Source organism: Spea bombifrons, chromosome 7 (genome assembly GCF_027358695.1).
Source record: "Spea bombifrons isolate aSpeBom1 chromosome 7, aSpeBom1.2.pri, whole genome shotgun sequence".
In the NCBI taxonomy this organism is placed as follows: domain Eukaryota; kingdom Metazoa; phylum Chordata; class Amphibia; order Anura; family Pelobatidae; genus Spea; species Spea bombifrons.
This window is the reverse complement of record NC_071093.1, coordinates 30,604,393-30,748,571: the sequence shown is the minus strand read 5'-3', so window position 1 is coordinate 30,748,571 and position 144,179 is coordinate 30,604,393. Positions and strand designations below refer to the sequence as shown.

Sequence of the window (144,179 nt, the reverse complement as noted above, 5' to 3'; positions counted from 1 at the left end):
ATAGCAGTTTTATTTAGGAATTAATCCAAGAGATGAATTGCAAAGCATGCATTCTTCACCATTTTAACTAATTAAGATTTGTATAGTTCATTAAAGGTGCATTTCAGCCACCATATGTACTTTAATGCATACAAAAGCCAGGTGTAACCTTTCAATTAACTTTCCTGTGCAGTAAAATCCCCTCTTGGTGGAGCACTAAACTGTCCTTTTAAACTGAGCTCAAGGTCAAAAACTTTGTTTTCTTGAATCCCTGTGAATAGTTGACTGTTAACATGAAAGATTTATAGCTAACTTAAAGAAATACTACTAGTATATTTAGAAGCAAGGTGTGATACAAGAAATGGTTAAATCATTTAATTTCTTTCCCATGATGAATAATTGCAGTATAAAAAAAATGTACCATTCTTAGCAAAACAAAGAGCTATTTTTTCTTTTCTTTTAAATATATATTTATTCAGAAACAGATATAAACAAATCAAAAGTTAAAAACAATTAAAATGGGAGTCACTTTTTGTGCTTGAATCCTTCAAGCGCTAAATACTATTGTTTTTTTAAGAGGGTAGAAAGGTGATCTATGCATCCCATGATACTTGCATAGGTTGGTACATTCATCTAGAATTCAATGTGCTCCTAAGTTGCTACCTATCTCCATGATCTCATAGATCAGGCTTCAAATAGCTTAGCTGTTAAAAGCCTTCCCAGTTATGAAAAAAATACATGAATTAATCCTGTGTTCATTTATTTCTTTTTGAAAGTACTTTCTGTACATTTCCATGTTTCCATGAGGGGCCATATTCATTACCTCTATGAGTTACTTCATAGTTGCAATCATATTTGTTACAGATAAATTATATTTTGTATTTAAAATGCTTCCTGTAACATGTCTTTTTCACTTCTCGACATCATTCATGCAATATTGATACAACTGTTTGTTCTTGTGGAAGAAAAGACCACTAAATATACTTATGTCACCAGCATGCAACTGTGATGTGGCATGAAAAGCTGAGGTCTTTCCTTAAGATTTCAAGAATGTCTTCTTTGTTATTTATGAGTAACATTTTGGAAATCTATATTAAAATAATAAATAAACATAATTGTGTTGTATGACATTAATTGTTTACTCTTCATACTGTTACCTAATGTTGGTGAGCAAATAATCTGTAATAATAAAAATAATAAAAAAAATAATAATACATCCGTACAGTTGTTTATTCCATTTAAAAAGAACATTTAGTATATTAACAAAAGACATACAACAAAACAGCTAATGAGATATAAGTTTGAAAAGTTAATGATTTTTCTACATCTAATTGTAAAATTATTCATTTGGACCTGAAATGTGTGGGTTTTTTTTTTTAATAAACTGAAGAAATAAATATTGGTGATTAGTATGCCCTTGAATCTCTATAATATTTTGATGTATGACATCTCATTCCTGAATTATCTTGTACATGAATAAATGTTCTGGTTTTCAGAAGATCTTAAATTACCATTTTGCAATTCTGCATTGTTGCCCATTGCACAGTTAATGGGATTTTTCAGTTGTCAAATGATAAGGAACAGTTTTAATCTATGGACAAAATAAATGTATCCAATGTGACAATTTTTTATTGCTGTGAATTTTTATCATTGTGAAAACTGAGGGTTTTTTTTTTTTACCCTAAAATAAATAATTAAAATGTATATATCTGTTATTATATGATTTATACATTTATATACTGTGTTGCATACCCTTATAAATTTCATACGTTCAGTCTGAAGTGTAGAAGAAACAGCTTCCTGTGTCAGAGTGTATACCTCTGATTCAACAGAAATGCTGTCTGTTTGGTGTGATGACTCTTCTGTGTGTTGAAATGAAGGTGAGTTAGTGAAAACAATATGCTCTGTGAGAGGGTCAGTGTTGGTAATATTTACCATGTTTAGGATAGTCTTAGTTGATTTACGTTTAATCATTTAAAACATCCCTAGAAAGAGGGTATAACGTCTGCTTAATATATGTTAGGGTGAACTGCCCTAAAAGACAAAACATGATGTTACGTGATGCATACCTCCCAACATTTAAAAATGTGAAAGAGGGACACTTTTTTTTTTTAAATCTCACGGAACTCATCAATACAAAAAACTGCACTTTAAAATGTCCCGCTTGCATCGCCACTTAAAACACGCTTCATTTTTGTCAGCACAGTCATGCATATCAAAAATAACCAACACATTGAATTGAATTCCCATAAAGCTCAGCCAGACATACTACTTCCATGATGCTGGCTGAGCATCATGGGAAGTGCAGCAACAGTAAAGCTGCAGATGCTAGCTGTGAACTAAAATCCCTATGACTCTCAGCCAGCCAGGTGTCCACCATAATGCTGGCTGAGCATCATTGGAAGAGTAGTTCACAGCAGCAGAGATGTTTTTAAATTAAAAAAGGCTAATGTTTGCCTCCCTCCCAGGACCCCTACACACTGCCTTTACACACACCTGCCCATAAACATACATATACACATACACTGCCTTTACACACACATATACACAAACACTGCATTTACACACATACACTGCCATTACACACACATATACACGGACACTGCCCTTATACACACACATATACTTGTACAATGCCCTTACACACACACGCATACATATACATGTACACTGCCCTTTGATTTTGGAATCAAAAATGCAAAAATGTTTAGATCAAAAATGCAAAAATGTTTAGATGAAAAAAGTTCCATGTTATTCAGTGGAACAAAACAGTTATGACATTATTCTTCACGATATTCTTGTAAGAAACTTTGATTTCTTTATTAAAAGCTGCGATTGAGAAATTTTTGTTTTCTGTTTTTATTTCCTTTTATTTGCCAACCTGCCCCCCCAATTATGCACATCTGGCTTGCCACTCTGCCCCCAGAAATGCCTTATCCCCTTCTATATGTCGCTCTGCCCCATGATAAGCTTTTTAACCCCCTATATGCCACTCTCCCTCCAGAAATGCCTTATAGCCCCTATATGCCACTCTGCCTCCAGAAATGCCTTATACCCTATATGCCAAAATCAGGACTGTCTCACCTAAATTGGGACAGTTGGGGGGCATGGTGATATGATATCCACCCAAATGTATAACATATACAGTATGTATGGGGCTCAATAATAGACACTGGTGTAACTTCTTTCTGTCTCCTTTTAGCGGTTCAAAATAGTTTAGGAAGGGCCCTTCCGACCTGGATCAGTGCGGTCCAGGTCGGAAGGTTTTGCAAGGGACAAAGAAGGTGTCAGGGCACGGGTAAGCAAGTCAGGTAGGAGCCCAGTTGCAGGGGATATCAGAGGCTCAGTTTGTACTCCACGATGCATCATTACCAGGAGGAAGGTACAGACAGGCAAAATGAAACACACAGCAGGCTGGATCTTAATAAGATCTGGTCTGTATTGAAGAACCCAGCAAGACAGACAAGTACAGGCTGTAGACATGGCTGGAAGCCCTCAGGCAGGGCACATGGCAGGGCACTCTCAGGCAGGACGGACGGAGTCAGGCAGAACCAGGAGGACAAAATCAATGCCAAATCAGAATCCAGGAGAAGAGTCAGAACAAGCCAGGTCAACACGGGCAGAGGAAGAGCCAAATCAGGAACCAAGGAATGAAGTCAGAAGCAAGCCAGGTCACAACGGGTTTATCCAAGTCAGAGCACTGCTAGCAGCGGAACAAAATGTATATATTTGTTATTATATGATGCATATATACATCATATAATAACAAAATAACCGGTTATGTGGCATTTTCTCTCTGATTATGTTTGGTAACATTTATGCAATGCCTGTCTCTTCTTATGTCTGTTATATTTAACTCTCTTTTTGTACTCCACTAACCCCTTTATTTCCTATATCTTCCCTCTTTGTGCCCCCTGTCAACTCTAACAGCATATTTTAACACTCCCTCCTAAAGCCTGCAACACATTCCCCCAATTCTGCCCTGACTCCTTGCCACTCTCCCTCTTGTCTCTGTGTTGTATTACTTTATGGAGAAAGTTGATTACCTGACTTAATTACATGTCAAGCCATTAGCCTGTAGAAGTCACCAACATAATTAACTTCCTAGTAACCCTTCACTCCCTGTCATGATCATTTGAGCTACTCCAAATCTTTCCAATCTCTGTGCTCCATACCCTCCCCATTACCACAGCCAAAAACCTATCAATCAGGGCCGGGCTGGGAAAAAAAGCCACCCTGGAAGTATTTGAACCCCAGGCCCATGTATTTTATCTTTTGGTTGAGCTCTTGTGCCCACACACCACAACGCTTATACGCTGTGTCCACTCCATTGTTCAGGCTTCTCCCTGTAGACCTAGAGGGCTTCTTGTTCCTTGTTCAGTAGTGATCTCAAAAGTGAAACTCAACACTGCTTGATGCTCTATGCGGAGTCAGGTCAGTGCCTAGATGGGGGTTTTCACAGATGACAGAAACTCTCCCTCTAAGATTGAGTCCTAGAGTACTCCAAGGCTGGCAGCACTTGGCTGCACCCACCCGGAACACCTCATTAAAACTGGAGAAGACATCAGTAGCCAGGGCAAACTCAGAAGCAGAACAGAAGTGAGGTACAAAGGGCATGAGCAACAACAAAGTTCAAAATTAAGCAGAGGATGGGACAGGCAGAGGTCGGACCAGGTCAAATACTAGCTGAGGTCAAAATCACAGAGCAACAAGCAACAAACAAGCTCAACGATTAGGAACTTTAGAGTCCAAATCAGAGGTTTAACTAATCAAATTTGGCACCAAACAAGTATCCAGGATATCATACAAAAACCCACCAACAAAACGGTATTGTCCTTAGAAAGTACCAAAAATATTAGTTACTTCCAGTGCCACTGTCTCAGCCGAGTAGCAGCCCTGCAGCGGACCTGACATTGGGAGGATGTGCGGTGTGGATAGCAGGTAAGAGTATAATACCACCCCATCTTCCAGGAGCATGTCACGCGCGACAAGAAGCCGGTTTATCCGGATGGGAACTGGGTGCGTGGACATATTTATGCAACACACAGGAACGTTCCATTGGTCCCTAACCTTCCCAGTTTACTAAATATTAAAGCCAGTACCTCACTTTATGAGAATCCAGGATACAATTGACATGAAATTCTTTGTAACCCTCTACTATAAGGGATGGGAGAAGAATATTAGATTAGAGACAACATGTTTTAATAAAGGCACATGAAAAGTATTAGAAATACTCATTGATTTGTCAGAACAAAGACGGATTAATTCAAAAAGGACACAATTTAGCACAGGGCTAATGCAATTTCGAATTCTTTGAAACCCGCACCATATCAGCAGGCCGAAATGGTGGCGTTGAGATCACCCATTCTTTTGCTGGATAGGAAAGTAGCACTAAGACTGCCAGAAAAAGTGGGCCAATGTTCCTGCAAGGAATTAACCTGACAATCCACAGAAGGACCAGCGGAGGAAGAAATCTTAACAAGTAACAGTTTAGGGTCATAACCTAAAAGATAATTCTGCTAAAGGAAATAAATGCACCCAAGGATCTTGCTTGGCATTGGGGTGAATAAACTGTTCAAGCATTTATGTTCAGTCTGCCCATTAGGCAAAGAACAAATGAGGATGAACACAAACTCTTCTAGAATTTAGAAATATGCTGCACCCCTCCGTCTGATATAATATGATTGTACATGAAGTCGTAAGCCACAAGTGCTATCATGGTTACTTTGATGTGCAAGCTCTTCCATTGTGATTAGTATGCATTTCCATGGATTCCAATGGGTTCCATGAACTCCCAACAGCAGTGAAGAACAAGTCACAAGCACTCAATTTATGTGCAGGTATGTTTTTTTAAGCTACATAATCTTGCAAAAATCCACCTGTTGGCCATCTTTTTCTTTGTAAATTTGTGGCTTACCTTGCAAGTTGGATTTTGTAAGGTCCTAATGTCAAGCCGTGCCAGTCAAGTCAACCCTTGGCTTGTTTGGTGGCTCAAAGTGAAAACAAAGAAGGAATGGTAGAACAATGGGTTTTCACAAGCATTCACAAAAATGACCTAGAAATGGAAAATTTTGAAGGGAAGCAGGGTAATATTCAGGAAGGGAAGCAGTAACGTTTAAGTTTCTTAATAAGTAAGCTTGCAGAAAAATATCCTTTAAATTGCATTCATTGAGTGCATTTTCTTGGTTCTATGGCAGCAACCTATCATTGTTTGGTTCTGTTTCACATGACATTGAAGTGTTACTGTGTAAAAAGCAATTGTGATTAAAAAACTATGGGAAGGGTTTGCATTAAGAGTTTTGGGATTGTTTGGCATTAAACAGTTACATTTTTAGTGAACATTCTCACAGGGATAAAGAAAACCCTAGAATGCTCAGAGATTTCAATCATGAATAATTAAAACAGTGATTTGTTATGAGAAAGAACAAGCATTAACAATTATTACCTTTGATAAGGAACACAATGTTCTCATTCAGTGTTACATTTTGTCGCATATTGTAACTAATAAATGCCAAAACACTTAATATAAACATAGTTTACACTATGCAAACAGCAAGGTCATTTTAGATTTTAAATTAAGCACAGAACGTTTCAAAACATTTTAAGCAACACACTTATGAAATCTGGCAATGATGAAATGCAAATAAATGGTAAAATGACACATTCAAAAAGGTTAAAAATATACAAACGAATTATGGTAAGTGTTTTCAAGAACCCATATTTGATCATCTATTACAACAAAAAAATAAAATTACTGATGTGAATGCTAATTTTCTCTATAATTTAGAACATTAGTAAAATTATATTAAGATACGTGTGCGCTAGACAACTATCTAGCATTTCAGTCTGGCAGTGAAATTACCTTGGTATTAAATTCTATATTTTTTACACTGAATAAGTACAAAAAGTCACAATTTACCTCTGTATCTAATATTTTAGATTACATTTTGTGATCGTGCTTACTTTCTATTGCCAACAAGCACCACGTTTGGTGATAGGACTGGCCAAGTAGGAATGCTGATAATATACAAACATTCTCAGTGTGGGCTTTTAAATTACTTATATTCACATATAGTGCAGCTTTTACCTTCCTAGTTTTTTTCCAGATTAAATATATATCTTTTTAGTTGCTGATGCATGTGATATACTTGAAGTTAGATTTAAATAATCATCTATAAATAAAAAAAATCTGTCTATGAATATGAATCATACACACGTGTACACTGTACTAGGATATCTTAAACATTGCTATTTCTATAACTTTTCTTTTATATGAATTGCCATGTTACAAAAGTGAAGAGTATAATCCAACCAAAATATATTATGTCATTAATCAGAATTAAGCAAATATATTCATTGTATATATTGTTAATACATAACCCTAAGCCATTTAGGCACAAATCAGCAACAATGTCCCAAAGATTTTTGGTCATAACCATGATGTGTGCAGTCAATGGCAAGTGCAAACCAAGAAAACGGTTACATTTCAAATATGGTGCCTCCAGCTGGAAATGGCCCATCTTCAACCCAAGAGTTAAATCATTTAGTTATAAATGGCACCAACAGGTTTTTATTTATAGTAATTGTTATTAAATATATTAGGCATGATGCATTTCCTTGAGAATATATGGGACTTGCTAAAGTAATAGCAATTGTACTTTGTCTAAGATGTCAAGATACCCAGACAGCAGAAGGAGCACACTTAGAGGGTTAATTTTTAAATTATTTGAGAATTTCTAATAATTTGCAAATTGATTTTCAGTTTAGCTAAGGTTTATAATGGAATCACTTTAAATACAGTTTGATTATTACACAGATTTATTGTCTTTTAAGGATTCCAAATATGTAAATTAGATTTTATGGAAAGCTCTCTAAATATTTATATGCATTTGTAATAAAACATCTGCATATTTGCATAGCTTCCTAGGGTCAATATTATCATTGAAAGCTATATTAATATATTGAACTCAACTAAAAGCCTTGTGGAGTAAAACATTATTTCCCTCAACAAATAGTTCCAAAGTTGTGCAAGTGTCTCCTGATACAAGGTTGTTTGTCTTTCTTTTCTCGTTTAGATTGTAATCAAAAATTGAATCCTATTGTTTTAATTGTTGCAGCACAATTAATTTGCCTTTTCATTAGAGCAAAACAACTTGGCTAATGATAAAGTAAAACCGTGTTAAGAAAATGTGTCATTTTATTCTAATGATGTGTATCTGGAAAAATGTGTTAATTTCTTGTTTTGCAGACTTAATGATTACACTCTATACTACATAATAAAGTGTTGAGGGATACTGCTGAAAGCATAAAGTTACATTTAAAAACAATTGTTCTAAAAATGAATAAGACCTGGAAACATCATCAGTCAAAATGTATCTTTCTGTAAACAAATAATATATATAAAATGTTCACTATCTGTTCAAACTGCCATAATTATTCAGATGACCTTTGTATCAATAATCACTTGTTCCATCAAGCAGATCTTTGAATCTATTCATTTAGACATTGGATGGTCAGTCAAAGTAAAGGTCACGTACATGGTAACACTTGCAAAATAACTCACATATTCAATAATATGCATGTTGCGTGCGAATGCCTGTGACTTTAAGGTTTGCAAGTTTTAGGGAAGGGTATACGAGTTGCATGACAACTGCTGTCCTTTTCTCAAACTTGGAAAATGTGGTAAAAACATCATCCATTGCAATAGCACAAAATAAAAAAAAAGAAAATGAAAAGAAGAAAAAGCAAAATCTCCTTCAAAACCACATCAATTCCTCTAACTGCACTTGCATAGTTAGGTATATGATTGAACAATTACACCATCCAGGTGCTAATGATCATCAATTGAATATGTAGGTGGAAACACATTCATCACCTGAAATAGTGGGACAGCCAAGCTCACTAACAAGGTGAGGTTGCTGAAGACAGTTTAATGTCATACACCATGGCAAAACTGAGCACAGGAACAAGACACAATTTAGTTAGCAATGTCTCACCCAGGCAAAAAGTTCAAGGCAGACAAGGCTTTCCAGATCTGTCCAAGCTCTTTTGAAGAGAAAGAAACAGGCAGTGGTTGGCAAAGGAAACAGCGCAACAGATAAGACACATCATGCTTCTCTTTTGCAATCTAAGATGTCAAGCAGTACTATCTGTGCAGCATTGTCAGAAAACAATGGGACCCCGATACACCCATCTACTGTGTGGTTAGAAATAGTCTTCATGGAAGCCTTGTGGCCAAGAAGCCATACCTAAGATCTCCCAGAGTAAGGAAGGTGAGAGAGGAGGTGCTGGGTAAGCTAATTTGGGAAGATTTATTTTAGAGAAAGCCACCTGCTCCACTGCTGTGTTCCATGGGGGTTGAGTATGTCACAGAGAAAACCTTCTTGTTTTGGACATTGGTGGTTGAGCATGAAAGCAACTGCAGGCCACTCAGAAGGGACCTGGCCAAATAACAGCTTTGTGGTCCCAATAACTTAGTACCACGGGCTAGTAGAAGTTCTTCAAGATAGGCTTTGAGATAGGCTTTGATCAGAGGCACTAGTCTGACCTTGGGGAGCTTGGGTGGACATGTGGGTAGTGCTGTATCTTACCAAAAAATCCTCACATGGAAAAAGTTAAAGTACTAGCATTTCAAATACACAAGGGGTGTGTAATTTTTAAAAAAAAGAATAGTTTGATGGGGGTAAATTGGAGTGGCTGGATGTAAAGATGCCCCAAATAGAGCATAGGCACAGACTGACCAAAATAAAAAAGAGCACTTCCTAAATGTGGCCTTTTAGCCCCCAAGCAACCAGACAAACCTATGCATGGGTAATATCACTGTATTTAAAAGCTGAACAGATATTTGGGTGTTGTTTGACAGTAACTTATACCAGGAGTGGTAAATTCATACCTGAAGTACAATGTGTGTGATAACAAAAACACAGTAAAATAGCACCACAAATTATGACAAAGAATGATGGTAAAATGAGTGCATGGAAAGGGTTAAAATACAGGCATTAAAGATGTCCCAATTAGGACATGGTGGCAGATGGACCAGATGTCAAAGTTCCAAGTTAAAAGATGTGCACTTCCCAAATGTAGTGTTTTACCTCCCAAACAACCCGACAAACTCATGCATGGGTGATATAACTGTACTTGGGAGATGTTGCTAAACACATATTGTCACATTTGACAGTGACTTATGTCAGGAACCGTAAATTCATACCTTAAGTACAAGTTGTGTGAAAAAAATACAAAAAAATTACTACCACAAACTTTGCCAAAGGCTGATGGTAAATCATCTCTATGGATAGATCATACCTCCGGCATTGTTCTCATAGGTAATTACTAGGAAAGTGTGTCTATATTCCACTTTTAGACATGTGTGGGGCAGAAGTCGCAGCTATAATAGGCCCACGAAATTGTGGAGCTCCAGGTACAGACCTCACCAATAACGCTTCCTCCTTCATGACCTGTGCATCACTCGTGTGAAGAGTTGGGAAATTACATTATATTCTGATGCTTAATGGCAGTCACATGGTATATAAAATTGGCCATGCTTTTTACATGCAATTTATGTTGGTGAAAAAAAGCACACTTAATTGGAAAGTGCAAGAATTTTGAACCTCTTTCTGTGAATGTCTGTGAATATCCTTTAAACAATTCATTTCCAAAATGTACATTTAAGGCCTTACATATTTATCACAATACAGCATTTTGTTACCAAGAAGTCAAGAATGCACAGTAGATCGATATTTTGTTTTTAAGAGGTTAAAAACAGTCATATCTGGTTTAACTTCCTGGATCTGTGGTTATTTATAAATATCACAATATACTTATATATAAGAAAATAAATATATATAATACTGATAACTACATTAGGGGACCTGGGAACAAACATGTTGTTCATCTTTAATGATAATGGTCAGCAGATTTCTCTTAATAATGATCACAGCTAGAACTTAAAAATATCCTTATTAAAAATGTATGGGTGTGTTCTGTTGAGGCAGCAATAACCAGGTCTTGTTGTTTCGGCCTTGAGGAAATAACTTGCTTCTCATCTTAATGTGAGCACTATAAACTGTGAACGTATATTAAGTATATAAAGTCAGTAAAGTTAACCATGTTATAATATCATTTGGTTTATACTTTGAATACTTACAATATAAAGAACAATTGTAAATTACACATATAAATCTCTGCAGAACAAAATAGCCACATAATGTGCCCTTTAAAGAGCAAGACCTGTTCTGTGTAGGTACAGTAGGTGCCAATAATACAAAAAAGTATTTTTGTGTGTGTTGTGGATAGTGCAGTGTTCATGTTATTATTGGGAGATTGTTAACCCTCCCAGTGCATATGAACTGCTGCTTGTTTATTTATACCTAGAAAACTGTTGGGTTTCATCCAGAATCTCCAGGAAGTGAGCTTCATCTCTTCATTTCCGGGCAGGGAGCAGCATTTATCTACCCAGGTAACAACCACTTCTGCCTACCGCTTGCCCACTTCCAAATCTAACTGGGGCTAACTTCAGTTGCTAGCCCTGCCTCGTTATCAACCACCCATCCCATCCGTTCTCTATAAGAAGATGGGGAGCTCTGAGTAGCTGACCTTGGGACATTCCTTGGCATGTCAATAACTCTACGTACCACTGGCTAGAGTATATTTCAATAACTTTTAAAACAAATCTGGCCAAGGGTGAGGTGGTGACTAGTAGTAAAATACATTGAACTGTGGCTATGAAAAATATAGTAAACTAGATGAGCTCATGCTGATTTCAAAATTTCAGGCATATGTCTAAGGTTGTTAATTTGACGTGTGGGTGAGACTAGTCTAAAATATTGATTTGATTTTTCCTCAGTAATGGCAACAGTGAGCTAAATATGAGACTCTCCCAATCATAGGACAGGTTATTGTGTGCTGAGTAAAGTGCAAAATCCTCTACCAGCAAAACATTAATATACACTTATACAGTGGTAATTCAGCCAATTCCTATATCTTTAGAAATCAATAATAGCAAATGCTTTTAGTAAAGAAAACAACTCTGAGATTTGGTATCCTGTAGCTTCAGAGACTATATTCATATTACAAAAATACATTGGTTGATTTCAATTATATATTTTTACAATTTAAGTTTTTATTTTTCTAACTCCTAAGTGAAAACTCTTCAGTGAAGGAGATGCAAGGAAAGACGTGTCATTTTTAATTGTATTGTAAGGGAAACACGTTGCTTGTGTGGTGTGCAGTCCAAAGTGTTGTTGGTAAAAAGGAAGGGATTTGAAAGTGGGCTTAATTAACCTTCTCTGTGAGTTTTTCTTGGCTTCTGAAGGCACTGCTACATTTATTCTGCGCAAAGCAGGCAAATCCTGAGCCCCAACAAATTCAAGTGGGAACTTAATTGAAGGCAAGAAGTTCTAGGGGTCAGAAAGCTAGGCAGTCTTGCATCTATTTTTGTTTGCCGTGCACAAGTCTACTGACTGTTTAGGTTGGCCAACAAGACAAAAGCGCTGACCTCTACTTGCGTTTCTTAGGGCAATAAGGGGAAAATACAACTAGCAAACCAGGGGGATTATTACCGTATTCGCTCGATTATAAGACAAGGTTTTTTTCAGAGCAAAGGTGGAGCTAGTAGAGGTCTGACTACAAGACTAAGATCCAGATCCCCACAGAGCTGCAGGGGACCTGGATCCTCCTCTCTGGCAGCCGGTGAACGACTGCGCGATGCACACAACCTCCGCTGCTACCCGACACATGAACCAGCATGAAGTGACCTTCCGGTGCTCAGTCTGCTAAGTCCCAGCGGAAGTCCGGGTAGCAGAGGAGGTTGTCTGCGCACATCGGTGCGGGGAACTCTGATCTTTGACAGCCAGGGAAGGTCTGCGCGATGCATGCAGGCAACCCCCGCTGCTAGCCACGCCTCGCGAATCGCGTAGACATCTACACACTGCCCCAGCTGCACAACGGGGACTCTGAAGTACCGGTAAGTGGGGCGGGGGGTTGAGACAGGAGGATCCAGGTCCCCTGCAGCTGCGGGGGATCTGGATCTTAGCCGTCTCATAGTCAGACTTTGAGGTTTGATTATAAGACGACCCTGATTATAAGACGAGGGGGATTTTTCAGAGCATTTGCTCTGAAAAAAACCTCGTCTTATAATCGAGCAAATACGGTACATCAGAGAGAATAATTCTGGATTTTCACATTAAAAACCCTGGCTCCACTGGGATTCAGTAAGGGATTTCATTATATTTATTTTTGTGAGAATATTTATGACCCATTTTCTACTTGATTCACTGGAGCTTAAACCTAAATATTTTCATACATTGTAACATAATATAACATTATATAATTTATTTCATATAATTCATATACATAATTAATATTATGGCATCTACCTTAGTTTTATTTTAATAATGTTATACCAGTTATGATCTCTTTACTGAGTGTTGTATGTATAATGTATTTCCCATTATAATTATAAAATATTAATTTGTTTTTACACAGAAATGATAATTTGACTTTCATTCTTGTGGTTAATTTCTTTTGCTTTTCTGTAACTAACTTTCATTTAAACATAAGGTCATCTTCTCCAAAGTAAAAACCTCAACAAAACTGTACGCCCAAATCAAACTATTAATAATAGACTTGTGCATTCGTATTCGGGCGAACATGAAAATGAACACGAAGAGTGCGTTTTCGTTGTTCGTCCTGAAGAAGCGAAGATATCGGCGGTAAAACGTACAAGAAGAAGAAGTCATCTTTGTCTACTAATCTCCCTGGTCCCTTCCCCATCTAGCCTACCTTATCTACGCAGCATCGCAGGGGTTGGCAGAAGCGGAAATCCGTAGGTTCGCCGTCGGGGGTTAAGGGGCAGTGCGAACGACTCTATTGGTCGCCTGCAGGGTCCTCCTCTGGCATAATTTGGTTGATAATAGGCTCACTCGCACGGCCTTTTTAACTCCTGACGGCGTACGAACAACCAATAAAGTCACTTGTACGGAGCTTTAACTGTTGGAGCAGGGAGACCAGTGGTCTCTGCTGGCCAAGTTGCGGCACCAGGATTCTAAAAGTCTGTATGAGCGACTCTATTGGTCGTCAGAAGGGGGCTCGTCTGCCATCAACCAATGAAGTACAGGTGTAGTCCGTACCGCGTTAACCCCGTATTAACCCATTCTACAAAAAATGGAAAAAACGAAGAAAAAAAACCGAACACGAAGAATGTACATGAATATTCGCCCGAACCGAACACAGGAACGGGCGAATATTCGCAGAATACGAAATGTTTCCCCCCACGAACATGAAGATGAACACGAAGAGTTGTCCAGCGCCTAAGTCTAATTAATAATGACTTCTTTGTTAAATATTTTAGCGTTTATTTTGAACACAATAATAATTTTTAAAACTGGTTTCCAAGAAATTCCATACCCAAAAGAATCAGGACATATTTAATTTCACAGAAATTCACATATTCACATATTTAAATTCATAGAGTTACCATATCAACCAGCTTCTAAATTAAATGTAATATGCGTTTTACAAAATATGGTAACTATATTATCAAAAGATGACTAAATAGAGTGATGGCTACAGGATAAAAGCTACTTGATTAAGTTAAAAGGACAGTGCCGTCATAATCAGTGTAATTATACTAATTCCTCTAAATGCAACAGCAAATTTGTTAACATTCAAATAGATATTATGGAATCTAAACGTAATATTTAAAATACCTTGTTATATTACAGCATTTGGCTTTTACTGATTTTACATACAGGCAATTTGTAGTTTCATTTTCTATATTGTAATAGTAGAGAGTATGTATGAGTAGTATGATTTTAGAAATGTAGAACTTTGCTCAATTAACTGGCATTTAAATTGTTATATTTTTGTACATTTGTGGGGGTGCATGCAGACAACCCCCGCTGCTAGCCACGCCTCCTTCCGACTGCAGCGGAAGTTGTCTACGCGAATCGCGTAGACATCTACACGCTGCCCCAGCTGCACAACGGGGACTCTGAAGTACCGGTAAGTGGGGCAGGGGGTTGAGACAGGAGGATCCAGATCCCCTGCAGCTGCGGGGGATCTGGATCTTAGTCGTCTCATAGTCAGACTTTGAGGTCTATATAAGACGACCCCGATTATAAGATTATAAGACGAGGGGGATTTTTCAGAGCATTTGCTCTGAAAAAAACCTCGTCTTATAATCGAGCAAATACGGTACTTCAGAGAGAATAATTCTGGATTTTCACATTAAAAACCCTGGCTCCACTGGGATTCAGTAAGGGATTTCATTATATTTATTTTTGTGAGAATATTTATGACCCATTTTCTACTTGATTCACTGGAGCTTAAACCTAAATATTTTCATACATTGTAACATAATATAACATTATATAATTTATTTCATATAATTCATATACATAATTAATATTATGGCATCTACCTTAGTTTTATTTTAATAATGTTATACCAGTTATGATCTCTTTACTGAGTGTTGTATGTATAATGTATTTCCCATTATAATTATAAAATATTAATTTGTTTTTACACAGAAATAATAATTTGACTTTCATTCTTGTGGTTAATTTCTTTTGCTTTTCTGTAACTAACTTTCCTTTAAACATAAGGTCATCTTCTCCAAAGTAAAAACCTCAACAAAACTGTACGCCCAAATCAAACTATTAATAATAGACTTGTGCATTCGTATTTGGGCGAACATGAAAATGAACACGAAGAGTGCATTTTTGTTGTTCGTCCTGAAGAAGCGACGATATCGGCGGTAAAACGTACAAGAAGAAGAAGAAGTCATCTTTGTCTACTAATCTCCTCGCCCGAACCAAACACAGGAACGGGTGAATATTCGCGGAATACTAAATGTTTCCCCCCACGAACATGAAGATGAACACGAAGAGTTGTCCAGCGCCTAAGTCTAATTAATAATGACTTCTTTGTTAAATATTTTAGCGTTTATTTTGAACACAATAATAATTTTTAAAACTGGTTTCCAAGAAATTCCATACCCAAAAGAATCAGGACATATTTAGTTTCACAGAAATTCCCATATTCACATATTTAAATTCATAGAGTTACCATATCAACCAGCTTCTAAATTAAATGTAATATGCATTTTACAAAATATGGTAACTATATTATCAAAAGATGACTAAATAGAGTGATGGCTACAGGATAAAAGCTACTTGATTAAGTTAAAAGGACAGTGCCGTCATAATCAGTGTAATTATACTAATTCCTCTAAATGCAACAGCAAATTTGTTAACATTCAAATAGATATTATGGAATCTAAACGTAATATTTAAAATACCTTGTTATATTACAGCATTTGGCTTTTACTGATTTTACATACAGGCAATTTGTAGTTTCATTTTCTATATTGTAATAGTAGAGAGTATGTATGAGTAGTATGATTTTAGAAATGTAGAACTTTGCTCAATTAACTGGCATTTAAATTGTTATATTTTTGTACATTTGTGGAATAGCTGCTAACAATTTTATGTACCAGCTGTCAGCTGTTTTGTAAGTATCACGTTTAATGGGATTTAGTACCCAAAAATTATAACGGAAGAATAAATACAAAAAAAAACAAAAAAAAAACAATAACTACATATAAAATAATTGCAGGTCCCCAAAATCAACTAATACTGTAAAAAATATCTGGACCTCCACTCTTAGCCCAAAGAATGCATTTATTAAATATATAGTGTTTTCAAGCATATATATTATTTATAACAATATAAGGTCATAAGCAAAGCGTTGGACATATAAAGGTAGTACCATGTAATTAAAATGTTCAAACATACAAAAGAACACAAACTGATAAGATTGTATAACTTTTACCCAAAATTCCGTAGGCAATACTCATTTGATGCCAATAGGAAATTGATAAATATAAAATGGTTTAAAAAAAATATATTTTAGTTTAGTAATAGTAATTAGTAATAGCAGTGGCGGAACTACCGGGGTCGCAGGGGTCGCGACTGCGACCGGGCCCTGGAGTTCTGCCAGTCAGGGGGGGCCCAAGCGGTTGCTGAAAAAGACCGCTCGGCAACTCTTGGGCCCCCCTGACTGACAGAAATCCAGGATGCCTCTGCTCGCCTCTGCTCCCCGCCGCTGCTGCGGTCGCCGCTGCTGCCGCCGACGCGCTGCCCAGAGTGCAGTGTTGGGAGCGTGAGGTGTTTGTCTCGGGTGCCGGCGATTCACGCTGAACGCCGGCATATGACGTCATATGCCGGCGCTCAGCAGTGAAGCGCCGGCACCTGAGATAAACGCCTCACGCTCCCAACACAGGAGTTGACGGTAAGTGACCTACAAAGGGGGGGTAGGGAGGGAGTGGGTAGATCGTGAGAAGGGGGTGGGTAGGGAGGCAGAGGGTAGATCGTGAGAAGGGGGGTAGGGAGGGAGAGGGTAGATCTTGAGAAGGGGGGTAGGGAGGGAGAGGGTAGATCGTGAGAAGAGGGGGGTAGGGAGGGAGAGGGTAGATCTTGAGAAGGGGGTAGGGAGGAAGAGGGTAGATCTTGAGAAGGGGGGTAGGGAGGGAGAGGGTAGATCTTGAGAAGGGGGGATAGGGAGGGAGAGGGTAGATCGTGAGAAAGGGGGTAGGGAGGGAGAGGGGAGATAGTGAGAAAGGGATAGATGGGTTGAGGGTTGGGGGGGCCCTTAACAGATTCTCGCACCGGGGCCCTGAGGTTTCTAGTTACGCCCCTGAGTAATAGTTTAGGGCTCTGCAGATAAATGCAAAATTAGATTGTTGTTATATGGAGTATGAATGGAATTCAAGAGAGATATCTGATCTCCCCAACTGGCCGTGGGATGACCAACAGTGTGATTGGACCCTAATGAAGCCACCGAGGGGCTGCACACCCCATATCTGCAGCCTTAGATTTTGCCACCAAATAACAATAAAACTTAAATGCATCTGTTATCATTTAGTACACTGCACTGTATTGTATACTGTATCCAGCTGTCAACCATTTAGTTATCCCACTTGGGTGAAGGATATGCCACTGCTTATAGGGGAAAACAGGCACCATTTACCCTAGGAGCAAGACTGAGATAATGCCCAGCCAAGCACCCCTCCCCTTTCTCTTTGTATCTCTTTTGTAGTGTATCTCTGTCCCCTCTCACACGTCCTTCATTTTTTTCTCTCTTATTGCTCTCTGATGAACATGATATATATCTTTGGAAATGTAAGAAAAACACACAACAAGAGGCTTATGGCAGTGGCAAAACAATCTTTGAAATAGAGTAGAGCTAAGGCCGGTTGTCTATACTGCCTGTTTAACTCTAATTGATATGTCAAACATTTCTGCTTCCCTTAAAATAGAGCCTTAGTAAACTTTTTTTATTTGTTTTGTTATATTTAAATTGCTGCAATTTAACATAGTCCCCATCTTCAGATTACTAAGTCATCACTGACTTATTTCATGTCTATTTTCTTAAATATTAAACACTTTTTAGCGGACGTATATTTTAAGAATATCTTATCTGGAGAATTGCTGGGGTTTAGAATATCTGCGTTGCTTAAACACAGATAATAAAAGCATTTTAAGGACTCAGTAGAGTGCAAATTATTTTAATAAATATTTAATTATGCAATTCAATTATTTATATCTAGCAAACCTGGTATGGGCTTATCTCAACAAAGCTTCTGCACTTAATCAATTAAAAAAGAAATACTGGTACCTTAGGGACAACAAATACATTTCCTCAGCAGGTGTTATTGCCAAGCATTATTACTAATGGTAAGCTGGTGTTATATTTCAAATAAAAGCTGATGCGTTACATTTTGTTTCAACTGCAACAACATCAGAATACAAAGGACATCTAACAATTCAAATTAGTAGGCAGCCAATCTATATATATATATTATCAGAGCCGGCCTTAGGTGTTCCGGCCCCCTGTGCGAACTACTCCTCTGGCGCCCCCCCTCACTACCCCCCCTCTGCCCCTTCAAACTACCCCCCCCTCTGCCCCTTCAAACTACCCCCCCCTCTGCCCCTTCAAACTACCCCCCGTCTGCCCCTTCAAACTACCCCCCTCTGCCCCTTCAAACTACCCCCCCTCTGCCCCTTCAAACTACCCCCCCCTCTGCCCCTTCAAACTACCCCCCCTCTGCCCCTTCAAACTACCCCCCCCCCTCTGCCCCTTCAAACTACCCCCCTCTGCCCCTTCAAACTACCCCCCCTCTGCCCCTTCAAACTACCCCCCCCCTCTGCCCCTTCAAACTACCCCCCCCTCTGCCCCTTCAAGCTACCCCCCCTCTGCCCCTTCAAACCGCACAGGGCGCCACACTCCAGGGGGCGCCGCCGCCGCCGGGTCCTCCGCCGCCGCCGCCACGGGGTCCTCCGCCGCCGCCACCGCCGCCGCGGGGTCCTCCTCCTCCGCCCCCTCTGCACCTAAATGAAAACGTTGTTTTTTTTGTTGTTGGTTTTTTTAACTTTATTTAACATCCTCCATGTTAAATAAAGTTAAAAAAACCAACAACAAAAAAAACAACGTTTTCATTGAGGTGCAGAGGGGGCGGCGGAGGAGGAGGAGGACCCCGCGGCGGCGGCAGCGGAGGAGGACCCCGTGGCGGCGGCAGCGGCGGCGCCCCCTGGAGTGTGGCGCCCTGTGCGGTCGCACAGGTCGCACACCCCAAAGGCCGGCCCTGTATATTATATTTTTATATATATATATATATATATATATATATATATATATATACAAATTGCAACACATATAAAACCCCTAAAATATTTCACAACCTAGTTATTTCCACATCGTAATTAAAGGTTTATTTGTATTAGCAGTAACGTCCCTTGTCCCCTAGCATACAGTGTATAATTTTTCATTCTATCTGGGGTAGCTGATACAGAATCTTAACTAAGAAGATCATCCAACATACAAATGTAACAAAATGACAAGCAAGGCCATTAAAAGCTACACTTGACGTATCAGTTAGGAATATGAGGTGAGATAATGAACAATTCCACTATGGATGCCTCAACATTAGCCTGGTTGACAAGTAAAAAGATACCCAATTTACAAGCCAGAAGCAAACATCTGATGTTGACTCTGCATCCATTAGCTCAGTACCGTCAAAGTAGATGCGTTCTGGCACATGAATTAGCTTTGGCAAAATTGCTTTATCTGACATAACTTTGCGGCAAGCTACAATTCTCAATTGTGGGTCGACCTAAGTTGTTTACTTAACATTGTTTTGTAAATTCTAATTTGTTAGGATACATCATGATACATATTGCAGAACAAAAGCAGTTTGATTTTTGTTGGTCGCACTTATTAATACTTGAATTAATACAAAATGTGTGTATTTATTAAAACATTACATTTTAAAGATTATGCATTTCAGCCAGTAATTCTAGAGCCAACTTGGAGACACATCGAAACATAAAATGTGTCGGCATAGAAGAACGATTTGGCCCATCTAGTCTGCTCATTTTCTAAATACTTCCCTAGCCTTATCTTGTATTAAGGATAGCCTTGTGAATATGAATGCTTAAACCCAGGGCCGGCACTTTAGAAGGGGCGGCACTTTGCTGCCCCAAGCGCTTTTTTTTTTGTTTTTTTTTTGAAGCGGAGGAGAGAGAGAGAGGGGCACCGAGTGGTTTTCGCTTACCCGCTCGGCGCCCCTCTCTCTCTCTCCTCTGCGGCGAGTCTCCCTGTTCGGTCCCGGTGCCGGCTTGTAATGCAGAGCGCCGGAAGTGACGTCTATTTCCGGCGCTCAGCATTACAAACCGGCACCGTGGCAGAGCAGGGAGATTATGGCGTCGGCGAAGTTTAAAATGCCGCCGCCACCCCCCCCGGCGTCGGCGGCGGGGGGGCGGCGTTTTAAACTTCGCCCCAGGCGGCGTTAAGTCTTCGGCCGGCCCTGCTTAAACCCCTTCACTGTATTAAACTATAACACTTCTGCTAGAAGACTAGTTCTTGTAGCCACTGTGATACGTGATCATTTTTGTTATGTGGCACCAGTAATATTCTTTATTGGTATGGATGTCATGTTTTTTCTATTGAGTTATATTTACAGGAAAGGAGGAAGATTTACCTTTTAAAAAGCTGTAAGAATTGCAAGGGCATTTGAGAGATTAATACAAGATTTGCAGATGCTGGAAGGGGCCACAGCAACAGATCAGTGCAACTGAAAATCAATCGAACATTTACAAAATTAAGAAAAGATAAGGCTGGAGAAAGAATAAATCAGACAGCAGAGCAAGAGACACAAAAACAACCTGTGGATATTGTGGAAAGACACGAAGCAGAGACATCTTATGTCCTGCAAGGGGCCAAAATTGCAATACAAGCAGAAAAAAAGACACTTTGCCAGAATGTGCCGTAGAGGATCATATACTATGAAGCCACAGCCACAACCAGTGCTATAGATGATATGGATAACAATTCAGATCATGACACATGTAGCTCCCAGATGCAAGGTATTTGCATCAGTACAGGGCATACTCTGTAGATAAGGTTGCGGTCAGTTTACAACTTGGAGCTTCGAAGGCCCCTGTCAAGTCCAAAAATTACAGTTCCATTGTGTGCCAGGTCACAAATATCGCAAGTTCCTCCATAATGAATTTCAATTTAAAACACAGGACCTACCAAAGCCAATGGTATATGGAGGAGAGGTCATGGAATTCCTCCATAATGAATTTCAATTTAAAACACAGGACCTGCAAAAGCCAATGGTATATGGAGGAGAGGTCCTGGATGTTATTGGGTACTGTCATACAAAATGTGCATATAAAGGATATTAAACTAACTTGCAGTTGGTTGTAATAAAAACACAGGCCCCTGTAGTACTTGGTATGAGGACAAGCCAAGGGATTTGACTTGTTAGGATTATAATGACTGTTAATGGAAGAGACAACATCCTCGATGATGTATTTAGAGGACTTGTATGTCTCCCAGGGTTATGCAAAATCTACATAAAGAAGGCACACAACCTGTTATACTTTTGCTAAGGAAATGACCCTTAAATCTTCAAAGCAGGGTAGAGCAAAAACTTTCAAGGATGGATGATGGGTCAGCTCTATGGTGGTGACAGAAAAGAAAAACACAAGAGCAATCAGAATATGCATTGACCCACATGATTTAAACAAGGTAATAATAAGTTGAAGCAATTGCGTTTGGATGAGGCTAGCAGTTGCCTCACAACCTTTAACTCCTCTGCTGGGCAAAAGTTAATTTTGGTGTAGCATCTGCTCAAGAAATATTCCAGAAAAAAAATCACTTGAGCTCGTTCTGGGTCTGCAAGGGGTGGAAATCATAATTGAAGACCTGTTGGTCTATAGAAAAGGCCGTGATGAACATGACATCAATCCAAATATGCTCCAATTGAAAAGGAGAAGCTAGCCATTGTAAATGGGTGTGGACAATTTCATCAAGTAGGGTGACCACATGCCCAGAATTGCCCAGTATAGTCCCGCAATGGGACTTTAAGTCTTGGGTCCCAGGCAGCCTCAATCTGGGGCAATACATTATCCACTTATATTCTACTCCTTTGCATTGAAAAGCTTTTTGTTTCCTTTTGTGGTATGTTTTGGATCATAATTTCTCCTGCTATATTTCTGTTGTTCAGCCCATGATTGAATGCTTTACGCAACCATTGGCAACTCTTTGGACCTTACATTGAGAGCTGACAGCTTCCAAATGCATGTTCCACATTTGGAACCAGCTCCAGACCTTTTTAATTGTTGATGGAAAATACCGGAATAGTGCACACCTGGCCATAAAAAAGCTTCTAAGTCAGTCGTCCAATTACTTTGGTCTCTTGAAAAGGAAGGAATTACATACAATTACTGTAATTCCAAAACCATCCTCCCAATTTGGATGTAATTTTAAATTAAAACTGAAATCGCATTTTGATTGCTTTATTTCAAATCTATTGAGATGGTTTACAGAGCCAAAATTATAAAAATAGTGCCACTATACAAATACTTATGGACCTGACTGTATTATATAGTAATGTAGCATTCACGTTAACTATTTTACATGCAAACATTAAATGCAAAATGCATATTTTACTGTGAGCATTAAAGTGATTAAGTGATATAGTTTAGCTTTGAAGAAAATGTGGTTTCATTACATTTTGTATAAATAAACTTCCATTATCTACAGAATTGGAGGCGGCCATTTTTGGCAGCTATGCATTCTAGCTGATTAGAGATCCTCCTTGTAACCAGCCCATTAGCACTACAGAGGTCTGTGTAACAATTTCCCCCATTCCACATATCTTTTAGAAGACTATTGCCAGACCATGACATCATGCCCCTATGCTCAAAACAGAGTATACATGGTGTAAGTCCATGCTAAATGTGGGCACTGCTGGTTGGCTAGGGATACGGATCAGGCCTAGGGCCACAATCCCCATAAATATACCACTGATTCAAAATTTGGATGACTTTTCCCTGTTCACACACAGGGAAAATAAGTCAAGAGTGATTGAGCTAGAACACATACACATTGAAACTATGCAGCTGTCTGGAAGAGTGCTATTGTCTAAAAACTTAAATTGTAAAATTAAAAAACAACACAATTTAAAAAAAAAATATATGTGATATTAGTGAGAACCAAAAGCAGGTCGGAGTTCCCCTTTAAAGTATTTTCAAACTAAACATAGATGTGATCTGTTCTTCTGACTTTAAAGTACAGAAATGTTATTTATAGTCACAGCATTTATATTCACTTAAACACTGCACATAATGTTTGAAATAAAAATAATTTTGTTATAGCACAGTTAATGAGAGGTTGACAATAACATAACATGTAATTTAATTATAGTTCATCAGGAGAACGAATTGGAAGCAATGATTTCTATGCCTCATTATGTATCAAAAGAATATGACATATATTGAAAGGTGTAAAAACGATTACAGAAGAACCTATGTGTTATATATGAGCACATTATTCATACAATGTAACTTTCATACTACACATAGGAGGAGAGAGTCTATGAAGTTTAAGAAGTCTTTAAAGCAATAATCTCTGCATTATTTTATTTTATTTTATTTTTTTTAAACAACACTTTTTTTGATCCTTTTACTGGTCCCCAGTGCCAGGATTTAACTTCATATTCCAACAGTTTTCTTAGAGGAAATATTAGAGATTGTTGCCAGAGAAGCATACTGCAGAAAAGTAAAGACTTTGTTGTAACATTTATTTGATGTGCGTATTTATATGTGGAGTATAAATCTATAAGATTTTTGCTTTGATCTGCTTCTACAGTAAGTGGTTGTTGCCACTCATCAGCATATGTCATTTCCAGCTCTGATGATGGGAGTTATTTTTCCTATCGCTCTTTAGTGCTCATGCAGCTGTTCTTTCTTATTGGTGTCCTTTCTCATATTTTTCCTTGCTTTAATTGTTTCTTGGCACACAACCGTAGTAATATGGACATAGTATTTGTATAGTGTTAATGTGCAGTCCTTGCTGGACCTAGATATGTATTTGCCATCCCCTATGGCAAGCCAGACTATGTATTCATATACAGCTGTTCTGTTCTTTTGAATGTGGCCATTGGCTGATGCCGGCATGGGGCTTCCCCAAGGCTTGATGCACAAACCAAAGCTAGGTAAATCAGTTTCATATATTTTTAAAGTAAATGTTTGGATACTTACATGGACGTCACAGTTGGGTACATTTGCATTGGACAGGCACATTGATAAAGAGACTTTACTCCAAAATATTTGTGCGTATAGTTAATTAAACTTGGTGACATTAGTGCAGAGTATATCGCAGAATTTATTGTTTTCTATTGTTTGTCATATCAAAAAAAGCCAATCAGACAATCAAGATAATTGTTATGTCTTTGCGTACAATAAGTTGATTGGAGCTAGAATGTATAATGTATTCAATTGAAGAATAGTGAATTCTATTTCAGTGGTTTAAGACTGAAAGATGTGTCAAAGAGTCCCCTCTGCATAAGTGGATCCTGTTTTGGATCTAGAGGACTAATGTATTGAAAGATGTCTTTTCAAATTTATGAATTTAGTATTGACTGCACAGTTATAGTATGAAGCAAATAACCATGGTGTTCAAGTTTACATAGAAAAATCAAACAGGGACATGCTAAACACCATGTGCATGTATGGTAATAAATAATATAGAAAGTCATTATAATTTTAAGGCAAGACAGGAGGCGAGTATTTTGCATATCTTCCTTTACTCCTCACAGTAGCAGCAAAGAAAGAGTTAACAAAACAAGTTGAAAACAACCAATAGCATAACAGCACCACTGAGGTATAAGAACCCCTTAACCATCCTCCTCTTCCTCTTTCTTTGCTGCTCACCGTAGCTGCAGGTCAGTCCTCTTCCATATTGTCCTTATTTAAGGAATTATTTGATTCATTCGATAAATAAATATATATATATATATTTGGATATTGTCTATTGCGCTGGTATTATTATTTCGTTTGGTCTATATCTCGTTTTAGTTTGTATGGTTTTTGCCTTTCATTTCCTCCGGTTTTAGGTTTTCCCTTTCCCCGGCCCTTTTGGTCCGTTTGGGGTTGTTTCCCCTTATTATTCTGTCCAGTGGGGCTCCCCGTCCCCTCCTTTTCTCCCTCTTTGCTTTGCCCGGTATCCTGTCCTTATCCCTCGTTCTTTACCTACCTTTTTTCCGGGAGTCCGCTCTCTCATGCGGCTTATCTCCCGGCATTTTCTCTCTCTGCCTGTCCCGCTTTGGCTGGGGCTCTCTCCTCCTGCCCGGCTCCTTCCTCGTTTTGTTCGACGGAGTTTCGGGTCCTTATTCCTCGCGGCGGCCCTTCGTTCTGCCTTTCGCGCGCTTTGCGGCGGCCATGTTTGGGTTCCTCTGACGCGGCTCTGCCGCGGCCATCTTGGGATTGGCGACCGGACCACGTGTCCTCTTCTACGTGCTTCGGTCACCATTTTACTGTGCTTTTTTTCCCACACATCATTCGTTTTTCTCTCCGTTTTACAGTGTGTTTTCTGGTGCTATCACACAGTGATTTTTTCAAACCTTCATCTATTTCAGTGTTTATTTTCAGGTGAGTTTGGTTATTTTCTTTCCTTTTAGGCTCGGTTCCCTTTAGTTTTATGCAGGCTAGTTCATTTTGGGCTACATCCAGGCAGGCTTAGCCCTGCATTACTATCACATTTATTTATTTATTTATTTGGGGGATTTATCGGCCATGTAATTTTCCCAGACTGGGTCCCTGTGGATATATTCAATTGGTTATAGTGTGCCTATTGCTACTGCCCATTTTCTTTACCCTCATTTTCTCTTTTTCTCTGCAGACACTATGTCTCAGGATAATATGCCCTCTCAAGATGCCTTTATGGCTTGGCTTGAATCCAAATTTTCTAATTCTGTGGAGTTACTCTTCTCCAAGATGTCAGCTAATATTCCCCAGGCTCAACCACCTGTACTCCCAGACCCAACTACAATTCCTTCGGGATCAGAGTCTGATAAATCTGAAGGGGAAGCCTCTGGCTCTAAGCGACCCTGGAAGGGCAGTAGCATCTCAGCTGGCAAAGGCAAAGCTCCCGCCAAACGCCCCAAAACCGCTGGCACACATATTGAAGACCCACTATCAATAGTGGATGAATGGCGGGCAGGTTCTTCTAATGAATCTGAGTTGTCAGCAAATCTGGTTTCGTCCAGAGATTTAGACTCCGGGTTCGTCCGTGAGTACCTGGTGGATGAGCCCCACCATGCCGATCCCCACCATGCCGATCCCCAACATTCACATACGGCCTCCACGTCTACTGACCTCCCAGTCATTGACCCTACTGGGTCTTCCCTGTTTGACCCCTCTTCTATGCGTCACCCTAGAGCCACTGAGTGGGCCCCTCCCGAGCATATAGCTCTATATCTACACAAGTGGCTGCGGAAATCTCTCCCTAAGGAAATCCGCAATAAACTTAGAGCCGAATGCCCACGTCCCAGCATTCCAGATAAGGTAGCCCTCACTCCTGAGTTCGACCCTAATGTGGTCGCTTTGCTCTCTATTAATAAAAAAGACCCCAGGAGAGGCTTAGAACAAGGCCTAAAATCGGCACAGGATAAACTCCTGGATTTGGTGGGGCCGATTACCCAAATATTATCCCTGGCGGACAGGGCTTATTTACAAAGCACTCCTCTGGATGCCAAAACTATTCGTGATTGGGCCCTTCGAGTAGTTTGCCTGCTAGGGAATGCCAATGTCTCCATAGCTACCGAACGCCGCAAAGCGGCTTTGCTGCGCATGGATCCCCGTTTAGCGGAGCTAGGCACCAAAGATTTGGGAGCTTCCGCCAATGGCCTGCTATTCGGAGACACGTTCGTTAAAGAACTCAATCGTCACGTCTCGCTGTTGACATCCTGGAATAAGGCCAAGTTATCTATGCGAAAAGTTTTTCAACCTAGCCCCCGTTTTTCCGGGAGGGCTGGACGTCCGCGGGGCCGGGCCGCCAGCCGATCTGCTTCCCAAGGCTCCAGGTCCTTCCCACAAGCGCCAGCCTCGTACAGACCACCCTTCTTCCAGAGACCCTTCATTCCACGGGGAGGTAGCAGAGGCAGAGGCTCACAAGGATTCCCCAGAGGTCGCTCCGGTTTCGGTAAGTTCCAACGTTTCTTGCCTTTCTTCCCCTCTTCGGGTTGGGGGTCGCATATCCCATTTTTTCCACAACTGGGAGTGGATTTCGTCAGACCCGTGGATCCTCCAAACGGTCCAGGGTTTCCGAATAGATTTTATCTCCCCTCCCTTTCAGGTATGCCGTCCTCGCCTCCCCGTCAGGTCTTCGACCGATCAGGCCCTTATAGAGACGGAACTCCGCGCCTTAAGAGACAAAGGGGCTATTCAACGGGCTTCCAGTCCCAGGGGGTTCCTCAGTTCCATTTTCCTGGTGCGCAAACGCACGGGAGATTTCCGCCCCGTGATCAACCTCCGGGCTCTCAACGCCTTCGTAGTCTATCGACACTTCAAAATGGAAGGCATTCATCTCCTTCGGGACCTGATGTCCGAGGGCGATTGGTTCACCAGGTTGGACCTCACCGACGCATACCTTTCCGTCCCAATCCACCCAGATCACAGACGTTATCTCCAATTCCGCTGGGGCAGCCAGGTGTGGCAGTTCAAGGCTCTTCCCTTCGGCCTCAGTTCGGCCCCCTGGTGCTTTACAAAGCTCCTGAAGCCGGTCATGGCTTTCTTCCGATCCAGAGGCATACGATGCATTGTTTACCTGGACGACATCCTTCTGTTTTCAGGCTGCAGGGAGACTCTGCTCACCCAGACGGATTTTGTGGTCCGTACTCTTCACGATCTCGGCTTCCTCGTGAATACTCTCAAGTCCGAACTCGTCCCGAGCCAACACATTCTCTTCCTGGGCTTCGAGATAGACTCTCAGTCGGCCATGCTTCGTCTTCCCAGAGCCAAGATTGTCTCCATTCGGAAGGAAATCAGAGCTCTTCTTCGCCAGGACTCTTGCTCCCTCCGTCTCCTGGCTCGGGTGGTAGGTCTCCTCTCGTCCTCTATACAGGCAATTTTTCCAGCTCCGCTCCACTATCGAGCGCTCCAACGCCTCAAGGCTCAACATTTACGGAAGACGCCTTCTTACGACCAAGTGGTCCGACTGACTCCAGAGGTTCGCCAGGAGCTCCTCTGGTGGCTCCGCCACATGCAGGCTTGGAACGGGAGAGCGATATTCGGTTCTCAGCCGGATTTCATCCTCGAATCCGACGCCAGCCTGCTAGGTTGGGGAGCGGCCTCCGACTCAGAGGCAACCGGAGGTCGCTGGTCTATGGAGGAACGCTCGCTCCACATCAATTGTCTGGAGCTAATTGCGGGCTCATTTGCCATCAGGAGTCTGGCCAAAGACCGTTCGGATTGCTGTCTCCTCCTGCGGATGGACAACTTTTCGGCGGTCCGTTATATCAACCGCCTGGGAGGCACTCGGTCGAAGCAACTCACAGAGGTTACGAAGGACATCTTCGACTTCTGCCTGGCTCGCAATATCACCCTGCGGGCGGAATACCTTCCGGGCGTCGAGAATCTACTAGCGGACTGGTTCTCCAGACATTGGCGAGACGCGAGCGACTGGAGACTTCACAACCTAGTTTTTCAGGATCTCCAACGTCGGAGGGGCCCTTTTCACCTGGACCTTTTCGCCTCCAGGACGAATCGCCAGACGGAGAATTTTTACAGCTGGCTTCCGGATCCGGAGGCTCTGGCGACGGACGCCTTCATGCAGACGTGGCCCACCTCCGGTGCGTACGCGTTTCCCCCTTTCGCCCTCATCTCCAGGGTCATTCACCACTTGCGTCGCGGCGGAGGCTCTTTGGTCCTGGTGACACCTCTCTGGCATGCGCAGCCATGGTTCCCTGCCCTGCTGCAGTTGTCTGTTCGGGACCCTCTCGCTCTTCCTTCCTTCCCGTCTCTTCTGGCGGGCCCGGAGGGCCAGATCCACCCTCTCATCCAGGACGGTCATCTGTCCCTGGTGGCGTGGTCGATTTCGGCAGACCCTTCTCAATCGTGGGCCTATCGGAGACAGCTCACTCCCTGCTGCGCGACTCTTGGGCTCCAGGTACCCGAAAGTCGTACCGGGCAGCTTGGCGAGCTTGGGCTGCTTGGTGTTTGGGACGGCAAGTGGATCCCCATTCGGCCCCTCTAGAGTTTGTTCTTAACTTTTTGGCGGAGTTGTTCTCCTTGGGTAAATCGTACCGAACGATTAACGTTTTTCGTTCTGCCATTTCCTGCAGTCATGTGGGGGTTTCAGGTGAGCCGGTTGGTAGGGCTCCCCTGGTCTGCCGCCTGCTTCGCGGTATTCGGTTATCCAGACCTCCGGCACCTCGCTATAGTTCCCTGTGGGACGTTGCTGGGGTGTTGGACTTCTTGCGGTCTTGGCCGGATAACGATTCCCTTTCTCTTCGCCAATTGTCGGCTAAACTGACGTTCCTTTTGTGTCTTCTCTCCTTTCGTAGGGTTTCGGATGTGCGAGCTCTCGATGCGCACGCCGTCTCCTTTTCCCCGGAGGGACTGGTGTTCCAGATCCACAGGAGGACTAAGACTCTTTCCTCGTCTATCTCCTATCCTTATTTCCTTGACGATCCTAAAATTTGTGTGGCCAGATGTGTTCGGTCGTATCTGTCCCGTTCTGCGCTGGTACGTCCAACTTCGGAGTCTCAGCTCCTCATCTCTTATGTTAAGCCGTTCAAGGCCGTGTCTTCACCTACTCTTGCTCGCTGGGTGCGCTGGCTTCTCTCTCTGGCGGGGGTTGATGCTAGCTTCGGAGCGCATTCAGTTCGGGGGGCGGCGGCGTCGTGCGCCTTGCGGTCTGGGGCTGCCTTAGCTGATATTCTCAAGGCGGCGGATTGGTCCCGAGCGTCCACTTTTCGGGAATTTTACTTTCGCCCGGTCTCCTCTGCGGCAGTGGCGTTAATTTCTGGCGTTAAAAATGCAAAATAGGAAGCCTCCTGTCTTGCCTTAAAATTGGAAATTATTCTAGCCTAGGTGCACGAATAATTATAATTTTAATAAAGACAGGAGGCGAGTATTTTCCCTCCCGGCCCATCCCGTGTTGGGTAAGTTTCATGGTTTTTATTGCTCATGTGTTTGTTGCTAATATGCTCCTTGTTCAGGATTTTGTTTTATGCAAGTCTGTATTTCTCTGGGGTTGTGTTTCACATGTCTGAGAGAATCTGGTCCTGTTATGGTTTCTCTTTTTGTTTCAGCGTGACGCCCTTTGGGCTGGTTCGTGACTTGGCTGTCCGTTTTTGAGCTCCGTTGGCTGAATTCGGTGTGGCTCTGCTGGTCCCTGGCGGATGTTGATCCTGGTTCCGGTTCCGTTTGCCATTTCTAGTTGGTTCTCCGCGGCTGATTTGAGGAAGGACGTTTTTCTTCAGTCCGGTTCACAGCGCCGAAAGAGGAAGAGGAGGATGGTTAAGGGGTTCTTATACCTCAGTGGTGCTGTTATGCTATTGGTTGTTTTCAACTTGTTTTGTTAACTCTTTCTTTGCTGCTACTGTGAGGAGTAAAGGAAGATATGCAAAATACTCGCCTCCTGTCTTTATTAAAATTATAATTATTCGTGCACCTAGGCTAGAATAATTTCCAATTCTCCCTTCATATTAAATAAAGGTTAAAGACAAGGAAATAATTGACCCACTTGAAAAAAAAAAACAGCTCAACAAAGTAGTCCTATTTTGTCATGAAGCATTTTACCTTCTAATAATGGTTATTTAGAAATGCCATAAACCATTCAGTTCCATTCTCAGTTTTTAAGTAGAAAGCGAAACAATTTAGAACTTTTAAATAATTTGTTCTATTGGTCGCAATTTATGTGACATTTCATAACGATTTGGTAAAAGTATATCCATTATATTTCTTATGTGTCAGAAGGGCAACACTTAATGTTTCCAAAGTACCCATAACACCCCTAAAAATCAGCTAAAGTAGGTTACCATTATAGGAAAGGCACAAAATAAAAGATGAAAAATAACTTTATGGGAAATCTTTGTTTGTGAAATTGCTTTTTGACTTGGATTACAGGGTTTAATTAAAAAAATAAAAAAAAACACACAACAGCTGTTGTGAAAATAAAAATATATGATGACCACCAAACATCTTTGAATGCATGAAAGTTTATTCTGGATACCTGCGGAAAGCAAACAGGCCTGACAATTTTAGAAAATCATACAATATACATACTACTTTTATTATAAAAGGTAACAACTTGAACCTACATAACATAAAATGCCTAACATGGGTGAGTTTAAACAACAGGTATACATCCTTTGTCATAAAGCTGACCCATCCCACTCTAATGTCCAATTCCTTAAAACTAGACTTGTGCATTCGAACATGGCGGACTCAAAACGTAGGCGAAGACGAAGATACACAACACGAAGAATCTTCGTGTTCGTCTTCATCTACTAATCCCCCTGGTCCCTTCCCCATTTAGCCTACATTATCTACGCAGCATGAGTTAAACTTGGAGCGGGGAGACAGGCCAAGTTTCCCGTTAGGAGTTAAAGGGGCGTGCAAGCGATTCTATTGGTCGCCTGCAGGGGCCTCCTCTGGCATCAACCAATATTGTAGAATTTCAGGTCGTTGGATGTGTCTTCCAGTGCCTGCCAAGGCCCAGTGTCCTACTGCTGCTGCTTCTTTGTTTCCTTCCTTACTCTGGTGATCAGTTCTTTAAATTTTTTGTATATGGTGGAAGTTCAGTCTTGCACCAATGGTCTGTATGTGCCTATTTGCCAGTGCCTGCCAAAGTCACATACCTTACCTCTGCTGCTCCTCTATTTCCTGCCTTACTGTTTGGTGGTTAATATAAAAGACAAAAAAACTTCCTCCAATCACGTGTATAAATGAAAAAATATATATATCCTACACGTTCTGCTGCTCCCAGTAAACACACTCCTCACAAGTGTTGATATAGTAGATATGTCAAAAATGAGGCTCAAGAAACATGTGGAAATAAATAAAAAAAACTATTAGTGTAATAAGTAAGTACACAGTGTACTTACTTATTACACTATTAGTTTTGTTTGGTGGTTAATTCTTTATTTTTTTCTAATACTGAGGAAAATTAGGTCTTGTAAAATATGGCTGGATATATCTGTCTGCCCGTGCCTGCCCTGTGCCCTGCCTCTGTTGCTGCTGTGGCGCAATCTAACCCGTGCCCTACTGCCGACGCTGTCTTATCACCTTCTTTACTCTGAGGGATCAATTTATCAAAATGGTCATTTTTTGTTGAAATCCAGTCCCAGAACTGTTAGATATATGTATCCATTGGTGCTGCACTGCTGTTGCTGGTGATCCCGCAGTGCAAAAGCAAGTCTTCCTAAACCTTGAGATGGTGCTGCTGTAAGTGAGAGGGGATTTTAGAAGGTGCACAAGTCTATGTAAGCAGCTCATTTATGTAGATATAAATACCCGGTGATGCTCCAATAGGACCATAACATGCTGCCTTTACACATATTTTCAGAATTTTCCCTGCAGAGAACAGGTGGATTAGAAGATGTGAGTCACAGGTTCTCAATATCTCATTATCTCACACCTCAGTAAAGGACTGTGCCTTTGAGCATATATCTTGTCACTGACAATTACAGTATTTTTCTATCTTACAAAAAATATTCTGTGCGTATGTGTAAGGGATTACTAATAATAATATCTTACAAATGTCAAACATCATTGTAGGTTTACTATTCTATAAACTGATATATATATCACTGTCAGAATATACTATGAATTGTATACATACCGATATGCAGTGGAAGATGCTTATACCCCAGGCTACAGTAAGGTTGTCTTTATGTCAAACAGGTTCCTGGGCAAGCACCCCCTCCATGTGCTCTGCACTCTAGCCCAGTCATACCAATGTGGCTGAAGATGAAGATCTGTGCAGTTGTCAACACAGACTATGCCAGGTAATGCACCAAGTAATGCAAAGGCCATGATGGAGGAATTATAGGAGAGGTCTTTACTGGTGGCTGCACAGACCTTCGCGTCCAGGCTGTGTTTGCTGTAGAAGGGCCCAAATGCAACTATTATCGGCCATATGAATGATTGATTTCAATGTTACAATTGAATAAAAGTGAGATTTGATTGTGGCCCAGACAGGGCTAAACTGGGAATCAAAAGCAGCCCTGTAAAAAGTTGGACCCTAGCCCCATATATTTTATTGTGTGGTCAAGCTCATGTGCCTACAGACCATGCCAGGTGCACAACTAGAAACCAGAGGCACTCCAACTTCACAAGCAACATGTCCCACAGTGCCACCTTTGCACCCAAACAGCCTGTCTGTACCACCTCTGCCCCCAAAGCAGCTTACCACTGTGGTGCTTGCACACTGCGTGACAAAAATCTCTTTTCTAGTCCAGGGGCAGCAGGAACCTGGGCAGAAAAAGAGTTTCCTCTCACAATCTGCAGTGCTGTTCGGCTGGCCCACTAGGAAATCTAATAGGCCAATCCGGCCCTGGCAACCTCTGCCCTGAAACAGCCTGCCTGTGCAATCTCTGACCCTAAACAATCTGTGTCACTTCTGCCACCTAACTATTCTTCCTGTGCCACCTCTGCCCCCTTAACAGCCTGTCAGTCTCATTTCTGCACCTAAACACTTACACATTCACTCACTCACTCACTAACTCATTCATTCATTCATTCACCCATTCAACCTCTTGCACCCCCTTACCTCATCTGCAGATTTCTCTGGTCTGAGGGCCGGCCAAGCAGCACTGGAGCCGTGCTGATGTCTATGGGGCCTGACAGCCACCTGACGCACACCAGCAGCTTACCGCAGGGAGGGGAGCAGGAACCTGGCCAGGAAAAAAAAAGTTTCCTTGCACAATGTGCAAGCTCCACAGTGGTAAGCTGTGGACCCATGTCGGGCCACATTTCATGATAGGCCAGTCCGGCCCTGGGCCCAAGGGAATCCACCAGAAAATTACTGTTTTAAATGAATTACTCTAGCGTTCCAGAGTACAATATAAAGTCCATATAATACTGAATACTGTATATATTCCATGACCCCAATAGTTTTATTTCAACTCCAATATTGTCCTAAAAGTAATAATTAAATAATTTAATTAAATCAAGATTGATTAATTAGAAAACATGCATTCAAAGCAGCCAAATCCTATGTAGACTGCACCTGAAACCATTTATGTAGTAAAGACAGGGATCATCACAGCTTTTTAACGACTCAGAGTGTAAATTTAGGGCCCCATCTCTATTCTAGCAAACAAAATGAATACAATTATATAAGACTAACTTACTGTATAATAGTAACTAGATACTCTAGATCAAAATAATATAATGATAATATATCTGCCCTTGATCTTCTGATGGAGCCTTATAGATCAAAAGGCCCTTGACTGCTTCTATTCAGCTTACATTTAAGTGGCGCATATAATGAGTTCTGTTTTCACAATGGGGCTATTTATGTCTTTCACAGCTATGACCTTTTTGTGTGACAGCTGGAGAAAGTCCTGGGCAACGATACATGATGAGTTCCAGGTATTTCATTAGGCATATTGTATCTGGTCAGTACAATATATTTTATGTTTAAATAAAGAGATATTGTTAGACAATATACACTGCTGAAAAAGGTTCAATTTTTTTAAAAAAATAACCATTTAAATTCCTGGGCAGCGATACATGATGAGTTCCAGGTATTTCATTAGGCATGTTGTATCTGGCCAGTGCTGTCCATTTACATAAACTGGTGTCTGTCCTTCTCTCAGGTACAACCAGTGACTCATCCAGAGGCATAGAGTTATCTAGCATTCTTTACACAAGGTCACGGGGGGCACTTACCAAGACAGAAATGTTTGTGATTAATGTAACTACTACAAACCTGGGGTATAAATATTTTAAATAAGATACTATGCATGCACTAACTAAACTTCACTGATATCTATGTACATAGCTTATCCTTAAAACATTTTGAGGATAAGCAATCTTTTCTGAAAATAAATCTGCAGGTGAAAAATCCTTTTTTTTTTAATAAAAAAAGAACAATATTTTCATATACATTTTTATTTGCAGTTATTGCAAAAACATTATTTTGAGCATGATATAATATGTTTTTTTCAAATATCATGTGGGATATAAGGGATTAGAATCACCCGGAAAGTTAACCCTTTAAATGTTTGGAGTAATGTGGAAATAGACAATTCACTGTGATACTAATAACACTAGAATATGCTTCTAGAACAGGAAAGTATGTTTAGTTTTCTTTTGTATTTTCTCTTTTACTTAAGTGATTATTTAGTTATGCATTATATATTTATGCAGACTAATGAAAACAGGGGTATTGGATTAATTGTTAACTGACATCGTATATACATATGAAGACGGCCCCCCTCCCCTGCTTCTGTAAGTCAGAGTATTATGTTATACAGTATATAACTTGTTATCAGTAGCGTACCTAAAGTGGGAGGTGGGCAGTCCACCTGGGTGCCAATCATCAGGGGGAATGCCCGGTAGCCCAAAGACCATCTAACACGGGCCCGCAGCTTATTTCTGTGTAGCTCGCACACTGTGTGCGAAATGTCGGTGGCACAGGCAGGCTGCGAAAGGGGCAGCGATGGCACAGGCAGGCTGTATTAGGGACAGAGGCCTACTACGTCAATGTCTGGCTTAGCGTATACTGATAGGGGTTATACTGCACTACTGTCATTGTCTGGCTCAGTGTATAGTGATGGGAGTTACGCTGTACCACCATCAATTATTGGCTCAGTATATAGTGATATAAGTTATGCTGTACCATATCTGTTCAGTAAATGTTTTTTATTTAAACAAATTTTTGAAAGAAATATTCTTGCCAACATTATTTATTTTGTAGGGGGGTGCCATATACAGGATCAGCCATATACAGGATCAGCCCCTAGTGCCAAATACTCTAGGTATGCCCCTACTTGTTATATCCGGTTTGTACAGCGTTGTGGAATATGATGGCCCTGTATAAAACAATAAATAATAATAACATTACTTACTCTACCTGTTCTGTCAAAATTGACTTTTTTAAATGGAATATGGCATTGGAATCATCAATATTTATAGATTTACAAGTCCTGTTGAGAATTAATGCTGCAACCATGTGAAATTTCAATACTTTATTTTCCCACTCGGGAATTGCTACATCCTAGACTGTCATCATTCAACACTAGGCAAGGGCTAAGGTACTGTAAGCTAGGGAGTCTTGTTTCCATATTAAAAATGTATGTTCTGTTTTAAAGTGTAATGGTTAATATTTTTATAGGTATAATAGTCCCTCTAACCCAAGGGTTTCATGTATATGCTTTCTAACTGTGAACAAACAAATCTATAACAAATAAAACCCAGAACCTGAACAAAAATAAATCCTATATATGAAAAAGGTTCAAAGCCAAGACAAAGCTAAAAAAAAAAACAAAAAAAAAAAACACAGTCATTGTTGTGGTATAAATTGGATGAATATAACATGGAGACATGTGTGAATGAATACACACTCTGGATAGGTCAATGCAATGATTACCGATAAAACGTGATATTGATATTATGATCTACAGTTATTGCATCAAAAATGTGGTACATTTTTAATGTCACCACTTTAATGTAACCACTTTGTAATCAATAAGGTGCAATTGTTAATGGACAGCAATGAAATAATTAATGTAGGTCTTAACCCACAGAAAAATGTTGTGACTTTGAAGGAGAACATTACTGACTGGCATAGTAACTAATTGGTTCATTAGTACTGCAAGGTCATTGTTATAGTCCGGAGGTCTTCCTTTACGCTATCCTACAGTCATTAGCACAAGTGCCAAGACTCTTCCTGCCACTGTCAGTGGGGGTCCTAATTTTTCTGTTATTTATGATATTATGTTCTGGATTTTAACTGTACAGTTCACTCATTAAACTATCAAGGGTTAATTTAATTCCATAAAAATATAAAGATCAAATCCTCGTTGACTGCTTTCATTGTAGGTCACTCCATACTTCTTCATAGGGCATTTTATTTTATTATATTTCATACCCTCATCTCACTTGAATGGGGGTGAGACAAATTGGTGGTCTCTCTACCCCTTTAACTTTTTAGACCACTCGCTGTGCACTGATCAATGTAAGTACAGTATAGTTGTGTGTGACTGCAAGTGTGAGTTGGAAGTAGTGATTATATAAGTAGAAAGTTTTCTGCTGCAAACTTTCATTGATTAAAGACTTGCATTTGCCCTTTAGTAAATAAACCCAACTGAACTGAATAGTCAATGTTACTGGAAAAACATTACCATTCACCAATAAATGTATTGAAGCAAATTATTAGGATTAATCCATATGATTACTTACAAGTAGAGGGGCTACAATTCCATCTAAAACGAAAAAACAGTTTATTTTAACCCCTTAAGGACAATGGGCGGTCCCTAAACCCATTGAAAACAATGCATTTTGAGCCCGTACATGTACGGGCTTTGTCAATGAGGGGTTAAGAAAGCACTGCGAGTTACTGACAAGGCTTGAGAAGAAAGGGCATTCAGGGATACACCCTATAATTTAAGTATTTGATCCAGGTTATTGATCCAAGTTATTGATCCATCGACCCATTTGTTTTGCCCATCTTGGCAAAATTGGCATGCTACTTTTTGCCTTAATATCAATCATCAAATTTGTAGACTTGTGCACAAGATTTTCATTTTGTTTTTTACTTAATTTGTTTTCAGACAATACATTTCCCCCCCCTGACCTTTTTTGTATGAAAGTGAAATTTGGTGCTATGTATGATCTTTCTATCATCCCCAGTAAGAAGAGGGTAATGGACACCTTCATTTTGTGACACAAACAGCAAATTGCAGATAAATCTATAGGTGGTGACACTTTTCTGCGCTTCAAACAACCCACTTCAAACCACAAGACGTTACAAATTAATCTATATGTTGTGATATCTTATTGCACTATGACACTGAGCCAAATACCATAGAATCACAATGCACAACACCCCACATCCTGCACAGCTGTGCAACATCCAACACACATTAACCTATTCAGTGCTGCAAGATACAGAACAAGGTATACTATCCTTTTCACTGCATTACACATTGAGTTAGTATTTTTTTTACATTTCTGTTACTACTGCATGGATGAGAGTTAAACAGTTCACATTCTTAGACTTTTTTCCGAAAACATTTAGCATCCAGAGACATAACAGAGTCCTCCATAGCCCCCTGTCTAGTGGTGGCCCCCACCACCAGCTGCTCCTATCCAGGGGCGTAAGTGAGTGTGTGAGAGAGGGTATAGGAGTGTGGGAAGGAAAGGGTAAGGGAGGGTGTAAGAGTGACAGTATATGCCAGGGACTGAATATGCCTGGCTGCATGCTACATGACCATAAAAATGTAAGGTGTGGCCATCCATATACATTCTATGGCTCTACCCTCCTCAAAACTACCCCTCCCCTCTGCCCCTTCAAACTACCCACCCTCTGCCCCTTCAAACTACACCCCCCCTCTGCCCCTTCAAACTACACCCCCCCTCTGCTCCTTCAAACTACACCCCCCCTCTGCCCCTTCAAACTACACCCCCCTCTGCCCCTTCAAACTACACTCCCCTCTGCCCCTTCAAACTATACCCCCCTCTGCCCCTTCAAACTATACCCCCCTCTGCCCCTTCAAACTATACCCCCCTCTGCCCCTTCAAACTACACCCCCCCCTCTGCCCCTTCAAACTACACCCCCCCCATCTGCCCCTTCAAACGACACCCCCCCCTCACTTACCTTGTTGCCGGAGTCCTGCGGTGAGAGCGGGAGGGATCCGTCTTCTCTCTGTGCCGCGGTGCAGGCATTTCATGTTGAGCGCCGGAATAGTCTGGCGCTCAACATGAGATGCCGGCACCGTGACGGAGTCACGGAGAGTGAGGGGCATCGAGCGGTTGCTGAGAACTTCATGAGCAACCGCTCTGCGCCACTGCCCAGGACTTAGATTAAAGCATCGTTTTTTTTTGTTTTTTTTTAAACTTTATTTAAAATGAATGATGTTAAATAAAGTTTTAATGTTTTATGAACCATAAATTCCCTGCTACCATGGCGCCGTGTATGGCTGCATCAATGTCATCAGGCCTTACAGTGCCAGGGCTGCCTCGTGATCGACAATCTGGCTGTAAACATAATTTTGGGATGTACACTATTGAAAAAGGTATGTAGCTGTTTAGTTACTGACATTTGAAAAACAATAATCAGTGTACACCGATGAAAACAGATTTACACAAAAAAGCCACCTTTGTCAATAACATTATTTTCATTTTTTTGTATTGCTAAACGGAAACATTTCTCGTTTGTGTTTTTTGTATTTTATAATGAAAGCTTAGAAAACAAAATTAAACTTCACCTGGTTTACATTAATTCCAGGAAGTCAGTGCGTACCAATTTTCACATGCAGAAATAATAGTACTTATTTTTGTGAATTATTCTAATTAAAATGGTCTGTTTAAATACTTAAATTAATCACACATAGGCAAATTATAGAGACCGTGTTGAATGAAATGTATTAATTTTCTGGCAGAATAATGATTTCTTAGATTCATCACTCTGTTTTTCAACATTTCCTTTGCATTATTTTGATAGATGAAATGGTAAGTGCTATGTGCTAATTATATAGCATATATTGATTACTTTTGAATAGTGTTATTTCAGTAGCAGCACTGTTTGTTTGCTAACTACTACACATGTTGATGTCTTATATATTTGTTTCTGATTACAGTCACAGCGGAACATTACCGAACCCTCATTATCTTGTTCAGAAACATGTTGGTATTGTAAGATAAAATAAACAATACTTTTTCTTGTTTTTACCACAGTTTATTTAAACTGGCTGAACATATACTGTCAGTCTAATGCTCTAGGTGTATTTTCAGAATACACCATTACTTCACAACAATAGTTAAGAAATCTTTTACCCGCTGTTTAACAATAAAACAGAAGTTGATGGTATATGCCTATGACACTCTATTTTTTGCATCTGACCCACATGGCATGTTACCCAACAGAGTATCGGAGTCTCAAGATTAGGGCCGAGTGTTTCATTTTAACATTATTTTTGACAATCAAAGCTCCTAGATGAACGTTACATGTAAATTGGTGCCAATTTCCATTCTCCCATTTTAGCTCTCATATCGGCTAGTTAGGAACTAATGTTAGTGCCAAAGTTAACAGGATGTATCACATGTTCAGCAACAATATTCAGTTAGGGCCCAAAGTGTGCCAAGAAAATCTCCCCCACACCACTACACAGCCACCGCCAGCATGAAGCGTTGATACAAGGCAGGATGGTCCATGCTTTCATGTTGTTTACGTCAAAGTCTGACACTGCCATCTGAATGTCGCAGCTGGAATCGAGACTCATCAGACCAGGCAACGTTCTTCCAGTCCTCCATTGTCCAATTTTGGTGAGCCTGTGCAAATTGTAGCCTCAGTTTCCTGTTCTTTGCTGACAGCAGTGGCACCCGGTGTGGTCTTCTGCTGCTGTATCCCATCTGCTTCAGGGTTCGACGTGTTGTGCGTTCAGAGATGGTATTCTGCATACCTTGATTGTAACTAGTGGTTATTTGAGTTACTGTTGCCTTTCTGTCATCTCGAACCAGTCTGCTCATTCTCCTCTGACCTCTAAAATCAACAAGGCATTTTCGGCCACACAACTGCCGCTCACTGCCGCTCACTGTGTGTACAAATCCCAGTAGCAAGTTGTCTTGACCCTGTCTACATTCCTAAATGCATTCAGTTGCTGCCATGTGATTGGCTGATCAGCTATTTGTGTTAACAAGCAATTGTACCTAATAAAGTGGCAGTGAGTGTATATGCTCCACCACACCACCATGTAAAAGGCTAAATGCAAATCAAGTGCAACTAATGCCACATTGTAAAGCCGAGATATCCATATGCATGTAAGGAGCAAAGGCGAGAATCGCAAGCCCATGTTTAGTCTTTGTTACTACAATCATCTTATTTTCAACTGCTTATTTTGGTTATCTATGAAATGCCTTTTGAGGTTTGATTAAGAGGTTTTCTGTGGAATGCTAAGTCCAATAAAAAAGGAATTATGGCTATCCTTAGAAATATGCCTAGTTAAATAAATTGCTGCTGAATTAATTCCTGATTTTTAAAAAAAACATTTAGATTACGTCAGAACCTTTGTAATGTACCTTAAATATTTAAAGGCAGGTTGGTTCATGATTATTAATTTGCTCTGTGTTTCATGTGGCATGACATCACTAGGCATGTCTCCTCAGCTCCTCAACTCCCTGCCATATAGCCAAAGCAAACAGAATAATATGTGCATGGTTTCTCACATACCCATAGATTGCTATAGCAACATGCCAGTTTGGGGCAGAAATGCAACCAACTCATCTGACATAGTCAATGTGAACACCAACAAAGGAGATCTGTGGAGGCTATAATAAGAAAGATGTTTGAATGTCCCCTGCAACCATGCATGTCAATTATTGTATTGTTATTATTAATTATTATTGTATTATACATGTACAATCCTTGCTATAAGTCATGAGAGTGAAGTAAACCTAATTTAGCCTATGTCCTTATTATTCTACTTAACTGTGTAATGCTGGTATTAACACACAGCTAACCAAAACATTATTCACCTTGAGAAGCATCACTTGTTGTATAAATAACCTGCTAATAAGAAGTAACTATATTTAAACCCGCATATAAATCTACTGGAAAAGCATAGTCGAATTAATTAACATATTGAACAAAATAATAAGTGACATTAAAAGTCAATAAGAGCAACCATTATATCAACGTTTCAGCATCTAGTTTTTTAGATCTTGCGTGTGCATTTAGTATTGTAGCAAAAATAGGAAATTGCTAACCAGTGCCAGAGTTCCAAGAATAGATTGGAAACACATATGTACAAATAACAAGCTTGTATCATGATATGAGCATTCATTTTTTCTTTCTGTCTGCAAAGGGTGACAGGTTCAGTTACGGTTATGGACGTTTTGGTATTGAGACTACTTTCTGTAGACTTCAGTGAATACAGCGCTTACTGAATAGCAAAACACAAAAACTAAATGTTGTTTTTATGTGACTAAACTCTAAAATTAAATAAAATAACAGATCTGCTAAGATTTAAATGTTTAACATATTACAGTGTGCAAGTAATCTTTTAGGGGAACAGCACATTTTGGTGAAATAGTCCTGTTCATTAAAACCAACTATTTCCAAAACAATTATACTAGATAAAAACCAAAAATGACAAGCTACAGTTAGTTTAAATATAATAAGATGAAGCTTTTCCGTCTTTTTTATTACTACAGGCTGTGTTAGGAGCTGTGCCTAGAAACACAAAGTCAAAAGCCAATTAAATTGTTGTTTTATTTAAAATATCACAGCTTTTTGTGTTATACATGATTACAAATGGAATTATATAACTTAGTGTAGAGCAGAAAAATAGCCATGAACATTATGTGTAATTGCATAACATGTTTTTTCTAGTTTCAACAATAAAATAATTTTAAGGAAAAAATAAGCTACATCTCATGAGAAGGGGGATTTAAAGATCCACAGAGAATTGGAGAGTAAACGTTTTTATTTTCAGAACCTGCATCAAAAGTGTTCGGCTAACTTTGACAAACTGATCTACTCTGAATTCACATGGGAAATTTGATTCTATTCATTTTACTTCTTACAGTCTCAAAATCTGTTTTCATTCCAACACCCTGTGGCAGTTTTGTGATCGTGAAGAATATCTTCCAGCCTTGACTTGTATTTTCATCTAGGGCCATTCAGCAGCAATCTCTAGTTGATACACCAATGGATTTTGAGGTTATTCCATTCTAAGAAAGCATATACTGATTACTATACCACAATAACTGAAGTCAGTAGGTCATTTAAAGTGAATGTAGATGTTTTGTATCTCAAACTCTTTTATAAAACAAAGTGGATGAAGCTCTGACGGAATCCATATCCTGTATGTTCCATTAATTCTGGCAGCACTTTTGGTGACTCCCCACCCCAATCCTCCAATAGTGCGAGAGGATGTCACTGAAAACATCTTTTTGGCAGTGTTTTCAGTGACCTCCTCTCCCCTATTCTCCAAACAGAGCACAGTACGTCACCGAAAGTCACTCAACTTAGGGGAAAATTATGGTGCTTTTGGTGTTGTCCTGTCCCTCCTATTGGGAGAGGATGTCACCAGAAACACCTGCATATTGCCCTGAGTTCAACTAATTTAATTCCCGAATTAAAAATGCCCCTGAATTTTCAGCTGAACTGAAAACTTAATTCTTTAAAATGCTAAATTAACAGCCATTTAACGCTTTCACATTATAATAAATATTTGAGCAGCAGGCAGGATCTTTTATTAATGTATGCTTTTTTGTTTGACATGTGTGTAGCCTAAATGACATATATTGAATGAAAAATAACATTAAACATTTATACAGGAACATACGGTTTCTTCTTGTGAAAATATGATAAGTATTATACAAATATCAAAATCCCCTGCGTGAATTTGCTGACCTGCCGGATTTATAGATACAACAGCAAGGATTAAATAGCCAATTACACAATCAAAGTTATAGCCCTAATCCAATAATTGTCAAGCAATTCACCCTAAATTGGATACTTAAAACTAGCATTGATCTACTGTCTAATTCTGTGTTTTGTTGTTGTTGTTTGTTATAATTGCATTTATTTCAATTGTTTCATGATGCTCTGAAATGCCAATTTTTTTTCACAATGCATATATGAAAAAAAATGCTGCCTACTTACAGATTTCATTAGATTGTCTTCTGTTGGTTTGTTTATTTATAATATGTTGGTAAAACACAACTTGGATTCATACCAATAAAATCCAATCCAAATTGCTAGGATTTATTTATGACATAACATTCTATTCATACTATATTAGTTGCATTAAAGCATTCCTGCTGAAGTCCTGAATCAAATGATTAGTAGCTGTTCTCATAAATATTTTGAGTACAAGAATGTGTTCAGCCACAAATAAGTTGATTGCAACAAAAATGACAATTGGTATATAAGGTATTTAGAGCTGACAGTTGTGGGTAGATCTTGTGGCTATATATATGGAACATAAGATTAAATAGTTTCCAGGAAAGCACTGCAAGCTAAAAGAAAAGTCATACCTAATTATATTATGTGCATGTAGATCGCATCTCAATACGTTTCATATGTTTGTAATTGTTCTTGCTGCGGCTTTCTGAAGTTCTTTTCCGCTTGGCAATGTCACCGCAACTTTGTTCATGTAGATCTCATTTTAATATGTTTCAAATGTTTGTTATTGCTTTTGCTGCAGTCTTCTGAAGCTCTTTTTCTTCTTTAGCTGGGTAATGTTATCTCTACTTTCTCTCGCAGTGGTTGATGGCCTTACAAAGGGAAGAGGGACTCATATTTTTTTATGCATAGGAAGTATAAATGACTCTTCTTTTTATAGGTCCAAAGACTTCCCACAAGAAGACAAGCTCAGATTACTCAAGTGCAAAGGGAAAATAACTTCAGAAAGCAGCAGTAGTATGGTAGTTCTTTCAGACACTCTGGGAGTTGACAGGAGGAGTGTATTTCAGCATTTAGTTTGAAGAGCCAACCCCAATAAGCTTCTGCTGTATGACATGCTTGGCTGGTCCTATATTATGTATAATTATATCAGCAAGATTTCTCCTTAAATGTTGAATAATGCATTACACAGCTCAGCTCTTTTTGTTGTAGAAATGTGTTAGCGTTCATAATAAGCAGTGCAATAACAGCATTAAATCCAAAATTATCATGCAAACGCTCCTGCCAACCTTTAGTAAATAAGCTACTCTATTTCACCTGGAAGGCGATATGTGATCTTTATTAGATATCCTTTTTGTGACACAGCCTCTTTAATTGTATACTAAAATGATACCGTGTTTCCCCGAAAGTAAGACAGTGTCTTACTTTCTTTTTATCCCTAAAAGCCCCACTATGTCTTACTTTCGGGGTATGTCTTATATTGGGAAAAAATGCTTTCCTACCTTTCCTTTCTTCTTTCAGCTTCTTTTCCTCCTCTTCGCTCCTCTTCTTCAGTTCTTGTCTCCTTCCGGGTCAGAGGGCACGGACAGCGGTGGGCGCGGCTTCAGTGTTGTGCGCCGGGATCTGACAAGAAACCCCGGCGCACAACAGCTGTTGCCGCGCAGATCACAAGGGAGCGGTATCGGAGGTCATTAACAGACCTCCGGCTCCCTTGAGTGATTTTAAGCCGGGTTGAACCCGGCTTAAAATCACTCAAGGGAGCCGGAGGTCTGTTAAAGACCTCCGATACCGCTCCCTTGCGAGCCTGCTCCTCCAGCGGCGGACATTACTGTCCGTCTCTGGAGGGGTGCCAGGTGCCGCAGGTTGGCACCCCCTGGAGTGTGGCGCCCTGTGCGGTCGCACACCCCAAAGGTCGGCCCTGCTCTAAGGGGCCGGCCTTAGGGGTCTGCGGCCGCACAGGGTTTAAATAAAAACATCGGGGGTTTTTTTCAACTTTATTTAACATCCTCCATGTTAAATAAAGTTAAAAAAACTTTATTTAACATCCCCCGTGTTTCCGGCTTATATTAGCTGACCCCTCTGAAACTCCCGATACGTCTTACAATCGGGGGTGTCTTACTATCGGGGAAACACGGTACCTGTCTCTCAAATCAGGACTAATGGGATTTCCTGGGTGTTGTAATAGATATACAGTACAACAGCAAAGAATAAGTGATATTAACCCCTTAAGGACAATGGGCGGTCCCTAAACCCATTGAAAACAATGCATTTTGAGCCCGTACATGTACGGGCTTTGTCATTAAGGGGTTAAGACTGAGGACATGTTTTATTGAGAGGGGGAAAAATATCCAGTTATTCTTAAAAGGCTCATTGAGAAAATGTGTCCTCCTTTATCCAACATAATAAAATTTCAGAGGAACTTTTGTGTATGGAAAATGTATTACATGATAAACATAAACTGTATAATCATTGATACAGTTGCCCCTTTTTTTTTTACAAAGACATCACAATACAGAGCAATTAAATATAACAGCACAATTTTGTCATTGTTTAACAGGTATTAATGATAGCCCATGCACATCAACACCTAGTCTGATTTCCAATCGTTCTATTTAATGCCATTTGTTTGATCTAAACAATCCATACGACTGAAACATTTGTATGCATTTTTGCCATTGATGATTTAAGTGTATAACTGTTCAATCGTGAATAAAATGACTTTCAGGCTCCCTTGAGCCCCCTGGGGCTGTTTATATCCTAGTTACAATTTTTAATTGAGTGTTTAAAAATTGACTAGCTTTGAGAGCAAAGATATTTCTTCAGCTTACAAACACGCGATTCGTGCAGTGTTAATAACAAAGGCACAATCTGCCTAGAAATGTGTGATGTAAATTGTTTTTAAATTAAATAGTACAAAATAAACTGTGCTGTTCAGCCATCATTTTCAATCTACTGCATGAGATTTTATTGGAGAAATTCATATTCTGCTTTTCAAAAACTCAAATGTTCTAGTTACTTATCAATTAGTTACTTTCCAAAAACAAAGGCATCATCGTCAATGCACTAATATCGATTGCTATTTTAGTATAATATGGATTAATAATATCTGATGACACAAAAAGTTATTTAAAAAAATGGTCTGAAATTAAGATGGCAGTTTGGAACAAACTGCCCAAGAAACGGGGTTCAAGTGCAGATGGATTAATGCACAACTGCCTGATCTATTTTTGATAGATGGTTATTGGGTACATTCTTCCCGTGTCCGATCATTCCTATCTCCAATTTAAAACAGCAATCAAACAGGGATAGTGTTTTAGTCCAGAAATACAGAGAAACTAAAAAAATTTACCTACATTTTGAATGAATGTCAAAAGCATGCACTTAATGACATCATAATCAACGGCGTTAAACAATATTAGGTCAATGGCTACGAACAGAGAGGGGATTATCTATATCCTTGCTTGAATACAAGGGATTTAAAATTTTTGATTTAGCTGTCTATGCTCAAGCTGGGATATATATTCGACAAATCCTAACCATTTTAGTACCCCTGATCAAGATGAACCAGAGGTCAAACATATTACCGGATCCTGAGATGGAAAAATAGATTGATCGGGGCAGACATACTTTCATAGAATTTGCTAATGCAAAAATGTGAAATTGGCTTTTGTACTTCAACAAAGTATACTGTATGAAATTGCTTGTTGTTGTTAATGTCAAATTTGGCAGTCCATTCTAATGCATTTTATTCACACAAAGTGTTTAATAAAAGATCAATAATCCAAGGAAAAGTGTGATCTGAAATCAGTTTATGAGAATACTTTTTCACCATTTAGCAAATAAATTCAAAAAGATTAACATTATATGTTATTAATTTAAGCATTTTAATGATCATCTATGCAGGCGGAAGAGCTTTTACCAGTTACATTTCCAACATGATATTTTCTCTCCCAATGAGCAAGGCTTCAGTACAACAGTACAGCTTGAAGCCTGGCTTACTCAGAGTCAATAATTATGTCCCACAACCTGCGTAAAGGTGTAGATTCTGATTTTTTTCTTAATAAAAAATGAATGGAATGGTTTTGGTGATTCTTTATGTAAAAGTAATTGACTATTAGCAGCAAAAACTAGCATTACAGATTCATATATTATCCCTGGCCTTTTTTGTCTTTTGCTTTCTCCTCTCTTTCAAAAGTTCCAGTAAACGGGAGGAATAATCTAATGGGAATGAATATGTATGCAAACACTAGGAACACCAAGCTAATATGGTTTCTCCTATGGTGTACAGTTATATTGCTCTATATAGGTTATTTCCTCCTTCCACTAGCTTTTCTAGTTTCTGCTGTTTAATTTCCTTACTTGTTTTTGGCATCCTCAGAAACCTACAACCGTGGTGCCAATGACATACAGTCTTTGTAAACGAGCTTCCAGAGAAAAGGGCAGTTTTTAAGGACAACCATCACACATTTGTTTATTTTAAATCACCATAAAATATATATTTTGTGTTCATTAACCCCAAAATGCATTGTTTTCAATGGGCTTTGGGACCGCCCATTGTCCTTAAGGGGTTAATTTTTACAAAAGCAAAACAGTTTTCACCTGGCAGGCCAATAAATCCTATCTGAGGCCATGTTTTCTGATGGCATCACACATTTCTTTTGCTTTTTTTTCTTTGACCACGAGTACATATCTGTGGATGTCTCTTAAGCCGATAAGCACATGCTTCTTTAAGTTTGTTTCTGTATGTTTCCTGTAAGTTGTTTTCATTCAAAATACAGCAGGTTTTGAAGACACACTCACTGTTTAGTGAATGTATGTGGTGTTTTGTACAGAGAACCATAAAAATACTTTCAGAATAATGATTTTTTTTTTTTAAATCTACACTTCATAGTCCTTCAACATAAACATATTCACTTTTTAATACAAATAATTTGATTTTCAGTTTCCCCAGAGATGTAAAATGTTATGTTTGAAAATATACTAGCATCATGAAATTAAATGTTATTTGTGTCAGACAACAGGTTAACACAAAGAGTTTCAGGGCACTTGAGTAATTAATGTCGAAAAGTTTCCTGTAAATTGGTGCAATCAAGAACATCGAGAAAGAGTAAGAAAAATTGACCTGTTTTAAATCTATAATTAACATTATAATTTTGCTTCGTTTATACATAGATGCATTTTGCGCATATTTCACTCGATTTAAGAAAGGCGCTTGCCCTTGAAAGTAGTACAATCAATAATTTTGTGTTCTAAAATATGAAACGATGATACTAATTAAGAGGAAAAATGAATTCATTTATGATCATTTTTTCTTTATCATCTTTCTATATTTAAAAAGCCAGGTAACATTATTCAGTTTTGCCTCCATGTATAACACACAGTACCTTTTTGAAGTTTGTATAAGCAAGGACTTTTTTTTTATTAGCAAAGCTAGATGCCAAACACTTAATAATCTGATTTAGGGAAGCAATCCTCAAAAGTAATATTGTATGTCATAAAGTGGCTTAATCCAAGAATGTAGTATGCATTTAAACACATTATTTAAGGGGGAACTAGAACATATTTTACATTTGTCAAAATCATTTATTGACGTCTTTGATTTTTACTTTTCGATTATCATAATTAGTTTGTAGATAGTTGGTTCCAATTAATGGTCCATATCACATCTTTGAAATTGAGTTTAATGGGCAAATCTAGCAAAACCAGCATTTCTATATGTATCTGTTACTTATATACTGTCAACAGATTCCATTGCCTTGTACAATCAAGATATTGGATTGTGTTCATCCCTGGACCTCCCTTAAACTCTCACCACCCACAAATGGTGTCAAAACCAAATTAGATGATTCGGCATGCTTAATCTATTAGAGAGGCTAGCTCATCAGTGCTTTGACAGAGAAGGGGAAAACCTGTTGTCGGAAATGGGATATATTTGGGAAAAAGGGGATTCCAGGTGCCGACACACCTTCACCTCCACACCTGTTCTGCATGGAATTTCACTCCGAAGGCCACAAAGACTTTACTTCTAACATGAGATGAAATGTATTGTTAAATGAGTCATGAATGCAATGTCATTTTAAAAAAATCATAATAATGATAGTAATTCATAGTAATACCGTATTGGCTCGAATATATGCCGCACTTTTTTCCCCCACTTTAAGCCTATATTCGGGGTCTAGCGCCCGACGCCCGGGACATTTCATTAAAAAAGCACCTAACTTTTAGGGTGCGGCCTATATTCGGGTGCGGCCTATATCCGAGCCAATATGGTAATTCTGCATATTATTCTGCCTGTGATTGTGAAATTCATCCAGAAGTATATAAGGAAGCAGAATGCTGCATGCATAAGTATTTATGTTAAAATGTCAATGTGGTATATAAACATACTTGATTCTGGGGTTCATTGCCTAATGTATTTTTTTTCATTGTAACTAAAACTACTTTAAATTCTTTTTTATAGCCTTGGCACATGGCCACTTGAATCATTGCCTTCTCATATGAAAAACATTAGTTTATAGTCCATAGTATGTCATATAATTATTCAATAAAATGATAACGCTAGTTATTTGTGTTAATCAGAAATTTCTGGACATATAATAATTCCCTTAACACCATATTGAAGTTTAGAATTACTATAATAGATGTCATGTATATTATATAAAATTAAATTCTTTTTATATAAATTACACATATCATCACATTGCGTTATTTTGTTACAAGTAATTATTACAAAATATAACCTATTTGTAGTTTTATTCTCGTTTAAATGAACAAGAAAAGCTTTTTCACTTTATTTCCCTTTGTATTTATTTTCTATTTTTTTATGGGTTTTTTTTTGTTGTTTTTTTTGCCTTTTTAATGCCCCATTTGCTAAAGACTTATATGTATTTTCTGTTCATCCTTCTGGCCTGTTTCATTTTATTTTGTTTAGTTCATCAAAGGACAATCTCTTTGGAATATGATTTAAGTGTTGCCATACTTTAGTGAAGGGGGATAATTAGGATCAACATTTTAAATAATTACAAACATCTGCTACTAACAGTAATGTGTCAAATTATTAAGCCTTATAAGGAAACACATTGTTTAATTTATTTTTACTCAGCATTGATCTTCAAATAAAGTGTTTATTACGAGATATTAAAAAGAGTATTTGGATAGTCACAAAATAATATGGTTTGTATATATAGATATATATATCTATATAGATATATATATATCTATATAGATACATATATAGAGATATATAGCTATATAGATATAGATATATAGATATATATATGTCAGATTGCATGTTTAAAATGCATAGTTGATACAGTGCCATGAATGTGTGTGCATAAGTGTCTGTGAGCATGAATGTGTATGTGTTTGTATGAGCATGAATGTATAAGTATGTGTAAGCATGAATATGTGTGAGAGGGACATGTGTTAGTGAGTATGTGTAAATGTGTATTAGTGTAAGGATGTGTTTGGGAGAGTGTGTACATTTGTGTAAATTTGAGAGTGTGTGTAAATGTGCACATATGAGTTACTGGAGAAGGCAATAGTACAATGGGGCTACTTGATTTTAACTGTCCCCAGAGCCAGAAGGTGCAAGCCATCCACTGCAGAAACGACTGACTTTATTATTATACACAAATGAGATTTAAAAAATGCACATTAGTGTAGATAATAAATCAAATAAAGGCTTTAGGGGAAAAACAATCAAAAAGGAGAAAATGTACTTTGCATTTCAATTCTGTACTGCCCTTGTCGGCAGGATGAGATTGATATGTCAATGGAGATTTTTCCTCTGTAATGACACAAGTGGACTAAAAGTTGAGATGCCCAATTGAGGATGCATCATAGGTCAGGCAATTAAGCAGCTGTCCATTTTTGGTTGATTCATTCACAAACCTTTTTGTAAATTTCACTCTTCAAGTGCCCACCCCAAAGGACACTTTGCTCACTTGTGCCTAGAAAGGATACCAACTGCACTGTTGGTTCTCTTGTGCAGAGGAAATTTGCCTCATATTTTGGTTTTGGACTACACTTCAGGCAGGATAAAATTGATATGCCAATGGAGATTTTGCCCTCTACAAATGGCACAAGTGAGCTAAAACCTGAGATGCTCCCAAGCAGGGAAGCATTGTAGCTCAGATATTAAGCAGCTTTCCATTCTTAGTTGAGTTGTTCTCAAGCCAATTTGTATCAAACAACATTACTCATGATAATAGTCTAACACAACTACAAACAAATATTAGCAAATATTATCATAGAAAAAAAATTTCATATCTCAAATCATATGAAGTGGTTGAGCTTGGAACAATATCTTATTTGTGATTGTAAAAATCATGTATGCCATGTAGAAGAAATATATGCATTCTTACAAGATACATATTTTCAATGCAAATAACCACATAAATATGTATTCTATGAATGGTTAACCAGATTTTATTAATCAACAACCACTAATAGAGTGTGCTTATCCCACACCTAAAATAAAATGACATCCAATATTATGAAACACATGTGGGCAGTCTCCTCCGCAAATATATCTCACATGAAATAGAAAAACAAAAAGACACCACAAGGGTATAATATTATAAACACCAAAGTGTGTCAAAACATGGACGTGTGATATCATGTTTTGAGGAAGATATAGCAATCACACTTCCTCGAGCACAAATTCTCAGTGTATCAAGCAGTAATCAGACCTCTAGGGTTTCTGTGTGCTCCAGCAAGCTACAAGAAAACTCAAGCATTGAGTAGCTTTGTTATAGCAAAGAAACGATAAAGAAATATTAATGATCATGTATAGAGCCACTGGCACCCAACAAACAATAGCTTTACAGCTGTCCCCCACAATGCATCTCACCTCCACGTGAGGCTTAATATTATATAGATGTATATATATGAAAGAAAAAAAAGCTTTTATAGTAACCCTATAATAAACTTCATGTATGCTCATTTTATGTGCTTTTAATTCAGAAAATATTAGCGTAATTAGCTAACGTGGCCTTACTGTATGGCATAATTGCGTCAATATATCAAATAAATATCTGCATTCTTACAAGATACATATTTCTTATGCAAATAATCACACAAATATGTATTTTATTAACCAATAATCAGTAATAGAGTATGTATATTACACACATACATATTTCGCCACCAAACGGGTAGGAGACTCAGGCAGCTGGTTTAAACAGCAATTATACTATGCATATCTTGCATTGATTTGCAATCAAGATCTGATTTACACATCAAGGTACACACTAATATGTAAAAATGGACCTGTCATCCATCCTAATGCTCACATAACAATAGGTATTGTTATATCATAACAAGCGTTGCATAATTATCCTTTCCCATTATTTTATTCCAGCCCTGACATTGAATCCGATACATACTGGCATCGTTAGAAAGTCTGCTTGTTTCCTGTCTAATCTGTTATGGATTTACGGAGCCCAAGATCGGAGGGTGGAATCTAGGATACTTCACAGCCCCCAAGGAAACCGCTAAGTAGTGACAGCAGTCACCCAGGAGGATAACAGAGAAGTTGAAGGTGAATTTTCTTGGGGGCCAGGAAAGCGATAATAAAATTCAAGCAGCAGAGGGAGTCGAGGAAACCTGTATGGAAATAGAGTCTAAGGGTGAAGACACCAGGGACCTGGTCAAGTCTCCTGAGGGAGACATCAGGGAGTAGGTCAAGCCAGGGTCAGAACCTTAGAGTTATTGTGTAAATAACATTAGTATGATATTAATACAATTAGTATAATCTTTTGTTTTTTGTAATTATAGCTCTTGCTCTAGAGAAATAAAATGTGGTCATGATTTACTGAATAAGCATGCACTCAAACAAAAAGACTTATACATCGGCAGTGTTTATTACACTCTATCAGTTTTTAAGTTATTTATTATTTAGTCTTTTCTTCTGATTTTCAAAAAATAATAACCAGTGTTATTAAAGATCAGTAACCTATTATGACTCTGGCAAGACTGTACAAATAAATGTACGCATTTCTTGCCCTGATAGACCACAAAAAAGGATCTTCCAGCCTTTTGTTTTTCTTTTCGGCAGTGACAGAGTTGGAAGTGCTATGTTATGACAAATTATAGCCATGGGAACAGAAAAAGGCATGATGTATGCACAAGATGAAACGGCTTCGCTTACAGAGCTGAGATGATGGTTGACTCTGAGGAGCAAAAGAAAACTTTCAAAATCAGAAAAAGATCACCAAGGCACACTGAGGCAATTTGTAAGGCAAAAAAATAATGTGCCATTAACATTGAAACAGAACAATCCGTTTGCAGGTTTTCTGCACATTTTATCCACTGTTTACTAATGATATACCTCATATTTTATTCATGGCCTAGTTAGCTCTGCAAGTGGTTGTCCTTTCAATGTATTAAAGCACCGGCTCTAGGAAATAGTATTTATTTTGTGTAGAATTATTAATGAATGAACCTCAGTCCATTATATATCTTGTGAAACTACTTTTGACGTAATCTTTGTTCAAGGAACAGGAGTTAAAGAAGCCATTGTTGTTTTTTTAGGACATATGGTGATTTTGTAAGTGTAAGACATGTTAGATTGTAAATAATAATGCATAGGCCTTTCCATGTGGTCTAACTCTATAGTGAAAGAGCACCCGTTACATAAGGTAGAATTTATATTTATAAATTATAATATGTAAAACATACGAGGAAGGAAGCTGGAAGCAAACACCGTAATACTGTGAGGACTGCCTGTAGTTTACATTTATACTACATATTCAATCTATGTTATTCCATCCATGTTCAGAATGTGTATTCTTTTGTTCATTCAATCTTTTGTTTTGAAATCACCATGAAAATCATCATTCCTTGCATTACCTTAAAAATAGCACCCAACTTTTAAATATATGGCTGCAGTGAGGACATCATGTTAAGACGTCCAGAGCGATGAGGATGAAAGAACCCCTGGAGAGTCACATTAATGAACTTACCCACTGAGGGGTTATGCTAGGTAAATATAACTCATGTAGGCAAAAACAGGGTACAAAACAGAAGGGGTAGTTGATACATGTTGGTCACAGACAGGACAAGTGTTCCAACAAAGGACGCTATACAACAGGGTAGAACTAACTCATAGTCCAGAAGGCAAGCAAGAAGTCATCAATGATAGACACACAGATAGAGCAACTCATGGTCCAAGAGGCAAGCCAACAGTTTGCAAGAATAGGGACACAGGTACAGAGACCAGTCAGGGTAGGGACTGGAACAGGGGATGGAGCATGACTCAGAAACAGAAAGGAAAGAAGTGTCAAGCAGCACAATCAGAGGCAACAACTGAGTAGCATAGGAAAGGTTAGGGGTTTGAATAGTCTTAAGGAATCATGAGTCACACTCAAAATATATTATGGTGGAGACAAGAGCTCGAAGGAATTCATGAATAAAGTGGATTAAGAGGCAAAAAATGTGTTTGTTATTAAACTGATATATGCATATACCTACACAGAATAACATGGCATCATGGAATTAGTCATCAGCCGAGCATTGGAAGAAGAATCCCTACCTTCACTGGAGGACTTCTTTTTTCTGATGCCGCCAAGGGACCTGAGGAAGAAGGTGCTGATGTTCTGCAGGACTTGTGACAACGCCACAAGAGTAGGAGTTATTACATGCACAAGGCAAAAAAGGAAGATTTTCATGTCATAAATACCCAGTATTTGATGGAAAGATGGCATACCTTAATTGTCCTTTCTGAAATCAGACATTAGATATTAAAAATAGCCATGTCTAAAATACAAACCTGGTACAGCCACATGCCCTTGACAAGGTAGGTGTTATGTTTTACTTTACTGAAAGGTTGTTACATACAGCCTCCCAGCAAATGTGGTAGAGGTTATACATACATAGTAGAGGTTAGCATAGGATAAGCATTTAGCTTTGCGGAATCTTTTTTGCAAGAAAAATGGGCAGACTTGATGTAAGGTTGACACATAAAAGATGTGGGTTATATTCCACAGTAATAACAAACAGCTACAATCTAGTCATAAAACAAATATTTTAACATATTTGACACAAAGCACAAAAAGCTATAATGAAGCTATGAGCTATAATGAGCTATAACGCCAAGGACATCCAGCGATAATTTTTTCTGGTATACCGGGTAAGCATTCCTTCCACAAAGAGCCTAATGAACACCGGTAACCGAAAATCAGAAACAGAACAGACATTTGATTAGTTTGCAGCTCATCTGGTTCTATTTTCTATAGCTAGTTATATTAATTTTGAAATGATGGCGCATTTATTAAGGGTTTCTAAGGTTTTAAAGATATAATTATGTCCTGCAGTATTTCGGATATACGGTATAACCGAGTTATTTATTGGCCCTAAATCCTTAAATCAGAGTAGCCCAGTAGTCATTCTTCTATGATCGTAACTTAAAGCCTTGTGACCAATATTTTACATGCATTGAATCTGTACCACATAAGTGATATCAGTGGATGGATGGGTGGATATATGGATCGATATTCATGAATAATAGATTTATATATATATATATATATATATATATATATATATATATATATATATATATATATATATAGTTTAATTGAGCAAAATGAAAATTATACCAGTTATTGGTGCTATTAAGTGGCAGAAAATGGGGGAAGTAATTGACCCTTTGACACAACATTATGTTACTTACATGAAAGTGGTTCTTAAAGTGGCTTAATACATACAACCTCCTTGCCCCAGTGTGAATTACTCCATTTGTCTTTGACACTGGCTAGTTAAATGATATAGGAAGTTTTACACCTGTATCTTTCTTTTGTTCAATGACAAGTACAGGGTGATTTATTCGCTTTAGCAAATCTTGTCACCATAATGATAGTGTAGATGACCTGTTGCAGTTTGTAATTGAGTGTTCAGCGTAATAATAGCGATGGTGATTATTTGTTGCATTGATATGCAAATTCAGAAATTCAGTTTTCTGTGTATCAAGGGATGTGTTTGGTCATCGTTTAGCCCTCCATATCAGACATTACGTGGGCGCCACCTGTCAAAAAGCTACTATTACATTCAAGGGCAACAAGGTCACGCAAAGCCACATGCAGCTGTCAGAGATGAAAGCCATCACAAAAGGGTTAGTGCACAAGAAGTAAAATTGTTTGTATAGCCTGTTTAAATATGCATGCTCGCTGAATGAGGTAGACAATCTTATATTTAAATTGTATTTGTACATTAAATAACTGAAATCCATTATGTGTTAGAAGCATAATTGAATATGTGAGCATTTGTGCTAATGTAGAAAGGGGGCAACAAACAAGAATGTTTTGTAAATAAAGCTAGCCTTTCAAGTATAGAGTTCTTGTTGATTTAGAGACGGTTAAAGTGTATTAAGGTAGCTCAGATTGAACAGGTTCTATTGAGTAAGTTTAAGATGGCAGTCTAGTTTATTTCCCCCAGGTAAACTCAACTTGTCACCAAAGTCAACTCAACCACAGACGTTCATAAAGTACTTTGTCATTACTGGTAACCCACTCTGAATGCATATTAATTTTCTAATTTTATAATGGTTCACATAACTAGTTAGAGTTGACCAAATTATCAAAGGAAAATAACTAATTTCTTGACCTCCTCTAATTTATCAAATACATGTGTTTGTTTATACACTGTAAAGTGCACACAAGGTCTATGCAGGTAACAGTACACAACACATTGTAAAGCTGACACACAAAAGGTGTAGATGACATACTGTAGTTATAACAAGCAGCTACAATCTAGTCATAACACCATTTTTTTAGCACATTTGACACATTTTCTATCTCCAGCACAAAGATGCTATGAGCTATATCTCCAAGGACATTCAGTGACTGCTTTCTTTTATTTTCTTATGATATACTAGGTAAGCGTTCCTTACACAAAGAGCGTAATGAAACCGAAAACCTGAATCTGAAGAAACATTTGATCAATCCTGTGAAAATAAATAAGTTTAAGTTGGCAGTCTAGTATATTTTCTCATGTAAACTCAACTTGCCGATTCACCACAGAAGTTGACAAATTACTTTGTTAACCCACTCGGTATGCATTTTAACTTTGCAATTTTACAATAGTTCACATAACTAGTTAGAGTTTAAATAATAACTAGATGTGCAAATGGGCCAAAAACCATTCAAACAAATTTTTCTGTTAGTTTTTGACCCATTCGTTTTTTGCCAATAAATTTCGTATGCTGCTCATTCGGTTGGACCAAAAATGTGTGGGCATTTTTAATTCGGGAATAAAATCCATTGCCTGGTGCCCACATTCACTCCCTTACACTCTAATTTACTCCCTCTTACACGCTGTAAAACCTTCTCTGCCGATCAAACAAACGCCGCCATATTACCCCGAGTTCAAGTTAGAGCAAACAGGAGTTCCAGCCTTGTGCTCTGCCAGAGGACCAAGTCTGCTTTGTGGTCCACTAACCGAAGTCCGCTCCATGGTCTCCTATCCGAAGTCTGTATCCTGTCGTAGTGCATCTGCCTTTGGACCTTTATCACGCTTTTTGACTCCTGTTTCTCCTGTCAGCACACTCCAATATAGACTGTTGTCTGCATATATATATATATATATATATATATATCCAGCCTCTTGTGTCTTTATTTGCCTATCTGTACCTACCTACCAGTTGTGATGCATCATGGGGTACAGACAGAGCCCCTGGTATCCCCTGCAACTGGGCTCCTACCAGACCTGCTTTCCCGAGTCCTGACAGGCGTAAGTGAGCAGAACCAGTGGAGTGAAAAAAGTTCTTTACCTGGAGACTACAGGTGGAATTTTTGAATTGATTACAACTCAACAGGGCACTTTGAAAAATGTACTGTATTTAATGAGTTTATGTATAAAAACTTTTTTGGGTATTGACACACATATTATAGCAAGTTTAGGCATGTAAAACATTGTGATACACTATTATGCAAAAAAAAAAAAAGATTTTTGAGAAAAGAAAAACATCAGGGGAGGAAAGATGGACAGTATGATTAACTTAAGGAAGTCCTAAAGAGGGACACTTGAGACATATGCTTTTTGTTCCAACAATAATCTGTCAATGAACATATACACTTTCACACAGTAATTGTTAGATATTCAAAGGAACAGAGAATGGGTTCTGCCACATGATTAAACGTACTTATGTTTTACCCATACCTAATTATTATTATTATTATCTTTTATTTATATAGCGCCAACAATTTATGCATAGATTCAAGGTCTATGACAAGAAGAGAATTGATAGACTAAGACAAACCGATACATTGGGTGGAGAGAGCCCTGCTCGCAAGCTTACAATCTTGAGGGAATGGGGTGACAAACATAAGGCACAGAGAAAGGGTGAGAGGCAGTGTGGTTTGTTGTATCAGTGACAAGGAAGTTCTAGCAGCTAAGATAGTATGCTTCTCTGAAGAAGTGAGTTTTGAGATATTTATTGAATGTTGGGAGGGTGAAAGCTGAAGGTTCGGTGGAAGTAGATTCCAGAGATATGGGCCAGCCTAAGTGAAATCTTGTAGACATATAAGCCTAGCAGCGGCATTTAGGACAGACTGCAGAGGAGAGAGTCGAGACAGTGGAATGCCAACCAGAAGAGTGTTGCAGTAGTCAAGACAAGAAATGATAAGTAAATGAACCAGAGTTTTTGTGGATTCTTGGGTGAGGAATCGGCGGATACAAGAGATGTTTTTTAGGTGCAAACCGCAGGATCTGGTGAGGGACTGAATGTGAAGGATGAAGAAGAGGTTTGTGTCAAGGATGACACCAAGGCATCGGGCCTGGTTAGTAGGAGAGATAGTCGTGTTGTTAATGGTGATGGACAATTCAGGTAGTGGAGTGGAGATGGAAGGAGGGAAGATAATGAGTTCCGTTTTAGAAAGATTAAGTTTCAGGTAGCGTTGTGACATCCATGAAGAAATAGCAGACAAGCAATTGGTAATACAGGACATGAGAGATGGAGAGAGATCACGAGAAGACAGGTAGATTTGGGTATCAGGTTCATATAAATGATACTGGAGGCCAAATGAGTTGATTAGTTTTCCAAGGGATGAAGTATAAAGAGAGAACAGCAGAGGGCCAAGGACTGAACCTTGGGGGACGCCAACCGAAAGTGGAAGGGGTGCTGATGTCTTGCTAGAGAAGCTGACAGAGAAGAAACGGTTAGACAGATATGAGGAGATCCAGGAGGGAGATGTATCTTGAATGCCTCTAAAAGCAAGTGAGTCAAGAAGAAGGTGGTGATCAACAGTATCAAAAGCAGCAAAGAGATCCAATATTATGGAGAAGTGACCTTTTCCTTTTGCAGAGAGCAAGTTATTGGAGACTTTTGTTAGAGCCGTTTCAGTAGAGTGAAGGGGTTTGAAACCAGACTGTAGAGGGTCAAGGAGGGAATTAGAGGAGAGGAAGTTAGTAAGGCAATTGTACACAATCCGTTCAAGCAGCTTAGAGGTAAAAGGAAGCAGAGAAATAGGGCGGTAGTTAGTCTGACAGATGTGATCTGAGGAAGGATTTTTTAGAATGGGTGTGATAAGCACATGCTTGAAGGCTGTTGGTACAGTTCCAGATGCTAGAGAAGAATAAATAGGTGGGTAAGTGATGGACCAAGGGATGGACATAGAGACTTTGTAAGGTGTGATTGGATGGGTCAAGGGGACAGGTTATTGGGTGAGAGGAAGACAAGTGGCTATTTCTTCTTCAGTTGTAGGGGAAAAGGCAGTTAGTATGGGATGAGTGGAGAGAGTGGTGGTGGGTGGCGTAGGAGAGGGTTGTAAAGAAGAGAGGTCTTGTCTAATAGTTTCGATCTTGTCTTTGAAGTGGGTAGTATGATTCACCTAATGTGAATAAATATATATGGAACAAAAAAAGGGTTTCTTATGGCAATTAACATTCCATTAGCATGACTGTATCTTCCATCTAAAAACATATTCGTAGGTTGACCTCACATAGCATCTTTCTAGATGAAGATAAGAGGTTTTGTGTGGTATAATGAGCATAGACAACTGCTCAGAGAGCTCTTTTAAGTTCAATATTATCAGTGAAAACAAAACACAAATAATCAATGTCTTTCTCTCTGTGAAACATAATTTTTTCAGTTTGGCAGATCACACAACCAGATAACTGTTGTGTTCTTGATGTATTATTGATTTAGCTTTTACAGCTCTGCTGGCAGAACAGAAGATTCTACTATACCCTGTGTCTTTTAGGCAGTTTCTGTTGGACTGAAGCTTTATCGTGGTGCGTATCATTGGTTTGTTTTACAGTATTTAGTGACAAAACAACAAAAACAAATACAAATTCTTATATGCTTTTACAAATGCCACTACAAGAATGAAACTGTGCAAAATATTGGGTCCTAATAATATAAATGACAGTCCATTTAACCTTAAGCGCTTGCAATTATCCATCCAACTGGAATGTGCTGCCCAGTCCCGTGGTACAAAAATTATTACAAATCTGGAAAAAGAAGTGTTAACCTAGCTGGTTTCTTTCATTATAAATTAAAATCCTTATAAATTAAATCCCAATCTGTTTTGGTCTCTCTACTATCCACATTCCATATATTCTCCTGAAGTACAAATGCCTTTCATAGGCAGGATACTTTTCTGTCAAAGTCAGCATTGCTTTCAACGTATAATGTGAAGTACACTGTAGTATCAAGAAGCCTTGGGAGCCCCTCTGACACTGTGCCACCACCCACCCTGCTGTACTACATAGACCTTAATTAATTTCCTGATTATTTTCAGCATTTTGCATGGAAAAGCAGCATGGAGTGATACTCAGCATTTCCCATTAGTTTGTTATTGTTACACAGTGTTCTTTTATAGTACAGAAACTGTACTTTTGCTTACATTACTCTTTAAATTCATAAATGAGCAATTCAACACTGTTCTCAAAGTTCGGTGTCTTCAGTTTGCTGACTATAACTGTGTTAGTCAAAGAAAAAAGTGAAGCTATTATATTTTTTCTGTTTAGAAAGACATTTCTATCTCTATTTCTTTGTATGCTATGTGCCACTTATTATTTGTTCAGCTGAATCATTCAGTGAATGAGATGATAAAGAAAAGCCACTTGCTGAAGATTGAGGTCATAAGAAATGCTGCTGAACCCAACATCCATGGTGGAACTCGTTTAAACAGGTTAGTTATGTTTCTAGAAGTTGGATTTCAATGGCATTTACTTTACGTAGCTTTTCTTCAGACAGATGTTACAATTGTTTCTATTTATGTCAATCCTCTAAGACATTCACATAAGTTTAATCTATTTAAAGATATTAGACCACTGTAAATGGCTTTGTGGTTAATAATAATACATAATACATTGGTTAATGTAATAATATACATGTTTTGGAAAGAATAATGTAATCAAGCTTTATTACAAGCTTATGAAAAATATACATCATGGGATAGCACTGGATTTTTAATGTTAATAAATGTCTTTGTTGATTGACCAACGAAAAGAATACTGCATGGAGCAGGATCAACAGTAAAATGAAACAATCCACCAAAGCACCCAAAAAGCGCAGTAAAATGTAGTTGTGTACATTCATGAAATCCTGAGTTGGTTCCAGTTGATGTAAGTTTACTACATTTAATTCAACCTCAAATTGAATGAGACAAACTACCTTGCTTTTTCCAAACTCTCAACTCTGTGACTCTAAAAAAGATGTCATCTGACATTAACCAAATTTCTTCTTCTATAATACCAAAGCACAACATTCTTCAAGTAGATCTTTTTTTGTAATGTACTTTCTTTGTTTGATAGTATAAACCACATTTGATGGAATCCTAAACTTGGAATAGTTCATGGTTAAGATCAAGCACAGTTCTGCAACATTGAGTCTATGACTGTCACACGTAGACAACTGCAGTATTTCTGCCATAAAGTTTAAAAAAATGAAAGCAAGACTGGGAAGGCCTCAACTATGGTGGTTAACAACAATGACAGAAGCAAAAATAAACAACTACAGCACTCTGGCTGTGACTTACTTGTGTGGATATCTGTGACACTGACACATTAATAATTTATCAGTGGGCTTTCTCTATTGTCCTTTCGGTAAGTGCAAGTGAATCGTGGAGTGGCTGGGTTTTCTCACAAGGCAAACTTGGTCACCAGTGACTAGTGTACTACTTGTCATGGTTTAAAACAGGGGTGTCATTATATAGTGAGGCAGACACAGATGGTGGTTCAGCATGACTGTTATTATATAGCAAGCGAGACACAGATAGTGTTACAGGTTAACTCCCATCATTCTATAGTGAGTTAGCACAAACAGTGGTACATAATAACCCTCATCACTATATACTGACTGGTACAGCATAACTCTCATCATCATCAAATTTGTTTGCATGTTGTTGCTTTTACAGTCAGTCTCTCTTACTCAAACACTCATTTACTCTGTAATGTTCTCACACACACTCATGCTCTCTCCCCGCATCCCTGTCTCCTTTCCCACAGCTCCGCTTCTTCTCTTGCCTCTTCTTGTTCTTCTGTCTTTCTATTTTTGACAGCTTCTCTGTGAACCAGGCTTTCTGAAGAGCTTCTGCAAAAGGGCAGAGCTTCTGGGCAAACCCTCTTCCTGATTGAAGGAAAGGCTGTCCCTGTGACTCAGTAACATACCCACACACACTAGCATACTCAGACACACAGTTAGGCATACTATCATAAACAGACTCACACACACACAAAGACACACACTAACATACCCAAGCAGACACAGAAACTAACATACCCAGACACACATTAACATATGCAGACAGTTACCACACTAACATACCCATAAACACACATAAGCACACACAGACACTAACATAGCCTGTCACACACAACTCACTTACCATGGAGAAGCCTCAGCTTGTCCTTAATGCAGCTCGCAAACAGTGTTATTAGCCATGCTACTACCACAAGGTCACACAATATGACCCAGTGACCCAGCTGAACCACACCTCCTCCTTGAAATTAGGGGAATAAAGCGGTAAATCAGGACTTATTAAGGACTTACCTACGAATGGATAATGCTGCCACCTTTTTTGGTGGGGCCAATTGCCCATTGCCCCCTACTTGACTTGCCCATGCGCTTGGGGCAGCACATTTTCACCCCTGTCAAAGTGCCTTGTTCCTATTGACACACCTCCAGGACCATGTAAGATCTGTCTCTAAGTGCACAGTATTCTATTTTACCTAACAGTGCATGGGATACACACCAAACTCTGCAACAAGGATATGGAACCCACCGTTCACAACCAGTAGGATAAGGTGTTAAAATCTAATAATTTAACCTGCACCTGCAGGTAGAAAGGAACATTCAAATCAAATAAATTACCCTCATAAATATAGCCCAACTATGCCCTGTGACCCCTATCCCCTGTCCATTGCATTTGGAGATATACGAAGCTTTTCTTATAACTCTACCTCTCCCGCCATCTATTCCCTAATTAGGGGTTGGGGTAGAGGATGTCACTGGAAGCTACGTGTGTGTGTTGACAGTACTGAATTTGCAAGTTGGACACTGTTTAGTGAGTAGACCTCCTGGATGAGACATTTTGCATTGTATATTTGCTTTTATGACTGAAGGCCTACCACCGGAAATTCTAATGGTCTCTTTGGATTGAGTTGTAGAAATGAAATTATCTAAAAATTATATTGCCTTATTTTCTCCTAAAATTAGATTAATCGTGCCTTTTAAAAATAACATCTGGTTTGCCACAGCAAGAGATGTGATGCTGTATACAACAACACAATAAATTAGCCATTCAGAAAATTCAGTAAACCTCAGTTCAATGATGTGGGAGGCAAGGAAAATATGCCAGGATGAAGCTGATCATGATCTATTTACTTATTAGATTGCACATAAAAAGTATTAATTAGGATACCAAGTCAAAAGCTCTGTCATTCTCTACAAATATATTAATGTGGTGGCTCTATAAATCCAGTAACATTCATTTGCTTTGATTTTATGATGTAGTATTTTTTTCTGATTCTGTTACATTATTGAAATACAGGAAGCAACAGTCCAATTCTAAATGTTTCCAAGGTAACATTTGTAACTTGTAGAAAACTACGACTACTGATACATTTTGAATGTATCACTTTTTTTGTTACAGAATACATGAATGCATTTTTAGCGCTTCATTTTCAAAACCACAATTGAAAAGCATCTGTTATACTTTTCACACACTAGTGACCAATATCTCCTTCCTTACAAATCACAACATTATATATATATATATATATATATATATACACACACACATATATACACACACATACACACTGGGCAACTGGGCACACTGGGCAACTTATTTTACAAATAAAACCCTCTTGTAAAAGCAATAGACTCACAGTAGCTGTGAGTCTATTGCTTTTACAAGAGGGTTTTATTTGTAAAATGCTGGATTTAAACAAAAATAATGTATATCACATAATGAAACAATCATCATCAAGAAGTATATGTAATGTTCATATGATAGTGTAAATGAAAAACCAAAATAAATCATATAGCTCATCTATCTCCAAAAGACAGCAAGTGAAGTACACAGACTAAAATGCATGTTTTCAAAGCTACTTGACGTTAAAAGTACAAGCACTAATACGAAGTAATATGTGGCAGAAGGTGATCATTTCAATTAATCTGCTATCTAGGTATTATGCACACATAATTTCTGGTGATGTCCTTAACCCTGATTGGAGGATCAGGGAGCAGACGTCACTGGAAGTTCCATCATTTTGCCCTTAGGTAACTTTGTGTGAACTTCCACCAAAATGGCATATCTGGTGATATCCTCTCCCCGATAGGGGAGAGTACATCACCAGAAGCGCCACCATTTTGTGCTACAATAACCCTGTGTGAACTTCTGCCAAAATGGCAGAGCTTGTGGTGACGTCCTCTCTTCCTATTGGAGGATCAGTGGAAGAGGAAGTCACCGGAATCTCAGCAGAAATGCAAACAGAGAAGAAACAGAGAAGATAGGAGAGAGGAAAAAAGAGATGATGCAAAAGAAGTGATTGTCAAAGAAGGTAAGGAGACATTCAGAGAGTGTGAGAGTTAGAGAGATTCAGTGAGTGTGAGTAAATGTTCGGACAATTAACGTAGTTTTTGAATTTTAAATGGGTCTTGATTAGAGTTAGTTTGCTAACACGATTTAGTTGAACCTTTGTACATTATTTTGTTGCCTTCCATTATGTCTTTTTCACTTCAGTTTTTACATTGTTGGAGCACAATTTTATATAATATCATTATGAAGAGCTTACATGGATTGTTGGTTGTGGTATCACTGAGCAAATATTCCCCTTTATATGAACAAACGTGACCTTCAATAGTTTTGCAGGCATTCCATCTCAAGTTTTCTAGTAACCCAACCAAGTCTTTGATTTTTTTCTGTCTATTGTCTTCTAAAATAATCTTGGTTTGTGGTTCTGTAAGTATCCGGCATTTCTTATTGTTTATAGAATTCATTACCTTAATTTGCTGAGATTTAATAAATATTGATTATCTATTCCAAGCAATTTACCGGGAAATAAAGCAAGCACGAAGATTTATGCAACCATTTTCATTTTTATGATGTTTGGGTAATATAATCAGGAAATATGCAATAAAAATCCAGTCGATTGTAATAATCTTGAAAAGTCTGATGCGTCAGTTTCGTACATTACTCTTTTTATTAAAAAAAATAATGTTGCAGGTAATGCAAGGAACTGAGACACATATATGTTAAAATCTTTTCACCATAAATTATACCATAAATTACTTACATTTTAAACAGTAAACAGAATGAATGGGGATGCAATTAAAACTGATTTATTAAATGCCATGCCACAATATTTATTTTTAAATATAATAGGTTAACGTTTAATAAACTGGTGGCCTAAGAATGCATGAAGAGTAAGGCAGAATGTTTTAATATTTACAGAGATAAAAACAAATATACACGTTTTATATTCTATATGTTTTGCAGGTGGTTAAATTAAGCGGCAACATATTTTTACTGTAGATAAAAAATTTAAGAGGCAAAATATAAACTAGTAATAGGGATAATTACAGTCCCACACCAGAAAAAGCAGACTGACTAGATGTTCTTAGCAGGATCCATTAAAAGTAATCATGAATTCAGAGCTGGGTTTATTTACTAAAAAGCCACTTTGTAATGCAACCAAATTAAATTAGTCAACCAATGTTCTTTGGTAGTAAATTTTATCAAATAATTTTATTATTATTATCTCCTTTCCCGCAAAGCTCTCTGCATGACTGAGATTGTTCTGTGTGCTGACTTTATATATATATACTAATTTTAAAAAATATACATTTCAAAATGTTCTTGTTTCATGTTCTCATTTCTATTTTCTTAAGTCTGGTGCTTCAAGAATGCCTTCAAGCTCAGTATACTATTAATTAAATTTCAAGATTTAGCTTCTTTTTACTCATAAAATAATTATTAATGTTGTGTATGTGTACACTTTGGGACACTGGTATTATTATTAAAATATAATCAACAATGCACACTATTAAATATAATGATTTAAGATCGTTAGTGCAGTCTGCGTATGTTTAAGTCATTTTTATATTTTTTGTATTTAGTGTTAAACAAGGTCGAAAGATCTTGGCTGGTAATGTTTTGTATTTCTTTTTAAATATCATATTCGATAACATTTTTTATAATTTCAATTTAATATTTAACCAAATAAAATTATTATTAAATTACAAGCCTCATTCATATGTATTTACAACATTAAACATACAAATATGCTTGTGGAGAGAGAACACTACTCTTCTCTAAAGTTTTTCAAAAATACTTATATATATTATTAGGTTGGATGCTAAGATGCCTTAACTCAGGTCTTACATAAACATGGGGAGTTGGATCATAGAAAATCTATTTCTGCAAGCCATCTATCTAAGATATTAGATTAATAAGATCTATGTAGATTTGCACATGCCATGCTGTCTGCTTTCCAGTTTCCTTGGCCAATTAAGATGCAACAAAGCGCCATCCAGAGAATTTGCCAACTATAAATTGTTAGGTCTTTTTTAATACTATATCCCATTAATGTTTGATATTATCACACTTCTCCCAGGTATGCATGTAATATCTATTTCTGTACACATCTCCAGCACATGCCTAAGGACTACGGGAACATTTTATTAATCTATATAATCTATAGAATGTTTTCCATAGGTTTAAACAATGTATAGATCTCATCGCTCTGCCTATGGAAGAAACCCGATCTTCTATTAATATATTTTTATTAGGTTCCGTACTGCATAACTGGAAAATCCTCCTTTGATCTTTCTCATTATCCAATAGGGATTCCAGTGTGTTGTATAAAATGGATTCTTGCTTGAAAATGTTTTCAAAAATCCTTTAAGTCTTCTATATTTAAATATTTCTTTATTTGTGAGCTGGAAAAAAAATCAATCATCAATGTCTGCTATCATATGCATATGCACATCATATTGTTTTACCTTTTAAAGAATGCATATTAAAGTCATTATAATATGCTTTATTGTTTGGTGAGACAGTCTGGGACATTTAACTATCCCTTTAAAGCGTTAAGGATTTTGTGTAAATATTTTAGATTTATATACAAGTACAAAATATAGCAGTGCTGTTTTTAAAATTAAAACACAACACGTACCAGATCTGTTTACTTTGATGAATGGCATTCCTGTTGATTAAAGGAAATTTTGAATATCTACAGAACCCACTAATATGGGGTCTGTAGATATATGGATATCGGTTTGTCCAGCAATTAAGTATTAAATTAATTAGAATGAATATTAAAGCTCATGAATAAACTTAATGAGACTGGAAAAGGATTATCCAGACATTTGTTTTCAAGTCTTTGTGCCGGTTTATGGGTTTCTATGATAACAGCGTTAGATGACACTCTATTTAAGCCTTCTATGTGAAGCAAAAGTCAGCAACCCTGTTGTAATACAAATTACATTAAAGTGATTTGATATTCAGCAAGTGTTTCTAAGACCTACTGATTGAGAGTGACTATATCTCGGTGTTCAGTAGGAGACCAGAGGCTTTTTGAATTGTAAATTTAAAGAAGAAAACAGTTGTATGTTCTGGATTTTGTTATTAAAACCTTGCAGCGACGCAAACCCTCAAATACATAAAAGGATAGTAACGCCAGATATATAATGTATTATTTTTTTCTTCTTTCAAAACAAGAACTTTATTAGATTTTGATGGAATACATTTGGTACATGCCTGAGGCATTTTTTATACAGGAAGTGCAAGTAGTGTCAACATATTGTAGACTGGATTCCTCAATGTACATACCATATATCGTACCGCTTATATTGCCTTTTGTTTTTATGTAGGACTTTTCAGCCACTATGTAAACAGTGTTTAGCATAGAGAAAGCTGTATTTATTGGTGCATAGACCACTCCTTAACACAGATTTTCTATACAAATCATATTATACAGTAGGTGTTAGGGCCTGATCATGACAAGAGAACTGAAAAATCCACAAGAGCTCCGTGATCAAAAATAGATTCCAGAAGAAGTTAGCACCAGCAGCGCAGGATTACCAGTTGACACTTTTGGCAACTGCTCTGGCCTTTCGTTCCCACTATGAGGAAGTTAAGGAAGATGAGGGGATAAACTGAAGCTAACCCCCATGTCAAGTGGAATAAGGCAGTATGAGGTATCCACAAAGAAAATTCCTTTTTATCCTTACTTTGCCCCTTTGGGAAAACTTAAAAATGGTGTGTTGTACCAGTGTGTGATGTCATATCCTGGTGCTTCCTTTCAAGCAGTATACAATTAAGTAGTGAGGACTAATGGTGTATTGGTAGGAATAGCTACCTAGGCTTTGCTGTGGCTTAATCTGGCTCTTTATCTTTTAAATTATTCTTTCCAAAATGCTGGACCTGTGGCAGAATCAGAAAATACATTATGAAATATTTAGTTCCACTCACATAAATTTTAAATCATAATATATATATTAAAAAAATCTGGATCTCAGGCCAGTACACTGAAGTACATCAGATGGCATATGCAGCACTGCCTACAACACATGGAAAGCATCATTCCCCACATTATACAGGAAGTGGCTTCTTGTCATGTCTCCTTTCCTTTGTTGTGCATGGAACATAAGAACATAACAAGAGTCATCCTAAACATTAGTTTAGGATGATCTGAAACATTTAAATGTGGCAAATAAACAAAAATAGAAGAAATCGGGAAGGGGCAAATACTTTTTTCCCAACACTATTTGTTAAGTTACTTTTAGTCTTTTACATTTTAAAGGACTGTGCTCAGGTAAGATATCTATAGTGCAAGTATATTAACCTCTTTTGAACAAATTCATCCCTCACAATATTACCATTTTTGCTATATTTGTTCCAGAGGGAATTCCTTTTTTTATTACTTAATTCAACTACAGAAATTATGCACTTCTTAAACCAATGCTTATAATTTCCTTAATTGTACATTTATTTTGTAACTGTAAAAACAACGGAAGTGTTTGTGTGAATATACGCTACAAACTTTCAGCAGGCTGTAGACTAAAAGATACACAAGAATATTTGAGGCTAGAGGTAGGTGCCTTAAGTATATGCGTGAAGCACCATCATTTACATGTTGTAGAGACATGCTCAGATAATGAAATACAAACACAATGGCCGAATTATGAACAAATATGTACCCTAGCACGATTGCGGAAGCATAACCAATAGTACTGTCGGTAATGGGATCAACGAAAGCTACCAGGAACAGATTTTTCCAGGCACATTTTATAAAACCGGACACTTACATTCAAAAAAGGAGCGTAATGCGCAGCGTGGAGATGGTTGCCATTTACTTGTGTACTTTGTTTTGTGTTTTTTTTTTTTTTTACATTTTCAAAATAGTTTTGCTGGTTTTATTACTGCAAATGTTCTTATCGAAGTCTGAGATGTAACCCCATAGATTCAAGACCTTAATGTTGATTTATTAAAATGTGTATCTGCATTACAGCCTAGTTTACATCCATACTTCCCCATCTTTGGAGAGTTGAAGCTGATTCAGAAAATATTGAAGTGTTCCACTACATCTAATCTCATGTACTATCTAGCACTCTAAAAATGTGAGTGCATCTAGTATTATTAATTACCAAGCCAAGATTCATAAGATTATTACACTATATTGGTCTGTTTTGTATAAATACTTCAAAAAATCCCAATATGCTGCTGAAATGTTCTATAACCAAAAAGATTCTCTTTATTTTTTCCTAATTTGTTGGATATTAAATTATTTATTAATACGAATAAAAGTATAGTGTCATAACAATATATGTGAGCCAGTGACTTTCCATATTGAGGCATGGACTGGCCATTAGTAACTAAATCACTAGTTTAGTATGTACTAAGGCAGATATGTGTGTGTCTGTATATATATATATATATATATATATATATTCAAATACACCCACACATACATACAATATGTACATAGATTATAAAGTAAACCCCTTTACAATCTCTTATTTCTACTTCCATGATGTTCAGAATGTTGAAAAGGTCACAATATGAGCACATTTTTGACAATATACTGTATTTGACCACATATCAATTTATAAATCTATTCAAATGAAACACAATGTGTAAAAATACAAAACATGAGTATTAATGTCAAATTAATGTAAACAGGTTATTTATTTATTCTACACAGGTAAACATGACTACGTTTTTCAATAAAATAAATCAGCTGGGTAAGATTTTTGAAGGGAAAATACTACAGTGAACACATTTTATGGCATTTCAAGATAAAGCCAAGGGTATTTTTGAAAAACCATTTATCTTTAGGCTTAAGAGGGATACAGAAGTCTACTAAGCGACGTTCTTATTAACACCAGGACATCTGGTAACCTGAATTCAATACATAATCTAACTAGACTTGAGTTTACGTATTACAGCAAAACGTGCTTTCTTCCACTAAACAATGCTTATATTCAAAATATAATTATTAGTTGTTTTCATCATCAGCATTCACTTGTTATGTATATTTTGATATATAATCACATCTTAAAGATCATTTATTGGAATGCGCTGAGAAATATGTTGAACACAATACATCATAATTCTGCCCCCCCCACAGGGACAATGACTTATTTTCAAACCACAGAGAATAATCTTCGTCTACCATCAAGAACACAGACTTAAAGGGTAAGACTTGTAATGTCTAAATATCAAGTGAGCTGCATATCCATTAAAATCGTGATCATGCAATTAAAGTATTGCATCACCATAACCTAAGGCTGGCATCATCCTCATTGCTAATATGGTCTGATTAGACGCCAGTTCCATTAGTCTTCCTATTTATTGGTCTATCCTGAAAGTTACATAATATACTATACATTTATTATTATTTATTGTTTTATAAGGCACCATCAAATTCTGTAGCGCTGTACAAGGACATAACAAGTAGTATATAACATAACAATTTTACTGACAGAAACAACAGGTGAGAAGGGCCCTGCTCATATAAGCTTATAATATATACATTGTTGATTTAGTTATAGTTACTGAATCTGACATTCTGTAGGCAAAGTCACGTCTGTAGTATGCCAAATTTACACAATATGTAAGCAAGGATACAGGAAGTGTATCATGCCAAAAAAATGGAAAAGGCAATTTATCACATGGTGCTAAGAGATGCTTTAATTTTCTAAGAAACTGCTATAAAGCCATTAACTTGGTACAATACTTTCTTAGAACTGGGAGAGAAGCAAAGAACATACTTCACATGCTGGGTTAATTGAATACAGTTACTTTTACAATTTTCATCATTTTTTTAAGTAAAAGGTAAACAAAATGTTTAAAAACTATTTTCCTACTTTGAAATGACCAGTTAAATGAAATGAATATGTCAAAGGAATAGATTGACAACTCCCCCTACTGGTAGTAACTGGCTTTGCCGTTTTAACTGACCTGTATTGTAGAGAATTACAAAAAATGAAAATGTGAAGGGAAAAAAAAAATTCCTTTACTGCATGTGTGCAAAAAGTATAGTAGCAAGAAAAAGTAAGTGAACCCTTTGGATTTACCAGCATTTTTGTATACGTATCTTAAAATATCATACGATCTTCATCTAAGTTACAATAATGAACAAACACATTATTTTTGAACTAAATACAGATACTAGTGTATTGTTCTTGTCCATATTGAACACATCATGAAAAAAAGTATGTAAAGCCCTGGACTAATGACTTCAACAAAAGCTAATTAGAGTCAGGAGTTAGTGAACCTGGAGTCCAATCAATGAAACAGGATGAGGGGTGTTTTAGAGCTACTTTGACATAAACAAAAATAACTCAAACACATTTTGAGTTTGCTATTTTCAAGAAGCATCTGCTGATGTGAACCATGCCTCACAAAAAAGTCTCAGAAGACCTATAATCAAGAATTGTTGATTTTCATAAAGCTGGAAAGGGTTACAAAGTAATAACAAAGAGTTTACATATTCATCAGTCCACAGATAGACAAATTGTTTAGAAATGGAGACGATTTAGCACTGTGACTACTCTCCCTACAAGTGAGCACCAAGCCAAAATGACTCCAAGGGTAAAACACAGAATGCTCAATGAGGTAACAGCTAAACAAACGGAAGATAAGAACCATTTGGCCCATCCAGTCTGCCCAACCTCTGAATACTTTCCTTGGTCCCTGGCCTTATGCCAATCCCATGCTTGCTTAAATGTACTTACTGCATTAACATCTAGCACTTCTTCTGGAAGTCTATCCACTACCCTTTCCGTAAAGTAATATTTACTGATGTTACCTTTAAACCTGTGCCCCTCTAGTTTAAGACTATGTCCTCTTGTTGTGGTAGTATTCCTCCTTTTAAATAAACTCTCTCCCTTTATTGTGTTGATTCCCTTTAAGTATTTAAATGTTTCTATCATATCCCCCCCTGTCACGTCTTTCTTCGAGGCTATATATGTTAAGATCCTTTAACCTTTTCTGGTAAGTTTTATCCTGTAATCCCTGAACCATTTTAGTAGCCCTTCTCTGAACTTTCTCCAACATTTCTATATCCTTCTGGAGATACTTTCTCCAGTACTGTACACAATACTCCAAGTGAGGTTAGGACAGTATCACATATTCTATACTCTGTCCCTGGGTTTTTATGCCCTAGATGCATTACTTTGCATTTATCCGCATTAATTGTCAGTTGCCACAACTCATTTTTTTAACTTTACCTAAATCATTTGCCATTTGGCTTATCCCTCCAGGAACATCAACCCTGTTGCAAATGTTTGTGTTATCAGCAAAAAGACATGCCTTTCCATCAAGACCTTCTGCAATATCACTAATAAAAATATTGAAGAGAATGGGTCCAAGTACAGATCCCTGAGGTACCCCACTGGTAACAAGACCTTGCTCCAATATATAAGCCATTGACTGCAACCCTCTGTGTTCTGTCACTCAGCCATTCCCTAATCCATTCAACTAAAGGCTTGAAGGAATCATTGGAACTGATTAACATCTCTGTTCACCAGTCTACCATAGTCATCAACATTGCACAGGTTTAGACATTAATGGCTGTCTGTTGAGTTATTTTGAGGGGACAGTAAATTTACACTGTTATACAGGCTGTACACGCACTACTTTACATTGTAGCAGAGTGTCATTTCTTCAGTGTTGTCACATGAAAAGATATAATAAAATATTTACAAAAAAGTGAGGGGTGTACTCACTTTTGTGAGATACTGTGTGTATATATATTAAACATTGTTTGTCAGGATGGATTTGTGACGCAGATAAGGTATTCTACATCCCCATAATCAATAACTGGCAGAGACTTTTTCAGTTGAACTCAAAATCTAGTAAATAAACTTCACTCAATACAAAATGTGTTACTAGGATTTGAAACCCAATATATTATTCCAGCAGATCCTTATCCCTTCTTGGAAAAAAATGAATATCCTTGCTGTGATCTTATTTCTATATGTACTAGTTCATCAACACTTCATATTCTTTCATCATTTTTTTTAGCAAAGAAATCGTTTTTGTTACACCTTACTAAATAGAAGCCTCCTGTGAAGCTATTGAGCGTTTAATAGCGGTTGAAGGAGTGGCGTATTTAAGTTTTGCGCTGCCCTATGGCTAAACACACATATCCCCTATTATGGCTCCAATGGTTCTGAAAGCAATATATGAAACTTAATTTGAAAACTGTAGTGTACTTCCAAGAAAACATGACTAATATTTTCACTGCATTATGCGGTTTCTACTTGCCAGGATATAGCAATTTCTTTTTTTTTTTTAATGCCATAGCAATTTTCTAAATCTTAGTCTTTGTTTGCTATACTTTTCTACTTAAAACACCACCAAAAAACTGTTACGCATTTATAGACATTTTTATTTTACGTTTGGTAAGCTATTTTCACTGCATCACCCGTATTTGGAGTCAGGGTGATTAAACAATTGTATGTTAACATATCAAAGAAAAAACTACCCTCATTACATCAACCAATAATTCTCCCAATAGCTTCTAGGGGTCTGCTGAGAGGAAGCCAAAAACATTTCGAAAACAAACAATATAAAACATTCTATATTTCAGTTTCAAATTAAAAATCCCAAAGCTTCTTATACACACAATCGGAGATTTCATTGAACAGCAAATCTTTACTGATCTACCAATTTAAACACCCCAACCTATATTTCAAAGCTCTTTTTTTCTCTCTTGGATTATGAAATTTTCACAATATCTGTTGTATGTTCTTTTGTACTATACATTTAGACATGTATATACATTTCTTTTTTCCCCCCAGCTTACAATGACTTTTTTGTCTACTTTATCCTTTGCTTGTAAAAATAAAATATATATATCCAAGACCTGCGACTGAGCATCCAATATAGTCTTCACCAATGTATCTCTTTAAGCTCTAATTGTTATGAGGTTCCATGGACACTGGGACATGGCTTAATCAATCGTTTTATTTTTAATATCCCAAGTGGGACTGACTTTCATAGTGGCTTGTGCATAGACTAGAATAAAAAATAGAGTTAATTTTATTAAATGTGTGTGTGTGTGTGTAAATATCCAAACAAAATTGGGTAAACACAAGATGTGGAGCATATGCTTTGTTAATTGGGTAGTTTTGACATGAGATTAGATTAAGCAAACACATTAAGGAAACAGATACAAATGCTGGATTGCAATAAGATACGTTTATCCCTGTCAAGTAACCAAGATGTGGTCCAACAGACAGTCTCTGGACAGAAGCTTGGAAGGAAATGGTACAGAAGGTATTTTATGAAGCTTTGAACTAGAACACCCAGTAGCAGCTGCTGTGGTATCTTCTTTGGCACCTTAGAATAGAAAATGTAGCGGGGGAAGAAAAAAAAAAGACTATTAATGGTGAAGGAAATAGTAAAGTGTTTTGGAAACCAACCACTAAATGTTGTTTTTTTTTTTTTTTTAAGGATGTTTTAACCCCTTAACGACCTTTGCCGGTCCTGAACCGTCAAAAAATTAAATAACCTTAGAAAGTGATCAACGATCACTTTCTTCGCTTAAACGGCGTTACTGTAATGCCTCGATGTCGAGGCATTCAGCAAGGCCGAGATCGGCATCGGGGGCCATGTCTGGCCCCTCCCTGGGGCATCAACAGCCGCCATACATTGTATGGCGGCGGACGCCCATTTTAAAAGCGTTTAGGAGGCGATCAACGATCGCCTCCTAAACTTAAATGGTGTCGCTGGAATGCCTCGATCAGGAGGCATCCAGCAACACCAAACACTTACCTCTGGGTGGGCTGTGACCGCTCCAGAGAGCGGTCACAGCCGCAGCTGCCTGTGATTTTCGCCATCAGCAAGATGGCGGCAGCCTGGTAAAAAAAACAATAAAGATAAAAGAGTTCGCTAGACGGTCTCCAGACCCTCTAGAGAACTCTGGCTCCACTTGCAGGTTGAATACAGGTACTGCATTCAACCATGCAAGGCAATTGCCCCAGGCGGCACTTTAGAAGGGGCGGCACTTTGCCGCCCCAAGCACTTTTTTTTTTGAAGCGGAGGAGAGAGAGAGAGAGAGAGAGAGAGGGGCGCCGATTGGTTTTCGCTTACCCGCTCGGCGCCCCTCTCTCTCTCTCTCCTCTGCGGCGAGTCTCCCTGTTCGGTCACGGTGCCGGCTTGTAATGCAGAGCGCCGGAAGTGACGTCAATTTCCGGCGCTCAGCATTACAAGCCGGCACCGTGGCAGAGCAGGGAGACTCGCCGCAGGACTGTTTAAAGGTAAGTACCTTTAAGGGGGGGTAGATTATGGCGTCGGCAAAGTTTAAAATGCCACGGCGTCGGCGGAGGGGGGGCGGCATTTTAAACTTCGCCCCAGGCGGCGTTAAGTCTTCGGCCGGCCCTGGTTGCCCTTTTCGCATCTCCTATAGGTGAATGACTTATTATATCAATTGTCACATTAGATAGGTCACATTTCTCCTGCATTTTTAGAATCTCACCCAAACACCCTATATAAAAAACAAAAAAATATGAAAATGCCCAAAACAAAAACAAACAAAACTGGTCCATTCATTTATTATGCCTTTTATAAACAACACAATTCTTAGAGAAGTCAATGGATGTAGTTGCTATGTTACAGGTTAGCAAGTTGGAGTCATATAAAATAATTAGAACATCTTGGAATCAAATATATACATTACTAATCTGTACAACTGCTCAATATTTAACAGTACATGAATGGTTAAAAAAACAGAGCATTAAGTAATAAAGCACAGAAAATAAAAATGTACATAAAACAGCAGAACAAGTTACATTACTGTAGAACATGGTAGTAGGCAATTCTCATTGACTAAGGTGCCTATAAAGGTTTCGGTTAACTTAATGACAAGTACATGAATTAAACCAGTGTGACTAATCAATTAACTGGATCCATCCGTGAATGTCAGCGTACATTATCATGAGTAACTAAAGTTAAAATTGGCAAAACCGGTTTTATACAAGTGTTTAATATTTTGCTTTACAGTCTATAAATTTCTATTTAAAAAAAAATAGGTTTTAATGTGCGTTACAAAATAAAACATAAGGCTATCTTTTATAAAGTTGGATCTATACAGAGGACTGAGGTTTTATTTTATTTGTGATAATGTGATATGATGTTCAATTTACAAGCATCTGGAAGGGCACTCTTACAAAGAAAGGCCATAGGGAAAAGGTTGCTTAAATAAGCAGATTATTTTTTATAAAGCTGATCAATGTTTTGATCATAAACACTGGAAGACTAAATAATCTCTAGACACAGATGGGGCTGCTTACTAACTTAGTCCCAAGGGAAATTAATTAGCTAATATTTATATATGGAGTGTAAATGTGGGTCTACTGGCATTAGAATAATTAACAGGGCAGAAGAATACTACTACAGGGGGAGAAAAATATTTACAAAAAAAAACATTTGCACAAAACCAATATACATCCCAGTGTATATGTACTAGAATTTTATCAAACACATAGTACATGAATTTTATGGAGTAAACCTGGTGAGAAATTATGATTCTGTGAAACCATACAACAAAAACCCCTTATATTGCGTCCCTAACACTAAACATTTTCAGGATACGTAGACACACCAGAGTGTATTTACATGTAAACGTATATCACAAGGTGTGCGTGGAAAGTGGTGTATTTTTTTATTTTATTTATTTATTTATTTTAAACGTGGACAAAGTGGAAGCCCTCCACATAAATGTGAAAACAACGAAAGATATTAATTTTAATTCATAATTTAATGGTTTTCTTAATGAATACTAGTTGTTGTTGTGCGACTTTGGAAATTGTATTAACGTTCAAGTATACAGACTAAACTTTTGGTCTGATGGTTCACAGTACTTGTGGATAAGCATTTGCAAATACTCATCTCCCTCTAAAAAGCAAATTGCAAATCCTGGCTTTTATATTTATATATTTTATATTTTGTTTAAAAGATGATGAGCGAAGAGCTACTGTAAATCACCACCACTCGTCTCTCCCATCATCACCACATCAGGATATTCAGAGGATCATTTTCACACTTTTCTAATGCCACGGAGATTAGCTACCAAATGTTACCTTTCATTAGCCATAGGCTACCTACCATCTCTGGACTCGCTAGAGTCTTGATTTCTACAAGGACACAGGCAATAAATTAAGATAATGAGCAGCAACCAAAATTAAACATTCACGTTCAAAATAATCAGAGTTGTCAATGAAATATGACAGGTACTGTCAGCTCAATATTAACTTACAACTAATACTTGTAGAAGTACCCAAATGGGCTGTACATTTGAGGTAAATGAATTTCTATTCTATATTATGAAGCCATTTGTTGCACTATTCCTCTATCTACAACAGAGACGATGGCTTCAATAATATGACTATTCTATTTTGCAATGGCCTGTAAAAACTACTTTTTTTGCAATAAAAACACAAAGCTAAGAGGTCACACATCAAATATGTATAAAGAATAACTAGCTTTAATTGATGTATTTACCTTGTACATGGTATGATGGTAACCCAATTGCCAAAAAAGTGCAAATATTTTAACTGGTTTCGCTAAATAACACATTTTCTCTAAGAATTTAAACAAAAATAAAAGCTTTCTACATCAATCATAAAATAATAAAACAAATTCAACTTCTTCCTAGACACATGATAGGATTATGATATTGCAGGGAACATGAAAAATGCACATTTCTTTCTGCTAGCAAACAACCCACCCAATATAAGAATAAAAACCTTAAAACCTTAGTATAAACTAAAGTGAACTGCAGCGCTAATAACGGAAAGTAGCACATATTTATCAATTGTGTTTATGCTGCAAATAGAGGATATTAGGGTGACAGCACCTCTATGTAATGTTTGTACAATGGGTTTATATCCAGAGCTCCATTTACAAAACTACATGTCCTTGGAGCCTTGGAGGCAAAAAGCCAACTCCAATCCGAGGGCATGAAGTAAACTTTGCACATTTAATACTTAGCACACCATATAGAGATCTAAAACTTCATTTTATTAACTAGGTAAGACCATTGTGGTCTTTTGTGATTAACAAAAAGTGTGATCTTATTGAGGTCTATTGTCAGTACCAAAGTGGTCCCTTCTCCTAGCTGCTGGACAACCAAATCCATACTCTGATAACATATGTTTTAGTTATACAATAGACTATTCATCTTGGACCCTAAAACAACCAAACATAGTATGAGAACCTTCATACACTGTCTGAATTTGGTTTAATAGTATTCACAGGCAATAATTCTGTAGGATTTGTTGCTTGTGTTCTACTGTTGCACAGAATTGTTACAGGGGGAACGTGTAATGTAATATGCATCTGGAGTGAAGTACTTCCTTTAAACAGTAAAACTCAGGGTGTTATTCATTTCTAGATATATTGATGCAATGCTATCAATACAAAAGGTGTTCTATGAACACGTCTGCAATTCAAAAGCGTACAATTTTTTTATCTTTTGTTTTCTAGTTTATCATGTTTCCAGGTATGTCATAATCACTTCTCTTACCGTCATTGTTCACAAGGATATCATCAGTAGCTTAGTGCTTTTGTGGAACCTATGTACATGAAGATAAAACAAAAGCCTACAAAAATATAGGACCCTACAGACATTCATGTCAAAGATCTTAAAAACACATGTAACTAGCTTGTATTGTTAAAACTACCTTTGCCGTGTAGGGTGATTATCTCAACATTATCCATGAAATTGGTATCTAGTTGTAGTATAAACACAGCAACCAATGGGAACCCTAAGCATCAAAAAGGTTATCGTGACACTGAATGCAATATGCAAAAGAGTGCAGATGTTTAAAAAGCAGGGTATCATTTGAACTTATCTTATTTGAGGTTGTCTGTGCATATAACAGGGTCTTCTGACAATAGGTTAACTGTAAGTACATTAGTGCATAATGGCAAATGTACCTGCATTCATATAAAAAAACAAAAAACTAAACTGCAAAAGATAAAAACACATCTTGAAGACGGCATACTCCATAGAGTTGAGAACACAACGGGAATTTGGAATACTGGCTGCATAGCAGTCAAAACATAACTACCTTTTATCCATTATTCCAGGAAAAAAAGCATTGTGCTTACAAGCATACCTAGGAATAATTATCTGTACAATATACGCCCCCCCTTCAATACACATGTCAACTTTGCAGTCCCCATTTGTTACAATGTGTATGATAAAATGTTTATACAACCTTAATGAAACCTTCTAATTCTGACATCTGTAACTAAACAATGTGTAGTTATTTGACAAATGATGGATGGATATAAAAAGGTTTCTAACATAGCTTTCCAAGAGAGGAAACACAGTTTAGAGCTCTCTTCAACAGTTCCCACCAAGACCTGTCCAGTGGTCAGGAACCATCAAGAAATACTTGTCCATTGCTTCACAAAATCGAGTTCGATAAAGTTCAGGAGACACCACAGTTGGCATTTTTCCTAGAAACAAATACACTGTCAGTGAAACAATGTCTGCTAAAAAAGATTAGATTCTGTAGCAGAAATAGATTCAGGCATTATAATATATTATATTATATCACTCTCAAAGGATGGTCAGCACTCCAGTCCTTCAAGTTAACAACTTTACTTTATTCAAAGTCAAGTCGGCGTTTCAATCATTGCCGACTTTCATCAGGTGTATGTGTGTGTGTATAGGCAGGCGTGTGTAAGCCCCAGTGTATGCGTGTATGTGCAGGCGTACGTATGGGAAGTATAGGTGTATGTATGGGCAGGCATTTGTAAGGGCAGTTGTATGTGTATATGTATATATGTGTAATTCACGTTTTTTGTTTTGGGGGGTGTAGGGGCACCAGTGCATTGCTTCGCCCCGGGGGCCTATAATGCTGCTAAGACAGCCCTGCACTGGTACACAGTAATGCTGGAATGGAAAAGGGCCTGCCCCAAATTATGCAGTATGCAAGAGAACATTTTGTTGTTGCTGAAGATAAATCATTTTACTTAATCATTGGCACCTAACCTATTTTCCTGTTTTTGGCACAGTATTCATAAAAATCACTTTACAGAAAGTTGATACAAAGTGGTATTAAGAGAAAACCCTGTATTTGGCAAACAAAAGTTCTGTCGCTATGGGGAGTAAAACCTGTGGTCATAAAGGGGTTAAACTATTTTGTGTTCCATGTTTATAATAATGTTTATTTACATGGTATAACCACAGGCAAAACTAAAATGGCTTAAAACATTTTATTGCAATGCACTAATTAACCTTTTATTAAACCAATTCTCCTAACCATGGTAGATAGAATAAGTTGATTAGGTAGGGTGCACCCTGAATGACTTCATTAAACAGATACCTGAATGAATAATAGAATAGGCCATCATATGAAAACACACTAAGCGAGGTGTTATTGACTTTCTTTCAGTAACAAGAGATATCAGATTTCAGTAAACAAGCCAAATAAATACTTTTGCATATATGTTTCAGCTCCTTGCCATCGCATTGACTTAATCATGCATGCTAAAGGGTCAGTTCAGCACATCTTTCAAGGCAAGCACACTGTGGTGGGCCCTTCGTGATGCATTATGAGGTTGGACGGTTGACAAGTTCTCTTCATCCGCAGACTCCAAGCATCATGAATAAACCAATATGCATAATATAGGCACAGTACCATTCTAAGCAGTGTGGTGGGCCCTTTGTAATGCATTATGAGGTTGGACGGTTGACAAGTTCTCCTCATCTGCAGACTCCAAATGTTACGAATAAATCAATATGCATAATGTAGCCATAGTACCATACCATGTACTGTGAAACTTGAAGGGACGTGCTCCCTAATGTCAGCAATTACGGTGGTGCATGAGTAGAATAACACAATGAAAAAGATTTGCCTTACCCTGACCACCTAAGATTCCAGTTGACTTTACCACCATTTCAAGCTTTTTGTCCCATGTGAACGTCCGAATGTAATCTGTTGATAGACATTAAAAATGTTACCTTTTAAAATAATGTATCAAAACAGTTAAGATTAAGAGTGGCAAATCCAGCATTATGTGATTAATCTCCTGTTCTAATGTTCTCTCCCTGCTCCTCCTTCCATTTCCCTGAACCAGTCATCACATAAACAGGGGAGAGATGGGGAAAGGTATCTCAAATTTATGTTCTCAAATTAATGAGGAATCATCCAGCATATCTTAAAACACCTTTCCCCATTGTTTTAATGAATACATACATCTTATTTTAATCTGGGAACAGCTACGTGTGTTTGTTTAGTGTATGGAACTGCAAAATGTGGAGTTTTAGAAAAATATATTTGTATCACTCAGTTGCAAATCAACTAAAATAAAAACAAAAGCAATAAAAATATATATTTAAGATGCTGAATCAATGCCTTGGTTACTCATCAGTCTTGGACATCATTATTTTCCTGGAAGGCATGACTCATCTAATTACCTCCATTCCCTCTATTGCAATACATCTGTTCAGCGAAATTCTGTACCATTTCTAAAACAAGATTTATAACGTACGATGTGAACCACCAATGAAGCAGTCATGATCACACAGTATGGATGGGGAAAAAACAAATCTCAAAACCTTGGCTTAGCACTCTTTGATTTAAAAATATACACACATATACATAAACACATAAAAAACCATGCCCACTCCCCTTCGGTCCAAGTTCAGAATTGCCCTCAGTTGTAACGTGTCCATGCCACTCACTCGGCTTAACGTGTTGCATCAAGGAAAGGTAAGACGTATATAGATTTGTGTGTCACAGAGGGATTTTTAGTTTGCAGGTTGTACACGATGGTCATTCCAGGCCTGACAGAGACAAACTAGGGTAAAGCTGTAATGTTATCGTTAGCTCGCAGTCAGCAGGTACTCTGATCATTTGGGATTCAAGTCAGATGCATTTCTTCTTAATTTCCATGGGGAGAGGGCTACATAGCTTTCATCAGAGCTGTATATTAAAATCCAAATAATGAACACACCAAAGTGATAGGTTTTTTTTCTTCAACGTATTAATCTGCTATGAATATAAATAAGAAAATTTGAAGGAAAAAATCCTTTTCGCATCTCAAAGATGCACAAATCTCAACATTGCTTTGGAGTATCACTGTAACACCATTATTCTCTCTGTAAGGACTCTTAAAAAAATGGTTTAATCCCAGAATAATATAAACCTGCGCACATAAAGCTTTCATCTAACAGCGAAACTATTTGTTTCACATAATACAATCGGAACTCGATGTTATTTCTCTGAAATGGTAATTGGGCAAGTCGGGGGGGGTGCATTCAAGCGGAAGACAAGACTTCATTTTGGGAAATGCAATAAATGTGGTTTAGAAAAACGTTAAACCTCTTCATGAGAATTTAGATGCACAAATGCAGTTACACCATCATGGTTTGAATGCTGAATCTCATGATCGTCATAACTGCGCCAGAGGAGAGGAGTATCCAGGTGGGTCAATCCAGATGAATGCAGGTTTTTGGAGCCATGATCATTATATGATCAGTAGAAAGGAAAATCAGAGAGAGAAACTAAGTATCATCTATGGAGGCTATCCATTGATACTGAAGAAAATGAGTTTTCAAACATTCTGGTACCATCAGAAAGGGCTCTTTAGAGTAAAGAAGAGTTGGGTTTTGAAATTCAATGAAAACCTTTAAAGTGCCCTGGATCTGTTGTAACAAAAGCACAACATACTGGGATACAAAGCTCAATAAAAGGCCAATTACATGATTCACTAAATCTTGCCGATGTCACTTTGAGGGTAGGAAGGAGTTATTTCCCTTTTTGAGGGGCAATTTGAAATTAAATGCTTTTTTTGGTCTTCTAGATCAATGATGCAGGTATAAATGAAATTTTTTAACCTACAATCACCCATTATGGTATACAGCATCTCATTCAGGAGACAGCAATATGAGAGGGATCTCAAATCAATGTCTGGAAAAGAACTCTTGCTTATATAGGACCCATTGTGAAAATGCATAGAAGCTGCATTTGTGTATGAAAATTCACGCAGAAACTAATTGCTTTTGCCTTGTTAGAAAGTCATTTAACCAACATACCCCATGGAAAAAAGAGGAAATTAGATTTCTTAAATTTTCTTACGGGGAATCTATTTCACAATCTTAAAATAATTCCATTACGTGTGCCATTAAGTATGGCTTTATATACCACCCTCAAACTAAATTAAAACGTAGATGAACCAGAACTCGGAGGAATTACCAGCCAATACAAAACGGTTTCATTAATATCGCCTGAAAGGCAGCCTTTAGTAATTCATTCATATATTCATCAGTTCTTGCGACTCCTGACTAATCCTTTTCTCTGAAGTATTTGCTTCATGTAATTCTGATTCTGGTTAATCTGTATCCACGTAGAAGGCATGAGAATATCACAACATGTAGCAGAGATGCCTCATTCAGATCACAGAGGAAGCGGATGAGGGTCAAACATTTTTAAGTGCAGATAAATGAAAGTTTCCAGCTGTAAATTGTGTTCTGATAATACTAGGTAGACACGAGCTACTCCGCGTGCAATCAAGAAAACTTTATGGAAATATAGAACACGGCAAAACCACTGACTATGAATACCACTCTACCCCACCTATAAAGGTAATACCCTCCATACTACAACAGAAAATATGACAAAAACTCTACACACAGGTTTTTACAGTTTCTATGGCAACAACCATTAGTGCCTGCTTTCGAGTGCTCTAACACTTAGCAGCAGAAGTGCTACTCACTAGAGCAGGTGGAGCTCTAGGATATTTTGGGAGCTTACTTGGAAATACATCCCATGTATCTACAGACAGCAATTCGTAATTATCCACCACATCTTTGGAACTATTTAAATAAACAAATTGTAAAACCTGTTGGTGCTCCACAGACAATAATGGCAAGAGGTTTAAAAATACAGTGGAAAAACACGCTCACCGATGATTCCAACGACCAGTTCGTCTGAGGTGTCATCACGGCCCACCAGCAAAGAGTAGTCGATGATGAGGTGACTGGACAGAAAGTGAGAGTCGCTGTGTATAGATGCTCGAAGGACAGATTTGCAATGTGATCGGATGTACAAAGGGTTATCCCGCACCATCTTTAATAAGTTCTCATCCAGCAAGACCACGTCACAGCTTTCCTTTCCAGTATCCGTTTTCACATTACGGTTCCTGAGGGAGCCCTTCAGATCAAAAACCTACAACACCCAAATGAATGGAAAAAAACAGCAGGATTTTTTATCACATTTTTTCCCCCCAAAGTGAAGTTAATACTCCACAATTTTTAAAGTTGCTGATGGTAAAGTTCAAGTTACTTTTGTAAGGTTTGCAAGGAGAAGGGAGAGATTAAATATATCTGAACTACCACCAAGTGAATGCTTAAATTAAAGATTCCAATTACATTGACAGTCAAACGGGAAAAAAAACACAAGCTATATGTAGAATAACGCTTAGAGTGCCAACTACATATGTGATACATGGTTAGCAATGTGGGTCTAGATGACAGCACCCCCCGTCATATTCTAAGTATTGCGCTGCTTGAATGGACACTTGACATTTCTGTTATACACTGATGCATTCCTTCAATTTAAGTAGAAATAAAATTCCCAACCTATGCAAATTCACCAGTATTCTGGCTTCCAAAACAGTTTACTCTGGAACAGCAGCTAAGTGCATTTTGACCCCATTATTCTGCATGGGAAGGGTTAAAACGTAAGCCTCCATTTTTCTCACCTGAGCCATCTTTCTGCCATAAAAAAGGTTTTCCATGACCAAGAGATCCAGCTTCTTCTCTGTGTTGTTCTGAGAATTCTTATAACCAATTCGATACACTCCCAGAATCTTTGCCAAAGCCGTGGGTCTCTATAGATTTAACGAAGCAGAAACTAAATCAATGCGTGACCAACGCGATTTAAACAAAAGACTGCCGTGTAACAAGCTAAACAAAAGCAGCCACTAATATAATTCTGAAAATCACAAAGTGTTCCCAAAAGTACAATAAATCTTTGAAGACCATAGATTTTGTTTTGTTTTTGTTTGTTTTTTTATACTCCAAACATCTGAAAAAGATAAGCCAGCTTTTTAAAAAAAAACTTTTGGTCATATCTAATAATTAGGAAGGCATGCACTGAATAAATACACTATTTATAAACCCACTAATAAAATACAAAATGTCAGGGCAAACCATTTAAGCATTTTTTTTTTCTTAGCACCATTGACAACATTAAAGTTGCAGGTAGATGCAATTCCTGCTAGCAAAAGGACACATCTGTAATTGTAAATAGTCTGGGAAAAGCAGTAAAGGCCCACCAGGGCAGCCCCTCATCTACAACATACACCAAGGACAAGAGAAAATAAAAATTACAGAATTTATTGTGGCACTACATCTGGAATTGCTCTCAGCTCCTCTATTTTACTCTTTCGCCAATCGTAAATATTGGACCATCACTGGTGGTTAGGTCTGCAGTAGTCTGCCCATCAATCATCTAACCTGGTATTCTCACTGAGCCATTCTATTGTTTACCACAAGGCAAGGAGTCAGTCTAGTAGATGGGGCTAAGGAAACCGTGTGAACTAATACTAATAAGTCTAAAGGCACAAAATTAATTGGCATTGCCATAAAGAATCAGCTTAGTGTGGAGTTTAAGCAGGGGGAAGTCACCCAAAACATCACATTACTAAGAACAATGGTAGTCCTGCAGATAAAAAAGTTTATTGGACCAAAATAAAATAGAACCAAGTTTTCTTCAACGCTTATCTACATTACCGGATACGACGCTGTGTTCTGTGCTCATCGGAAAAATATTTTTTCTTAACTTGCCCTTTAACACTTAATAGCTGTTTTCGAAGTGGCAGCTTGTGGTCTGCTGGCTCTCAAAACCAGACTATCAAGCTGAGCATAGTTCCTATAAAAGTTTGCTGGCCTTCACATCGCAAATATTAAATTCCATATTTAGCTACATAGTTTAGTTTTTCACCGGCATAACAAAAACTTGTATTCAGGCCAACACAGTAGAAAACTGCACTCTTCCTCAAATAACTTAGTTTTATTTTAGCAAAGCAACTTAAGTCAACTCTGGTGAAGTTAAATACTGTTCTTCATTAAGTGTGATATAAGGATTAATGCATTCTTTTTTGTTCAGTATCATTTTTTTTTGTAGCCTTCGGATGGATTTTATTAATTTTATGTACACCATGAGCATAATGTTATTCCAGTGGTGTGGGCAAAATATCTAGCTTCCTTGAAATATATCTTTACAAAGCATTAAATAAAAATGTAGAAGCAGAGGCAAGTAAAATGTATTGTTTAATAAAACATATGTAATAATGCAACTCTGGCATCCTTAACAAATGAGTCATGATTGCAATATACGGAGCACGAATTTGCCTCTTCTAACTGCTTTAGTCTTTTTAAGTTTTAATATATAGTGCAATCTACGGTTAAAAAAAAAAATGAAGCGCAATGCAGAAATTATTCTTTTTTCATGCGCCACCTTGAAATGCACATGCCCATATTGTGGGTCCAAAACGTGCAAAATTGTAATCCAGTGCAAAAACATGTTATCTCTATTCTAGTCCCAATCACAGCAGGTATTCATGACAAAAACTTTATAAAAGGACTAGCTCGATACTTCTACCTTGCTTTATTTTTCTCCATGCATATATATTTAGTATTCTGGAAGCTTGGACACATGCCTGCAAGGTCACAGCCATGCCAACACCACTATCGCTATGCGCAACAGCATGTGGGTTGCCTGTTAAGCTAGAAGTATTCCAAGTCTTGCTCAGAACAAAAAATCTCTTTGGAGCATGTTATTTACTACCCTTGCTATTTTTAATACCAGGGATTTATTCAATAAACAACTACAGAATTCATTATAGAACTCAGTGAATTATCTATACAGTATGGAGGGCCAGCTCCGGCAAGTTTCTCTTGAAATATGTACAACAAAATGGCAAGACTTGCTCATCTGAAAACAGGTTGCGCTTCAATAGTTTGGACTTATTTGTAGGATAAAATGACTTCATATTGCATAGTTATGGATGACATTAGGGTAACCACATGTCCCAGATTGCCTGAACAGTCCTGCAATGGGACTTTAAGTCTCAGGTCCCAAGCATGCCTGCATTGTCCGGAGTGAATGAGGCCAACCAGCAGAGACATCTCAACTCCCTTGATTGCCTGAGAGTTTGGAAGCTTCTCCTGAAGTTTCCACTTCACACCAAGCTCAGTGTAAGCTGCTAACCAGCACCAGGTATGTGTGTATGTGACTGTGTTTGTCTGTTTGTGTGACTGTGTGTGTGTGTAATGCCTGGTAATAAAGGAGTTAATTCTCTGTAATGCTATATGTAGATTACATGTAATAACGTATGGCTTCCAAATAATATATATTAGTATATGTGAATCACTGTGAGATATGTTGTAATATAAGATGTATTTTATGTGTATGTGATTGTGTATATATGTGAATCAGTGTATATATAAAATATACGCCTGTGTATGTAATTTCATCTGCTTCATAGTATGTCCCTGAATGGCAGAAAATAAAAAGTGGTCACCCTAGATGACATGTTTCATCTCAACTTATTCACAACTCACATTTTATTGAATAGATGGCATATTAAATAGGATACATGAGTGTGTCCTACACAGGGCACTGTCAAAATATATAACATAAATGAATATAGAACATTAAACTTAAAAGGTAGAATTTAAACCGCAGCCATACGCTTGCTACACATTAAGACATATACTACTTGGTCTTGCTTTGCCCCATTTCTCTCTGCTACCCTACTCTAGTGTTTAGCATGCCCTATTCTGCACCCTTGTTACCAAATTGCCCTCTGTCTTAAATTCATCTCAAACCTTTATTTTTCCCCACCTGCCATGCCATTTTCTGTCCACTTCTAGATTATCCCGATTAGCTTTTTCTCATTCAATAAACCCACAACTGGCCGAGAAATTCACTGTGATGCATCTCTCGGAATACCCAACCTCTCAACATCTTATTACTGCCACTATTTTTTCTGCCAACCTATTCTACGCATATAGTTTCTTCTTCTGTCATGTCTGGGTTTCGACTATAGTTTCTGCACCCATAGCTGCTCTTATCAAATACGTTGCAATAAAAGAAAGAAAGATTTTATTTGCTAAAGGTATTTTCTTTGAAGTTGGGTTATGATGTGTGAGGTTAAACTGCAAGAACATCTCATACCTTCATCTGTACAGCATTTGTGATGTAAGTGAAATAGTGAGGGGCAAAGTCAAGAAAGGACTGAACTTCCAGCCGAGGCATCTGCTTCAAAATGAACCGGTCATCTAGGAAAAAATAGCGTGGGTTAACGGAGAATTCATTCAAGTGAAAACATTGCTGTTTTTTTTTATATATAAAGACATGACAGCATTTAAACCAAAAGGTCCTACTAATGAGAACTAGTCTTCTAAAATGTTTTGTATCAAATCAGAGAGGAGCAAAAGCGTCGAGGGAAGATCTTCAACAATCAGGATCAGAGTTTAGCGTCTCCAGAACACTGCTTGCCTCTCCATTTGCAGACCTCGTAATTTCCAGGGTAAATGGGGAAAATTGGATAAAATCCCTGCATGAATCCTGGTGTCTTAATTCAAAACAGCTTTACCACCCAACAAGTCATTAGGTTGCGACCATTGGCGAGTCACTTTGGTTAAATGCTTGTGAGTCTCAGGTATTCAGCTCTCACCTTCCGTTGCGTAGAAGGCAGCACCAGACTTTCCACCCCGAGCTTGCCACGGGACACAGTGAGCGAGGGAGCGAATGAAATCATCCTCACTGCTTCCCAAAATGACTTTGCGCATCCGGTGAAACTCTCCGGCATAATAAATGCGGCAATAGAATTTTGCATTGGCATCGGAGAACTCTGCAGAATAAATAGAGTGAAATATTAGCATTTTCTCTATTGTTGCCATGGCATTCTTCAATCTATCTCTGAGGGACTTCATATAAATATTTTCTTCTCAACCCAATGGTTCAATTCTAAAAAATACCTGTAACGAATATGCTTAAACTTTATTTTTATTGAGTAGACTGTTCATTGCTATACAATCCCAGAACATAACTGGGCATACATCCAGTACTAATTACTAAACCACTAGTCTAGGTTAAATCTGTCCATGGGTTACTAACGGGGAGCTGCTCCGGGCCGCATGCAGGCTCAAAGACACCAGGGGAAAAAAAGCCAATTTTTTTTAGAAGTTTATTTTTCTAGGAGGGTAGCATTAACGCGGCAAAATGAGTACCCTGCTGACTGACTCCAGCGAAGCAGACCAACCTTCATTACATGGTGTGTAATTTACAAGAAAAACAACCTGACATTTTATGCGCTGCAAGGTACTTCTTTACATCTTTTGATAAAAATAAAAACCCGAACCTTGGATCTGAATTACAAACGCCGTTTCCTGGAGAAGAGATTTAGAAATGGTTTCTGGTGCTTAAGGAGATCTAAAAAAAAGTTTGTTCACTATACAATAAAGTAAAAGTTTTTATCCACTAAAGGGAGAGCTTGCAGGAGACCGTTGCTTGCAACCCCTTTGACTTTGCTCAATATTATGACAGTTTGGCCCTTGTCAGCTCTTGGCTGGCCATTTTAGCCATCCTATTTCACTATACATTATGAAGGGCTCATCCGACTAATGATTAGCTAAACTGGTCAGAATTCTTGTGTGTCTGTTAAAACTTTGTAAGTTATGAAGGGCCAGCTTGATCCCTTGCATTGCAACGCACCTTATCAATCATTTGTCCCATAGGCTTTTCGTTTTAGTCCGCACCTATTGTTTATTATTAGTTTCTCTTATATTAGTTTTAGAACTATCATAGACATCAGGAGCTCTGCAGTGTTGGTTCTCGTGACAGCATACTCACGCAGTTCTACATGTGGATTGCCAGACTGCTTCTTCTGCCTGTCTCCACCATCTATGTCATCTAGGAGGAACACAGAACACATCACATAACTAGAGCATGTCAGGGTCCCGGAATAGAACACAATGTGTTTTCCACAATAAGATGGAGACCCAAGCCTCAGTTTAAGACTTTAAACCAGGTCCAGCCACATACTCATGATGTAAGTGGTATAATGCCGCTTAATTGCATTCACCTTGGCTTTGCACTAGGTATTTGGTCTGGATACATAAACCTTGTGTAGATCTAGTTACAGGGATTGAGGGAAAGAAAATACTTTTTCATATATAGATTTCTTGGACCATACAGTCTGCCCTTTTACTTTTTCAGCAGTTCTTTAACATGGCTTACGGACATTTCAATCATTCTTAATTTTGTTTGCCGTAGATGACTGTACGAGTTACACTACCCCATGGTAGCTTTTCTGAAACAACTTCACAGCTACCATAAGTACCAACGTATACAAATATACTATTGATATGAATTACTCCAAATAATTTTTTTATTTTTTATTTTGGCATTATAAATTTCCCCCTATGTAGTCTTGTTATCGTTGTTAAACGTTTAGGAACTCTTAATGGAAATGGTGGGAGGAAAGTGGGGATTGTTCCTGGAAGAACTCTCAAAAAGTTGCAGAACATGTACAGTGAACGGCAAGGTGGCTCTGAAATGCCTACCGCCAGATATCTAATTGGGTCTCCATCTCATTATAAGCAGGGACATTCAGTCCTCTGTTATTAGATATTTATACACTACTGTTCAAAGGTTTGGGGTCACCAAGGAAATTTCTAAATGATCAACTAGCCTTTTCAACTTAAACCTGGATTAGCGAACACAACGTGCCATTGGAACATAGGAGCGATGGGATTCATACAGGGTCTCAGAACGACTATAAAGACATACTTTTGCACTATTCAATAAACAGACTGTATATTCTCATACTTTGATAGTTTCTAATGGCTTATTACCTGTTGAATGTTAGAATTTTATGAACCGTCACACATTCATTTATTTACATTTTATGCAAATTGGAAAAAAAAAAAAAAAAAGAAAAACCACGTGTAAACCTTTCCATTACATGAGACGCCATGGCATCGTTCTTGTATGGTTTATTGGAAATACTGCATCTTAATATATATAGCAGTCTATGCACGTTTCTATCCACGTCTTTTTCTATTTGTCAAAGCACACAAAATTGTGTGAAAAACCCAGTTATACATCACTGTAATGCAATGCATAATAATCAAAAGTCTAACAAAATGAAATACCAAGAAGGCCCAGAAATGTAATTTTAGTTAGCGTTCAATGAAATGCATGACAGTGGCTCACATTCAATATATTCATCATCATTCAGTGTACCATCTTCAGTCTGTAGTTTATAAGGAAATAAAGGCAAGGGTTTTATACAAAAAGGCCAAAGAGTCTGTGTATAGAAGAATAATTTATGGAAAAAGTGCATTTCTTTGATGTGTGATAGTTCAAGAGAGGATTCCATTGGAAGACTACTGAAGAAACCCCTTGTCATGTTTTAGATGGCACAATTTACAATTTAATGGTTCTAGAAAATGTATAAGTTAGCCATTACCTTAACTGAAGGGTTATAGAGATTAAAAAGCGTATTTTATATATTATATAAGGGATGTGCATGTGCGTCCACTCTTCTCTCTGTAGTCACTATAATTCAATTTGTGTAATATGCTCTAAATGTCAGGTAAGTATAGATGAATGTGTGTGTTTTTCTAGTACAGTTTATAAATACACACATTCATGGATAATAGGTGCGCATGAATATAGGTAAAAATAATTTTACAACCAACCTTGAGGTTCAGCTCCTTGGTTCTGTGCGCCTTCTGGGCCCATTTGACCCACTTGGTAATATGCACTGTCTGCACCGCGTAATGTTTCTTTTCTTTGTGCTGATAAGTCTGGGCTCTTTCCTCCGGTGCCTCGGAAGAATGATAAAACTCCTGAAGGCTTTTTGCCTAGGAAAAAAGAAAAAAAGACAATGGAAATAGTCAGGCTCTTCTTTTTATCCTCCTAATTAGTGGTGTTTAAACACACTAGGGGCCGTTTCGGCTCACAATAAAACCAAGATGGTAATGACAATAATCTGCTTTAAGTATTTCAATAGAGAGCCCTCACAGAAAGGAAAATGAGGCTCATTAGGTGCCCCGTGCGAAATCCACGACGACTACAAAAAAAACAGGTGACTGTACACAAACCTATCGCACTGACAAAGTAATACACACGCACAACGATGTATGCCTGCAAAAGACACCAATACATTTACCTGCATACATGACAAACCCATAGACCATCACACACCAATTGATATATGTTTACTTTACTAAGAGGGTGGTAGATAAACCGCCTACCGGCGGAAGTGGTGAAGGCAAATGCAATAAGCATAGGCAAATGGCTAGGCTGACTCTAATACAAGACCAATGACTGATTAAGGTACGGGTCTCTAAACCAGGAAAGTTGTGCAAACTAGATAAGCTGAATTGTTCTCATTTGCTGTTAAATTATCTGCTTCTATGTATGTTTCTACATACATACACGTTACATTTAAAAAGAGCCAGCAGATTCCACAGCACTGCGGCAATAGGTAGAATTAACAATAATATTAAAATTGTCAATAGTAGGCTGATGCACACACAAACAATCCTATCACACACACTGTTCAACAACACAAATCCCCTATTCTTTGTGCACTGACCATACAGGGTGCCACAGGGTCACAATTACACATGCCACGTCTGTGCCACGCACCCACGCAGATCATATTGCTGCCCCTGTCAAAATGCCATCCCATGGACCCACCGGGACCTACAAGAGCCAGCTCTATTTGGGTATATTAGTCTGTGTGTATTAGTTTGTGAGATTGTTAGTGTGTGTGTCTCTGTGGTTTGGGTATATTAGTGCATGTGTGGATGTGTGATTTTGTCAAGGCATGTTAGTGAATCGGGTTATTTTAGTTTGCGTGTTTGTTAGCGTGTCTGGATATGATGGTGTCAGTCTGCTTGTGTGTATGTGTCTGTCCGGCTATGTTAGTGAGTATGAGTATGTTAGTGTAAGTGTCTATGTCTTGCTGTGAGTTAGTGTGTGTGTGTGTGTACAGTTGCATTTGTATCAGTGTGCCTCATTGTGATTGTGTATGTGTGCATGTTAGTGTTGAGTGGAAGGTTGTATTGGTGTGAGTGTGAGTGGATGTGTTAGCGTGAATCTCTGGATGAGTTAATTAGTATGAGCTTTTGTATGTGTATGAAGTGGTCATCACATAATGGATGTTGGCTTGATTTTAGTGCGAGGGGGCATCATTTTATTCTTGGAACCTAGCACCACTGTGGCATTTTTGAGTGAGAAACAAAAAAGCTATTTAACATATCACATGCACAAAGCAAACTAAAAAGTGTAAAAAGTGAAACTATGAAAGTTATCCAACGGTCATGTCCAGTAACTTGTGACTTTTCCCGCCAGAGGATTACCCTTAATAAAAGGTCCTTTTTGACATACTGCTTACGTTCAATTTTGCTGTATGTGATTTTCTGCATATCAGAACAGCTTTCTACCAGGATGACACGTATTCACATGTATCCACTCATCTGGGATTTTTCAGATAAGTTGAACGTTTTGACTCTCTGATATTACTATGCATTATTCAAGCACAGCTAGTTTCTCGCTGTCTGAATAATCCATATCTAACAAAGCAATATATGTATAATATACATACATACACTCTCACTGCCTTGCAGAAGTATTCACCCTTGCCATTTTTTCCTATTTTGTTGTATTACAAACATTACATTTCATGTAATGGACATACACAAAATAGTCCAAGTTGCTGAAGTGAAATGAAGAAAATAACTTTTAAAAAAATTAAAAAGTGGTGCATGCATATGTATTCAGCGTTTTTGCTATGAAGCCCCTAAATAAGATCTGGTGCAACCAGGTCCACCTGTGTGCAATCTGTCACATGATCCCAGTATACATATACCTGTTCCGAAAGGCCCCACAATTTGCAAAACCACTGACAAAGAACATAACCAAGCAAGTGGCACCATGAAGATCAAGGAGATCTCCAGGGACAACATTGTTGAGAAGTACAGATCAGGGATGGGTTTAAAAAATAATATCCGCAACTTTGAACATTCCACGAAGCACCATTAAATCCATTATTAAGAAATGGAAAGAATATGGGACCACAACAAACCTGCCACGAGAGGGATGCCGACCAAAGGAGGGCATTAATCAGAGAAGCAAAGAGACCAAAGATAAATCTGAAGGAGCTGCAAAGCTCCACAGGGGAGGTTGGTGTATCTGTCCATGGGACCAGTTTAAGCCATACACTCCACAGAGCTGGGCTTTACGGAAGAGTGGCCAGAAGAAAAAAATAAGGAAATAAAAGGCATGTGGGAGAGTCCCCAAATATACAGAAGAAGGTAGGGGTCAGATGATGCTTTTTGGCAGGGGCGTAACTAGAAACCTCAGGGCCCCGGTGCGAGAATCTGTTAAGGGCCCCCCCACCCCCAACCCATCTATCCCTTTCTCACAATCTCCCCTCTCCCTCCCTAACCCCCCTTCTCACAATCTACCCTCTCCCTACCCCCCTTCTCACAATCTACCCTCTCCCTCCCTACCCCCTTCTCACAATCTACCCTCTCCCTCCCCTACCCCCCCTTCTCACGATCTACCCACTCCCTCCCTAAACCCCCCCCCTTTGTAGGTCACTTACCTTCAACTCCTGTGTTGGGAGCGTGAGGCGTTTGTCCCGGGTGCCGGCGCTTCACTCCTGAGCGCCGGCATATGACCATATGACCCGAGACAAACGCCTCACGCTCCCAACACTGCACTCTGGGCAGCGCTGAGGCAGGCGGCGGCGGTGACGACGGAGGCAGCAGCGGCTGGGAGCAGAGGCATCCTGGATTTCTGTCAGTCAAGGGGGCCCAAGAGTTGCCGAGCGGTGGTTTTCAGCAACCGCTCGGCACCCCTTGGGCCCCCCTGACTGGCAGAACTCCAGGGCCCGGTCGCAGCCCCGACCCCTGCGACCCCGGTAGTTCCGCCACTGCCTTTTGGCCTTCAAGGAAAATGCTTTGTCCTGGTGCAAGGCCAACACCTCTCATCACACCGAAAACACCATCCACCACAGTGAAGCATGGAGGTGGCAGCATCATGCTGTGGGAATGTTTTTCATCGGCAGGGATTGAGAAACTGTCCAGAATTGAAAGAATGATGGTGCTGAATACAGGGAAATTGAGGGAAACCTGTTTCAGTCTGGGATTTGTGACTGGGATGAAAGTTACCTTCGAGCAGGACAATGATAGCATACTGCTAAAGAAACACTCGAGTGGTTTAAGGGGAAACATTTATATGTCTTGGAATGGTCTTATCAAAGCCCAGACCTCAATCCAATTGAGAATCTGTGGTATGTACACCAGCGGAAACTGGAGCAGTTTTGCCTTGAAGAATGGGCAACATTCCCAGTAGCTAGATGTGCTGAGCTTATAGAGACGTACCACAGGAGACTTACAGCTGTAATGGCTGCATGAGGTGGCTTTACGAAGTATTGACTTTGAGGGGTGAATAGTTCTGCTGTCTTAATTCTTGTTTGTGGTAGGAACGTTATGTAAATCAAATGCAAGGCACTCTGTGTGTGTGTGCATGTGCGCGCATGTGTATTATATATATACACATACACACACATTTTTCCCCTTTCTTTTGAAAGATGTAATACATTATATTTACCTATAAAATTATATAAGCATTTCATTTCATTTGCAGGCAGGCCATATGGGAGCTGCAATGGATGTCCATCAGCTTTACAGCTCACTGAGCCAGTCAAGGAAAATCGATAGCTGGCAGTCTTGTGGAAAATGGGACACTTTGGAAGTATGCATTACGCAGATGGATTGCGCTTACAAAACGTGCAGTGACACGAGAGCTGAAAAGCCCAAATTTACTGCCAACACCCATGTCAGTGAATGGCCTCTACAGAGAGTAAACACATGAAATTAAACTTATTTTACGGTAAGGAAGCATGTAGAGAAAAGAAAAAAAAAGCTTTTTTTAAACGGAGGTTTCAAAGCTTCTAAAACATTGCTTTATTGGACTTACTCTGAGATTCTGATTCAGCTGTTCGGTTTGGCTGAACAGAGTTGTTTTCAGGTGCTCTGGAAGGGCTGCTGGTTTTTGGTCTATTATCCACTGTGCTGGTAATACAAAATGATTACAAATAAATGAGCGGTGATCATTTACTTTCCTTGACTATATGTTTGTTTTATTGTTGTAAATCGTCAAATAATTATCTCATCAGTTATTTCCTTGCACTATATAATATCAGCTGAACCTCAAGGTATTGAGAAAATACCGTAAAATCCTGCAACAGAAATTGCAGTAAACATTACTATTTTGTGTTAGTTTAAGTGTCCTAAGTAACCATTTTTTGACATCTACACCCGCCTAAACACTTACAGCCTTTACCTTGTTACTAACCAACATTTAAGGCAATGCTAAAGAATGAATGTATTAAACATACTGGCTGATTCACATACTTGTTAGGCAGGGAAACGTCTTCCAAGCAGTTCTTCGGGGACGCTTTTGATAACTCTTCTAATGCATTTCTGTACTCTTTACAACTGGGGAAAAAAAGAAATGGCTTAACTACACCAAAGGACAAAATGTTTGGGAGTTGACATGAATATACAGCCGTGCTGTACATTATTCTCCTTGGGCAGAACTTTTATATTGACATACGCTGACAGTATCGAACCGATTGCCATAACACTGCAGTAAAGTCTATGCAGTTCTCAGGATTGCTCAAGGACACAAAGGAGCCAATTCACTAAAGAGGCAGTTATGACCTTTTTAGCCCCTGGTATCACTATAGATTATGAAGTGTAAATCCTATTGATGTTTCCCTGCAAGAAGATCTCAGTTGGTCCAGCTTAACGCATAGGTAATGTGGGGGGTTTCATGAAGCCCTCTCACTGTTTTCGATAAGGATTAAGGAACCAGCTTTGCCTTTCTTGTAGAAGAAGCTCATTGGCATTTGCTCTCCATAATGCATGGCAAAATCAAGTAGTTGAAACGCCCTCTAAAGTAAATAAACCCATTTGACTAGGCTGGTTTTAACTACAAGGATGACAACATCCACCAGCTGCAAAATAATGGATGAAAAACATTTGTTTGGTAAAATATTAGTGGAGAACCCCAAATCTGTTTTACGTCCAGCAGCTTTAGCTTCTGAACCATGGTGTTCTCCTTAAAAGTTGAGCATTTACGCATAGCATAATACAACTAAAGATATCGATAGTAATTACTGCCCTGCTGTGTCGTGCTTTCATGTTGTGTGGCAGACATAGAAATTTGTCTCAACACAAATTATTAGATTCACAATCTAAATGAAAACAAGATACCTGAGTGCAAACGCTATAATTGAGCTTGGTTCCTTCTCGCAAACAGCGATGGGCACTCTTTCATGTTCGTACATCAGGTAATGCTTGTCTGGTTCACTGCAAGACAAAAAAATATCCAGGTTGAAAAACACCAGCTTCATAATATGCTCCACTCCACAATATAGTGGGGGATTTAAAAACATGAATTGGATAAGGGTTGTGATATTCTCTATCTAAAACAAGACCAAGGACCAATTAGGGTTTGAGTCTTTACATCAGTGGGGGACTAGACCGCCGAATGGTCCTTGTCTGCCATCAGATTTTATGTTTCCACAAGTTCTATTTCCAAGAGGATAGAGAAGATAGAAGCCTCCTTGCAGGAACAGAAATATCACTACTATGATATCAATAGTTACCTGTTCACATGTTAAAGTCAGATGTTTCCCTGGACACAACAACATGATGAAGACATAAGAGGCTGTCAGGCTGATATAGCTCAGACTACATCAAATTGGTATTAATCATTAAATTGTTTTCATCATAGTCCCAAAGGATGTATTTCCCCCCCTTTTACGCTGTATGAGTCAGGTAATCACATATTAAATGCAATAATAGTAGGTTCCGAGAAAAATCTAAAGTACAAAATTACGTACAAAGGCAGAGGAATTGGGCTGTAGCTGTTTCCTGGGAGCAAATTAGCGAGTATAGCTTTCATTGTAGATTTCTCCTTCACTTGACTGTCTGTTGAACCCAGCAAGTGGCCATCAAATACATCTAAAAAAATGTTAGATGAAACAATTAGGATACGAGCTAAAACAAAAAATTCAGTAGCAGCGACAGATATTGTGGCCGTAAAAAATGATTTTGGTCTCTAAGGTGATTTCTTGATGACTGCAATCAATGGCTCTTGTCCAAAGTTTATCTCGATGAAAGATCCTGCATATATTTATTAAGCATAAAGTTTTAAACAGCTAACACAGCCCTATGTTGGGAAGTGTACCAACGCTCATCCATGCTATTGATACATTAAAACGACTGCAAAGATATCAACAGTGAGGTTAATTCAATAAAGGGAAATTTCAACTCCTTGAGTTCACATAATATATAATAGGACATCAAGCTTCAGTGAGCTTCTGCTGCAGGACAGGCTTGTCTTGTCTTCTACTGTATGATGCATAGTTAAATCAGTGAGGTTTACTTAAACACTGTTCGCCCATTAAATTATGCATTATACAGGGCCAGCTCAGACTTGCCAGTGTTGGTCTTTCATAATGAATAGTGACTTTACCTTTGGAGAATAGACCTTAGAGACAACACAGCTCAAACCGTCATGATTATCAAGGGTAATTATGATAAGATGGTGTTCGCTCAATATATCATCACAAATATAAGATTCTGAACATAGTAACTGATCACAAAAGTTTCTCTTTCATCCTTTATTTATAAAAGCTACTTTAAACATTCAAAATCAAACCATGACAAATATTTTCCTGCCAGAAGGCAGTAATTCGCTATTCTGTGCCGAGCTGGCCTGTACATGGCAGAGGTTAACCTCATCGTGTGTTTTCTGGGGTCATAGCAGAAGTAACGAGACATCATCACTTCTCCAGGCAAAAGGATGTTGAACAGAAAAATGATTAGCTGTAAGCAAAGCTTATCCTTTTGATTATTATTATATCTGCTGGCAAGTTAAAGCCTGGGTACATTATTAGAATACACACAATTATTTTTCATATTACCGGAAGGCACATGCGTCCTTCAGTTTAAAGAAAAATGAATCATGTTTTGATATTTCCTGCATATCACCATGCAGTTTCTAAACCATTCCTCTTTGCCAACATGGAAAGCCAAGCCTGTTAGAGACTTGACAGGCCACCACAGAATTAATTACTGGCCCCAGAGAGCTTGCGTATGCCCAGTCCAAGTCACCATGCACTTGCAAATGTCTGACACGTTCTACTCCTGAACAGATAATATTAGAGATATAGTTCATGGTAATAATGCAAACGTTACAGTAGAACGCATCAATGATCCCTGGAAAAATGGCACGAGTGTCCCTTTAACATATAATGTACCGTATTTCCCCACGTATAAAACGCACCTTAATTTTGTGGCCCGAAATTTAAAAAAAAAAATGTATTACATAGTTATTGAACTCAAGTTTTATCATAAAATTCATACTCATCATCACTCCCATCCATTAACTGCCCCTAAATTACCCCTAAAGACCCCATCAACCATAACTGCCCCTAAATTAACCCCCACCTCTCCTTACTTTCAGCAGCCCAAATATTAATGTTATGCTTACTGTTAGATGAGTTGCTGGGCCATGTGGCCGCTATAAGAAAAGGGGTGGGGCCACTCATCAGTGTGACTCTAGGGAGGGACTGTTAATCAGAAAGGGGCGGGGATAATTGTCAGTGTGACTGCAGGGAGGGACTGGGAAGTAGTAACTGCAATCTACAACCACCACTGTATAAGACGCACCTTATACATGGGGAAATATGGTAGATCTGGTCCATATTAGCTAGTTAAATGCTGAAGGGGCACATGTTTTCTCCAATTTTAAATGTAAACCCACTGTTCTCCTGTGCTGGTGAATATTACGTTTCTACAAATAAATAAACATTAAGAAAAAATAAGCCCTGTTGGGCTTGAATTCAAAAACTTTGCCCAGACATAGCTCTTCAGGAAATATTTACACGATTTATAGTTTAGAAGACATTGCAAAGAAGGGATTATATGAAGTACCTTCAGAGCTGCTGGCGGTGTCCATCTCTGCGGTGGTCGGAGCCCCAGTAAACAGTTGATCCGACAAAAGTTCCGGGGGGCTGGGTAGTTGGAGGTGTGTGGAACCGGTGGAACTCTGAGATAGCGTGGTCATAAACCGGTCCTCTGTTATAACATCAGAAATAAGAAAGGAGAAAAGATCTGTTCACATTATACCAAATTTGGTGTGTGCTGTTTATACGCATATATTAAAGATTGTCTTTAAAAAAAAAAAAAAAAAGGACAGTTTAGTGCCACGCCAACAATGACTGCATATTAAAGTAAGAGTGAGCTATTATATGCATTAAAGTGTCTTTGATGGCTCCAGTGTTCCTTCAAAGGATGCATGGTAAATTGACTAATTTCAAGGGTCAAGACATGCAACACTGAAAATCTCTACTTCTCAAGGGCCACTACCACGTCACAGAAAGGCAAGAAGTTAAAACCCACATATTAAATTACTGATATTTTTCCATTTTAATCTATTATCATGCAATAGCAACCTGTTAAAAAGTAGTGACCACATTCTGGGGTAAAGTTCCAAACATTGGGCCACCACCTTGGAAGCCAAAGAAATATTTGAAAATTGGGGTTTCATTTATAGAGCAACTCTTGTGTAAGCATATGGAATGTTCACAATTACTAGACCATTGCACTAGTTGCAATGGTAATAAGACCATGGAATACGCCGCACCAGGATTGGTTCTTATGGATAACCCCCTTAACCTCTATTCACAAATACTGTCAAATGTGTTCACATAATAGGCAAAAACATACAAACGTTACACTGCACGTACACTTAGACTGTAAGAGCTTCGTGGCAGGAACTTAGTTCCCTCAAGTATTCATACCTATTGTACCCATTTAGTATGTCTACCTACCATACTACTGCAAATTATAAAGCGCTAAGTACATTTGTTGGCGCTTAATACACACATACGACAAATAGAATTTTATATTAGCTACAACCACTAAACACAGGAGGCAGATTAGTATTCATGATGACTGAATATTTGTTTTCATTATCATACATTAGCAAGCCCATCTTGACAAGATGCAGGGAATGTCAGGCTAGTCATATAAGCAGCAGATATTCAAGACGAGTATATCTCAAATGCCTCTAGACAGCTGGAGATGAGAATGTCTCAAACTAGATAGCATATGTCTGCAAATGCCGCTGCCGTGTCAGGAGCAAATTCAGGCAAATGCTGACACAGTAAGTGGCTTCATGACCCGGCTAGTCCAGATTCGCTAATACACCCCAGGACATAATCTGACATTTTATGCGGCTATTACCTATAACCATACAAAGCTGCTATAGAGTTCACAATGTTGTAATTATTTGTACTTTCCCTGTAAGTGGGGTCCCTTAATACCAAGTTTACCTTTAACATGAAGAACAAAACATCTCATAACACCTTCGTCCTATTTTCTGGGCTATAAAAAATACTAGTCTTATTTGCACATAGAAAGAAGCTATGGGGTTTCCATACTAATACCATAAGTTCTTTAAGATGAAACATTTAATTACGCCAATGTAAATGTAGCATTAGGTAGGACCCATCTCATGGGGCATAAATGATCACACAGCTTCAACCTGTTATGCCTTGGTGTTGGATGGAGAAGCAGATGCCAGAGCCGAGTTAAAAACGTACTACAGCTCACTGGCACCAATCAACCCTCATAGCAACATGGCGAGGGGTAATCCGTTTACTCTGCAGACCAAGCAAGGCTTTGCACCACTCTTACCACCTCAACTTGCTAATTAGCAAATACAAACGTCGAACTGAAAGGCAGGTTAAATGACTCAAATATGCAAGCAGAGTAGCATAGAAACACGTTTAAAGTTGTGAATGCCTGGGTGAAAATAGCTTATGATAAACAAGTCCGTATGTAATACTAATTTCTGCAAGCTGCTCTGGTTCTCCACCAGCTGTTATTTCGGCCAAGATGCTAAAGTCAGGGATAATGCGGTAATAGACAAGGGATTCTATAGCAGTAAACACTGGGCACAGAAAAGAGCTAGTCAGTAAACCTCAACAGTTAAAGAGGAACCATAGCAAATTATAAATAACATTTGAAGACCACATCCCTCCGCCTCCAGCAATGCTGCACCCCTTGTTCTGCTGCACCTGCCTTCCAACGGGGAACGGTCAGTTACTGAAATGTTTTAGATCATCCAAATAATTTTAATATTACAAAACAAAGCAAGAATTCAAGGCATACCCAGCGGGTACCATTCCAAAAACACCTAAGGTATAAATATTGGGGATTCCATCACACTATACGGCCATATATTACTCGGGGGAATTTGGGGTAGTGGCATGCTAAGCAATATATGGCCATATAATGTGACAAGGGAAGAGTTTTTCACAGCATTTGGTTTTTTTTTAATCTTGTGCAATCCATTTAATGTCTTGTCAACGAGATGGTCAGTCTTATGAATAAATTATAATATCATAAAATTAATAAGCGTTAGTTTAAAGGGAACAAACCTCTCTCCCCGTTCTGTGCTGGAGAAGAATTGCGTGGAGAAGCATCAACTGCATAACCCTAGTAAACAAAACCATGAAAAAATGAGTGTTCACACCAAATGATTGCAAAAGACAATTGGATACCAGTTTATTAGCCGTTTTAGGTCACACACACACATATACACGTGGTCATTGTCACAGGTATTTTGATGAGGAGAAGGAAAAATGTTTGCGGTAGAAAGTGAGTTCCAGATCTGAATGCAGAAGGTGAGAATTATTGGATTTCCCCTGTATGAGTTTGGGCATGGAAGGGGACACTTGGGACTGGAAGTGTAAATCTGTGATTCTCAAGACCTGATGAAGATGATCATTAGATGTGCCTGTTGCACTCACACTGCTATAATACTGCCATTTTCAGACAAAAAAATAAATAAATAAAAAAAAACATCCACGTATATATTTTGATATAACTTTCTATACACCAAATCTCGAAGAAAGCTTGTATTTTTACTGTAAGAGAATTTATATTTTTTTGTTAAAATCTGGCTGCAGATAAATATTATTTAACTTAAACAAAAGTAGCTAATTTTATGTTAAGCTGCTGAAAGATAAGCTTTTGTGAAGTTAGAGGTTCACTTTAATTGCAACTGTTCCATGAACCACTCAAAAACTTGTAACATGCTTAAAAAAAAAAAAAAAAAAAAGTGATATATAGATATATAGAGTGTCACATAAAACATTACCTTTTTTGCCCTTCTAATGTGTGGGCAAGGATGCATTGCTGTGTTGAATTTGTCAAAGAATTTAAAAAAAAAAAGATAACCTTTACAATGCTTTCAGATTCCAGCTTCATTTTAAATAAAGAGAAGGGAAACAAAGTTTATCTTAATTTCAGCCTCAATTTATGTTGCTGCTTAAGAACCGTACAACCGATAATTCAGAAGTGACAGCTAGACCCGTACAGAATAGACTGTGTGTGAAACAAAGCATTATGTATGTATTGGTTTTATCTCCGAAAGATTAAGTCTATCAAACTAGTTGATTTGCTGCATTTGGACTGCCAGAGAATAGCTTAGCTGTAGAAAATAAATTTGTAACAGTACTGAACGGAGCACATAGACATCACGCTGCTTGACCACAGGTCAGATCATACATTTACACAGATAAGTCATCCAGACTGAGGACCAAGTACATGTTTTCTGCCAATGCTGATGTAAACACTGAGCCTGCAATGTAGTGTTGTCCCGATTGGGGGGCCGAGAGTGTGCAAACATCACTATAAAAACGGTGTATGTCAGACCTTTTATTTAAGTCATGGGATTAAAGAAACACAGAAAAGCGAAGACTTGCCTGGTAGCGGAACAGTTAATCGGTAAGGATAACCGGTAGATGCACCTGTCATTTGTTTTGTGTCAAATGAATAGCTGTTCCAGAACTTAAATCTGAAGTACTATGAGCCTGCGGCAACAAGACAGACAGTTCTCTCCAATTAAAGCATTCTGTTCAATAGCACATTCTCTCATTTGAACTACTCGGGTGCCGGACCTGTCAGTGTTACAGTTCAGTGTCTGACACGCTTGTATACAGCTCCCAGCTAGACACAAAGCTTGTGCTTGATCATCGGAACTGGGCAACGTATGTCAAAGAATATGTCCAACTTCAAAACTTAAGGGCAGACAAGTCCAAAATTCAGACCCGTCAGTGAGTTTATTTTAGAAAGAGTGTCAATCTATCGGATGCTGTAACCGATCAAGTTTTGTTGTTTTATTTTTTAAATTACCTTATTCTCATCCCCCTGCCTCATTCTTCCGGGACTGGCAGGTACTGAGGGTCGTTTCCGGCCTTTTTCTTGTTGAAACAGATCTTGCAACCTATAAAACATGATACTGTTATTATGTGCATTATTCACCTATAACAAAAAAAACTAGATTAGTATTTTAGGCCAAATCAGGAGCCAAACATCTTCTAAGTGATCCACCTTCTATCAAAGGGTATTTGCTTGCTTACAGTGGCAAGAACTAAAGGAACCCTTTGGAATTACCTGGTTTTCTGCATCTAAGTCACAAGTATAGACAAACACAATGTGATTTAGCCAATAACACAAATTAAAATATTTAAAATGTCTTCATTGAACACATCCATTAAACATACACAGTGCTGGTGTAAAAAGTAAGTGAACCCTGTAGCAGCAGATCAGATCTGCCCAACGTTCAGGGGGGATTTTAGGCCGTTCTCCCTCACAGAACTGCTCAGCCATATTCTTAGGACGTCTGGTGTGAATGTCTCTCTTGAGGTCATTCCACAGCATCTCAAACGGGTTAAGGTCTGGGCTCTGACTGGGCCACTCCAAAAAAGTGGATTTTGTTCTGTTTAAACCATTGTGTAGTGGATTTACTTCAATTTTAGAGTCACTGCCCTGCTGCATTACAAAACCTCTACTGAGCTTCAGATGGCGGACAGCCACCTTAACATTATCCTGCGTGATACCTTGATAAACTTGGGAGTTCATCGCAAAGCAGCCCCAAATCATAATGCTTTCTCCACTGTACTTCATGTTGGTATGTGGTGCCCTTTTTTTGTACAGCTGTGTGTTCTTCACTAACAATTCAACCTTCGTTACATCAGTTGACAAAACATTTTCCCAGTCGAGCTGTAGAGTGTCAAAGTGCTCGTTGGCAAAACTTCAGGTGCACATCAATGTTTTATTGGAGAGAAGTGGCTTCCCCTGTGGCGTCTTGTCATGGACTCCATGTCAGTTCAATGTTTTGCATATGGTAAACTCATTAACATGAGATGTTAACCAGTTCCAATGATTCCTTCAAGCTTTTAGCTGTTATTCTAGGGTTATTTTATTACCTCATTGAACATTTTGCCTTGTGCCCTTGGACGCCCACTTCCAATGGAGCGTTGCCACAGTATTAAATTATCCCCATTTATAAACAATTTGTCTAACTGTGGACTGATGAATATGTAAACTCTATGGTAATCCTTTCCAGCTGTATGAAAAATCAACAATATCAACAATTCTTGATTGGTCTTCTAAGATTTATTTTTTTGAGGCATGGTTCACATCAGCAGCGGCACCTTGAGAATAGCAAACTCAAAAGGTTTGCTAACACCTGGCTCCAATTAGCCTTTGTTGAAGTCATGAGCCCAGGGGTTCACAAGCTTTTTCCAACCCACACTGTGAATGTTTGAATGATCTATAATACAATCATTTGTGTGTTATTATTGTAACCTAGATAAGGATCATATGTTTTAAGTCAAATTTATACATAAATGCACTTCTTGCCACTGTAAGTGAACAATAAAATGAACTTTACTGGAGTTCAATCAAACTTACTGCACACTAGGACAGTTATCTTTTAAAGACACTTCAATTTAAGGAAAGTGTTTAACCTTTTGAATATAAAAATCAGCATATTTGCTAACATTGTTCAAACATGCAACCCGATTGAAACGTATTTTATCAACTTGCTCTCCACAATACTGCATTAATGTACTGAGCATCACCGCTTCTCTGTCCACGAACACATACTCACAAAAAATATATGCTATGGATGCTCTGTTCAGAGAAATTATTGAGCCAGGACCAAGTCATAGCAACATAAGTCATTGTAATTGACGGTTAGCCTAATGTACCTTGTTGTGCAGCTGTTTTACTTTTTGTAACCTAACCCTGTGATATGGGAAGTTCTTCCATTGCAAAGAGAGAGGAATTCTGCCATAATACATACTAGAGAGTACAGATAATGGTTAATCTAAGCAGATCAGCACTTTAATGGCCCAAGCTAGGTTCTACAAGAAAATATTCCATCTCCCCAGGTTCCTCTTTAAAACATTCTTCCCTCCCAACATCCCTCTTTCCAATGAGCTCAGAATAACCTCTAAAAAGGTATAAGGCACAGCACTGAGGGACTGGGACATTCCCTGCGAAGGGCTGAAGGCTCATGGTCAGGAAATGGTGAGAGAAGTGGGTTGGTAGTTGGTGACAGTAGCCTACCGTGGTGGTGAAAAACATTGAAGAACAGTGCGGGAAGAAGAGAGGCGAGGAAGGAGAATGAGAGAAAGGGGAAGAAAGGGCTGAGAAAAAGGTGGGATAGAAAGGAGGAGAGAGGTTTTGATAGAGGGAAGAGGGAGAGAGGAGAGTGGAGTGCTAAAACATTTTAGGTGCCTGATCTGGATGCAAGATATATAGGCTAGGATCTATAAACAGCAGAAATGTGTTTTTGTAAATAAAATAAAAGAAAATACATAACATTTGAAAAGCCTTACTCTGCTACAAACGTAAATATGCAAAGGTCACCAAGACCCAGGAAAAACTGCAGCCTAGATGTGGACTGCTAGATTTAATGGTACTTGTGAATTATTCATGAATACACTAGGGGGTGCCCAGATAATACACACGTATAGGTGGTGTCCTGATAATACACAGATAATAATAAAGTACCGATTTAATTTTAAGGACAAAAACTTCACACATACAGCATCAAAGTTCAAAACAAAAGATGTCCATTTGCAGAAATTTGTGACCTTCACACCACATCATACATAATAGTATATTGTTAAATGTTTGTATACGAGCTACAATATTCAATATATAACAGAAAATGCATAGAATTCTTTTTAACAGGTTTCGTGAATGTATTCTCAGGCTGCAGTCTAAGGGCAGCATTCAGAACATATAAAGTGTTTTCAGAAGTAAACAATTAGCCACCGGCATGAAGCTAAAAGGGCAGTATTTACCGACTGATTAATAGTTTTAAAATGCTTGGGTGAAGAGGTGAACACACAGACATGAATTAATTTATCTTGACAACGATGATGGATTTCTGGCATTCACCAGCTTGCAGCTAGACTGCAGGAACGTTACGATTATCTACATTCATGTCATGTTTCACACACTGTTGAGGAAAACCGCAGTTAGAGCCACAAGGTGTAGAACTTTGATAAGAATATAATTGCACTAACCTGTTGTTCCAAGCCTGCAGCATCTCACACAATGACTGTTTCTTAGCTATCATTGACTCAAAGACAGACTGGAGTTGTTGAGGGGTGTCCAGGTTGGTGGAGAGCATTCTTGCCTGGAGCTTCTCAATCCAATTACGGAAATCTACCTCCTCCATCTAGAAAAATACGAGTGCAAACCAAAACATGAAGTTACACGACCAATCTCCCCGGCATATTATTATCCTCATTACGATATCTAAAAAACAAACCACTGTTACGGCAGCATTGCAAAAGTTGGAAGCTGACCCTGTTGCCTCCTCCGTGTTTGGGGGTGCTTGCCACACTGGTAAATAATCTAGTTGTCAATTTATGATCAAATTGATTATGTAGGAGCTTCTCTGTATTGGTGCTGTAGTAAACCAAGAAATCCTCATCAATAGTTCATCAAGAAGAGTCCTTTATAACCTGGTACTTTTAATGGTGGCATGAATTATCCACTGACTAATTGATGTACACGTTTGCTATCCTGGTTATTTTTACCTATCAAGGTGAACTATATTTAGAAATGACACATTCTGCCCTAAGTTATATATTTCCCCATTACTATTGTTCTTATTTTCATTTCTGCGCAAAGTACACATTGATTTATTACCTGCAGAGTGTCACGCGTGACCTTTGAATCATAATTACGTACCCTCAGAGAAACCATGGTCTTTGATTAAATTTGTTCTACACGCAAAATGGAGAAGGCCAGGGTTCGTATGGTTTCTGCTTCCTTTGATTTTTGCTTTTAAAAAGGTACTAAATTTATTATTGCAGATTATTTTCTACAGGAAAAAGCTTGAAAGATGCTCTTTTAGATAACTGTATACCGTATAACCGCATATACTGTTTTTTATAGTTGGTTAAAAATATTCCAAATTGTTAAACTGGAAAGCAAGATGGAGACATTAATTTTGGGGTTCAAAACGTAATAATGTGAAGTTGTTTGATGTAACTCTGCGTATGGTAAGTAGTAGCTAGCGATGGGATCTAGATCTCCCATTAAGTGCGAAACACTGGAAATTGTGTTTGTGTAATTGCCTGTATTCATAGCTATGTCACTTTTATAGCTGGCTAACATTTATCTGTATTCCAGTTGTCTTCCGACAACAAAATACATTTCCATCATGCGCTGTTTTAATTAATGAATCTCTCACCTCCTTCTGAGCAAAAAGGTCTTCCATCTTCTCCTCCCTCGTCTTGCTAAATGTATCTGTCTTTAGGGAAGTAAGGCGATCATCCACTGCGATATACACTTGTGTCACCCTGCAAAATATATTCAAAAATTAGAAGGCCATACATTAAAAATGAAGTTCTAGAGGGCATTTTGAGAATGATGTTAAGCTTTGAAGTTTGACATTTTCAGCATCAAAATGATTGCGCCCATGGGACTCAGTAAAAAGTACTAAGTGTACTAAGGCAAAATTCCATATTTTAAAACTTATATTTCAAAAATGTCAGCGATAGCCTTATACAATACTGGGTAAAGAAAGCAATTAATCTGAATTCCACAAAAAAGTTAAAAAGATTTGAATTTAAAATTCCTTAGTAATTTAGGCAGGAGACAATTGTGGGGGGGGGGGCATGCCAATGCCCATAGCTTCCTGAACAATCAATGTAAAAAACAGGAAAGTATGCTTCATGACACTGATTGGCTGATTTAAAAAGCCAATGGGTAGCAGGAAAGCGTTCCCATTGATTGCTTTCTGTGCATGCACACAAGGGGGGGGGTAGCCAAATCATCTCCCGAAACAGTCAGCGAGCCAGTCTTGGAACTAACTGGCAGCACGAAGATCACGTGGCAGGAGAAGTGTTCAGCCAAACACATGCCTTGTGCGTCAAAATAACTTGGTGGTGGGGAAAGGGGGGAATGTGCGTGCTGCCATTGGTTAATAGGACAACATAGAATCTCAGTTCATCAAGGGAACTTAAACTTGTACGGGTTTTGTGAATTTCTGTTTTATTTTATACCATATTGCATTTTTTCCCGGATGTAGTACTTCAGATCAGTGTATACATGAGATCAAAATGTTGGGTTCATGAAGCAGCTGTGGAGTATCATATACAAGAAAATCAAGCAAGCTTGTGATAGATATTAGGTTATATTAAAAGTTATGTTTTTTTTTATAAGAGGCAGTCCTTATAAGAGGCAGTCCTTCGTTCATACCAATCAGTGGGCTTAATTAGTTTGATTGGAAACACTGTGCATTTTTTTGATCAAACTAATTAAGTTTCCAATCAGCTTTTTTGCAGCATTATATTGAAAATAAAGGTAAAGGGAAACAAGGTCATATTTTTCTGGCAAAAAAACCCAATGCTAAATTGAGGTCTCGGCGGCTCCATATAACTACACGAACTTCTAGAACGCATCCATCTTGCTCCCCACTTCTTCTGATCTGGACTAAAGACAGCTGCTCAATAGCAGGAACTCGGAGTAGCATGAAATCAGAGGTATAATAATTTGCGCCGAAGTACAATATGCATGCTTTATGTACTAGGTAGCTAAATAAAGGGAAAACACTTGCATATTATACATGAGATCTTACAATAATTAATAGATTCATTCAGGTCAATATTCAGCTTTTGTCTACTTATTTTTATCATGTCACCAGTGGATATTTTTCTAGTAACTATGCAGTTATATTGTTTTCAGGAATTTTGCTAGTGATGGCAATATGTCTTATAACCACAATGAGTGTCAAAGTACATTACTTTATGAAAGAACCCACACAATTTTCTTTTATACTGCAGTGTTTTCTTTTAGTTAACGTATCGGCATTCCTTTACTGAAAACAAATTGAAGGCTATCGTTCCATTATAATGCCCAGCCTTGAAAACAACTATATATCAACTTATAATTCCTCTATTTAGCATGAATTGAAAATTCAATAGTATTTGTCACTAAATTTGAACTTGCATTAACCTTAAAAACATCTATATAAGCCCAAGTCTTCTGAACATGTGTTTCAGCAAGTTACTTTTAAACAAGTGTAAAAGACTACAATTATTAGAGAAAAAAGTACAGATTATAAATGTTTTAACCCCTTAATGACAAAGCCTGTACATGTACGGGCTCAAAATGCATTGTTTTCAATGGGGTTAGTGACCGCCCATTGTCCTTAAGGGGTTAAAAAACGCCATGTGTATGTTTAACAGACATTATTACCACCGAGATGTATTTGCTATACTAAGAACAGTTTTAGGTGGTATTTTGTTCCTGGAAGAAACACAGACCTAAGCCTTCACGTATCTCACAGCGCAGAGTACTTACTTTAGAGAGAAGTCCTTCAGATCCTGCAGGACTAATACTTTCGATGGAGTGTGTTGCTTTATATAGATTTTAGGCATTGGGACACACACTTCAAGAAGTCTGATGGAAGAGTAACTAGAAACAGATAATAGAATGATATTTTGTTAGTTCACCTCAACTTGGTTAATGTTTGATCTGCTGGTTTCACAGTGGTTATTAGTCCAGAGAGCCTCTGTAAGGATGTTGGGAAAAGAAGCAAGAGGACATCAGCACAGGGAATTACTAACGCTGGCTTTGCCGCAGCTTCTGCCGATAGCGGTTTCAATGAGGTTCTAACCTACCGCTTGTCCAAATGTGCAAAAAAAAAAACCCACAACCTATAAGTAGTTTTAGGTAAAGAACTTTATGCTGCAAGGTTGACTGTTCCCTTGTATGCTACCTGTTATGGGACAATAATAAAGTATGGTTCTATTGGTTCAGCTGATAAACATTGTCAACTGAATCTTTACCTGAATGAGGCAACCATCTGGTTATAGGAGAAATACTGGTGGTAGTTGTGGTGTATTGAGTGGCCACAGGGCTCAGCATTAGCCCTCCGGGTGTACTGGTTCCCATAGAACCGGAGTTCCAAATACTTTGCGAATGACATGGACCAGGAGTCATTGGATAGAGGTACCACTGGAGTCACCTGGGAAAAAACATACATACGCAGTGTCTGTGAATAAACTCATTTGCGGGAGAGACAGGTTTAACTTTAAATTACCGTATTTGCTCGATTGTAAGACAAGGTTTTTTTTCAGTGCAAATGCTCTGAAAAATACTCATCTTACATTCAAGGCTGTCTTATAATCAGACCTCAAATAAAGGTCTGACTACAAGACAAAGATCCAGATCCCCTGCAGTGCTGCAGGGGACCTGGATCCTCCTCTTTGGCAGCAGGTGCTGCCGGCACTTCTGCCAGGGCTTCTATGACGTGTCAGCGTGACATGACCTTCCGGTGCTCCACCACAGAAGCCGGGCGGAAGAACCGGCCAGCAGCAGAGGTTGTCTACGCGCATCGGGCAGACGTTCTCCGGCTGCCAGAGAGTTGCAACTAGAGAGCAAAAGGCTGTGTTATAATTTTGCAGTCAATAACTCAACAGCCAAAATGTGGAATTGATACATTCCTGACTATCAAGCATGAGGAAGAGATAAACCATGTCCGTTTAGTGGAATCTAACAGCTATTTCATCAACATATAGACCAGGGCATCAGGTTTCTTGAACAATACCTGTTGGCAGATTCGGCACCAGGAGTATGTGAGGATGGTGTGTTGGTACCCAGGCACTGGGGACTCCAGCTCCTTTAGAATGATCTGAACACAGCCATTACCATGGACAAAGCGCCGGATGTGGTGTACCATCGGAGTGTCACAGTACACACTGGGGCACTGATAAGAAGGTCTAGACAACCAAGAAACAATTCCAGCAGTATTTAGCTACATTCCGCTTTGTTATTGTATATCGATCAGTTCTACATCATTCTATAGGAGGTCATGAAACATACAAACTAAATTATAATATTATATATTATTCATATATCCAAGCAGTGAGGATATCAGAAACGGTAAACCCCATTAGATCCCCCACCCGGTCTGATCAAGAAGAGAGTTTGTCCAGTCTACAGATACCACAGAACAAGTGTCCTCCACCTATCACTTAATACATACCCTAAATATAGATGTAGATGTGCCCCCATGTGAAAAGCAAGCTACAACTAACTCAAGAGGCCTTTCCAATTAACACAGTACTCCCTAAATGTCCAGGGGCCTTCCATATTGTTCCTGTTCAGTAGAACTGCTACTAACAGCACGTGTACATATTTATTTTTTAATTCACAGCAAATAAGAGCTGGTAGTATCTCTTTAAAGAAGCACTCACCGAAAACAATATCTCTCCAAGAATACTCCTAGTGTCAGGTCATTTTTACCATAGAACTCCATTGTTACAATCCTAAATAAAACAAAGTACAAACATTAAGACTATGAGCATCTTTTCTAGGGTCAGTTCGGAGTCTGAAGCAATGCTGGCAGTAACACCAAGTCAACTTCGCGTTTGATGAAACACTAGTAAGAAATTAAGGAATGGCATATAAATCAAAAATGTGAATTAACATAAAATATAAATAGTGCACATTAGTCCAAAATGATTTATTGTATGCAAGCCGGAAAGATATTACAGAAGATTCCGCCGGGCAGAACAACACTTCGATGAAACATATATATTTTTGAATCAATATTCTCAGGAACATTCGAAGAGGGTGAACTTTCTTTTACTCATGACCGTACAAAACTATTTAATAGCTTTAGGTTGGGGTGTTGAAAGCTACAAAAGACAGGTATTAACAAAAATGCCATTGATGTGATATTTTAGTTCAATCACATTGCTACCAATATAAAATACTTAGAGTGAGCAACGGAGCAAGAAGAGGGATCATTCTTTATTAAAATGAGTTGATCAATTAATATTACCACCGAGCTTAGCCAGCCACACACTCCATGCCCGGGTGTCCTAACAACTGCTTCGCTACTCCTAGATGGCAGCATCAAATAGCACTTACCACGGACTGACACAGGCACTAGGAGCATTGCTAGACTGGGACGAGCTGCTGCTGAAGAGGACGCAGAGCCTTTGGTGGTTTATTGGATTCAGGCAGTCAATCTGGAACAAAAAGCAGGAACAATTTCACTTGGGTGTAGGCAGAAGGCCCAGAGCACCATTGTATTTTGTGTTAAAACTACAACATAAAGTTATAATAATACCATAACACATGACTCAATAGGTATATGTGGATGTTAAGAGCCAGACAAATCTAGAAACGGGCTTGATTTCTTTTTTTTTTTACCAGAAAGAGGTAAGCCCTCCGAGAACACAAATTATCAGTAGCCAGGTGTAAACATTTGTCAAGGCCTTATGTAACATCTAAAAAAAAAACTATTATTTGATAACATTTTTAACATATTAGCACCTGTTTCACTCTTCTGTATAGCTTTTGAAAAGTTATGGAAATGCACAGGAATCAGTTTATACTTTTATACATTTTACAGACTCTACACTAAAATGTGTACATAGGTACTTTTGTATCTCTTAACAGCTGTACATCTGAACTGATACTACTATGCATTGTTGTTTTGTATGTTTTTGTTGATTGACATTAAGGAAATATCTAGGTTTTTAGAAAAGCAAATACTGAAGAGGTCCCTTATCATGTATGAGGTGTTATGTACCTTAGTGTTTATGGACATCTCATTCTGAAGAAGACCTTTATCATCTTCTGACTCGTTCTTGGCTTCATTTTTACTGGAGGAACCACTGGGCGCGTCCTTGGTCTGCACAAACGGGTCCATATCCTTCTGACGGATCCTGCCACCCCTAGCTCGATAGTCAGCTAGAATCCGGGCCAAGTTCTGGCTGTCACCCAAATGCTCAGCAATCCTGGTGCTCAGCAGCTCATGAGATGGTAGCACTTCAATAGCTCTTCCGTGGACACTGCCGTTCATGCCTTTCATGCTGGAGAGTTCACGCAATAACTGCTTTTTTCTCCTACTTTCCACGTCTTTCATTTCTTTGTTGATTAGAGGAGACATATAAACCACATCAGGAAAATAATCCCTTGTGGGGCATTTCATACCCTTTTCTGTTAACAAAAAAGGCTCTCTGAAAGAAATAATTGGAGAGATACACAGAATCACATCTTTCAGCTCCTGTTTAAAAGACACGGAATGCATTTTCAGCCTGTCATCTGAGGAAGGGACTTCTTCTGTGATATATAACCCAGTATCATCTTGTAAAGGATCTCTGAAAAGCCTTAACGGACTCTTTGGCTCCAGAGCATGTTCTACTTGCTGTTGTTGGTCTTCATCTTGTGTAATGCCGGGTATGTGGCACATCTGGGTCAAAAGTTCTGGCTCAATTGATACAGAGGACAGCAGTGATGATGATGATGATAAAACTACAAGAGGACCCTGCTGTGTCAATGAAGCCTGGTCAAGATTTTTAATCTGAAATTCCCCAGTCTCGTCAAACCCTGATTTTTGTTCCCCAAAGTCTATATCGTCAGCAGATTGGGGCTCAGACATTATATGCAATCTCTCTGACGACATGTCAGAATCCCAGGTGATGCCGCTGCAATCCTCTCCATTAAATAGGTCTTTCTGACTGCTGTCTCCCTCATAGCTTTCAATAAGAGAATGGAAGGAGCTGCTTTTGGGCAGTGTCGGCGGCATGGCAAACTCATCCATAAGAAAGGAAATTTCCAGCTGAGAATGATATGCAGCATAGACCATAAAGATGATTATTTCCTTGACACGAGACAACTCATATTCAGATGCTCCACGTAGCTTAATGGTGCAGCCCAAATGCGCCGGACATCCCTCAAAGAACATGAGTGTTTTTGATTCATCTGTAAAACAACCAAGAAACAAATGCAAATTACAATATACAAATCTCCACACTAACCGTAACACTGAGAGCTGCATTTTTCCAGTATATACGTGAATATTTTTTAGCATCTCAACTAGACAGATCTGCACATTGTTTAAGCAAGCGATGCAAAATACTTTACAGTCTCGGTGCTTCAAGCAAACTTTCAACCAAACAATAACTCTTGGCCTATTTTCATTGGCAGGATTTGCACCACAAATATGCTGTCAGATAGGGATTTCTAGGTAATGGCAACCATTATCGCCACTATATTATACAGGTCAACTTTATGAAAAGCTCTTGATGTGGATGACCTGTGCCCCATTACACCATTCCCAGTTACTAAACTATGAAGCTCCATTAAAGTGATTGCTGGCCTTTATGGTATATAGGTATATATATACACATTATATATATATATATATTTGGGATACGTAGGTGGTGCCTAGGTAATATTCAAACTCATAATCACGTAACAATGACATATATTATATGATCTAAGTTCTCCATTATTATTGTTAGAAGGTATAATACAAATTTAACCAAAAAGTGACTTACTGTGAGGCAGTGGAAAAGCTTGCATGTAAAACTTGTGACAGGTGCCAAGGCGAGGTTTGGTCAGCAGTTGGTCCATGGACATCACCAAGTCACCCTGCGTCATACGGCTTACTCTGTCTAAAACTTGCTAGAAGAAAAAGAAAAAAAAAAAACAGAAAGTGGATATTATGTCAATAAAAGGGTATTGGAAAAAACACTGACACATGCTTATTATCTAGTGCTATTATTAACACAAGCAAGAATGGTCTAACTAACAAAAGTTAACAAACAAATATGGGATGATACCTAAACTTACCGGTTTCACATTGATAACCAGAGTAATACCATGTTCAAGAAGCATATCTTGTGCTATCCTGGATACGGTCTTCTCTACTAGAACCAAGGTAGGTCGTACATCAACTATCCTTTGTACATAGTTCTTCAGAAACTCTCTTTCCTGGTGAGTAATTGACAAATCTCAGTAAGCATGCAGTGGATAATTTATAGTGGAGATTTTATATTATTTAACATGAGTACATTTTCTGCCACTCACCTGGAGGACTATGGGATCAATGCATGTAAACTTAGTTTCCTCTCGATATAAATACTCAATGGAACACTTTAGTAGCAATATTTTGGGAGTTTTAATACAGGAATTCATCTACAAAAAAAACACAATGTTTGGTAAGCAGCTCTCCAATTGTAAACCGTCACTGAAACAGACATCATTTTCCGTTACCTTCTTGTGTGCAATATTCTTGGTGCAGACAAAGCCATTGACAACAGTAGAGTCAAACTTCTTCCCACCTGGAATCTGTTAGAAGACATCAAGGAAATCAGATGATCTGCTGTAGGACATTGGCGAGAGAATCGCATGACTGAGAAGTGCAGCCTTTTTTAATGTATCTCTGTTCATAAACAAAGACCTTTAGCATCTGACCTATCAGAAGTTTGAGAATTAGGAATATTTTTAAACGGCAAAAAAAGTCTGGTACTGTAACAAATTTCATTGTAAAACCTCAAAGAGAGAGAAGAATCAGGCCACACAACGAAACACTAAAGAAAAAATAAACCCCTATTAAAATAAGAACAATCAAATATTCTGTAAACAAATAGAGTCATATATCTAAAAATATTCCAAATGTAAAGGGTAGTAAATATATGCATTTTTTACATATGAATGTGTATATACTGAATTAAAATACACACAATAACAAAAGCACCACAGAATGTATACCACCAGTTTAACAAATAAAATGTTCTAAAATATAGTTTATAATGATATAATTAACAAAAACATGTGCATTGAAATAGATAATGGGGTGAATCGATTCTAAATAATGGCTTGAATCGATTCCAAATTCATCCAAAATTAATTTAGACAGACAGAAAAAGGTTCACTCAGATATTGACTTCAGTTAAATGGATATAGTCAAATTGTGTCGTTCATACTTTTGCACCATTTATCATAATCAAATACATCACCATCTATCCACTGATCGCTTACAGACGTAAAACCTACAAGGAATTTTCCTGGACTACCACTAGGTGGCAGCAGATAACACCAGAAATCCCTTAAAGAGAGAGCTGTATTTTATTTTTTGTACCCTTCGTCACATCTAAATTTACAATAAAAACTAAGTATATAATCTGTTGGAAATTTGAAAAAATAACTTTTTTTACTCATTTAAAAAAGCTAATGAGAAAACCTGCAAAACAGATTTTAATATTTGTTACAAAATACTCAATGTTATAAGGCTGTAAACTCGTTTCAGCAAGGCCCTCCTCAAATGTTTCTGTAAATCAAGTGATTATGTTATATACTACTTGTAATGTCCTGTCTACCCATATGAATATGAAGGCGCTTTATAAAACAATAAATAAGTACAAGTAGCGTATTGCAGACAACCCCCGCTGCTAACGGCACCTCCTTCCGGCTGCAGCAGAAGTTGCCTACGCCTACCCGCTGCCCCAACTACACACACCAGCGAGTCAGAAGCACCAGCAGCATAGGTTACCAGACATTTGTCATTTGATATATGTCACTGCCAAACAACAACCCAATCTCTTGATTGCAGCAATACTTTGCATGCATAGGTTTGTGGGGTTGTTTGGGGGTTAAAAGGCAACATTTGGAAGAGATGCATTTTTCAATTTGGAATTTTGACATCTGGCAATCCTGCCCCCATGTGTTAATTTGGGACATCTTTAAAGCCAGACAATTTAGTTTACCCATCAAACCATTCCTTTCTGAAAGCTAGACACGCCAAAGTATTTCAAATGCTACTATTTTAACTCTTTTCATTCACTTATTCTACCACCAGCATTTGCCAATGTTTGTGTTGTTTTTTGTGTTTTGTTTTTATGCACACTCTACTGTAATTTTAGTACTACACATCCTATGTATTATGAATTGGTTTGAAGTACTTTACATGAACTGTTTTTATTACTAAATAATCACACATTTCTTTACCCTTTTTGATGCTCTTAATTTCATTATTTAGTAATTTAACCGTATATTCTTTTCACACAGGAATCAATAACAATATATAGTACATTGAGATCCAGTCCTCAAGGCTCACAGACAGATCTGGGTCAAAGGATATCCCAGCTTGGTAGCTTATATTCATGTGTCAATATACCCAAATTTCTGTCTGACATTTGAGTCCTGGAGGTAAACACCCTTGAAATGGGAATATTATAGAAGTCAACAAAACTTACAATGAAATTCCTAAAGGCCATTGCAACAGAAGTCTTATTTATACAGGAAATGTACCTTCTTGACATGAACATACTGACGAATGTCCATGTCGTCGTCGTTCTTGACATCGGGTCGGACAGTTTGGACGACCTGACACACCACTGGGACAATGACGTCTCTCCAGGAGAGAGAAAGTGACTCGATGTACAAAAGCTGTTGCAGTAGCGACATCATGTGACTGTGGTTGGCTGAACTATGAAATACAAAAAACACATTTCCTAATTCTACTGTCTCAAGGCAGAACTGTAATGGTATGATATTTTAAAGCTGACAATCTAATCAAACCCGAGAGACTTCACAGCTTTTGTCAGCTGTAGATATGTTCCGTGTGAAGATGGAACAGTGGGATGCAGCGCTTACTGATAAATTCTGACTTGTCTCTTCATACACATTTGTTGTCCTAAAGTCAATGACAACATTGATCACATTGTGACTCGTTTTCTAACTTCTCTTTTTATAAGCAGAGCTACAACGGATGGGATTTCCCATTATGCTCTTAGTCTTTTTTATTAAAAACTCACATCTGGGCAAATCTACACTGTTCTTAGGGGAGTCATTTTAGGAGACAACGAGGAATAAATCAACAGGGGGTCAATATGATAGGGCAAAAGGATTTTTATTTTTGGCATCTATGTAGACATCATGGCCACATAGCCCTGTCTAGCCCAGATTAGAATACTTAAAGACATAATTGTACACAATTCATTCACCACTGGATGCCTGTTTCTACACAACAGAAAATGCCACACATTGTGACAATCTGATGAGAACTAAAACAGTACAGAAGTAATTTTAGTATGCTAGAATACCTCAGCAATGAGGGCTGTGACAATGTCATAAAATAATGATATTTGCTTTTGTTCCATCAGATCCACAGTATTAATATTCCCATGATCCCGTTCATGAGCTTTCTTGCACAGGGAATCAATTTAGTGGACTGGAGAAGTGCCCTTGGCTACAGCACTTTTCGTGCAATGGGTCTAATTTCTTTATCACTAACACTTTTTTGTTGCATATACAGAAAAAAATTAAGAATGAAAGTGAGAGCGAAGCAGTAAACAGAACAGTCAATTGGTTAATATTGTGACTGCACCATTTCTACCACTTTACAGCAGAACTTGTCCAAAATACTTAACCCTAATTTGCACCATAACTGCTCTCAATACATCATTCCCAATGAGTGGTTCTGTCAACAACTAGGTTGGCATACATCCAGTTTGTTGAGACTCCTGACAGCTTTTGCATATACAGAGCCCAAACCGTAGTAACACATGCAGGAGTCATGCCTAGCGTGGCTACTAAAAAGAATCAGCAATGCAGGGATCATGTCAAAATTAATTCCTTACAGCAGTCTCTCCATTGCCTGCTTCTCTCCATTCTCTTCTCTCAGCTGATCCAGGCTGTTATGGTGCCAGCCCAAAGGCGTAAAGAGCAGATCCTTAGACTTTTCCTCTACTCGACGATTGAACAATGATTCTACAAATAAAAGGAGTACAATATTTTAGAGAAGGAACAACTTCCACAAATTCATACATCTAACACTTGTAAAACGCACATCCTCTTTTGTCATGTAAAAACAAGATTGCTTTTAACATTTGTTTTACTACAACTCTAATAATCATATTAAATATACATTTTTTTAAATAAAATGTTTAAATCTGTTTGCAGTAGGATTCACATAAGCTTTATACATCTGCTAATGTCTGGGGCAGATCAGCTTGTTTTTCCCCCTTTTATAATTATTTTTAATCATGTGAAATTTAGCCACATTTATAATTTTAGGGGAATGTTTAATTGACCTGGGACAAAAAAAAAAAACAGGCACTGGACGGTTGCTATTATTTATTGTTTTATATAGCACCCTCATATTCTGTAGTGCTGTACAATGGGATCTGCTATGATTTAAAGAATGTTTTGCTAACTGTAATTGTGCATTTAAATACAACATAAAGGACGTTTCAGATGCACATGGTGTGTTACCATGTTGTGAACAAATCTAGCATTTTACCAAAGCCTCCCAAACTACATCTACAGTCTCAAAAAATGCGAGTTCTTAGAAAACATCAATCATCTATATTGTTACACATAGACCCCTTCCTCGTACAAAAATCCTTAATTCTCCAAAAAAAGTAAGTTGTAATGTTTGTTTGTTTTTTAACAAAATTAGGGCTGCAACTAACGATTATTTTAATAATCGATTAGTTGGCCGATTATTTTTTCGATTAATCGATTAATCGGATAAAAAAAAACAATATGCAAATTTTTCGTTTATTTAAAAGAATTTAATGAACTGGATGTTAAAAAACAACTTAAAATTTACATTAACATTCTTATTTTGTTATGATGTAATAAAAAACAATATTTTCAAAGTACAAGAACCCAAACACAATATTTATGAAACAAAATAACCCCAAACATTCTGAAAAGAGGTGGACTATTACTGTTCAAGAAACTTTGCCCCAGCACTTTGCACCCAGCACTTTGCACCCAGCACTTTGCACCCAGCACTTTGCACCCAGCACTTTGCACCCAGCCCTGGCACTTTGCACCCAGCACTTTGCACCCAGCACTTTGCCCCAGCCCTGGCACTTTGCATCCAGCACTTTGCACCCAGCATTCAGCACTTTGCACCAGCACTTTGCACTTTGCACCCAGCCCTGGCACTTTGCACCCAGCACTTTGCACCCAGCCCTGGCACTTTGCACCCAGCACTGGCACTTTGCACCCAGCACTTTGCACTGTGCCCCTGCACCCAGTCTCTAACTCTGCCCTGCACCCAGCCCTGCCCCCACATTCTGCCCTGCCCCCACACTCACACTCTGCCCTGCACCCACTCTGCCCTGCACCCACACTCACACCCTGCCCTGCATCCCCACCCCCACTCTGCCCTGCACCCAGTCTCCCACTCTGCTCTGCACCCACACTCACACCCTGCATCCCCACCCCCACTCTGCCCTGCACCCAGTCTCCTGCCCTGCACCCCCCACCCCCACTCTGCCCTGCACCCCCACCCCCACTCTGCCCTGCACCCCCACCCCCACTCTGCCCTGCACCCACACTCACGAACCGCTCTGTGCGAATGGAGCCACTCGCACAGAGCGAACCGCTCTGTGCGAATGGAGCCACTCGCACAGAGCGAACCGCTCTGTGCGAATGGAGCCACTCGCACAGAGCGAACCGCTCTGTGCGAATGGAGCCACTCGCACAGAGCGAACCGCTCTGTGCGAATGGAGCCACTCGCACAGAGCGAACCGCTCTGTGCGAATGGAGCCACTCGCACAGAGCGAACCGCTCTGTGCGAGTGGAGCCACTCGCACAGAGCGAACCGCTCTGTGCGAGTGGAGCCACTCGCACAGAGCGAACCGCTCTGTGCGAGTGGCTCCATTCGCACAGAGCGATTCGCTCTGTGCGAGTGGCTCTGTGCGATCCGTGCACATAGACATGAAGAATACTTACCTCCGGAACGCGTCACATCCGTCACGTAGCTAAAAGAAGGCGGAGACTGCAGAGCGTGTAGCAGAAGCGGGGAACGCTCGCGGAGGTAAGTAAAAGGAGCCGAGTGCTCCAACAACGAATTGATCACTCGATTAATCGATAACGGAAATCGTTATCGATGATTTCCGTTATCGATTATTATCGATTTTATCGATTCGTTGTTTCAGCTCTAAACAAAATAATATCAATAACCATTGTGCAACAAAATTACTTAATTTGAAGATTTTGTAATGTAATAGTCATGCTGGTTAAGTATTAAAATCCGACATTCTAAACTCCAACACAAAAACTCAGTCTGGAGTTTTCCTGGTTGCAGGAAGAAATGCGTACATACCTTTGATGAAAGCGTCACTTATTGAAATGATCTGTTGGCCTCCTTCTTCAGAGATGAGAAATTCTAAGCACAACAGTAAAGAGCACAACAAGAAAAAGGGAAAAAACAGTTTAGTAAATGGATTCCAGTTGAGTCATGTCAGGGGCACACCCCGTCGGACCGGCTCTGGCAGGCTAATCCCTCACATTATTTTGGTCGCCGTGCACAGACTATTATGGCAGAGACACCAAGTCTCAGAGGTGAACAGAGCCTCCTCCTACTTACTTGACTTCCAAAAAGGCAAAACAGGACGACAAAACACAAGTTTCCTATAAATCAGAAATCGCACATTATTTTAATAATTAGTCTTTCACATTTTGTGTATTCCGGACTACAATAGAATAATTCATTCTAGATTGTTGCATTAGGGCCAAGGAATACTGAACCACAGTGTTTATCTAATACACTAGATATATATATCTCATGATAGTGACAGCATTAATATATGGTAAATGGAGACACTGAACACATTGCAGACTCACCACCAAATGGGGGCTTTTCTACTGGTAAGAAATCCTTGCCTGATTCCATGAGCCTCAATCAATTATATTTTTGAGTCAAACAAGGGGCGAGTAATAACATGTAACTCTAAGGTTATCACTTGGTATCTGATTTAGTACTCGGTGAAGAAGTTCCCCGGTATGCAAATCATCGTGTAACCATTTCCTCTACGACACGGGGATTCACGAGGAATGGTAGACACCACATAAACGCCGCAATGTTCTTCAAAAATCAACCAAACACAATTCTGAGACACACACATAGGTTTGGTGGAGTTAACCATCTGGGGAAAAAGAATCTTAAGGAATTTATTGTTAAATGTAAAGTCTTGCTTTAATGACGTTTTTTTGTTTGTTTTTAAGTTTTTAGAAACTGAATTAACACGTTTGTAAGTTGAGGTAAAAGAAAACATCTGCTTGCACCGTCTTTATATATTATGCAGGTTTAACTCTTTCACAGAAGAAAAATATCCCACAGTTTGCTTACCTCAGGTCATGAGATGAAATGTTTCATCTCAATTATATGTGTAGTTTAGTACATAACATGTTACATACATTAACACCATGTTATCGAGAAGCATGATAGCACTATTTCAAATGCACTAGGCAAAAATGGTGTATTAATGGTAAGATAACAGTAAGCCCCCCATAACTGCTACACTCAACTTAATTGTACATTCACATATTATAGACGCCTCTAAATAGTAAAAATGCTTCCCAGTATATTTTAAAACTGAAAAAAGCAACACAGGATCACTTTTCATTACTGTTTATAGAGAACAGCCATTAGCAGCAGTAGCAGTATACGCTACAATTTCTAGTCATACCTATGGTTTAGCAACTAAAAAGCTACTCATTATCTATGTTTGTACTGTAGTCTGAGGTTAGAATACTTTGGATTCCATTTAATTCCATCTTAATTATCAGGTAGTTTCAGGTCTGTACCAAAAATACAGAATTGTGCAGATTTTTGCCATCTCATCGAGGCCATGCCTTCAAAAGGAAACCATATACTTGTCTATTTTCAGGTAAATACACGTAAAAATCGTGCACCTTTTCAAAACGTAATGCACAGTAAAGCTACACCTTGTCAAATTATTAATACCTTTCTGGTCAGCTGGGTGAGGGGGTACGTGTGGGTACTTGGAGTGCTTTTTGATGTGGAAGTTGACGTTGTCCATCTCCACATTGAGACTGATGGAGGCAGCCGAGTCACTGTCCATAGCAGACTGGAAGCTGCTGACCGAGGTACGTTTGCTAGGACTAGCCGAGTCTTTATGTAATGCAGCCAATGAAAAAGGGAGCATAGAAGAAAGAAGGAAAGCAGTGGAAAGAAGAGAGAAAGTAAATTTAGTGCTTAGCGCTCCGCTCCCCAAATGAAGCCTTGAAAAGCAACCGGCAACTCATATTTTTGCGTAGATGCTAAATATGAGTTGTTTTCTTGATTATAATTTGCTTAAACAGTACATAAAATGAACTAGGATAGAGGCATACAAAGATCAACCTTGGGGAACACAGAAAGAAACCAAAAAAACATTGCCTTTTCCTGCCTCCAAGAAGGAAAAAGAAGAAACGGTGAATGGGTTATATCCACGAGGCAGAGAGGAGCAGGAGAAGTCTTTGATTTGTCTTGGAACCACATATGACTAAGGATATAACCCACGTATGCTACACCAACAAGGGCCATAAGAAGAAACAAAACGATTGAGAAGAGTAAAGGTAAACCAGAGCATGAAATGTTATAAGAAAAGCTGCTTTATAATAAAAAAAAAAAAAGGCATAAAGCTAAACCTTAGTAGGCCTTGAAATTCAGAGCTTTGTTTCAAAGGCCAGTTTCCTAATTCCTAATTTCCAAAATCTTGCAAACATTACATCCAGCACAGATACAAATGCGAACATATCTTGTAAATCAGAAGTTCTGAGAATGTACATACAGACTCAGCTATACCAGTTAAAATACATCATTTGAACACTGGTAAAAGATGTTGTCTTACTGGTAAGATTATCTTCCCCTTCATCTGCTATCTGTTCTGTGTCACTGTCATCAAACTTGATGTCCTTGAACCATGAAGGTTCAGAATGCCCTTCCACAGAGTTCACAGAGTCACTGTCGGGTGAAGGTGTTTCAGAGAATTCTGTACTCTACAATAGGAGGAAAAGAAAAAAAAGATGGTTACCGAGTCACTCCATTCATAGATGAAGTTGATGGGACATCAATCTTCATGTTTACGTTGATTTATGCAATAGAAGAGACTGTAAGGGGGAAAACGTATAAACCACAGCACATGGGTAACATGTCCAGATTTCATTACTTCATTAGGCACAAAATGTAACTACACAAGATCAACAGCAATAAATGATATGGTTTTTTTTTGTATGAGAGTTAATGAAATACCGGAGTACCTGAAGAGGTCTGTACAAGGCATACTCATCCCGGAAGAGCTGATCGTGATGAGAGACACAGTCCAACCACCTTCCGTCCATAAGGGCTTGTCCTATGGCAATGGCTTGTGCTCTAAGGAATATGGAGAAGGTAAGAGACTAAATGCTACTGGGTAACCAAAATAGATGACAACTGGAAACAAATGAATTTTTTTTTTTTTTAAATGGTCACCTAAATGTTATTAAAAATATCATAATAAAACATATCACTTGTATTCGGGAAGCAGAAAGATGGAACACCTTGTATTACGACGGTTTTCCTTTTTGTACGTCTACTTCTCACCCCAATACAAAAGCCCTATTTACCAGAGAGTTTCAGCAAAATGGTAAGGGAGGGATGAGATTCTGATGTATATATAAATGTAAACAATTAAAAGTTTGCTTTTTTCCTACTTTACGGAAAGGGTAGGACATACCTTCTTTTGGATCAACTTTAGAACTAGGTATGTGTGAAAGGTTGAACTTGATGGACTGAAATCTTTTTTCAACCTACTATACTACTACTACTACTACTACTATACTGTAGCTGAAAAACATAGTGAAAGTGGTACAGGAAAACAGTAAAAACAGAATTTAAGAAAGCCTTGGGTGTTTATTAAGATAACCTATATAATTAAAGTTTACTTCATAAGGGCAGAGTAGATGGGTCCAATCAGTTTCCCTTTCTGTCATTACCTACAAAGGCAACTACTACAAGGTAGTAGAAGCATTAATAAAGACTCATCTACTGACATCAGACAAGCCAGAAGGCTTGTTTTTCCCTTAGAAATCTCGTGGTGATGCCACAACCACAAGGGATTCTGGGTAGGTGCATGCAAATAAGGTCAAAAACGATCACCTTGTTGAACAGTGAACAGTAATCAATCAGTAATCTATACAAACTTAAGTATGTAGCTGTGCATGTGGTTCCTAACTTGCATTTAGAGTCAAAGTAGCCCACAGCGATTTCCGTGTGTCTGTACAGAGGTGATAAGTCTACCTGGTGTTGATATGTCCGTTCCTCATCAGCCAATTGACAAGATCCTTCCCAACAATGCAGTTGGGATGGGTCCGCAGCCAGTAGCGATGGTCCTGGAATTCCATGCCACTGCTGTGGTGGCATATCTTCTTCCACAACTCTCTAAGCTGCACAGAGTCCTACAGGTGTAAAACTAAGATGTCTTAAGAGGCATGGATCAAAACCTATTGAAGAACTGTAGGCCTTTTCCTTAGGAGCCACCTCAGCCAATTGCCAACAATCCTAATCCAGCACTAATTTTGTTACAAAAAAATGTTAAGATTTGTTAAAATTTAATTCAACTAGATTAAGTATATAAAAAAAAAAGTTAATCTTCATTAAAGAATTAACTTTCATTAAAAAAAGTTAATAAATATATTAAATTTTTATTAGGAGGCATTTATGAAAAATGCACATAGCAAGACAAAAGTATAAAGTTTAAATATATCTACAATGCAATACAATATGTTACTTGTAAAACCTTTTATATGAGAAATACAAACAAATGGGTAAGTTTATTATTCTGGAACATCTCAATCTTCCAGAGTATTATCGTCCATACCAGTATCCAAAGGGAAAAACAACACCCAAGAAAAGCAAATAGACATAGGAACATAAGGAATGGTGCTCGAAAACATAGCACAAGTCTCATTTTTCCCCAGTCACATGATTACAGATAATAAACTTTGCTTGTCATGAGATGGTTTATGTTGATATACAAGTCAAGTCTGTACTTATGAGAAAAGATACATTCCAGGCATTTCCAAGTTTGAAATGATTTCAGTAAACTCTGGGAAGACGGCCGCAACTATGTAGCGCGCTTCTTTGCTTATGTAGTCCAGAATCTAGCATGTCAAAATCCATTAGAACAACAGGCAGACATGGAAAGAGAAATAAACATACTGTATTTTAAACCTAATGCTTACCAGGAGTATTTTGCGCTCTTCCTCGTTGGTGTCATTTTTCTGGTATGCCCGAGAGGCCTGGGGACTGACAGATTCATAGGAGGGCACCATGGGGGAGCAAGAACGGTCAAGTGAAAGGTTCGTAATGCTTGCAGACCTGTGTGTGTGCAAAGCACATAACATTATACAAAAACAAAATGCAGAATTAATACATTCCTGCCAGTCAAGTACTAATAAAAAGGATATGAACTGAATTTCACACTGAATTGAAAGGTCGGAAATATTTAATGGGAAGATTTAAGGGGTTCCTTGCCTGTTTCGAGCAGGAGATTTCCCTGCATCTTCCTGCACAGAGGACAGCCGTGTAGCCAAGGAAGGTTTAGTGGTTTCCTGATGAACAAGGCTGAAAGGAAGAGGAGAACAAAGCACATATTAAATACTGGTATCTGGACGATATACCGTACACAGAATGGTTGGTTGGTGACATTTGACTACATAAACATTTTTCCCCTTAATGCTTAAAACACCCGTCAGAGAGGAGCAAGGTTGCTATATAATATGATGCAGTGTGTTTTACTACCTTTGCCAGGCAAGATCCTCCTCTAAGAAAATGTTCCGACTGGATTTCCTTCCTCCAACAGGAGTTCGGGGTTCCCCGGGCTCAAGCACAGACACAGTAGATGAAGAATCAGACAATGCATTCAACTCCTCCCCAATCGTATTACTGTCCGAAGAATGAGCGTAGTTTATGGCTATTTTACGACAGTACGTGCAAGCACGAAGATCACCTTTACAAAAAGGAGAAGAAAGCAGTTTAGGAATACAATGACTGGCATTTCATCTGTGTCGGAATATTATTGCGTATTGTATATGGAACCTAAATCATGCAAAACAAAGTTATCAATGGCTGGAAACAACTCTTTCACAATACCAATGCGCATGTGTTTATACTATGGATTAGCATGTGTTTGTGACTCCAATAGAGATGACATAAACCACTGTTAACTGGCATGGAAATAAATTTGGATGGCCTGGATTTTACATTCGTCCATTTTCAGCATTTGTAGACCTAGAAGATGTTAAGCGGTGAGGCAGAAACTCCACAGTATAGTGAATGCACCTCAGGGCATTATGTAAATTAGTTGAGCTTGTTTAAGTCTGTGCAGTTTACAAGATGGACTATCGCCCTGTAGAACAGACTACTGTTTGGGCTGGGTTTTGGACAGAAATGGAATATCAGTTCATATTGCATCAAACCTTCACTAAAGCCAATAATTTCCTTTTGTTCCTATGATTTCAAAACATAGCCATACTTGTCCTAAACAATATGATGTCTAATTAGTGTGCAATAGGAGAAATCATTGAAAGGGGGAATCTTGGTTTAATAGACGTATGGTAAAATAAAAAAAAAACTCTGCAATTTACAGTATGAAAACCCCCAGTCCTGAAGGTGTTGAAACTGGATCTTAAAACTATTTACCTGTATAACCCATAAATTTTCCTGGGATCTCCTGATTACAACAACGACTGCAGAAAATCTGCCCACAAAGTCGACAGTGGTGCCTCCGCCGGAAGGTGGTAAACTTCTCACTGCAGTCATAGCACTCTTTACACTGGCTGTCAGGCATCCAGTACTGCTTCAAGTCACTGTCCTGGTGGCAAAAGACATTTGGTTAACAGATACAAACAAAAATGTCAGCCATAAACACACATTGGTAACACAACTATAGTCTTATAAAACAGATCGGCAGTGGTCAAGTGTCTTTGCAGAGCCTACAGAGGCTAAGTATATTCTGATGCTCTTAAAGACCATGAATGTAATTCCACAATGTCATCGCAAGCTTAATGCCTCAATAGAACAACATATTTAGATGATACTGATCTTTCCAAGACAATACAGTAGGCTTCCTTGCTAATATGAATGTGTTCTAACACAGTTTTGTACAGTCTCATCTGGTCCTTAGCAGTACCTGACTCTTTCCTTCCATAATCTCTTTTAATCTCTTGAGCACTGTGGTCAGACTTCGCAGTTGTACAGCAGTGCGTGGGTCATGGCCTGGTGGTTGCTCTGCTTTTCTTCTTGTTTCTAAAGAAAGCAAATGAGTTGCTGCTTATTCCTTTGATTCTTATGATCAAGGATGCCACTTAACGAAAGGGAGACTTATACACACAACATTACTTCAAGTTACATCGCATGAGATCTATTTGTTTGTTTAACAGAAGAGATGCTACAAAATAGATTAATGGCTTTGAACTATAGCTGGTATCCATATGTTTGTAACAAATAAAACATGCCTCAGATTGAATTAACAAGGAGCCTTTGGGAATATTAAAGCTCAGACCTATACCTGAAGTTGCGGAGGATCTTCGCTCTCCTATCATTTGCTTTTTGAACTGCACTGGGGACCTATCTGGTCGTGAAGCTGGAGAATTGTGTGGACTGGACCATGTACTGGAATCACAGGAACTCGACTCTGCTTTATCTGAAGAGGCTGCTGGTCTGACTTCATCTAAAAGAAATGTAATTGCAGAAGTTTAACATAATTGTGTATTGATAGCATAAGATACGCCCCAAGTCCCTACACAGGCTATTTTTGAATGTCCACTTTTTTTTTGCCTCCCAGCACTCTTGTTGAGTGTTGTTGGGAAGTGGTCCCTTTTGTCCATGATGATTGGCCATTTGGGTTGTCATTTAAGTTTTATTTTGCTAGTAACCCATTTTATAAATTTTTACACTAGGACAAGGTCTCCATATTAGGTGCATAAGGCTTTGGCTTCATATTCTACTAGTTTGTGTAACCTGTTAATTATTTACCCAATACTCCATGGATGACATTATCATAACCTAATTTATGATTAAATATAAGAAGCTTTCCCTCATTAGAGCCAATCTACTAATGTGGATTTTAATTTATCAGGGTTACAGACAAAGACGGGTGCAAAACGCATTAAGCTTTCTGCTCTTCTCTCTTCACTTATATGGGTGTATACCGGCACATTATATTTATTCTCGGAGCGCAAAGCCGGAACACTTATTTGTTAATTCACAGTCATGCTTTCCACAACCAAGTTTCCATTAGTTAGCAAGGTCAAGGAAGCCTCCTCAAAACCACACGTTCATAATGTGCAATCCTGAGACTGTGAGAAACGTTTCTGGATCAATGGTTTCTCAATCCAAAACTATTTATTTTTTGTTGTGTAAAAGTTTTTGCTACTATAGTTTGTGATAATATCCCACTTGATCATCAGAAGAAAATAATTCAGAGAGGTATTGCAGAGTTGCATTGCTAGATTTCAGGGCAGTCAGAATGCAGCGCCACACACAAAAACTGTAAGGGTTATTTCTCCCAATGAAGACAGAGGAGTTTACCTCTAAATGACAGGAAGAACATAATAAATCAATTTTTCCATAAGAAGCTTACCTTTGGTGAAGCGGAAGAGGTTGACAAAGGAGCTGTAAGCAGACTTGAAGGGTGGATCTTCCTGATCAGGGGTCAGTGGTTTAAAATGAGTAAGGTGTGACGGGCTGCTTGGAGACCTTGGTAGCTCACTGGAGTATTCCAATGTTGGTGAGGACTTATCATCTGTGGCCATCTCATGAGCGCTAATAGAATGATAAAATAATACTATTCAGCACAGTTCATTCTTATATGCTTTCAAATATATGTCAATTTTTTTGTAATTTTTCATTTGTACGAATTTCAGAAAAAAAGAGGAGGGGCCCCAATGAAACAAACAAAATTGAAACACAGAGCTCAGAATTTTTGTTCGCATTTCATAGCTTTTTTCACTCTCTCAATATCTCCCCCCATAGTTTATGTGTCCTGATCTCCTTTAACACAGCTCCACTTCTGTTGCCTTATCCTGTTTTTCTACTTTCTTCGTCCACTTCTCCCCATTATCGGCTCTGTTAAGCATCCGTCCGCATTATTCTGGCCTTTCATGGCACTTCCGCAAGAGAGCGTAGCCACGGCACGTGCCACAAGGACAGCCTCTTCTCCAATCACCCAATCAAGGGAGAGGGTGTGAACAAAGGATCCACTCCTTTACAGAAGCGCTCCGGGATGCCTGGTTAACGGAGCGGCTATCGGGGACAAGCAGATTAACACAACAAAAGAAGTGGAGCTGGGGAAAAAGAAACTGACACGGAAGCAGTTGGTAGAGAAGGTAGGGAGACATTGAGAGAGGGTGAAAGGGCGTGAGAGAGTGAATGAATGGGTGAAAAACTTTGATCCATTTGCACAAATCCAAAAAGTTTGATTTATCCCCCAATAGATGCTTGTGCATATCCCGATAAATGAGTTACCCTGGAAATCAAAAACTTTTTTTTTTCAAGCATCCAGGACCCTTTTCCACTTAAAGTGACAACCCTTGACCAAATATCTAAGCAACTATGGTGATTGTGTCAATCGTATATATTTACACGGACATAGGTTCTTTCTAGTCCTATCATGACTTATATTGAGCTGCTTACCGTTTATAGAATTACATTACAGTATGTTTCAGCAATCATAATAGCTACACATTTTCAAAACAAGCCTTGAAAACTAATTGGAAACATGTGCACAAGAGGTTCTACGAGAGGTTTTAATGAAGGTTTTAATCCACTCTCATACTCGTTACACAACTTGCATAGAAGGAACACTTTCAAATAACAAACACAAAGACAGTTAATGATCTATTTTACTGTAACAAGAAACGTATATAGTTAACAAGCAGAATAGGCATCTATCCCTGAAACTGAGCTGCAGCATGGTGAGCAACACCATACAGCAGTTTCACAGGACAGGTTCCACTCAGAACAGACCTCGCCATGGTCTACCAAAGAAGTGGAGTGCACGTGCTCAGCGTCATATACAGAGGTTGTCTTTGGGAAATAGACAAGCAGACTAAGGACATGTATTATTGGAATCATATCCTGTGGTCCGATAAGGCCAAGATAAACTTATTTGGTTCAGATGGTGTCAAGCGTGTGTGGTGGCAACCAGGTGAGGAGTACAAAGACAAGTGTGTCTTGCCTACAGTCAAGCGTGGTGGTGGGAGTGTCATGGTCTGGGCAAGAGTGCTGTCGGCACTGGGGAGCTACAGTTCATTGAGGGAACCATGAATGTCAACATGTACTGGAGCAGAGCATGATCCCCTCCCTTCGGAGACTGGGACGCAGGGCAGTATTTTAACATGATAACGAACCCAAACACACCTCCAAGACGAACACTCCCTTGCTAAAGAAGCTGAGGATAAAGGTGATGTACTGGCCAAGCATGTCTCCAGACCTAAACCCTATTGAGCATCTGTGGGGCATCCTCAAAAGGAAGGTGGGGGGCGCAAGGTCTATAACATCCACCAGCTCCGTGATGTCATCATAGAGGAGTGGAAGAGGACTCCAGTGGCAACCTGTGAAACTCTGGTGAACTCCATGCCCAAGAGAGTTAAGGCAGTGCTGGAAAATAATGGTGGCCACACAAAATATTGACACTTTGGGCTGTACTCACTTTTGTTGCCAAGGTTTAGATTTTAATGGCTGTGTGTTGAGTTATTTTGAGGGGACAGTAAATTTACACTGTTATACAGGCTGTACACTCACTACATTGTAGCATAGTGTCATTTCTTCAGTGTAGTCACATGAAATCTGTGACAACACTGTAGTCTGCATTAACTGTTCATAACATGATCTGATCTACATCTAAGTCACAAGTATAGACAAACAATGTCCTTAAGCTAATGACACACAATGATAATCTTTCATGTTTTTACATGCTTTTGAAAGCAATAACGTCAAACAAACTTTCCAGTAGCTGCAGATCAGACCTGTACAATGTTCAGGGGGGATTTTTGGCCATTCTTCCTTACAGAACTGTTTAAGCTCAGTCATATTCTTAGGTTGTCTGTTCTGAACAGCTCCCTTTAGGTTATTCCACAACATCTCTAATTGGTTCGGTTCTGGACAGATTATATATTTTATAAGCCATTTTGTTGGACACCCTGACGTTATCCTGTATGATGATACCTTGATAAATGTGGGAATTCATTGTCCCCTTGATGAAACCATGCTGTCCAGGCCCAGAGGCAGCAAAGACACCCTAAATCATGATGCTCTCTCAACCGTACTTCATCGTTGAGATGATGCTTTCATGTTGGGACGTGGTGCCCTTTTACGCCATACGCAGTGTTACATGCTCTTCCCTAACAATTCAACCTTGGTTACATCAGTTTACATGATATTTCCCAGTAGTTCTCTGGAGTGTCAAGCTGCTCTTTGGCAAACTTCAGGCATGCAGCGATGTTTTGTTTTTTTGGGGGGGGGGCAGTGGCTTCCTCCATTGTGCCCTGCCATGGACTCCATGTCTGTTCAATGTTTTGCATATAGTAGACACATGAGGATCCTACGCTTTGCACTTTTAATCATCTTGGCTGGGCACCCACTTATAGATAATTTAGTACTCTGGCTACTCTTCCTACATTTATAAACAATTTGTATAACTGTGGACTGATGAATATGTAAACTCTGATATTACGTTTGTAGCCCTTTCCAGCTTTATACAAATGAACAATTCTTGATTGTAGGTCTTCAGAGATTTCTTTTTTTTGTGAGGCATGGTTCTTGGGAATAGCAAACTCAGAACGGTTAAGCATTTGTTTAGATCAAAGTAGCTCTAAAACACACCTCCAATTATGTTTCATTGATTACGCTCCAGGTTTGCTAACTCCAGACTCCAATTAGCTTTTGTTAAAGTGATTAGCCTTGGGATACACATACCTTTTCCAACTCACACTGAATGTCTGGATGATGTATTCAATATGGACAAGAACAAAACAACAATACAGCAATGTGTGTGTGTTATTAGCTAAAACAGATTGTGTTTGTTCATTTTTGTAACCTAGGTGAAGATGATATCATTTGTTAGACACATTTACACATAAATGCTGGTAATTCCAAATGGACAGCGACAAGAAAACGTTTTTGAAAACATCAAACCTACCAATGAGCAACATGCAAATCTTAACAGATATAATCAAGAGCCTTTTAAGATCCAGAAATTGATCTATCCATAGGGATATTACAGCTTAAAAAGGCTCCAGCACTGAAATTTTAGAAGCCACAAAAAATGTAAATTCAAGCTTATTATTAATTTTTGTTTATTATTAACATTGTTTCTGAATCAGGCTATGAACTAAACTAACCTTTACCTTGGTCAATCTATACAATGTAACCCCCAAATATTAAATGTTCATGATTTTAGCTTAATTGTAGCTGTCTGTAGTCATGTAACAACTCAAAGGTTAACATGCAGAATATCAAGTTTTCTTAAACAGCCTTAGACCTCTTAGACTTTCAGCTTAAGGTCTCCCTTGATTGTATGTACCTTACATGTGAAAACTACAGGAAGTGCTTTCCTTGCAAATGCCAGACATGCAGCTTCAGAGCATGTGACACTGATCAGCCACAAAACAGAAATCTCCGCTTTATGTATGAAGCCAAGTTAACCATGAAGAGGACATTTACTTTATTTCTGACCTAGAGGATTAACCAATGAAATCTTCTATTTAATACAATGCAACGGTTTACTAAGCAGGGTAACAAAATGAGCAATGAATAAATCAAGCTGGCACCATATCCCTTGCATAGGTATTTGGCAATAACCAAAACCACACAGATATTCAAAAGAGAGAATCACAGGAAATGTATTCCTCATTTTTGTCTCATATCGGGCCCTGGAGAGGGACTAACTAAATTCTAGCGACCCATATTACCATATATTACTTATGAACTATAGCAGCAATTACTGCACAGACAATTACCACTGTAACATTGTGTATTAGAAAAAAGTTGTCTATAGTAACACAACCATGCCTACAAACATTAACCCCTTAAGGACAGCGGGCAGTCCCTAAACCCATTGAAAACAATGCATTTTGAGCCCATACATGTACGGGCTTTGTCATTAAGGGGTTAAAGGGGCATTCCAGCCATCATATTAAGGATACTTATAGGGTACTGTAGCATGTGTTCTTATTTACCGAGGCTGTTAGTTTACTGTCCTATTAAATGGCCAAAGAGAGATACTTTGGGTTTACTAAGATACAGTTGGCTTTACAACTGTTTATGTGACTTATTGATTGCCATATGCGTAACTAATCTAACCTCTGATGTTTCTATACGTGTTATAGCAGCTTTTAGAGCTGTACAACTCTGCGTAAACCTCGTACCCAGCAAACATTCTGAGCACAACTATGCCTTTGTGTTTTAATGGAATATAATTATATGATCAGAATCACTGGGCAGGATTTGACAAACCACGAAAGGGTCACCATAAGGGTTCTTCTATCTTTCACCCCAATAGAGGGGCATCTTGGTAACACAATTAAAACATTCTAAAATGTAATCTGAATCCGATGAAAAAATATATCAAAGTTAGAATTATAAAAAATTGTAATTACATTTTTTTCAAGAATCCAAATGTACAACTACACAGCAAATAAAAAAAACCGGCTGACTTAACTGTGGCATATAGAACAATGCCGCAGTAAAGTCTAATTTTCCATACACATAAAATTAAACTGGACTATTAAAATTGTCCCATGATCAGTGAACTAATAACCCTTCATTACAGCCCTTGTTCCTAGCCTTAGCCCTTTTTTTCTGGAGAAAAATAAAACCTTTTGAGACAAACCAAATGAAAGAATACACAACTTTGAAACATAAGTGCATCAAAATAAAAATAAATAAATATAAAGTATACATATAAACTAATTTCATGCGTTAGGAAGGTGTTAGGTAGTAGATCAAGCAGGTTTTTCCAATTAGCCCGAATCAAACACTGTTTCTCAATGATACATTAAGTCTCATTAAGCTTGTAGATAATTAATCTATGAAAGATATTTAATAGTTTTTTGGTAACACAAATTAAAATTGCAATGATAACCCAGCCATGTAAAATCAACATTATAAGCTGATCTATGTAATATAAAACTACATCACAGAAGTCATATAATATAATGGAAGTTATTCTCACTGGTGTAACATTTTATTTGAATGTGACCTGTCCTGAGTTAGAGATTGGGAGGTGAAGACATTTCTATGTAAAAAGGGCTGTGTAATGTAAGAGGCCCGTGTTGTGTTACCTCCTCCGTTATGCAGGGACCACAGAGCTCGTATTCAGCGGGACCCGTTGCTCTGGCAGTGAAGGCTGTCACTGATGTCTACTCCTGGATCCCTGTGTGCGTATATCCAGCTGCACAACTGCTACTTACTTCCTGTTCCCTGCCAAGCTGAGACGCTAACCCGGCAAGACAAGATCAACAGAGCGCGGCTGCCAGGCGTGACGAATCTATCTCCGGAAAAATCCAACCCGAGCTTTCCACAGGAAACAGGGCTTGCTTCCGAGTCAAATCATGTGACAGCATTTAGAACTGTAGCTGCAATGCTTTATTGTAACTAAAGTGCGTTAAAGGGACAATTTATTGTCACTGACACCCTCAGCAAAGACGAATGTTTATTAATGTACTACTGTGAGTACTTTAATATGCATTTTTCAAAAACTAAAAAAATTAAATCACTTATCTGAGCTAGAAGCTGCAGCTGGGTAGCTGCCTTCCTCCTATTTGCCACTGATTGGGTGCTTAAAGCAGCCAATCAGTCACAGGAAAGTGCTCCCTTTGAAATCAATGGTGGAGCTTTCTGCAGATGCACTGTAGCAGTATCGCCCAAATCAGGCTTCTTCAAACACCTGACCCTAATAATCCCTTATGTTTGGAATACTGTGGGAATTTCAAAATCACAAAACCATCTGCTATGTGTCAAGGTAACCCCCTGAGGCTGAGGACACATGGGGGTATGTTTGAGTTTGGGAGGGGGGCACTGATGGATTCTTTAAGAGACTCCTTACCTGCCTGCCCAGTCCCATTTTATGTCTAAATAACCCTGTTCTCATTGGGTGGCACAGGGTGAAGCAAAACCCCGTCTGGTCTGCTATAACCAGACTCCCGTGAGCTAGTCGGCAATGAGGGCACTACAAGCTAGAAAATGTTGCGCCTGACCGGGACCTAGCCGCAAATTCATGGAACTGTGCGGCGACTAGGAACCGCGGAGATGCCCGCCGATAATTGGTGCTGCGTAGCTACGGACACCCTTTGTCCCACCATGTCTCGCTTACATTAAGCTTGTGGTAGGTAACACTCGGTGGTGGTAATGGAGAGCAAGAGCTTGTATGGGAACCCTGGTTTTATTACCAATCTTTAGGACCGGGGTTTACCCAGCCGCAGCTATGGAACTCTGGCCCGGCTCCCGCGCGGACTATTCCCAGGGAATTTTCCGACACTGTCGCTCAGGGTCCCGATGTCGGATAAACTCTCCATTGGTACCTCGGGATTGGTGCCGCTCCCTCGGAATCACCCTAAAATAATGACTGGGTGGGTGGGCATAGAACTGTATGGCGGCACCGGGCTGTCTGGTAGTTGATGAGATTATACCCCTAATCCTATCATGTTTTGTGTATAAATATCTGTTTTTCTTCAATAATCTTAATTCTGTTTTACCCCTACAATAAATCTTGGCTAGTGCTAGGGTGAATATGAAGGGTTAATCCCTTGAGCAATTGAGCTTTCAGATCTCTATGGCTGAGCTACTCAGTCCGAGTACGGGTCTCAGTCACATGCATGATGCATTTTGATGTCTCTGGATAATGGGGGGAATCAGGTTAACTGAAGAATGTATTTTAGAAATGCAGTATATTCAACTAACTGGTAATAAGAGGATTTGTTTTAGTTTAAACTACATCATACAGCTCTTCTCGGTAATTGTATATGTCTTTGTAATAAAAATAATCATTACAGAGGACCTGTTATAAAAAAAAAGCAGATCACAGGGTCCATTGCAGGTAAGTATGACACATTATATATAAATATTGTGTTAGTGAAACTGCAATAGTGCTGCGTGGTCTTCCCCAACAATTCAACCTTAGTTTTATCCAGGTGTGTAACTAGAAGCCACAAGGCCCTGGTGCAAAAATTGCCCTGAGGCCCCCAAACAACTTGTCTGTGTCTTCTTTGCCCCTTGCCCCCAACATACACTCTGGCACACATATGTAAGCACACACAAATTACACTCACTTACACATACTAACACACCCGTACGCATTAATTCTAACACAGACTCCATCTCACCCCCACTTACACATCCATGCTCACGCAGACACCTACACATCCATGCCCACACACACACACAGTTAGACATCCATGCTCACACACAGTTAGACATCCATGCTCACACAAACACAATTACACATCCATGCTCACACACACAATGACACATCCATGCTCACACACATATACAATTATACATTCGTGTACACACACAATGACACAACATGCTTACATTCATACATACACACAAACAACCCCTGCCCCCTCTCACCGCCTTTGCAGCTTGCTATCCAGCTGCTCGCACACTGTGCAGACGGCCCCGGTTTCATCACGGGGTCACGTTTTCCATCTCCCTGTGCCGGATCAAAATAGTTAAGAAAGGGCCCTTCTGACCTGGAGCAGTGTGGTCCTGGTAGGAAGGGCCTCTTCTAAACTATTTTGAATTGGTACAAGGAGACAGGAACAAATGGTCCCCCCGGGCCCCCTAGAGGTACCAATCATCAATCCACAAAACATTTTCCCAGTAGCGGTAGAGTGTCAAGGTGCTGTTTGTTGCACTTGTTTAATGCACGGAGCAATGCTTTTTGTCACAGAACTTCCGAGAACTTCTATACCTTGGGGTTCCAAATTATATAGATATCTTTATCGAGCGGTTCGAGAGAAATCAGACACACAGACAGGAGTGTATGTGCAATAAGATCTCTGTTTATTATGGTGTATTATGGATAGAAATATATATATATATATATATATATATATATATATATATACATAAGCTTCTCGAAAATACAGGAAATAACGTCCTATTCTAACTTCACAGGGGGAACAGAGGGTTCCTCCGTGGTGTCCTGCCATGGACTCCATGCCTGTTCAATGTTTTGCATATGATTGACGTATGAACAGAGATGTTAGCCAGTTCCAATGATTCTGTAGCTCTCAGGCAGATCTAGAAGAGGATCCTCGCTGCAGAAAATGGAGAGATCTGCCCCCTAGTGGTCGACAGGAGACACTACTACAAATTGAGCAAGGGCAACTGTTGTCAGGAGCCAGGCCAGAATCAGGAACCGATAATGAGCAAACACGGCTCAGGCAAAAGAGTAGTTGGGGTTGTGAAACAAAATTCAGGGCAGTCAGGTAGTCAGCGGTAGTCAGGAAACAAGCAGAATTCAATACCAAAGGTTCAGATATACTGAAACCGCTAGTGAAGTACAGAGGCACGATCACAGACAATGTTAGGTTACAAACTGAACCTTCCTATCCATCTAATTAGGGGGTGGAGAAAAACGGATAAAGGTCCTTTTAATGAATAGTCATGATAGTCATCCGCGCATGCACAGATGGCTGTCATGTCTTCACGTAGGTGCTGGGAGGATCTGCTGACAGCTCCTGCTATCGAGACAAGCAGGGGGCTGAACGTGGGGACTGCGTCTCAGCTACCCTGCACAAGCGGACACTGGGACCCCGTGAATGGTAACAGATTCATTCAAGCCTTTATATATCACTCCATGGTTCTTTTTTCCTTCATTGAGCATTCTGCATGGTGCCCTTGAGTCATCTTGGCTGGTTCCCACTTCTAGGGAGAGTAGCCACAGTATTGTTGGCTGATAAATATGTAAACTCTTTGATATTACTTTGTAACCCTTTCAATTCTTGATTGTAGCTTTTCTGAGATTTTTTTGTGAGGCATGTTTTACATCAGTAGATGCTGCTTTGGACTAATAAACTCACATCTTATTTTTTAAGTCAAAGTAGCTCTAAAACACACCTCCAATCCCATTTCATTGATTGGATTTCAGGTTTTCTATCTCCTGACTCCAATTAGTTTTTGTTGAAGTGATCAAATACTTTTTCCAGGTTGCAGTTTGCCCTAGTCTTTGGTCCAAGACTGGGCACTGTGCACAATAGTGTTGCATGAGGTAAAGTGCACTTCACCTTTCTTCTTGCACATGCTGGTAAGCACTTTTTACATGCACTTTTTATTTTTGTATGCACTAGCCCCAGCCTTTATAGCTAGAAGAAAAATTATCACACCAGCCGAAAGGCTGGGGCTTCCTTGGAAAGCACCTTATTTATAGTTTTTGTGTTACACGATTTGCCAGTGTGGTTTTTACTGGTAACCAAGATGTCCAGTGATTATATGATCCCCACAGCTGTTTCGACAGTTCATACAGAGTCCGAACTGCAGTTAAGGGAGAGCTTAATGTGAGGTAAGAAGGAGATGGAGAGCTGGCAACAGATGATGGGAGAGAGCGTGTGTAAGCATGTATGTATGTATGTGGTAGAGTGTGTGTTATTGTATAGAGTTAGCATGTGCGTATGAGTGTTTTGTGCTAGTGTGTGTTACTGTATGGCAATAGGCTAGAGCATGTAGATATATGTAGTACCGTATATAATTTAAGCATGAGTGTGTTTGTTAGTGTTTGGTATCAATGTGTGGGTGTGTCTGTGAGTGTTACAATGTCAGAGGTGAGCTGTATGTGTATAATGTTAGAGTGAATGGGGGTACGTTTGCATGTTGCATGTTAGTATATATATATATATATATATATATATTGAATAGAGAAATGAGTTTGGTTTTTTTTCGATGGTCTCCAGTCCACTAAGGTGTGCAATGAGTGTATTTAATGCTCCGTTGCCAATTTAAAATATGCGTTTTCTTTTACCTGGTTATAGGAAAGAAAAATTAATTTGAAAATAATATTCACTTTGAGTAATCTTATAATAAATGTGTCATTAATATATTTTATTGTACAAATCAAATAGTGATGGTCTTATGGCCTTGCTGAGGATGATGGGAGTCGTGGCTCACCAAAAGCCATGAAGTTAATAGTTGGTTAATCCAGGAATCAATTCTTCCTTCGACTTTCTTTCCCCAAATTAACACTAAAGCACACTCTTGTGTCATTGCCACCCAGCTCGATGGATGGGCGCTTCCCACAGAGAAAACAACAGCCACCTTGCAGTCCTGCCCTTTTGCGTGGGGAGATCTGATTGCTCACAGAGCGATCATACGCTTAAGTGTCATTGGCTAGAGCAGGATCAGCTGGTTAACTGGGCGTGGCGTAGTCAGAAAGCCGTGTAGCGGCTTCCTTGTTGTGCAGCCAGTGCCTTTTGGAGGAGTTGTCTGTAGCCGGTGATCCGATCAGCCATTGTACAACCTTCAGCTGTCAGGTAACGCAGTCAGTAGAGCCCACTGCCCACTCCCCACCCCTTTGTCTCAATGTGCAGATGTACCTTTTAACAAGTAAAAACCGATCTTTGCAGCAAATTAACCGCAGATCCCCCGTGTTCTCACAACTTGTATTTAATTAATGAGATCATGCTGATAATTCTATACAGTAACCCTAAATCTTAGTTATAAACCACCGGTGATGCATATGCAATTAATTTTAATGCAATCATGGTGGTTGTAGCTAAATAGAATATGAGCCCGTAATACAGTGAAGAACAAATGTATTAAAATGGGTTGCCTTGAAACAATAGATGTCTAATGCAGTCTTGCGATGTTTTTAAGTTTATCATACATTTTACATACGAAGCCCTTCACTTATTCCCGTAATCTGTTCCTCCAAATCGTTGACATTTCGGCCACATTCATTCATTCGTTAGGCTGTAAATAGCCAAGTCATCCTGCCATGGCATCTGTGGACTGCATAACCTCTTCTTCTTTCCAGATCCTGGAATTTGAGCCTCAGATTTCCCAATGTACCTTATAGAATTTATGATCATTTATTAGCAGTGCCAAGATGTCTATAACCCAGTACACCACCATTTATAAAATAACATACTTCATCACTGTATATCACTGCTAATAAATTATTTATTCTGATATTCTAAGTGCTGGGTTTTATCATTATCCACTATATGTACTATAGTCTTAACTGATTCCAAGTCC

General features: G+C 38.7%; 2 protein-coding genes across 2 annotated transcripts in view; one reads left to right on the top strand and one right to left on the bottom strand.

Annotated features, from left to right (window-relative positions):
- Positions 1 to 80,354: 80,354 nt before the first annotated feature.
- On the bottom strand, positions 80,355 to 138,443 carry PIKFYVE (phosphoinositide kinase, FYVE-type zinc finger containing). The gene is made up of 42 exons (XM_053471681.1): positions 138,266 to 138,443; positions 132,565 to 132,746; positions 131,491 to 131,652; positions 131,113 to 131,228; positions 130,623 to 130,794; positions 129,723 to 129,930; positions 129,456 to 129,545; positions 129,164 to 129,299; positions 128,220 to 128,377; positions 127,202 to 127,313; positions 126,793 to 126,940; positions 125,904 to 126,071; positions 124,260 to 124,322; positions 121,777 to 121,906; positions 120,446 to 120,623; positions 118,409 to 118,483; positions 118,223 to 118,330; positions 117,986 to 118,126; positions 117,691 to 117,817; positions 115,938 to 117,112; positions 115,271 to 115,371; positions 114,592 to 114,663; positions 113,943 to 114,114; positions 113,182 to 113,360; positions 112,694 to 112,807; positions 110,580 to 110,688; positions 109,402 to 109,556; positions 106,211 to 106,301; positions 104,452 to 104,509; positions 101,939 to 102,082; positions 99,841 to 99,961; positions 99,209 to 99,304; positions 98,345 to 98,428; positions 97,908 to 98,002; positions 93,611 to 93,775; positions 91,758 to 91,817; positions 90,580 to 90,756; positions 90,078 to 90,181; positions 86,596 to 86,724; positions 85,799 to 86,060; positions 82,752 to 82,826; positions 80,355 to 81,342 (listed from the first exon to the last, which is right to left on the bottom strand). Exons 2-42 carry the CDS (start codon positions 132,734 to 132,736, stop codon positions 81,227 to 81,229), a joined length of 6,318 nt encoding a protein of 2,105 aa, XP_053327656.1. The 5' UTR covers positions 132,737 to 132,746; positions 138,266 to 138,443; the 3' UTR covers positions 80,355 to 81,226.
- A 4,883-nt stretch (positions 138,444 to 143,326) lies between these two features.
- IDH1 (isocitrate dehydrogenase (NADP(+)) 1) overlaps positions 143,327 to 144,179 on the top strand; it is an 8,743-nt gene continuing 7,890 nt past the window's right edge. Inside the window, exon 1 of the mRNA XM_053471677.1 lies at positions 143,327 to 143,455. The gene's annotated coding sequence lies outside the window, so the exon portion shown is untranslated. The remainder of the gene's footprint in view (positions 143,456 to 144,179) is intronic.

Bases quoted from the DNA above. Each gene is read 5' to 3' on its own strand.
- PIKFYVE (XM_053471681.1), bottom strand. From the start codon at position 132,736: ATGGCCACAGATGATAAGTCCTCACCAACATTGGAATACTCCAGTGAG. The intron at 112,808-113,181 runs GTAAAGATTCAG...ATCTGTTTCTAG, and splicing joins CAGATGGTTGCCTCATTCAG to TTACTCTTCCATCAGACTTC. The intron at 104,510-106,210 runs GTAATTTAAAAA...TTTGTTTACTAG, and splicing joins GGCAGGGGGATGAGAATAAG to GGTTATGCAGTTGATGCTTC.